Source organism: Seriola dumerili, unplaced genomic scaffold (genome assembly GCF_002260705.1).
Source record: "Seriola dumerili isolate Sdu_G_001 unplaced genomic scaffold, Sdu_1.0 BDQW01000003.1, whole genome shotgun sequence".
Lineage (NCBI taxonomy): Eukaryota > Metazoa > Chordata > Actinopteri > Carangiformes > Carangidae > Seriola > Seriola dumerili.
In genome coordinates this window covers 963,869-1,096,250 of record NW_019174258.1, presented here as the reverse complement: position 1 = coordinate 1,096,250, position 132,382 = coordinate 963,869, and the positions used below count along the sequence as shown (strand labels likewise).

Here is a 132,382-nt window from a genome sequence, read left to right as displayed (position 1 = left end):
GTGTTATTTGACCACATGCATCCATGCTACAACCCCCTTTCTGTTTATCATATCCTATTTTATTTCAAGCACTTGCTGGACTCTGTTTTTTCTTCAGCTCAACTATATGCAACAGTGGGCGACAGTTCAAACAGGTAGTGATTGTTGCCCTCTGGCAGGTGCTACAGGTCTGACAAAGTACAGCCCTACAATTCAGTTCCCAATCTGAAGTAAAAGCTAACATGGTCTATACAGTCTATGTAATTTTCAGCAATTAAGTCATATTTTTCATACCTGATCATTACTGGCAGGTGTAAATACTGGGTCAAACAAGACTGTAGATTGTAGTTTAGTATAGAAGGTTTCAGTGAGTTAGAGTTGGAGTTACAACTTTGAAAACAGTGTGACAGTATTTAGAAGAGTGATCCTGATTGTCACATTTACTTTATCAATTTCACCTGTGAAAAGTCAATGCAAAAACTTGAACTACAATGGTCTTCTAACATGTTTGTAATCAGTAGTTATGGTTGTGAGGGTTAAAATAGATCTGTGATCCCTTCTGTGGCTCTATGGCTGCTGTACTGGCTACAGAATAACCTAAGTTCACCTGCTCTGCTTCTGACCGCACCCAGGTCACATTAAGTGGTTTTAACCCATTTGCATAATTTACAAAAGTAAACATTCATTTTACAAAAGTTTTCTTTGGTTTGAGTGAGGTGTTGTCTACTTTTTAGAGAAAATTAATGGGGATGCAGAAAAAGTTTTGGTCAATTCTACTGGCATGTAGACTACTTTAAATATTTAGCATTGCAAACCAAGTTACAAATAAAAAAAAATAGGGACTCTGTTTCTAGAAAGAGATGCTGCTGTTGTGTTTTTTTGAATGGTCACCACAAAGTTGTACTCACCTTATGGTACTGGAGTGAAGGCAGAAATCTCAGAGACAGATATGTCAAGATTTGGACAAATTAAACAAAGAATATCTGAAATGCCTGATATCACTACAGCCAAAAAGATTTTGTCATAATTTGGGAGAACCTACATTTCAAATACAAAAACAGCTTTGAAATATGAAAATGCTATTTTCAAATGATTCGTAAACATAAAGGGCTCATTAATGTGAGTTATTTGCTAGCAGTGAAACATTGATACACTTTGCCCCTTTAAATGTAGCTTCCAGACACTTGCTTCATTTGCAGGCTTTACAAATGTTTTCCCACCACTTTTTTATTCAACTTAGCTCATTCTTTCACTAGTTTTCAGTTTCAGTATTGGTGCTGGTTGATGAAAATGCAATCAGTTTGAATGGGAATGGGGGCTTCCAAAGGAGGACATGAGAGTTTGGGAACAACAGATTTAGTCCAACTTGTGGTAGCAAACTCAACATGCTGCACAGTGAGACCTTGATCACAGTAAATCTAAATGTATTATAGAAAAGCTATGATCCAATACCATGCATTTCAATAATACAGCAATGAAGCACTTGAGAATGGGTTTTGACAAATGACTTTATTTTACTGAACATAATATAATAATAAAACCTTTACAAGTGAAGTGGAATGTAACTGACATGCTGCCAACAATTTCTTTTCATTTGGACTTGGAAAAAGGAGGTAACAGGTGTTGTGTGCAGGGCTCCCCAGACTGCAGCCATGTTAGAAGAGCCAACAGATTCAGTGGCGTGCACAGATGCATAAATATGCAGATAACTTGCATCTTCTTTATTTGTGCAACTGATATGAAAAATTTAAGTGAGCCAACTTCCTGAATGTATCCATTGTAACTGTTTCTGTTCTCTTTCTACACTTAAATTTTATATTTCTTGGTTGTTTGATGTGCCAGTTGATTCAAATTCAAGTATGGTAAAGCAAGGCAGGGAAACAGATACAGAGAGGGCCTGTGAGTCAGACTGGTCTGACTGCAGCTGGTTAGACAGTGTTGTATATAATGCAGGACCCTGGACACTGGACAAGGACACAGGGTTGTCGCTGATTTGTTGCATCTCAGAAGATTGGACACCACCATAGGCCTCAGGTGTTACTGTGGCTGTAGACACTTTCTGGAGAAGTTGCTGGTGACCAGCTAAAAAAAACAACACACAAACTCTTAGGGTAGACTAAAGATGAAAAAAATTACATTATCACAAAAATATAAGAGCCATTAAACCATCATTAAAAGGCTGAAAATAATTACAAAAAAGTCTCCTCAGAGCAACTCTCACTTTTACCTGGAACTATTGCAAATGAATTCCTGGGAAGACACTGTGTCCCGACAGAGCCAATGAACTCAGTGTTGCTTGTTAATTGTGGTGAAGCCACAATGAATCCCTGGGAAATAGAAACAGAATCAATTTTCTAACATTCAGAACCAGTATACACATAACAACCATTTTATAAATCAAATGACAAGCTATAAGTGGTTCAACTAATTTATTACAAATGAATACATACAATAATTCTTATAACATTACTTGGTTGTTGCAGACAACAGGCTCTGGGGTTTCTGTTTTCAACTTAGATGGTGAAGTATTCACTGCATTTCTCTGAAGAGGTGAAGGTTTATAATCTGTTTGGTCATCAGCTGCAACAACATACAAAAAGACAAAAATTGGATGCAAGTTAAATTAACGTTTTAGTTGAGAATATGTGCAACAGCACACAGATATAGTAGTAGTCTAACTCAGTCCATCTACTAAACATCTCTATTTTATATCACTTAAATATCAATATTGTTATTAACTAATATTGATATTTAACCAAAAATAGCAAGCCATTCTGAATCATTTATGTTGACATGTTTTTGACTCAAGCTATTGAGTTATTTGCATTTTAGTGGAGTATAAAAGTTGAATGTCTAAAAACACGTCAACATGTTCTTTATAGAAAATGCTGTTACATACTCAACTCCACAAAGTCATCCTCATCTTTCAAGTGAACTTTTGAAGTTTGTTCCTGCCACGGCTCCAGCGCCTCCTCTTCACATTCCAGTAAAAGCTCTGATGTTGCAGACCTGAAACAGAAAACCACAGTAATGTGTGTCCATAACGTAAAAAAACCTGACAAATCGTGACTGATATCAGTCTTAAACATTTTCACATAATACTTCTTTTAACCAATGTACAAGTCCTCAAGTTAAAGATAAGCAATGTAGGAAAAAAGCGAGCGAGAGGTGCAGCATGCCATTTGTGAATTTGTGGTTTTAGCAAGGATGTGCACACATGTACCTATACTGTCTCAATTAAATAAATGAATAATGAATAATAATAAATTCAAATGACTCAAAAATAACTTAAATTTTCTAACAAACATTCTTGAAAATGAGCCTCATCAGAGTCATACAGGTACCTCTGATTAGGAATGAGTGGTACGTAGACTCTTTCATCACAGCTGTCATCTGCTCCTGCAGCTCTGAGATCAGTTGTTTCTGTGACGTTTTCCATATCATTATCTAAGTCAGATCTGTTAGATAAAAAAAACAAACGTCATGATAGATTCAAATGAGACACAGAAGCACAAATTAAGATATAATAAATGCTGTACAATATCGTAAGAGATTACATTCTGTTCTTCACACTAGTGCATTCATGCTCGTCAATGGTGACCTCCATCTCCTCAAAACTGAAAATGACATAGTACAGTGGGGACATTGAATAAAAAGTCAATACAGTACTGACAGACATACAGTATACACCTAATGAAATGTACATTCTGAAAAAGATCACTACTAACCTGCCCTGGAGCCTGTCCACCTCTGTTGCCTTAGGTGCAGTTTCACTCTGATGTTCAACATCATCTTGCTGACTTGTTTTTCCTCTGCAGACACATAGTGAAATCCATTTTATGACTAATCAAATGTTACAGCATGTGGACGTTAATTCTCTTGTGTGACACCCATGCGGTGAATACAAGGCTATACAAAGGTTGTTGTGTTTGTACAGCAGTCTGCACTGACACAAAGTAACTGCTATATTTCTGGTTCAATTCTGGCCAAATAGTTTATAATGTCATCTATCTCTTTTACCCATGTTTCCAGTCCTGCTAATAAAAAGCTACAGTACTTTGTATGTTTAATTTTAATGATAAAAAATGTGCAAGTATCCCAACAATTTCATTCAACACTACAAAATTTGGGTTAAAATCCCAAATTATCTGTTGTGGTCGAGGGGCTCAGGCATCAACTGAAATGTACTGGTGACTGTGACTGCTTACCTTTCAGAGGCTGACACATGTGCAAGACTTGACAGTGTGTTAGGTAGGCAAGTCCCAGTAGAAGTCATTGATATTGAGGATATCTTTTCATAACTGTAAAAAGAAAACTTATCATTAGACACAAAACCTCATCTGGAAAATGTAAATGAAAATGTACCCTTGGCTTGACAAAACACCTGAGTTACAGATATACCTGTTTCAGGTTTACCTGGTAGATTTTGTCTGAATGTGTCAGTGGTCAAAGGAGGTATTATAGTCAAAATGAGGCACAAATTTATTATTTTTTAACAGCTATCTCTGTCACACTTACTATAGACTCTAATCCTAAAAGCTGCTCTATAACCTGTGGAGTAGACTGAGGAATCTGGACATAAGTAAGTAAACTATTTATAGTTAAGCATATTACTTATGGTTACAGGAGATGGTGATGATTTGTAGAACATTTCTGTAGTTGTTTGCTGTGCTTCAGTTAGAGTTTAAAACCACTCACAACCTGGAAAGTAGTTTCATTAATCATTTCTTGAACAGCATATTATAAAAGATATTATACTATTTAAACCTAAAATTGGAAGAATTATGCCTTGGCAAATTACAAGCTTGTGCAGTAAGCCACCTCATGAGCCAACAATGAAGCAACATGACTTTTGTAATTGAAACTGTCAGTCACTATTGAGCCTTTAAAAATAGTTTGTTCTGGTCAGTAGCCAATAAAGAAAAAGAGTTTTGCACCTGTTCAGATCTTTTACTTCTTGGTGTACTTTAAAGTTCACTGCTCTTACTCAGTCAACAAATCTGTTATTATGGGTTTTCTTTAATAAACATAATAAATTAGAAGTAATTTTGTGGTCTTTTTAGGGTAAATTAGTTAGTTCTTAATGGTTATAAAAAATAAGTCACATCTCTGGTATCACAGTTCAGAAATATGACAACAAATAGGAGGTATGGGATTTCCCGGAAATCAAGGCACACTGTTTCATCGTGTAAATAAAAACTTTAAATGTCTTTATTTATGTTTCACTTTATTTTGTGCTGAAAGATGAGGATACATGGTATGAAATTGAAAAAAAACAATGCCTATAAAAAGCATAACATACTGTATATATTCATACAAATGTAAGAGTAGTCCTTTTTGAATTATTGCCAAACATATCACATAATGATTTGAAAGATCAATTTGAGCCTCTTGAAAATACAATTAAGTTTCTGTAGGAGTGACTTGTCAAACAGCAGACATCCATGCTGCAGGTTCGGGGTGCCATCCTGGTCAATATGTTAATTTATTATTTAGTGAATGTCGCATATCTTCAGTGGTGACCATTAGCAAGCGCAACTAAAAAGTTCCTCCAATAAAGCCATAGTTGATTTTTCAACCACTTCCCTTTTCCGCCATTTTTATCGCATTAAACTTCCTGTATCTCTTTAAGAGATATTTCAAGCTTTAGTGAACAAATTCTTTTACATACAAAGTTATCAAGTTACTGTGTGAAAAGGGTCGCTCGCACTGATGCTTATACAAAACAGTTAGACATGCTGATTAGTACTTACCATTAAAATGAACAGATTTGATTGTTTAAAATCAGTTTCAATTAATGACAAGTATAACCTGTACTTGCTGCCTCACCTTGACCATGATGATAGAGTTAATTTCTCTGTTCCCCTCGACTTGGCCTTGATTTTCTTCAGAGGATCTTTAAAGTAAAAACAAAATTGTTACAAGTAAAATGTTTAGCAATATGTACTATTCTATATATAGTAATATGCACTACGATTTCAATTTCTGAGTCATTAATGTAATGGTGTTTTTCAGACTAAATCACAAAATAAGGTGTTTACTTGAGTTAAGTGATGAATACAAACTAGACTACAGTGATCCAAAGGGCCCTGACACAGCGAACCAAGCTCAACCCAAACAGACAGCTTTTGCATTGTTTCTTGTCTCATGTTAAAAGCTGCACTTGAACAAAGACATTCAGCTGACCAGCAGCAGGCACTTACAAATGTGTGTGTGTGTGTGTGTGTGTGTGTGTGTTTTACTGGGTTTCATGTACAGAACAGATCCATACCATAAGGAGGATGTTGGAGTGGAAGGATGGATGGGACAAAACTTCAGGTTTTGCAGTTCTCATTTAGTTTTTTAAGCATTTTTCCATAATCTTTCCAAGGAGAAACAAAACAACCATCACCTGAAATGGGAAGCGGAGTCACTTCCAGCTGTTGATGGAGCCCCTTTGAACAGATCCCTTCCTGCTCCGTCCTGATCATCTGTTTCCTTTCTGAGTTGAGGTATGCCTTTTGAATTTCAAAAAAGGTTTTATTCCCCATGAAGTTTAGGTGCAGATGTTTGGCCCATTTTTTAAAATATGTAAAGGTGCCTCCAGAAAAAAGAATGGCGAGAGCTGTAAGAAGGTGGATTTCAGGAAATGCCTCCCAAAGGTGAGGTGATGACATCCATATGCCCCTGTGTCCACCAAGGCAGCTCCACCTCACCTTCTTCTGTGCACCACAGTGAGACACCTTCTTTTTGGTTATGGTCTGTCCACATGTCTGACACTTCTTGAACAGCTCCATCAAACAACTGTCATTCACAATAGTCTTTGACTGACTCAAGTCTTTTTCTGTGTTCTTGTCTGATTTTAATGCCGCGGTCGAGCTGGATTCAGTCCTTTGGTGGAAGCTCTCATTCAGACAATCAACCGAAGCCACACTGCACAAACTCTCACTGGTTTGAGCTGGTGGAGGGGACAGGGATGAGGTGCTTGAAGCTCCTGAGGAAATCTGGGTTAACCGAGACAGATGTATAATTCTAAATTAGTTAAAAGTAGATGTGTGTGCAGATTATCTGAATAGGGTTCACAATACCAACATACTGTACTTTTGACTGCATGTAACACTCATTTACACAGAAAAAGGGCCGATGTCATGTGTTATACTTAAAGGAATTAGCAGGGAAGGTGATGCAGTATCCACACCAGTACCTTGAACACTCAAGGAAGATGTAGTCGGACCCTCGAGTAAAAACAGTGATTGTTAAGCCAGTAGAACAAATTAAAAAAAGGTAGACTTCTGATTTACTGCTATATCTATAAAACTATTTCCTAACACAAATTAACCACATATTAACCTGTGAAAACAAAACGTCAAATTTCAATGACATAGGTTTACTACATCATACTTACTGATGTTAACACAGAGGCCCATTGCAACACACTGTCCACGCTGGGATCTGAAACCACTGAGGTAGAGGCTTGAGCAGTTGTACTGGGAGCGTTCGACTAATTAAAAACAAAAAACAGTTTTGATAATTTTTATAGACATTTTGTACCCGACAGTTTCCACCACTTTTACTTTGGAGCCCAAAGTGGCTCGTCATTGGTACAGTGCAGTAAACAAAATACTTTTTGCAACCCAAGTTTGTGCCTCTCATGTACGGCCATTACATTCGAGTCACAGAGTTAAACGTTTGTTTTTTCACAAAAATAAATCCCTGGTGATTTTGGAAAAACCCACAATGTCATTTAAAAATACTTATCATTGCTCTGACGGTACTTGAAGACTCCTCCGAGACTCTTAAAATCATCTGGATGAAGAAGTATTGTGTTTGCTGCACAATAATAAATATTTTAACCAACTTCTAAAGTTGTGCCACTGCTTTCTAATCATGTCTAATCAAAATCACTGTGGACAACAACACAGCTGGAACCAGCTGGAACATGGCTTCTGATACAGCACAGGCAAGTTTTTGTTCTGTTCTAACCACGTTCATTTGATTTCATATCAAAAAACTGCTGTAGACTCCAAGTGCCATTGATGCAGGATGTCCTGTTACGATCAGTTGTAAATCCTTAACCGACCACTCAGCATACATCAGCAGAATGCTAGCCTTTTATGGGAAAAATCGCCTTCCTTGTCAGGACATTAACATTTTTTTAATTCAATTCTGATATATAATCCATATATTTGCAAAATTTTAAATAAAATTTGGGCTTTTTGTCTAGAAACGTAGTGAACAATTATTTTAGCTCCATTCGCATCATTGAGGACTATCTCAGGAGTGCCCTCTAGGTGAAGAAGAGCAGCCAATTTCGGTAAGGTGGAAGTGGACAGGCTCGTTTGGTGGGTGTGTCAGAGATGTTACCCAATCAGCAGCAACATGTGCATATACCTGTTATTAAAAGGCCAGTGCGCATGCGTAACGCAACAACGCGCTCGGTGCCCCAGTGTCCACTAAACAAACATTTTGCTTCGTTTTGTCGAAGGCCCTGAATGTACCTCATAATGACTAAAACGTGATTTACTACAGCCTCAGCACAGCACTCATGAACTTGTGAAATTAACCGTCCACAGGATTTTCCAATATGAGACAGGTAATACCATTTTTTTCCCCTAAATTTCAGTGTTTAATGCACAAGTTTCAACTATTTTCTATTTTCCTATTTTCTGAAATAACATTCTCTCAAGGGGCAAAATTGCTCATACAAGACACATTTTGATTTCTAGCCAACATTACCTTTAAAAAGCAACTTTTTACAGGAAAACATTTACCTCTGTCCGGCTCCTGTCACCTGCAGGCAGAAAGGTGCTGAGGTCCTCTTGCTGTCTTCCAGAGAAAACAGACGGAATTACGTTGGACTTGAGGATTTTTCGGGGCGTTGTTTTCATTAGTTCTGCCTGTATGTCCGGTTCGTAATCTCCCGGTTTAAAATGCTGGCTACAGACTCGTACGTTGCCGTATTTACTTACTGGTGTGTTTTCGTCAAATTTGGGGTTGTGTATGGCCTTTAACCACTTTCTGCAGCGCTCTGGGTCTCTTGTAGGCAGAGAGTGGAATACGACTCCCCGGGACCTGGCCTTCTTGTAGCCCTTACAGCCCGGCACAGAACACATCCCCGGCATCGTTACTAAAGTAAACACTGGTGGAAAAAGAAACCAGGAATTATAGACTGAAGACTGCCACCATTTCTGAGTTGTTTGTAGTACACTGACCAATAGTCTGCTCCAGCAATTGGTGAACGTGACCGCTAAGCGTAAACACAAGCGTATGGTGATGTTACCATTTTGCATTCTGGGAAATGTAGTTTTCAGGACTTTGTTTTTTAAAGCAGTTAGCGTGTAGTCGAGGAGGAAAGACACTAACAGTGAATATTGCTACATCCATTGATGGATTACTGAACAGGCCTTATGGGCACAGACCCAGAGCCTCCATCTGAAGTGACTGTTAACATTTCAAATCAATCAAATGACCACCAAGACACACAAAATGACCCCAAAGATATGCAAAGCATCTACAAGTGATGCAAGACAATGAGACTCAAAACAACTAAAAGAGATGCAGAACAACCACGAAAAGACAAAAAACAAAACAATAAAAAATAGATTAAAAAAGACTCAGACCCAAAGTCAACTAAAAACAACTAGCAAGGTACCACAAAACTGCAGAGAAGCAAAACAAGAACAAAGGCCAGCAAAGCAACAACAAAGCGACAGAAATAACTCCAAAGAGTCACAAAATGACCATAAAGAGGAATAAGATAAATGAAAATTGATGCAAAATGACAAAATGGAGATGCAAAATGACCACAAAGAGATACAAACCAATTGCAGTATAGATGCAATACTTCTACAAAGAGATGCAAATTGACTAAAAAGAGAAGCAAACCAATCACAAAGAAACACAAAACTAGTAAAAACAGACAAAAAATGACTAGTAAGAGATACAAAATCACCACAAAACTGGAAAACAGGAACAAAGAGAAGCAAAACCATCACTGAGTCTGTTGGTCTGGCTTAATTTCTTAATTGTGAAAGTGAAATACAGAATCACAGGGAGTTGGTTTCCCATTTTGCATGTTCATTCAAGTAGGCCATCATTCTTAATAACTGATGTCCTCCATGTCGAAAAGCCCTAAAACAATTTCATTATAGACCTTGTGCTGAGCATTACTTGTCAAATTATTGTTTTTGAGGTGAAAAATTAAAACTCAAGCTCAAAATGAAATAGTATGTTTAGGAAAGCAATTAAGTTTTGAGTTTTTGTTGAAACTGTTTATTTGTTGATTCAGCTTTATGGTCATTTAGGAGGCTGTAGTTTGTCATGCTGTTGAACTGCATTGTGTTACTGTATATTGAGAGGTGTTGTAGGCTACCTTCATTGTTATAAAATATTGTTTTCACATCAATTGACCTGCCAAAAAACTACACACCTTTCAGGAGGAAGAATTGTTTTTTTCAAAAAAAAATTGCAAAATTATTTCACAATAAATTGATGAGACCCCTCTGACAGGTACAGGCTGCTACTCTGTTTGCATAATGGTGATTTAGTGTGTGGGTTAAAGGCTAAGTACATTTTTAAGAGGACAGAAAAAAGGTCATATGATCACGCTTTCTTAGACAATATCTTCATGTTCCTAAAATTACCATACAGGTGTGAAAACGTATTTACAATAAATTCTCACTGTGGGTTTTGACTTTGGTTTACTAATTTCTTCATTTCCAATATCTGTGAAATGTTGGAAATAAACAACAAAACTATGTTGAAACTATCTTTATATATTTATGTGGGTATTTTCATTTGGTGAAGAACATCTGGAGAAGTTTGGATGATCTCAGTTTGTCCAACAGGTGGCAGTCTGGAATTAATAATAAAGGGCGGAGACGTCCCCCATAGATTCATGTTTCAATATGAATATGAGAAAATTTACATTAGGTGACAGATTATCCTTTAATCTCCTCTTGCATGATCGGTTGGTTTTGATTTAGAAGTTTAACATTTTTGTTGTCTATTAAAAAATGGCTGTCTTCAGGGCTGCACTATAAACTGGACATGAACACATCATGTGTTTGAGCAGTGCGGTATCCCTTGTACAATATGTTCAGTGGTGTTTTTTAATTGTTGATACATATTGTACGGCATTATCTTCAGTTATAAATCATGGAAATCCAAGATACATCTCCTCCAAAATCTACATGGTTTGTGGTGCTGGAGTGTCCACTGGCTTTTTGCTTGGGCCCTTTATTTCCTTGGTTTTAGGCAAAATCTGTCTCAGAATACTTAACTACTTTGTATAAGTGGGGTTACTGTACAGAAGAGTTATGTCCAGAATAGTTACATGGGATGTCTGATTTTTACATTGGGAGCTATGAAATGACTTGTTTTCTAACAGTTAACAAACATACTGTATATTTGTCTTAAATTAATTCAGGTACAAAATTCCTTTCAGGAAACCTCTCTCCTGTCAACCATTCAGCAAAGTAAGCACTGCAACTGTGTAACTGTCAGCAGCCTCTGCCAAGCTTAACACTGTTTGGACACCATGCTATTTGCTATGTTACTAATATGTAATAAGCATCATAGTAAACATTTTTAATAATGACCCTTTTAACAATGACCTTATTTCCACATTCAGTAATTGGATCAAGTGTAATTTTAACAGCAGTCTTTCCGTTGAAGTTGGTTTTATATTTGTTATAGCTTCAGCTTAACACATTCAAGTTGCAATCACACACATCGTAAACAGTGTGTATTCATAATGAGACAGAACCCTATTTTTAAAGAGACATCTTACCTTGTTTTGTTTTTTTTAACTAAAATTTACTAAACTACAGTGTCATCTAATGTAACTCACTTGCACCAAATATGTCAACAGGAATAATATAATTACCAGAACATCCCATGACATGTTGCCAACAACTCCTAACTTCACAATGTGTTCACACATAGCAGCATTTATAGATATGTTTCTGCCAGGCTGCAGTCTGATGTTTTCTATAGGCTGACAGATAAAATGTTAAAGCCAGAGTCAAAGTGTGTAGTCTGTATCCACTTAACGTGTAGTTTTTATATTCAGTCTATTGTGTGCTGATGAGTGAAGATCTGGTGCCAAAAGTGTTGGTGGTTCTGGGATTGAGTTGACTGAAGCTACTGTAGGTGTAACAGGCCACACTCAATAAAACATCTGGATAAGATAGGTGGGGCAACCCCAAGTGATGCACCAACACCCCACTTGTTTCTCATAAGGTTCATGCATGAATTTTCATTGTCATTACTAACATGTTCGCTCTGGCCTTAGCTGAGTACAACAAACCCATCTCACACGGTCAAACCCAGGTGGCTGCAGTCAGTGATACTTGCCACTGATTGCAGCCACATTCAACATTCACCACCCATGCCTTCTTATCAACCTTATGTTCTTTTCGGTTTCAGTTTGATGCTTGCTCCTTCGTCAGTCATTCCTTTGCTTCATGCAGCCTGAACACCGACACCAAACTGTTTTCTCTGGCCTGTAGGCCAGGTTTTGAAACCAGTTCAACTAAACCACTCAAGCAGTAACAAAACTGAAGAGTATCTCCATCAAATATTATAACAGATAACAACATTTGAGATTTTATTTATCTATTGATCGATCCATCTGTTACGGTATATGATAATTATCACTACAAGCCTATAGGATAATATTTTGTTACAACTGTCCATTGTCTGCCCTATACAGTATATTTATGATCTGCTGCAGTTAACTAGTGCTTTTAAGCCTGTCTGCATTGCTGTTTCAATTATTCAATTACCCAAATTGCAACAAATCCAAAGTCTGAGGCAGTTGATGGAAGTAGTGATGGTTAAAATTTGTAGCAGACTTTTAAAAGACATTGATATTTTCCTTCGTGTGTATCCCCAAGCCACAGTGGCAGCCAATATGAACCCAACTTTACTGCAGTCCTCTTGTCTGGCTTCCCGCCAGTTCAGAGGAAAAAGTAGTTCCAACACAGTGGAAGAACTGCACAGTACTGTGTTTTACTGTGGACTTGAAAAGCATTTAACAAAAAAAGGTAAATATTTAAATACACCATGACATGTTGCTGTGATTCTACATACAACACACTAAGAAATCACAATATGCTGCAATTAGTTTTCAAACATGCTTAATCTACAGATGACGCTGCCAAACTATCACACAAATACATGTAAGAGATTTAGAAAGATAGATACACAGCTACAAAGTCATACTGTATCATACTGTTATTGCAGGAGGCTTCCTCATCCTGCGGAGTAGTGGGCCCTTATGGATAATGTGTGGAGTCCATTGAATTGAAGACCTTATTAAGTTTCGACATACAGGTGACCAATTATTATTTAACAGCACTGCAATTTTAAATTAGCCTACAGTGTTCATAGTTAACAAATAACTGCATGTATTCCACAGAGCAAATTTTATCAAAAGTATTGCTGTTTACACCAAACTGTAATGATGTAATGATAAAGTTTAATGTTCATCGTGTGTAATGTTTATATGCTTGCATCAAACAGAGGCTTACCTTTGAGATTCAGTGCCACTGCTGTACAGGGATAGGGGAGGGGGTGGGTGGTGGTTACTCTTGTGTGTTGATGCAAACTTACAACCTGTGTACCTTTCATAATTGTTTAAAAAAAAAAAAAAAAAAAAGGATTGAAGTTGTAATTATGTATCCAAAGGTGAGAGATCTGGTGTGGTACGCAGAGGTTAAATTGGGCCAAGGGTTGTCTGAGTCTAGGCCACAGCACATAGGCCTACTATGGGTCCTGGTCCTTATTTACTGTAGGAATTTCAGTTGCATAACCATTGCATAAATGTTTTATCATACTTTGTCTCATACTTTATTATGATAGGTGTTACCAAAAATACTGCTAGACTCAAGAGCTCAGCGGCCTCCATAATTCTTAAATGGAAGAAGTTTGGAACAACCAGGACTTGTTTCCTAGGTTTTCCCACCATACTCCTTGTTGCTGTAGCGTACTCCGTCTCTGTCTGTACGGTTGCTCCCCTCTTCCGCACTGGTTTAATCTGCATTGTCTGGACTCATTTTGCAAGGGCTTGAATGTAAAAGTTCCACACTCCAAAGCAACATGTCCATCATTTCATATATTTTCTCCACCTTGTGAAGCAAGATCATTTATCCTTGCAGCTTTAATTATCCTTGTTTTGGCAGTTGATTTCCTCTCTCACTCTCAGACCTTCAGATCGATGGACTGGTTTAGATTTTTTTTGCCACTACGAGCTGATGTTTCATCAATAGCTTTATAGGGTTGTGTTGTTTTCAACCATTTTCTTACCATGAGGAAAATGTCCCTTATTCTTTCCTAACACAGCCATAACACTTTCTGGTCTGAACCCTTCAGAATAAAAGCATAAGCTCAACAAAAAATTCAATGTCCACATAAATTTAAGGTAGCTCTATTTCACTAATTTACGACAAACAACTCCTTATAGTCTCTACTTTATAATGAAACTACTACTGTATAACAAAATTAAAATAATAAGTTTAAAAAGCACTAAAAAAGTAAATAGATTCACAAAATAAATATGAATGAAATAAAAAAGGACTAGAAGCATGAAAATTATTCTGATTTTATATGAACATGATTTCTTTCTTGTAACTTAGTGTAGCCCTAAAAGTTAAGATATCATATTTTTGTGATGTATACATTTTAAAATATTTAAATTTGTACCTGCTGTTTTAAATGAAATTTATTTGTTATATCATATACAATTGTTTAGCATACCATATTCATATAAGTTCTAGGCTATGTATTACTTTGATAAAAATAGCATTCCACTGTTTTACATAATGTAATACTATCTGATCTCATTTACATTATTCTATTAATATGAACACCTTACATATTTGTTGTTTTTTGCTTCTGTTTTGTTTTTTGTTTTTGCAGGATTTGGTAATGTGTGAAAATAACAAAGTTATTCATTTTGCTTTTGCAAATACTAGATCCTGAACAGTTTAATTTTTCCCAAAATGTTTACAGTAAAATCACATAAAATTTGACATGGACATAGTACAGGGTCATCTTCAGCAGGAATCTGTTAATGTTTCATGTCACCTTTATTTTTTAAGACAGCTCTGACAGGTGAAATTATAAACGTGCTATAATGTAAAATTAAACTGAATTTCCATTTTGATTTCTGAAAAACTGTACCATAAAACCACAGGAACATTTGTACAGTAAGCGTGCACATGAATTCATTGAAACTTTTTGGTAACCTGTGAGGGAAAGATTTCTTATGACAGATATGAATATTTCATGATATTAATTTTGAGCTCTATTTTTAAATAAAAGTCAGTACAGTACAAAAATTTGGATTTCACACAATGTGCAATATAATGTCGTTTATCAAATGTGAAATTAATTGTGTCTTTCTGCATCCTTTTTGGCCGTTCCAAGCACCCATACCATTACACCACGAATAGACAAGCATCAGAATCCCCTACATCCATACAAGATCCAAGCGGTCGCTGATTTGACTGGTTTTCACAAACGTCAGCTCACTTGATAAAAGGGAGAAATGCGCGATTCTGGAGAAAGAATTCAACAGCCAAACAAATACACGGCTCCCTTCAGTCCCACTGACCCATTGGCTCTGTCACCCACCTGCCAAGCAGAAGCAGAGCAACGTCTGCTTCCACCTTCATGCCTTTCAACTCTCGGAGGTCTCTCCACTGTTGGAAAGCCTCACCGATAAGGACACGGGTCTTCCCCCTCGCCTGATCATAGCCCTTCTTTTTCAGTTTTTGTTCTGCTGACCTTCTCCTCTTTGCCTGTTTCTTGGCCATTTCTCCGTCTTGACAATGCGATTATGAGGAATTCAGCATGTTAATTTCGGCAGCTTTACCATCTCTTGCTCCAACTTATACATCTACGCTCCAGCTGCCCCCCCCCCCCCCCTCCTCCCATTTTCTGCTTTCCCTTGTCCTGTGCACAATCACGTACGCCCCCTGTTGCTGATTGGCTGGAGTAGTGTTGTGTTACTCGGTCCGGGCCACGTTGTTCTACAGAGCCAGTATTTTGCAGCACACCCAGAGCAGACAGCGAGTAGACCTAAGGAGACATTCACTGAATTAGACAAAAAAAGTGTGTTAGAGTAGAATCGCTGGACTGCACCTTTGGACTGAGACAGTAATATGGAGGTTTTGTGGTTCTACAAATGTAAAATGCCAGAGACACTAGATTTCTGAAAGAAAATGCAGCAAACTAGGTGGATGCTTATATAATTCTGTGCTTGTCAATTTAAAATATCATAAAGTGGAATTATGTCTTTTCTGTGTAAGATTAGTTATTGAACTAAAAATGGCTGCTTCTGCCAAAAATTAGGTAAAACATTACAGTGAGAAAATAATGAGGCATTATTTTGGCTGCAGTAAAATATTAAGTATACATAGTATGTGGTATAGCTAAATTATAAAGATCAGCTGTGGTCGTATTTCACAATCATGTCCAGTACATGCATATATCGTTTCTTGTGAAATGGTATCCTATTTATATTATGCACAAGACCGGCAGACCTGCATTTAGTCAGCAGAATGTAAATACACTCAATAGCTATTGCTGAAAATAAATGCCAACTATAAAAGCATAAATTTAATTGCATGTAAGAAAGTTATACTGTAAACCAATGGACTAATTAGAAAGGAAGGCCTAAATCGCCCAACACTCTCGATACAACTGCTGTAAACAGTTGAAAACAGCTGGAAAAAAAACAAATGCTTGAAAAACCAAATAAAAATGATTTATTTTTTTATTCTGAACACACGTAGTAGTTAATTGCAAGCACTGAAAGAGGTAGGCAAAGTTTTTAGATTAAATTTAGGTCCTTCTGCAGTGCTTGCATCCCTCTGCTGCGTGGAATGTATGACACACAACAGCTTTGTGAGACAAAAAAACTATGGACAATGTTTTAAAAATATAACAACTGATAGAAAGCTTTGAATATAGCTTATTTAAAATGAAAACACCGTGTTGCAAGTATTCAAATGTCAAGATTTCTGAGACAATACAGTCCGTTAAAATGAACTAGATGTAGTGTTCATAGTAATAAAGTAGAGATAACCGGGTGGTGTGTCGGTGTGTGTGTGTGCTGACTCTCACAGCATCTCCCGCTGTGTGGGACCAGCGTGTCACTGCGCTCGGCGGAGGGATACAATAACCAATGTCATCGTGGTGCTTAGGCGTTTGCAAAGCAAAAATGTCTGCCTAAGGGAAACTCGTAACTGATATATATAGAGGAAATTTTCCCAGGTATTGTCTTTAAACCCATATTTCGCTATTTTGAGGCGTATTGCAAGAAAGCGAGCCTTCACCAGATCACCCTAGTCGGGATTTTAGTCGGAAAAAAGGTAAATTATCAGTGGGAGTTTACTAAAAGCTTTCGGACCTGTGAAAGAAGTTGGGAGTTGAGAAAGACCATCATTGCGTTTTGTGTTCTGGAGCAAGGGATTGAGACTGTCATTTGCAATATTTGTTTGGCTGTGTTACTTATCTTGAAGCAGTATGTAATTTATGTTTCAGTCGCTTGAACGCCACCGTCTTCTCTGTACTAATGTCTACATGGACAAAACCGCTGCAGCTGGTTGCAGCTTGCTAGCTATTTCAATCCATATGAACAACTAACTGCAGTTAGCGTTAGCCAGCTAGCCTAAGTGACGTTAGGTGCCTCCGCTAACATTAACCGTCGTTTTGTTTGGAAAATCTGCCACACAAATCACTGACATTTACATCGTCAGTGAAAGCCTAGTCAGTGAGTTATGTAAATGTCTCACCAGCAGCATGCGGTGTTTTTACAGAGAAACACTGCAATAATGCGATGCTGCAGGTCCCGGCAAGCTGTGCCAGCCATTCAGAGCTCCCACCAACGGCGTTATCTCCTTTTAATCAACGCAATGTACAGGGAAAAACTACATGTGTGCGAACAAAATCTTTGCACCATTTAATCAATTAGTATGTGGCAGCACTGTCAGTGTCTCTATGTGATGCAACGCCAGAGCCAACTTTACTTAACAGTGATGGTCTTTATTCTGCATCCATAACAAATACCTCTCATGGCAGTCATTTCCCGTGGCTCTAGTCCCCCCCCGCCCCCCCGTTAAATAAAGCAGCAAAGATGTGACCTGGTGCACTCTCTTCTGCAGGTTCTAGATCGCCAGGATGAATCCTCAGCAGCGGATTGCCGCTCTCGGAACAGACAAGGAATTAAGTGACCTGCTGGATTTTAGTGCGGTAGGATGGCTTTTCACTCTTATTTTCAGCTCCGAGGGCTTAGAGGTGTGGGGACTTCATAGGCTTAAAGCATGACTAATTGATGATTGTTGACTAATATGATTTTACTTTGAGGATAATTGTAACTGATCGTCTGAATGTTTTCTTTTACACAATAGAGTATTTGCTCTTAATTGTAGGGATATGTCCATATTCTTCCTTTCAGATGTTCTCTCCACCTGTAAGTGGAGGTAAAAACAGGCCCACCACACTTGGAAGCAGTCAGTTCAGTGCATCAGGTAGGATCCATTCCCTCAAACCTATTGCAGCAATCCCTCTAATATGTAGTCTTTCTCTATTCCTGCTTGACTCATATATCTGCACACCAAAATCAGTTGTTTACTGACTTCTATGTTGTTTAAATGGTGTTTGGGTTTATTTATAAATGGAGTCTGAAGGAAAATGGTCTTAGTTTCCAATCTTGCATGTGATTCTTTTCCCTCCTCTGAGTGACGCTTGCGCGCGCTGTTCCCATCTGGTGCCTGAAACATGAGCTTCCCACCTGGAATTGTAGCGGAGAGCTGTAGTAAAGATGTGGAACAAAGCACGACGTAGGCCATAGACATGTGTAAATATTTTATTGAGCTAATTGCCTTTGAGGTGTAATACAGTGAATGTCATTCATGTTTTACCCTGCTGTCAGATGCATTAATAAGGCATAAATCAGGCATGTTTTGACTGCTTTGATCAAGGTGTGTTGTCAGTGCAGCAAGTGTTCCCAGACACAATACAGTATGTTCTTATCAGGGTTTGCTGTGAGGCGTGTTGGGGGGAAGTTTTGATTTAGATTAATTAATATGTCTGAGTGAGGTTCTTGTGAACACAATCAGAGGTGGAGCTGCTAGTGAATTGTAGTCTAATGGGATTGTGAGACATCCTCTCAATCACTTATTCTGTAGTGTGTTTTTTTTTTGACAAGAAACAGTTTGACAATTGCTCAGTCCTGCTGACAGCCCTCATATACACACATGGATTGTCTTTTCCACAGCTCACTGGTCTTTTTTCTGATTATCTATGATCGTCTTTATAGTTGAACAAGTTTGTGGATGGTTTGGTTGTGATAACAAGAGTTCAGATTCCCTGCTTCTGGATCGCTTCCTAGCTATAAATGCTACAGGACATTAATCCGAAGCACATCTATTGTCTGATGGGCTACTAGAGAAAGTCAACAATCAAGCATTATGTTTTCTGAAGGCATGTTTTGTGTTCATCTACAAAGCCTCGTTGTAGTCAGTTATCTGTGAAACGAAAGACACACATTGAGTGGAAACTGAACAAAAAGACAAAGAAACAAGAACAGAGCTGTCACACATGAACTATAGAGTTGTGAGGATTAATTTTAGAATACCTAATCATTGAAGTGAGGAGGGTGTGTGTTCTCTCTTCAGTAAAACAAATGACAAGGAAACTCTAGTCAAACTGAGATGTTCATTGTTCATTATGCATTAATGACACAAAGGTTTCAAATGATCACTGCTTTTTTTTTTTTTTTAGAATTATACCAGGGGTGTTTTATTTAAGTTGGACAAAATATCAGACACATTTTAAGAAAACGTAGTCCAGCACAACAACACCACTAACTGCCACCTCTTAAATGACTGTAGAGTGGAATCATCTCCTTTCTGAACCACTGTCAACACGAAAGTGTCAAAGACAGGATGTATCGCAGGACTTTGTTACTGAATTACATTATATTATATACAGTTATATCTAATAAGCTGGTTACTGACTGTTTATTTTCTAATTGTGGATAATGAAATGTTTTCACAAACCAGGTTGTTGTATCATATCTAAAACACGCTACATACATAGTGAAACTTTAGATTCTTTAGCGGTTATTGGTCAGTAGAACCATATGCATGATTTTTTAAAACCACATTGCATTGACTATATACTGACTGTATGCTAGAAGTGAGTTTGATCTCAAACACTGATGTCAGCCATGTGTTGTATTGAGAAGGCATTGCTATGTGCTGTATGATTTCATAAAGTAAGATGTGGACATCATGTGGACAGCCACCTTTAGGCTGGGCCTTGCACTCCGTGACTTCCAAAATAGACCAGCATCAGCATGGTGCTTTTTGTTTGCAACAGAAAAGAATTGGAGACTGTCAGGAGAAATGTGTGTCACAGCCAAAGCTCTTTGTCATTGCTGTTTGTTGTCTGGTGACCAGCTTTGTCCTTTAGAAACATAACAAAGTCGAAATGCGGGCTGCTGTTTTGTACCAATTCCAACAAAAATTATAAACAAATTTGGACATGACTGCAAACAAGATACTTTGCCTAATTAAAGTTAATGGTTTTATTTATACATTTTACTTATTATGTTACTATCTTATGGTAACTCTTGAAACAAGTCTGTTCAGCTATAAAATGTCACAACTGTGAAATAACCATATCTTCTGTAAAAATCAAATATCAGCCCATATATCGATCATTTTTACAAATATCAACTATCTCTAATGGCCTTAAAAAACAGAATTTGCCAGGCTCAGCTTGTCAACAGCTTAAACTTCATTTGTAAATGATTAATTTTAGAAGGCAGCCATACTAATCTGATCATTTCGCAGCACATGATATTTCCTGTTTGCATATACAATGGCTTAAATGATGGTGGACACTGATGAGAAAGATCTGCATAGCTGTTTATTCTTGGATATGATCAGTGACCTGTTTGTTTCGTCTGTATTGAACTGAAAACAAAATGAAACGCTACTAGTGTTACTGAACTCAAACACACTGACAGTTGCATTCTAATGGCTTGTGGTGTGCAGTGCGTTTCATCCTCAAATGTAAGAATGTACAGTACGTGATAAATCAGATCTTAATTATTACCCCTACTTAATGAAGACCCTGTTGAAACCCTGTTGTGGACTGTTTAATTGTTTCTAGTTTGGTGGTTAGGAAATGAATATGTGCTCTGCATCAAAAGAATGGAAAGGAATAAATTTAATTTGTGTTTTTTTATTTATTAATACTTTATTTATTTATTTAGATTGTTAGTGTTTAGTTAGTTTTTGTGGCTGATCTTGATCCAGATATTAAATGTATCGCTTTTTCAATCAGACAGGCAACTACATAACTTTGAATGTGACTCCTGGAGTGGATTATAATTTCAGAAAACAAAATGTAGTCTGCATCTGCTTGAATACATTCTGATGTAAATGTGCTACTACTGAAAAGTGGTCACACTGACTCATTTTTTTCTTTTTCTTTTCCCTTCATTTCTTGACAAATATTGCAAAACTCGTCATATAAGAGATAAAGATGTCAAAATGAACTGCTCTACCTTAAAATGTATCAGGGCTATAGTGGGTAAATCCCTCCTCGTTTCAGCCCACAGTGTGTGCTCCGGTGTCTCTGATCCTCAAGGTAGAGGAAGAAGCACCTACATAAGTGATTGTGAACACAAGGCAAGTGAGTGTGCAGACACAAGTGTGGAAATTGCAGGGAATGAGAGTTTGGATTATTGTATCTCAGCTGGGCATAGCCAGATAATTGAGGCAGAGTGGGACCGGCAAGACCCTTCAAAAGTGTGCCAGAGAAAGATGGATTGGAAAAAATAGCCAAAGTGGCTCTCATCATTTCTCTCTTCCAGCTGTGTTGATGATGCAAATTTGATGAGGCCATTGACTCTTAAGCGTAGTGGGGCAGTGGATGACTGCTGTTAAATGGGTAATTTTCATTTAGTGGTATGTGGTGGAACATTTGTCAGCAGTGACCAGCAGCTTGAGTAGGTTGGTTTGTCAGTCCGTTGGATCCCAAAACAAAAAAAACAAAATATAACTGCACTGTGACCTGTTTCATTGCTGAGTGCAGTTACAAAGAACATCACTGCCGCCTCATTTTGAGGTCTGTAACAACAGAGAGTCTGGAGCACAGTCCTATGTGATATGAGTCATTTCTCACACTGGCTTTCTTTACAGATTCACTTTTTGTCTGTAAAATAAAGATAGGTTTAATTGATGTATACAATATGAAAGCATGAGATGAGTTAACATTGTTTTCCAATACATGATGCAAAAACAGCCAAGTCTGTCTCTCAGTAAAAATAGTAAAAACTCAAAAGTAAAATAGTGTTGGCGACTGTTTTTGTAAAATTGTAAAAATTTGGTTTTCAAGTTCACTGATTATGTCAAAAAGCAAGCAGACTTGGTGTTTAACAGGTGATTTGTGTGACCCTCTGACAGTGGCTCTGTGTACAGTTTATTTGAACTGCTTAAGACACCTTTACTAAAACACACTCATTGAACACATCTGGATTGCATTTGTGTAAGGACTGTCACTTTCAGGCTGTATAGACATTTAGTGTACATTACAGTGGCTGCAGACACTGGAGATGGTATATCTTGGCATTCATGGACATTTGTTTTTTGTTCTGGTAATTCTGATTTTGTCTGTCTGTTTTTTGTGTTGTTTACTGATATGTTTATATAGTTCAAAAAGTTCTAAATAAAGATTTTTAAAAATTGTGTTGACTGTACCTTATATTTCTGATTCACCCTCGCCTATCTCCATAAATCATGATATCTCTCTTATCTATGTACAGCATATGATTGTTTGTTTCTTGGCCAGTGTTGTGACTTGCAGTCAGATAGTCTTCATCCAAATCAATTGGCTCCGTCTCTCTCTTTCTCTCTGACTCTCTGCGAAGAGGAATGTTGCCTCTTTGTCCAGGAATTTAAGGCCTGGTGCTGAATATTGCCCTAAATGACAGGCAAGTTAATGTCATTTATACAGAGAAATGGAAGCCTGAGACATCAAATACCCTTTCTTACCCTGTGTCCCTGTGGAAACTGTTTGGTTCATCTCCGTCTAGTTTGTAATTCACATTCACTATTTGTATACATGCATTTGATGCAGTCATTGGTTTTACCATTAGTACTGCTCTCTTTTTATACAAGAAACCTTTTTACCTTGTAGAGCCAGAAACTCTCTGCAAGTCAGCAAAACAGGAGTGTTTTTTTGGTTTTATGGATGGGAATTAAAACTTGCCAAAATGTGACTGTGGCCTATTGTGAGACATTGTGGCATAAACCCAGTATGATTTAGGTGTAATACATTATGTTCTTTTTGGAGGCAGGTCTTAAACTAATCACACTGCAGTAAAACTTGTTCAAAGTTATACAGAGTTAGAGAGTTATTTTCATATTCCTATCAAACATATTTAATAATCAATATTTTTGTAGGGAGTGGAGGGGGCTTTGCATATACGGATAGGAAATAATAAGAAATAATCTGTGCTGGGAATCAGGCTAACTCGTTTTTCAATAACTGACATTTCTCATTTCTCATTTCGTTCAAGATGCTGCCTGGACCAGATGTTTTTTTGGGTGTTTTTTTTTTTCTTTTTTCTTTTTTTTTTTTACCTCTTTGGGCCTGTAGCTTTGCTGCCAGCTGTTGTTGCGTGACGGGAAGTGTTCGATACAAGAAGGAATTGGATTTTAAAGATTCCTTAATCAGATTCAGGTGTTAATAGATGAAGCCTATCCTTATGTCCAAAGGTATTTAAAGGTGTTTATGAGTTAATGTTGAAACTATATTAAATTATTCTTCTTCATTGTATGTCCTGAGTGAAATTGTTTGGCCAGTTTAAATTCTGATGTAAATTCAGTTGTTGTAAATATGTAATGCTTTGTATTTACTGATTTAGATCTTGGGTATTTTGAGCATGTTTTCTTAAGAGAATGAAAATATCCAGCATTGTTGCGGCTTTTGACAATGCTAAAAGTCTGTTTTTACAATAGTTTTCTGTATTATTCAGAGCTAATTTGGTTTTACCTGTAATTTCTCTCTCTCTCTCTCTCCCTCTCTCTCTCTCTCTCTCTCTCTCTCTCTATCTCCATACAATTCAACTTTCTAATAAATAAAACAAAACATCTTTCAAGGTATTTTGTGACAAATCATAAACAGATCCAGTTTTCATGAATCAAAGACAAACAAACAAACAAACAAACAAGAAACATCATCATTATGCTTTCTATGTATTACTTGATATTAACAGCAGTAAAGCCACTGTTAGGTAGATCATTTAAAACGGTGTGCTGTTGTGTTTAAGGGAGCTTTCACACTGTAGTTTGGTTCATTTGATCCCATTTGTGTTCACACTGACTTTTTACAACAGAACCAAGAGGAGTAAACAAAAAGGCATATAGACAGGTAACTCACTGATTGGACAGTCTTTCATCTTCATCTTTCATCTGCATCATCGGTGCTACATGCAACTATGTGGGGAAATCAAATTCTGGTAACTGACAACAAGTTGTGCATTTATTGCTTCTTTTGTGTTTATTCACTGGCGTCACAAAGAGCTCATGAAGAAATAACTGAGCGTTATTAGTATTATTAGACTGCATATTGACTGCATGTTATGAAGAAGTTGATGTCTTGTACAGCAGTTAAACTGGAAGGATTACTGCACCACAATTCGATTGACAACTTTCACACAAGGCCAAATGAGTAGTACTACAGTAAATGGGAAAGCTCACCAAAGTTTGCTTTAACCAAACCATTCAGGTTATATGTGGATAAACTCGTAAATGGAGAAAATAGATTGGCTCCTCAGTGTGGGACTGCCTGTCCTTGCTTATTCAATGAATACCAAGATGAGGCATCATTACTGGGTGTGAAATTGTAAATGAACAAGCTGATATTTGGACATTTTTTCCCCTGCTGTATGCTAAGCTGGCTTTTTCCAGCGCTTCAGCCTTGTTGGATGATGTTACATCAGGAGTATTTCATTCAAGTCTCTGAAATCTCTCCATTCGTGCAAAAAACGCCTTAGTCTTTCTGTTGGTTGGGTTTTTACTGAATTAACGGCTTGGGAAATATGTATCTGTTTATGAATGACCCAGTAGAGACTGTAATAAATCAGCAGTCAGTTATTATAACAACATCTGTGCTTACTCTGTCAGCCCTCCACATTCTCACCACAGGTTTACAAGAAATTTAAACTGTATAGTTAATGATCAGACTTAATGTTCTTGTGCGTTCTGAATCCTCCTTACATCTCATCTGTACGTCTTTAATTAATGCAGGCTATAAAAATTCTTGAGGGTCACCATACTTAGGACATTCAAGGATACAAAGTGTATCCACAATATGGCCTGTAATAAAATTGCTGAATATGGTTTTTCTAGTTAAGTGTTTTTTAAAAAGCCTGCTCTCTGCAAGTGCAGTAGTAAGGTCCATCACAAGTAAATGCATAAGATTGAATCCTCATGCAGTGTTGGAAGTAGTGACCGGGACAAAGCGAGACAGGATGATAATTTCCCTCACGGGCCTCCCTCTAGTGCAGCCATCTTTCATCTAAAGCTTTGTTACGTTCACTAGCCCACCCTTTTCCTCTGGAACGGACCCAAAATGTAACCAAACATGAATATATCACGTCGGGTCGTCCAACGGTGAAATTCTCTACTTAGTTTCTACAAATCTATATTAGTTCACTATTATTTGTTTCATGAGAAACTTATTAAAACCCATCTGATGTTCACCAGCATTACAACAGTACAACGGTAACCGTAACTGGTGCTTTGGATATTTAGCCTACCCTCAATGATTTAAATGGTGAAGATTTATTAGTAACACCTCTTTGTAACAGTGGATAATTCAACAGCACCGCAAACTACATCCTTTGATATTACCATAAAGCTGAATCCACACCTCTCTGAAACAGCCGAACATTATAGCCTTCATGACTGTACATACTAAACCTAATAAACTGACAACTGAGTATATGTTCACCAGCCAGTCTCAAACTTTGTCTGCATGCAGTTTGGTAGAGTTATCAGAGCTTTTTAGCTGCTTGCTGCTGCTGCTGGAGACATGGTCATTTGTGAGTAATGTAAATGTGTGGCTCTGCCAAACAGTGAGCTAAAAGAGGCCAAAAAGCTTGGTAGAGCTGCGAGTATAGAGTTTAGAGTTAATTCATGGATCCATCACTGCAAGGCCCTTGACACTAATTTGGTTCAGTGTGAAAATAAAACGATTGTGATTATTGCAGCATTAAACAGCATGGCTCTCCTTTCTTTTTTTGAACATCTTTGACACAGAGTACTCAGCAGAAGAGCTGCATCGGTTCTCCTAATTCATTATCTTTACATTATAGCCAGTGCATTCGTGTTTTCTTTCGTGTCAGTGAGTAATCTTATTGTGCCGGCTGTCTGTGCAAGGAGAAGAGAGGGGACCCTTGAGCCCTGGTAAGAGATGGTAATCAGACGAGATGACAGCCAGTGGCCCAGAGAGCAAACACTGACCATTGTTACATTCAGCGTGTGAAGGGCCTCAGTTGGGCTACAAAATGTCACACTGGTGTTGTCACACTAAGAAAATTTAGACCCATGCGCTGTTAGTAAAACATGTAGCAGTCACCATTAGTAGTTTAGTCAGTAACACGAGTATGAATGTGAATGATAACCTAGGCAAATGATGAAGTGAGGCAAATGAAGTATACATTTTTTCCATAAAGACACTGAAGAAGAGGAAATGAATCTGCCGTGTGCAATCAGTAAAACACCATGTTGTCAGGATGAAACTCATCTTGAACTTTGCCCACTGGAGCGTGAGTTCTGGTCAGAGATATGTCACTGACTTTCTGGTTAAGTATATAATTAGATTTACGAGAAGTTTCTGACTAAGAATTCATTGGCAGTATGAAAATACATGTATAGTAATACTGCAAAATTAGCACCTACAGTGTCTACAAAATGTGAATTTTATCACATCTCAAATTGGCCATGGTTGTCATTTGTGGTACCTTCAAATATCATAACACATTTTCATCATGTCTTTGTAACACTGAAGAGCTCTGTATGAAATGAATAACTTTACTGATGCATAGAGAGAACCAGTTCAGCTGCATTAAACTTGAATTGAATTGAACTTTAGTTGAATTGAATTAATAGCTATAGTCTTTATGTGGAGCTTCTTGCTGTGCTACACGTTTTGAATCAGAGAACAAGTTGAACAAGTTTTGATCTGTGATTACATGCAGGCTTGCTTTTTGCTGCGCATATCCTACTTCTGCTTTTGTTGCAGTTGTTCATTTCAGTCGTGTGAATTCTGCTTCTTCAATTAAATGCTAAAGCTTGCTGTGTGGGGGCACCTTAGTACATATCATTTGTTAAATTTTAAGGTTAAAAATATGTTTGATATTGAAAAGTTTTGTTTGCTGCTTGCTATGTTGTTATTTTCCTGAGCATACACAATTTCTTTCAACTTGATATTTTTTTATATTTGAAGTTGAAAATGAACAAACGGTATTGCATTTTACAGAGACAGATGGAATTACAACAGGGACAATCAATAACTTGGAGAATGTTGATGCTTTACCTGCTCTGCAATTATGTTTTGTTTGCGTGGACTTTGGCTGTTACTGCAACACAATATTGTCTCATACAGCAGGAACAATTGAGGCATCAAATATTTTTTACTGACTATATCACATAAATTAGATTGTAAAGATCAGTTATTATATTTTTGAACATATGCCAGATGGTCTACCTTCGCAGTTTAGTTGGAGTTATTGATTTTATTTGGTTTGTTTTGTTATTCTGTTCTGTTTGACTTCTGAAACACAGAGGTTTTCTTTAACTTAAAAAATTAGTTAAATTAAGTTTCAGTGCTCAGCTGTTTGGAAGTAGCCTGGCATACATCAATGCCAAATCATGAAGCTGTAACTTCCTTCTTTTTTATGTAGAGGTATATAAAAGAATTCTTATTTTGGGCTACGATTCATGTAAATAAATGACACCATTAAAAATAATTTTTGTGTCATGAAGCGTAATCCTTGAGGATATTAATGAGTCATTTTTCCTTTTCATTTCCAAATGGGAAAAACATATTTAAGTTGTAAAATCATATCCCTGTCATGAAGGGAGATAATGTGGCATTACTTTGACTGTTATAGTACTTACTTGAGTGACATGTTAATCAGACCTTAGATATAACGTAAGTCTTTGCCAACATTTATGCAGGTCACCTCTGAAGAATGAAAGTGGATTTCATGATACTGACCTCTGACTGTGGTTGTGAGGCCCTTTCCTGTTGAATACAACCACAGAGACACTGCTTAGGCCTGTGTAGTTAATGACCAGATCCTTGTCTTTGTGATTCAGTTGTTCACAACTTCTTCATTCTGTGTGTGTGTGTGTGTGTGTGTGTGTGTGTGTGTGTGTGTGTGTGTGTGTGTGTGTGTGTGTGAGAGAGAGAGAGAGAGAGAGGTACAGAGAATGTAGTAGTACAGCATGTACATTCAACTATATGAGTAATCTCGACTTGCAGACTGAGTTGTGAATCTCTGTCTCTGACAGGTATGGATGAGCGGACCAACCAAGCGTCTTGGGCCCCAGGTGGCGAGTCCAGCCCTTCCTACGAGTCCGCCCGGGTAAGATGACCGACAGCTTACCACCTCTTAAATGACCTTTCTGCTCCACAGCGCATCATTTAACACATTACATTCAACATCATTACATCAAAATGGTACATTCACAATGCCGTGTTGTATGACCTGTAATGGACATATTTCTCTGTGACAGAAAGTAGGGCTTAATATACTGATGGCTGTTTTTTTTTTTTTGTCGATCTGAGTTTGTTGTGCAGATGGTATGCAAAGCTAGTTTCATGGATCTGATATAGCCTGCCAAATGTCAAAAAATAAAAGAGAGAACAAGTGCCCATCCCAGTTTCTCAGAGCAAAAGGCGACATCTTCAGATGTCTTGTTTTGTACAATTTTCAATCCAAAGATATTTAATTTACAATGATATAAAACAGAGAAACAAAGCAAATCCCCACATTTAACAAACTGGATTCAGAGAATGCTCTGTGTTGTTGCTGGGAAAAGTTACAAAGTGATCAAAATAGCTGCCACTTAAATTTCTATGGATCAAGCGATGATGTGATTAATCAAGTAATCGATGTAGCTCTAATTACCTCTACCAAGGAGGTTCTGTTTTCACCCATGTTTGTTTATTTGCCATCAGGATTAGGCAAAAAGTGCTGATCCAATTTGCACTGATGTTGGTGGAAGAATGGGGCCTGGGCCACGGAAGAACTCATTAGGTTTGGGGGAAATTCGGATAATTTATTGTAATGTATTTACAGTAAATTTTATTTGTCACTGAAAATGGCAACCAGTTACTATTTGACTGAATGCTGGGAAACATGACTCCTGCCTCTGTCCTGAAGCAGCAAGGAGTAAATTGAACCAAAATGAACTAATTCATCCACAGCCATATTTTCAAAAGTAGCCTATTTAAAAAAACTAAATTTCCTCTGCGAGAATTACACAAATTTAAACTGTTTTCTGTAGTACATCCAAATACTCTAGGACTGATATGAAGCTGCTTTATTATTCTGCACTGTGCAAGGAAGGTCAGTCTTCTGTGCTTCTGAGCAATTCAATACTTCAGACTGTATAATGACATTTTGTTTACGATCACAGATCTACACAGAAGAAGAAAATGAGAATTTCATTTTAAAAATGATCATTAGTTCGCTTGAAGCAGTGTAAATTATTGACATTAACTTAGATATTTGAGTTAGATATTCATTGTAATCACTGCAGCCTGATTTTAGTGTATTGCTTTTTGTAAGGGGAAGTCATGCTCAAAATAATTTCAAGTGTGATGCATTTGTATAATAATAACATAATAATGGGTAGCATTGCATGTTTAAACTGTACTTCCATTGTTTAGTCGAAGTGTGAGCAAGTGTGAACAGCTCTTCCCCTGTTTGTTTGTCTCTCACACATTGGTTGTTCTAGATGCCCTGTATGAATTTCATTTAATGTCAATCTCCTGTCACTTTCTATTAGAATTCAGTTAAATGTCAGAGCCACTCGGGCTGCGTTACCTTGTTTATTTCTCTGTGCCCTTCCCGAATGAACATCTACAGGCTATGGTAACATAGGCAGCTTGATTTGAATTATAAGACAGAGACGCTTGAGATATCTTTGCTCCAGGTGCATATAAATGAGTGTTTCTGACATTGCAAGGCACAGCATCAGCCAGCAGACAGCTGTTTGCGCCTCCATAAGGCGTGCACTCAAACACTCATATGCCATATTCTCCACACTCACACACAGCTGCGTACACACCTTATATTGATACAGACTTGATTTATATAGCGTATAAAATTATATCCTATCTATCCTGCTTCAAGAAGTGAGTGACATTTCTTATGAACCTCAGTGGTCTATAAAACTCTGTTAAATGATTTCAGTTTTTTCAATGAAAAATGCATTTTACGACTGTTTTATAATTCACATCACAGTTATGACCGAGGGCTGTAATAATGGTAATAATATAATAACTACATAACAGAGAGCTTATTAGAAATGTGTTTTTTTAAAATAAAGTGCTTAATCTTTAAATGAAATGGACAGTATATCTTCCCCTTTTCCTCTTAATTCAAATCTTACCATATTCTCTTTCTTTCCCTCTTAACCACTCCCCTACTTTTCCCACTTATTTCTCCAACTCTCGTCTCGTCTTTCTCCTGTGTGAAGCTCTCTTACTGACTCAAGTCTCAATGAGTAGCATCAAGTGACCAGTGCCATAAAGGCTAGAAAAGCTGTGCTGGTTACAATAGAAACACTCAGTCAAAATTGAATCATTGTCAATAATTTATTGGATCTGGTTCCAGATCCAGACTGCCGTCCAACTATTGGTGACCTCCAATATAGAGCCAGTTTATTACCAGCTGCAGAAGTGGGGCTGATATTGTTTTCACCTTGTGAGTCTGAGTCTGAGTGGGTGTGTGTCATCATGGCAAAATGTGGTCCTGGAGATACCTACTGTAGCGAGAACTACCACAGAGGTTTGACTTGCCGTTACAACGGCCAGGACCACTAACAAACCAAGTGACATCAATGGCCTTGATAATGACGCCACTAAGGTTAAATATCTGGAACTTCTCACCAGACGCTCAGAAATGAAGAGACCTCTTTGATGAGAGCTGAAATGTTTTATCTACAACCAAGTCGAGTTGCCCTCAAGTCAACCCTTCTAGGATTTGTTTCTAAATGTTTGCAGAGTTTTTTTTTGGTTCCTAAGATTTTAAGACGTCTCCTGCGCTGTCAAGACCCTAATTCTACTTTTCCTTGGTTTTTAAAGGCAGGAGTAACAACAACATTGAGCTGTAGAACTGACTCAAGTGATATTCTTTTCTGAGGTGAAACCTTGCCCATGGAAGATTAAATGTGTTTCAGAGCGACAAGTTTCAACTCATTACTTTGTTGAACAAGAATTTTATAATTGATTAAAGTGAGAACTATCTTCTGAAATTTCCTAATGTACGCTGTATTCACAGTGTCTGTCCAAGGCTCTTGGAAGAAATCCTCAGTGCTTCATCTTTCAGTCAGTTACAAAGGGAATTCAGCGTTGTCCCTGAGCTTGTTTGAGCTGGTGCGCTACGAGTGTGTGATCAGTCGACTGTGAACACTCCCGAGCCCTGCCGTGCTGACCTTGGCTCCCAGCCAGCCGCTGTATCCTGGGCAGCTGTGGCTGTAGGCTGGCGGTCTGACAGTCAGGGCTGTGCCCACCGCCACCGCACAACAACCCCCACTTCCCCAGTGCCCTGCCCCGACTTGATACTCGACCCCACACACATCCATCATGACCATATCATCACTTCCCAAGCTGCCACATGCAGCCACACGTTCACCTGGGATGCAGCACAGAGTGTGGAAGAGATGACTTTTTAAATGCTGTGGCGAGTGATTGGGGGACAAGGTGTGATCTCAGGTCTGCATGCTGCCACAGTGATCTGACAGTTATTTAGCCAGTAGTGCTAATGTAGCCCCGTGGCAGAGATGACAGCGTGTGTTAGTGTCTTGGATAGATGTAGGCCACCAGTGTTTGGGAATGATGAAGGATCTGTGATTGATGATCTAACGATCCCATAGGAGAAAACACAGTGTGGTTGCATTGACACACAAACGTGCACAGAGAGCCTGGATTGACCATTATCCCCCCACCTCCTTTTCCTGCTCTGCTAACCTACCCTGCTAGCCTTTTCCTGCTCCACAGTGGTAGTTGTAACGATCAAAGAAGACCTGAAATGTTCATTACCACCAGGTGCTTTCTAAGATTCATTTTAAAGAACATTGTTTGACATTTTGGGAAATATCTAAAGCCCTTTCTGGAAAAGACTTAGATGATAAGATCACTACCACTCTCACATCTGTCCATTAATTTGATGGCTATAGTCAGTGGGAAAGCTCTAAAGCTCTCTAACTAACACGTTGTATGTAGTTTGTTTAATCCGTACACAAACTCAAGTGTAAAAACAACAGTTTTAATTTTGCAGATTTTGTACCAGTCTGTTTCTTATTATTTCTTTTTACACTTATATTATAATTTTAATTATAATAAGATATTATAATAAGATATTTATACAGATTAAACTGAGATTTAGGGGTGCTGGTAGGTGTTTCTTTATCACTGGACAGAGCCCGGAAAGCTGTTTCCCCCTTCCACGCTTTATGCTAAACTAAGCTAACATAATAATTTAATGGACAATATGAGAGGGTCAAAACCTCTCATCTAACCACTGCCAGAAAGTGAGTAAGTCCCACAATGTTGAACTATTCTTTTAAAGTGTTTTCCTTGTCTGCTGTAGAAGAGAGGAAATGATTTTTGCTTGCTGAGGTTAGCTGTGTGTAAGTCCATGTGTGTCTGTGTGTGTGTGTGTGTGTGTGTGTGTGTGTTAGTTTGCTAGAGCTTCTCACGGGGCCGCTGTTGTTATTGAGTCTGTTCATGGTGTGATTAACAGTGTGTGCGGCCTGGCAGAAGCACAATAGGAAATCTCTGAGGATTCCCTCGACACAGCACAGCACTCCACTGCCTTTGATATTACTCCATCACCATCCACTCACAAAAAAAGATGGATAATAAGATTTACTTTTTTTTTTTTTACTGTATGTTGAATGCAAAGGGTATGAGTTGGTGAAAATAGCTCTATAGAAATGCAAGCCCACTGCTGCTCAGTCCCTCTGGTGGGAGTTAATGTAGTTTGGGGAGCTGTATTTGACTGGAGCACAGGAGGATTTTCACAGGGCTTGGGATTAGCACTGTAACGGAATATCTTTTATTACATGGGACCCCGAGTTTTCAAAAACCATACTGTGACCGATATTTAGACCTAAGCCCCGGAAGCTGATAAGTGTCATGAAAAGGCACTGTTAAGCTGCAGGAGAAAAAGGCAATTTTTTTAAGCTGCAGGTACCTGGGAATGATGTAGGATCGCATCTCTCTGTTTCTTCCCCTTGTATTAAACAACATTTTCTTATGAGCTACAAGCATGAAATAGTGTATTAACCTGTTATCATATAGCTAAACTGGTAGAACCAAAAAGAAAACTTTAAAATGAATATTTAGGGTTTAGATGTTTTCTAGATGTATTGTAAGAAAGACAAAGCAAAGGTTCCTACAGGTCCAGCTGGTTTCTATGAGCTAAGCAATTGACACAAACTTGCAAATGTTTACAGCTCTTATCTGTTTATTGGTGATGGTAAGTTGGCATATGAAGTTGATGTGTGTAACGATATATGGCAAATACTTGGGTTTAGAATGTATTATGGATTTCTGATCCATTAATGTGTACCACCAGTTACAGATATAGAGATCTGTTTTTCTGCTCTGTCTCTTTAATTTTTTGGGGCAATTATGTACAAGAGGGCAGGCAGTTCATTGGCATAACCGACCAGTTGTGCTCTCCTCTTACTAATTAGTGGTATACCATAGCACTCAATTAGTGAAGTTGCCCAATAATGTGCTTAATATTCTGATCTCTCCCCCCAGGGTTTTGCAGACAGCCCTCATTACGGTGATCATTTGAGTGACAGTCGATTAGTGCCCCATGAAGGATTGTCTCCGACACCTTTTATGAACTCGAACATAATGGGTAAGTAAATGATTGTCTTCAACTCACCCGTCACATGCCCTTTGGTAGTGGAAAGACGTCCTGTAAAATAAATGGCCTGATTGAGGTTGAGGCACATTTTGCATCTGGAGGTAGCACTACTGCAAGTCTTGCCAGGCTACAGGGCTATTTTTTTTTCCATCTCCTGCTGTCTTTATTTCCTCCCTTAATCCCCCTCCCCTCTCTGTATCTCCCTCTTCCTCCTCCTGTGATGACCCTCCCCCAGGCTAGAAGTCACGCCATCAGTATAGCTTTCCGTCATAAGAAGCTGTCTCCTAGACATCAAAACTGCCCTCAGCAACTTCCATTGGCAGCAGGGCTTTGTGTGTTTTGGGTGTGAGGTTAAACAGACAGTTGTACCAAAGACCCTCTCGCTGAAAGATCAGACATTTTGAATTTAATGTAGATTATTGAATGTTACTTTTTTTTTTTGCGGTCTTTGCCTTTGGGTTTATCATATAATCCTCATCATTTCATTTGTTTGCTGATATGAATAGGAAGATTTCTCTTTCCACGTTTTATATTTAACTTTGAGAACAGTGACTCCCTTAAATTACAGTGTTTCTTAGATCACTGGTTCTTGACCTTTCTGGTCTGATGTATCTCCACAACCCTATCGGATTATTTCTGTCACCCCATTATCAATAAACTGTTTGTTATTTAAGATTAACAATTATATCAAAGTGAGTTTGTTACTCAATTTTGTTATACATGGCTTCTGTATTCAGTACTGTAGTTTTAGTCAAGTTTGCATTTAAACTTCCACTTGCAGTGACAGAAGCTGGACGTTTCAGCTGTTCATGCATTAAAATCTCTTTGGACTCCTCTGCTCGCTTAAAAGTTTTCACTGCAGCGTTCAGGTGTAACAACTGAACCAGGCCTGTGGAGGCATGTCCTGTGTCACTTTATTGGTTTTGTTACAATAAACATAGTGTCCCGTCCGTCCGTCCGTCCCATTATTATAAACATGATATCTCAGTAACGCTGTGCGAGAGTTTCTTCAAATTTGATGCATGCGTTCACTTGGACTCAAGGATGAACTAATTAGAATTTGGTGGTCAAAGGTCAAGGTCACTGTGACCTCAAAAACATGTTTTTGGCCATGAAGCTAATTATTACATAATTTAATACAAATATCAAATAGGATAAAATGATGAAGTGATGACATTTTATATTCAAATGGTCAAAGATGAACTTGGTGGGTGGAGGCATGCAAGCGCGAGGCGGTAATTCTAGCTATTATTGTATTTTATTTTCCTCCTAAACACAAATATGTGGCTGTATTTATTTCTACCAAATTATAATTTGTATTTTGATAATGATCACAAAAAATACCCCCTTCTGCAACTACATACTCTATTACTGACTTGCAATATGTTCTCCCATTATAACAATTAAAGGCTGTATGTTATCCAGCTCTTTGGCCTGGCATCATTGTGATGTGTAACCACTCGACAGTTTTATGGCTAACTACATCTCAGCTCATTATGTAATGGCCCTGGAGACTGGTTTCCAAGCAAAGCGATTAGTTCACAAATGACTGCCGCTGAATTGAAACAAAATGTTATCATTCTTGTAATTGATCACATGACTGCTTCACATACACTGGATATCTCGCCGCACTTCAGTTGCGTCTGTAATTATACTTATGAGCTGCCTAATATGGATGTGATCTGATGCAGTGATACGTCAGATTTAGACGGTATGACTGTAAACTGGAATTGCCTGTGCTTATCTCATGCCTGGAATTCAAGATGAGTATGGTTTTATTAAACTGTTTTTCCACAGTAATATTTGGGACTTACATGGATTTATGGAGTTTTCAGCACCGCCATTAAATCATGTCTGGAGGGTTATTACTTATCAATGAACAGGGTAGAACAACCATGCAACCATGAAATACACAGTTATGCTCGTAGGTAGGGCTTCAGTTGATCTTGAAGTAGAAGTAGGGCTGAATTCATTCAGTCTCTACAGTTTCTGAACTGCTGAATGGATTGTTCCAAGTCAGGTAGCATCCAAACATACTGAGTAGTTCCTGAACTTCTGAGGCCGCCAACAGGTGTTCTCGCAGGTGTGTGAAATTCTAGAGCAAATGGTTAGCCTTAGGACGTATTCAGACCAGTAATACACTGTGCCTGACAGCAAAATATTACCAAGTAAACAAGTAGATTTCTTTGTAACGTGAATGCCATAATTGTACTGTTAACTTCACAATCATTGCCAAGGTGGATAAAATGATGTTTTGCTTGCTTTAAAGGGAAAATCAAGGCCGACGCTAAAACTTAAAAGTGCACTAAAGTGGCGTAATCATGGACTTGCTAGACTTAAAAGCCAGTCAGAGAGCTGTGCCTCCCTGACATCTTCCACCATGAATTCAACATGCTGAGTTGGCCAAACTGCTACCGTGAGGTCTGCCTAGAGTAAGTAAGTAAACTGTCAGATACACTGTGTGGCAGAAACTATGGATGATAAATGGCCACAGACATTCAGAAATGACCCAGAGGTGGTTGGCAGTCAGCTTGGTGTGTCAGAGCCCTTAGGACCAATTTATGTTTCCTGCCTGTTATTCAGTGTATTGTCCCTGATGGGAAGTGCCCAATACATAACCCTAATGTCATACTTTCCACATTTACATGGATATGTTTAGTCTGGTATATCAGCACAGTCAATCTAAACCATGCTTTGTATTTTGAAAATGCAACACTGATTAGATTTTCCTTTGGAAAAACAACTGACTGAAATATTTTCTTTTGCTATAGCAAAGAATATCAGTCCTCACTGTAGTCAAGCCATTTCTCTCATCTTGCCCATTAACTGAGCATTCATACTACTGCTTGGCTAAACAGCTTCAAGATTTCATTTATTTGATTTAAAGATCTCTAGAGTTTGAACACAATGGACAAGATCAGTCTGGAGGAGCAACAGTTGAAAAACAGACCACTCCGCTGCACAATCCACTGTGAAAGTCTGATCCTCTGTGACCTCTGTGGAATATGCTGCTGCTGCTGTCTCATGTACCCATCAAAAGTCAAAATAACGGTAATAGTGCAGATCAAAGAAACTGGAGGCAAACAGTAGTTAACTATGTATTACACTGTGTTCTGATCTTGTATATTATGATTAGCATGTGGTTGGAATTGGGTCTGCATATGGTAGAGAAAGTTTGGATTGTACATGCACAGGCTATAGTTGACATGCACTGGATTTAGACATTAAAGACCTTAAAAGACATTTAAATCAACTCCTACTTTGCAACCTCAGAGATGTAAACTTCTTCATTAGTGTATCTGCCTTTGATGATGTATCCCCTCGAAACACACTGGAACAGTGGACCTTTGTACTGGTAAAACATTCCTGTGAGCCACAACACATACTGTAACCATACCTGATTACAAAAACACTGGACCACATGGATTCACTGTTTAGTTTTGCACTAATGCACAAATAATCTTTGACTGTGGGACTATATGCAATGTGAGGCGCAGTGTATGCTTGTATATTCACAATACTTAGTATACTGTCAACATTTTTAAATGTACTCAGAATGGCATGGTTCACAGTGAGCAGGAATTCTTTTTATGCAGTGAGGTAATGAAAAACATTAATCATGTCAGCTTGTATGTAGTTACCAAATAAACATAGCCTGTTGAGATACATTTTGATTAGAAAATGCCCGCTATAGGTTCTATGGATGTCAAGGAGTCAAAGAGAAATTATAGTATATAGTCACAGTGTGTATTAGTTAGCTGTAGAGGGTGGCTTGTTATGTATTTGGTAAATGACATTACATATGAATTAAATATTGCAGCTTTGTTTTATACATAAACTTGCAACAACGGAAAAATAAGCTGATTTACAGTCTTTTGTTGTGTAAAGAAAAGCCACTTTGTCTTTTTCCAGTAACACGAACCTCTAACAAGTGATTTCAAACAGAACTAGAACAGACCTCTGAAATGGAGTGGTCCCAGTCTCGCTAGAAAAGCGTGTGGGAGTTTGAAAGCTGAAGAATGAGGGTTTCGGTTGAATGCCGGGGAGCCACTGACTGCTTAACGATGACTGTTCTCCCCGGGGGCTGGTCCCCATGTTAGGGCAGACTATGGATCAGCTGGTCTGGGCTTCACGTGCATCTTAGCCCCACCCTCTTGTGCTACAATCCTCTTACTAACCTGCACGTCATCCACTGCATGCTGCCTGACAGGTGGCAGCCACATTGTTCATGCTATTGTGCTATAGACAAACTTTTTAAGTCTCAGCCATGTGAGTCCCATTGACTCAACCACTGGTCACATGCGTTTAAAGAGGCTAAACTTGGACAGTCTGCTGACATATCATTCTAGTGATTCCTATGGCCTGACAGACAGTATTGATAGTAGTGATTGTCACACAGATATACCAAACATCTACTTACTAATGAATTACAAGAGTTGGAAAAAGTTAGACTGTATGATGGATGGTTCATTTACCCTGGTGCACATAAGTATGTCAGCTTCAATTTAGTTACAAAAACACTGTGGCACTGGTTAAGGGTGGGAATCACAGAGTAACTCACGATACTACCACAATACGTTACACATGATAACGATGGTACGATACACTCCTCATCATGAAGCCTGCGTGTGTTTATGCCCAGGTGTGTGTCTGAAAGACCTGCTCTCTCCTGGCTGTGGACACAGCGCTGGTCTGGCAGTGTGTGTGTGTGTGGGGCCTTAATGTCACATTGTCTTTATTGATTTTATTTGTGCCATGAGTGTTATAAAAGCTGAGGAGGGCACAGCCTCTCGACTTGAAAGAATCACCTCTGTGATTTGTTTCCTCCCGCTTTCCGCGCTGTCTGCTATCTTCCCTCTGTCAGTTTCTTCTTCTTCTTCACCGTAAGTTTATCATGGTTCATGAGGCGGCATGAAGTAGTGACTCTGCTAAGTCATATTAGAGTCCACAAGAGGAAATAATACAGTGCTGGTAGGGCTGTTCCCGAAATTCAAAAATTTTCAAGTCGCCAGTTTAGGCTGAATATTCAACTTGTGTGTTACTGATTCCTTTCATCTGTCATGTGCTTATGGTTCCTCGTTTTTATCATCCGTAGATATTTTTTGTTTTTATAAATATTTTGTAAGTTTTTTTCTTCAACGCGTGTTACCTAAGATTGGGAGAAATTAATTTTTCACTCCTTCACCTAGTTAAAACACAGTCCTGTGCACCTACAGAGCAGCTGCCTCACACTGAACTCCTGCGTGACTCCTGACAGCCTTGTCAGTTACATTGTACGGCACATTGAACCAGCTTCTGGTGGTTTGGGTAATTTTGAGACAAGACTCGGTTCATAAAAGCTTGTAGCTTCCCATGCTGTAATACAAGGTTCTAACGCAAAAATCTTTCATCCTCTAACCATCCTAAGATTACACATTTATCTTCTTAAACTTACACAGTCGTTAATCGCGGTTGTCTCATGTACCTGTGCAGCTGATGAGTTCAATGGGTGTAATTCACTGAACCTCACTTCTTTCTCTGTATGTAGTAATGCTTGACTTGAAGTCTTCTGCAGGTCTTGTAATGGAGGGTTGGCTCTCATTCAGTTGTTCTGATTGTTTAGCCACAGTGATAGCCAACAGTTCATAGCCCTGACAAGGGATGGTTAGATCTAATTACCTGCTGAGATTTTGTCTTGTGGTGTCGGCTCATTGAGGGGAAGTCAGTGGGGGAGGTTGATTTCAAACAATCTGGGCAATTACCACAGGCGATGAGCAACAACTGAGGGAGCTGCACTCTGCTCCTTTATTTCACGCTATATTGGGATTGTGGATGTCTGTCTGTGTGTGTCTGTGTGTGTCTGTGTGTGTCTGTGTGTGTGTGTGTGTGTGTGTGTGTGTCTGTGTGTCTGTGTCTGTGTGTCTGTGTGTCTGTGTGTATAGGATGCTTGATGTTTGCTTTTTTGTCATTATTTACTTAATGGACTGCTCTTGTTTTCCACTAAGTGTAAAGAGCCTTTTGATTCTTTGACCTATCCTCAGATAATACTTTAAAGTTACTGTGCTAATTAGCAAAACAGGGTCGTTGCTATCTACAGCTGTCAGTGGTCACAGTTTGCATGCTTTTATTGGAATAGAGGAAAATAGGGGTAATGTCACCCCCTTGCCACCAAAATGAGCAGGCATAAGCAGGTTTTTAAATGCGGGTTAACCCACTAATAAAAGCCGATCGACTCCTTTTCCACTGCCATTAGAGTTTGCCTTTTTGTTTGGACTGAGGACACACACAACTGCTTACAGAGCACAGACGCAGTGGAGAAACAGTGAGCTGCTCGCTGCCGTGCAAACTGGTAAAACAAATCTGTCACATCTCCTGGCGTGGTGCTCCTGTAAAGTGTTGGAGTTTTTAAAACATACTTTGGGGCTGGAGCTCACTCTTTCATCTCCAAATGCAGTGCAGCCGCAGTGTTTCTGGCTAAACAGCACAGTGCTGGACAGGTGACAGGTCTGTCTACAGTGTCTGTGTGATCTGAAAGACGTTGCAGAAGCAAAAGGGGCAAAAATGAGCATGTTCATCGGGGTGTTGTGCTTACACCAGCGTCGTTCGGAGCCAGAGCCCATAAATAGCCGCGTCTACTGCAGTGTCATTTGAGTGTGGATACTTATTGCACCCTTTTCCATTGCCGACAAAAGCCCAATGGGTTGGCAGGTTTTTTGACCAGTGGAAAAGGTGCTTTAAAAGATCACTCCTTATGTATCTCTTGCTCTCGAACATTTTCAACCTTTTCTTTTGGATATTTTTAAAACAAAATTGGGTTTCATGTTGGCTGTCACTGCGTAACTGTTGCATTGACTGCTTTGCATCAGTTCTTTCCAGCCATGTGCCTGAGGACATGATATCGCAACTGCTGAGTTGTAATTTCACACTCACGTTTCTCTGGTGTGCTTCATGCATATTACTCATACAGCTTTAGCCCTGCATAAAAGCTAATCAGCTTAATGCCTTCATCAACACACGCACAGAGCCGCATGCATCTTGCTCCCAGCCCATCGACATACACATGACTGTAATGTGTGAGCGAGCGGTTGTGTAGCTGTCCTGTTTTGTCTCTGTATTGCCAACTTCAAAGACTCCACATACACAGAACATCATAAGTAATGATGAGACACTTTCTCTTATTTTTTCTATTAAAGCTGTTTTGCCTTAGTCTGTATTTCCATCAGTCACTTGGAGTTTTCTGTTACTATTGGAATTAATTATGCAAGCCCAATAAGAAAAAGTGTGGACCACACAGTACTAATGTTTAACACATAAAATATGTTTTTGCTTCCCAGAGACAAAGTTTTCCCAGAGCTGGGGAGACTGTAGTACTCAACAGATTTCTTTTTGACAACCACTTATTAAAATGTTTTGTTGTTCTGTTTATTTTTTGTTCACAGGAACAAACAACTTAACAACAACACAGAATGAACAAACAATCAACTGAGGCTACTGAAATGTTTTCAGACTGTACTACAAGTGAAGACTCCCTCTTTGAACTTGCTCTCACGATTTCTAAGAACTTCATTGATCAATCACTGATTAATTTGCCGTTATGAAATTCTGAAGCTCATACAGGGTTAATGATTGATTGGGCTTTTGAGATGCAAAAGTAACATGTCACTTGAAGGGTCCAGTAAAACATTACTTCAGAGACTAATATATTTGCTTTGTGGTCTGTAATAAATGATAGACTTGTCACCCTAATCTGAATCTGTTTTCCTCCGAGAATTTAAAACTAATTTCAGGGACTAAAGCAATCAAATAATCTCTGACCTTGTTTGTTTAAAATAATTTGCTCACTCAGTTCCATTTGTTGGCATAAATTGTCCCAAGTGACTGCATAATAAAATAGAAAAACAATCATGACCAGTTGTTAACAGTGTATTATGTTAATAGGACTTGCATTTGCAATATGCAGCATTTTTGCATTACATTCTTTTTGGGTTTGTGTTGCCTTTTTTCAGCTTTAATAACAAATAACTTCTTTAACTTATTTAAAATTTTCTTAAATGCAGCAAGCTGAAACAGATACTGTGTTCATTCAATCTTTTTCTGTTGTCATTTTTGCCAGCAATACATCTGGGAAAAAAAAGCCATTGGTAAAAGCCACAAGCCAGAGGGAAGGTAATATGTGCTGGTACCTAAGATTTTCATCATGTCAGCTTTCAGTAAGGGTTTGATGGTGCAGTTATCGTTTCTTTCCTTTTAAGTTGTTTCGGTGTCAGTGAAAAATATTTTAAGATACAAAAAAAAGACATTATACAACCATTCTACATTGTGTATTACACTGGGGGAAGTAATCTCTTCCAGTCCTTCCCTTTTCTCATTTCTAATTGTTCCTCAAGGCTTTTTGTGAAGTGTCAAATCCCACGTCACACTGGCATCCCCAGTGTGTTTTTACTGGGGCAGGTGTCATGTGCTAATGCTCGGTCCCATGGGAGACCCTCCTCAGATCCAGACTGTGATTGTGGCCAGGTGCTGTTCAGGTGTGCAATCAGTTTCTACTGCAGTGTGGGTCACAGGTGCTGCCAGTGCTGCTCCCTCTCCCCACACTGTCATTCACACCCATACACACACATGTACAGTACATTCACACATACAATATATTGCTAGCTCTCAGGGTAAGAGCTAAATACAGTATTATCTCCATCAGTTGTTTTGCAGGAACCACTTTATTAACAGTGATACATGCAAAATGTATATATCCACTCTATATATGACAAGAGCAGAAAGCAGAGAAGGGAAGACGAGGAGATGTGGTGCAGTACAGTTTAGCGGATGTAGCCAGTCATTATGCAGAGCTGCAGGGTGTGCTTATCTATTACTGCGGTCAGTGGAGCATGAAGAGCTGAAGACGAGCTGAAAGGGCGCAAATCCCTTTTCTCCTTCCCCATGCCGCCCACATCTCCCCACTCATCCCAGCCGTCCCCGCCCTCATGCTTCTCTCAGTCCATCTTGGCCCTGCCCGGCCCCTTCCTTGTCTTCCTTAGGCCCTGGCCCCCAGCATGCGACTGGTGATGTTGTCCAGCTGCAGAGGATCAGCTGTAGTCTCAGTAGGCCCGGAGGGCTGTAACTCTAAAGAGGAAAGAAGAGCTTGGGCATGGCCAAAATACGATGACACGAGTCTGTAGGAAGCAGCTGCAGGGGTCAGAGCTCCATGACTGTATTTATAAGGTGTCTTCATGTAGCTCGTTTCAGTCACTTCACTGCGCTTTATGTGAGAGAATGCTTGTGATGCATGTTGAATTAGCAATACCGAGGACGGGCAGCTTTGATGGTTATATGGCCTCAAGATACTTGTGCATAATTGTATATACATGTTTGCAGATGTTTGCACAACACAAAGAGTCAAATTCTGTTTTTCAAAAAAAAAAGTCTGAATAGAAGTTTTGATAAATCCACATTCTGTAACTAAGGCCAATTGTGCTTATTTGCCTTTTTGTATATCTTACATCTCTCTTTATCCGCTCTCTTGCTCTTCCCCTCCCCCTCTGTTCTCTCGTTTCTTTCTCGCCTCATGCTGCCTTCAGTTGACGCCAAGAAGGATGTTAGAGTTCATTTAATATGAGGGCAAAGCTAAAGAGGAAATGATTCATTCAGAAAAAATACTGTTAGTGGAACAATTAACCATTGCTGAATTTAGCACTTGATGTAGCTTTGCTGACAGCACTGAGTAAAGAAAGCTGAACATACTGTATAAAACTGTAAACACCAACAATGCCAGTGTGTATGTGACTCAGTATTAATGTGGATGGTATGGTCTCGGGTGATCTCTAGACATAGGAGATGAAAAATTAACAGTGATGCATTTTGCGGTGTTGGTGTTGGCTTCAGTGCTTTTGGAATTTACAGATGTTGCCTTGAACTTAAACTTTAAAACTTAAGAGAAAAGTAACCTAAGATCATCCACCGTGCACCTTGTCTTTTCAAGAAGGAGGCACCTTATTGGCGGATAGACGCACTTGCTTGATATATACAGAGCAGTATCCAAGTTCACATTTATGGAGATGAGAGATGGCGGCGTCCATGCTAAGCACAGACTGTTCATTAACAATGCAGTGGTCTGCTTGTATTAATCACAAAGGGGATCAACTTCAGGGCTGATTTGGGTAAAACCCCTCCAGTAGAATTGTTGTTTGAACCCAGGTTGGGCACAGATGGGGTTTGGGTTAGGTAATTCATTTTAGCCCTCCTTCCTTTCTTTTTCTTGAAACCAAGTAACTCTAACTCAAGTCAGGTTGTAGGTGAATGCTCTACATTTAAACGCTGTAAACTGAAAGCCACTCATTTGAAAATACATCAAAGGTTGATTCCTGGTTGAGATGCCACAAACATCCTGGCATACAGTTGCTGGTTAATTCTCATGCTCACCGCTCCTCTCTGACTCCCTCCTCCATTTTTTCCACAGTCACAACTGCTTGTCCAGGCGTCCTGTGTCCATGCTGGGTGTGCTGGCAAACAAAACACCAGATAATGTTGCACTCCTCTCTTTCGGACTGTGCTGGATCGTGATTGGTTAATAAAATGCAAACATTAGTTTCGCCTTTACTCCCACTTGACAATGCCTGACATTTTCTCCTGCGCTGGCACAGCCCTGGGAGTGGGAAGTGTGGGAAGTATCGAGAGAAGCACGGCTCTGTGAGACTTTTTCTTTACTGCCAGGAATATGGAGGTGGGAAGGTACTTTTTTTGTCAGCTTAAAATAAAAATAAAAATGTCTCTCTTAAATGGCTGCTACAGTTTATGCCCACATACAATGCCATCCTCCCAGAGATCACTCATTAAAAGATCTATCCCCTTCAGGCTTTTTTTTTGTGTTTTATTTAGTGCAGACTTGTGTTCTTAGACCGAAGACTGCTTAGGGTTTGCAGGGGTTTTCTGTGTAAGGAAATATGCCCCCAGTGCTTGGAGCTGGACCAGCATTCCTAGCCCATGTGTGTATCCTTCCTTGTCCTTCACCTCGGCTCTCTGTTGTTTCACTGTTCAACAGTTGTTTGGCATCTAATACCAAACATCAACACATACTTTGATGTTACACCCTGACTTAATTCTAATATCCAACTGGGGGATATTTCTCCAGCTTGTTAAATGTGCTCTTGTTCCCCCGGACGGCGCTCTAGCAATCTTGACAGGGACGATGGCGGTGAGCTCACATGTGAATGTGTGATGCAGGGGAACACGTTACTGCTCCTACCAGAGCAGCATCCATTACAGTGTTGGTGTTCACATGGTGGGAGACGTTATTAGGGAGCTCATCGCCTTTCTCCTCTGAGAGAATGGATGTGTGATTATGAAGTCATCAGCCATGAACCAGTGAGGCTGCGTAGAAGCACCCCTCCTCATGGGTCCTCAGGGTGCCATTGATTGGTGACCATGTGTTTGTGCCTGATAGACTGTGAAATGGTGTGTTGCTGCACGGCTGTGTCACACCTGCGTCCCACCAAGGTGATTGATTGGTTTGGTCATGTGGAATGTTCCCATCTGGTCTGCAGTAATGCATTTTTTTCCTCATTTGTGAATAACAAGCACTGGCAGGAGAATAGTTGGGCTCGGAAAAAGGCAAAGGCCAAGCGAAAACATTTTCCCCTGTCCACCTCCCCTTTTTCCTTTTTACCGATTTAGAAAAAATTTAAATAGACCGAGCCATGGCACCTGATTATCTGGGGAAGGAATAAATACAATCAGGGAATCCACATATCTCTCACACCGAGGTGGATTTTTAGGAGAAAATAAACTGTTTAGCTAGTGCGATGGGAGGCAGCTCCTGATATTGAAAGTCATACTTCAGGGCTAAAAATGTGCCATAAAATGAGGGATATGTTTCATCTTGCTGAGAATCTTCTCTTGATTAGTAACCCTTTCAGGATTTCTAGCCTAGTGTAAAAGCGATGGAGGTACCCCCTAAAGCTAAATGTGTTATTTTGTTTCTCATTCCTGCATTCCTCCTGGTTTGATTTCTCTTAATCCTGGTCCCTCGCCTTTAATTGATCTATTCATTCCAACTAATGGCTAATTACACATCAGGCTCCATGAGCAGATGCATTTATCATCATAGTACGTAATAATCAGTGACATTTCAACAAAGAAAAAAATAAATATGCAAATAAGAACTCATTAACATTTGCTCTTGCTGTTTTGAATAATGTCACTGCTGACAAGGCTGCATGCAGAAATTGATGTTGAGCTCAGGGCAAGGGAGGCATGTTTCCGTAGTGTTTAGTGGCTCCATCATGTTTCTACTGTTGTTCCTAATGCTGGGCTGTAGAGGGACTGTAGAGGGGCCGTATTCTTCCCCCAGCCGCGGAGGAAGCTGATTTGTTGCACTACCTCCCTTTCCTGTTTCTTCATCCGCACGGACCTAACCTCTAACCAAGCCAGCTTTTATTTACTGTCAGACGCAACCTGGTGGAAGCATCAGGCGGCTTTGACAGGATGGTTGTACACAAGCTCTCGATAGAAGGAAACAAAAGGAGGCATTTTTAGAGAAAGTGTTCATCTGTCCAAGTGCCGTCTCTTGTTGCCAGAGGAGTGTATTAGTAACCACAGAGCCTGTCGAATTTTACTTCCAAGGTGTCCACAGAGACCAAAACCTGACTTTACATAGGGTAGAGTATTATGTTGGCAGTTTATCATCATTTATCATCGTCTCAGAATCTGGACCCGAATCCATTCCTTTTTGTGGAATTAAACAGAAAAACAACAAAGCCATATAACAGCATTTAAATATTGGAGCTTCCAATAGAGATTGTAAAAATTTCATAACAAAACTTTTTCTTTCTTTTTTTTTTTTTGCCATGAATTAGTCGAGCCAGGGGTCCGACAATAAGAAATGGTCTATTAACTTGATAGGAATAATGTTTTGTGGTTGGGTGCCATTGAATTCATCACATGGGAACATGAGCAAAGACACACGGACACCAACAGCAAACACATGCGTGCTCAGAGAAAAAAAAAAAGTGGTTGGGTGCCATTGAATTCATCACATGGGAACATGAGCAAAGACACACGGACACCAACAGCAAACACATGCGTGCTCAGAGAAAAAAAAAAAACAAGTGAGCTGGCGTGTGATAAGTTCATTCGGTTTCTACATTAACAACATTTCTTCATCCTGTATTATGTGTTTGTTTTCATGGTCTTGGCTTTCCTTGGAGCAAGAAAAATGGACTCGTTTTCTGGATGGAAAAACAGAGGCTCTTGGAATGCATCGGAGAGGCAGTGAAGCACGCTCACTAATTGGCTGTTTTTATGGCAAGGGTTTTGAATTGATCCCTGGAGATGCTTAGGTCACTACCTCTCACATTATTAAAATAAAGGGGCTCCACGCAGTGCCATGCTGTGCTGTACTGCAGCCCCGTGATCAATAAGGAGGCACACTGTGAATGACTATGAAAGCCAGCTCACCTTTTCCTTCAACAGGATTTCAGCACCCTAATGTTGTTTATTCACTTCACTAGCTCAGCATATAGGTGACTGAGGTTGAACTTCAATCAATAAAATATCAGATAAATTTTCTAATTATACAAAGTCAGAATTTGATTGAGAATTTCTCTTTCTTTGCTTAATTTTAAATGATCAGGCTAGTCCAGTAAAATATTTTATTTTCATTAACATAACTAGCCAAAGCTAGCCAAACACATTGCTTTTTAACTTATGAGCTCTGTGTTAAATGATTACGCAATAGTCAAAATTATTCAGTTATTGTAGAATTACAACGGATGTGAATAAACACTATGCTTACATGGAAATCCTTTTCCTTTGCAAAAATTAGAGTTCATTAATTAAGTTAGAGAATGCGTCACAGTAAATAAAGAAGTATTGCTGGCACTTGAATGTATAGTCATTGTTATTGACGGGGTGTAGTAGTGCTTGGTGAAGAGGTGTGTGGGGTGCTGTGTATGTTTGGAGTGAGTGAATCCACTTTAACACCAAAATGCTTTGGTTGAACAATGTTGTTTTGAGGATGATCACTAAACAAAATGTCACTCCCAATCAATCATGTGGTCTGACACCACTTCTATTTTATACTGTGGTTGTTGCAGAATAAACAGCGTAGAATGCAATTTGGAGCAGCTTGAGGTCAAACTCACATCTGTAAGGTTGCTGGTTTAAACTTATGCAACAGTAGAGAACATCTGGGTTAGTGAAAGAGAAACAAGCCTTATTTCAATTAGATCTGTCAAGTTCTCTTTGAGCAAAGCCCCTAACCCCCATCCTTGGGAGTGTAGCTGTGCAATGGCCAGCGGGATAATGGCTGCGTGGGACGGTGGTATCAGTGTACATCAGTGTAACACAAGGTGTTGCAAGAACACAGCAGGTTTCATCATTAGGAAATACGAAAATGTGGAACTGGAGACCTGGAGGTGCTCATCCCGACTGAACTGAGCAACCATGCAAAGAGAAGGAGGACCTAAAGGATAAGTGGCAAAACTGTGCACTTCCTTGGCTGCACTGAGAGACCTTGGCAGAAGAATAAGATATCAGTGTAACACTTGTAAAAATTTGGGCTGTATGGCAGAATGTGTTGAAACAAGCCTCTCCTGATAAAAGGCACATGACAGCAGCCTGGAGTATGGAAACAGCCAAAGACAGAAATCATGAGGCAAAAAGACTCTTGGATCTGACTAAGCAACAGTTGAACTCCAGTTGTAATAGAATGTGCTATATTTAGCAGAAACTGGGCAGAGATGACACCATCTCTAGGAGGCAAATTATTAAGATTTATCTGCCTTACTCTGCCAAAGACTTTATAGTGGCATTATCATTTATGTACTGACATCTGAAACGTGCTGTTGAAGCCTCAACAAAGTGTCTTCACAACGCACATGTCAAAGTCCTTATAGCAATGATTGAATGCCTTTAAAATCTATGGAATGACTTCACGATAGCTGTCCATAGATGCTCCCTGTCCAGCTTGACTGATCCTGTCACACAGTACACTATTGAACGTGCAAAGCTCATACAAATATAGACAAGAAGACCCAAAGCTACTGTCAAAAATGCTTTTGTAGTGTTTTGACTCAGGGAATTGAATAGTTTGAATTTAGATATTTTTTCACTCTCATCAATTTGTAAACTTTTTGGGCGATTGCAGATGGTAAATGCTTTTTCTAGTTGGTCTCATGGCTGCAGGATTTTAGGTTTTGACTACTATAAATGGCTGATGAGCAGTTTTAGCCCAGGAGATTAAAAATAAAATATAAGAGTAAAAAATGGTTTGAGACAGCTTGCTGCAAATGACTTTTTTTTTGCCTCTGAAATATTTTCAACTTTTTTCCTCACTTTTGTCTGCTCGGACACATTCTGTAAAAAGAAAGATTTTCTTGTGCAGCAAAATGCTTCAAGATCATAGTTGCACCTTCACGCCTCAGAGTGATATGCTAATGAGCAGCTTCACAGAATATTTTAATCAGAATTGATGGAATTTTTTTGCTCATGAGAATGTTTTTTTTTATTGCTTTGGGGATATACTGTGTGATGGCAGTCTGCATATTTAAATTCATGTTATTGATGGTGATTGCAGTAATTACGCCGCTTTACTCATGTTGCTTTTCACATTTTGTGTCTCCTGCATCTGTGATGTTTTAAGATAATGAATTTTGCTTCCTATCAATCACTGCACTTTAGACTCATTTGTGGGCCTCTGACACACACACACACACACACACACACACACACACACACACACACACACACACACACACCCAAACAAAACTTCAATCACAAGGTTAGTCCTGTGTAGCTCTGGCTCACCCAAGAAATAATAATAACAATATTAGTGTTGCTCTTGTTGTGAGGCTGTGATCACGCAGGCCTGCTCAGAGGAAGGAAAACAAAGCATTGCTAATACCAGGCCTGTAGCTCATGTGAAATTGATGAATTGGTTCCTCTTTTCCTCTCAGGAGGAATGGTTTTTGATTTGTAAACTAGTGTTTCAAACTTAAAAACGTCACGCAGGGAACTTAAAAATGAACAGCTTGTTTTGAGTTTTTTTTTTTTTTTGCGGGGGGGGGGGGGGGGGGGGGACATTATTACAGTGACCTATTTTCCTAAAAATGAGTTGCTGTATTTGTGCGTCAGACAGGAGATTTTGTCACTGCGTGATAAGGGTATAGTTTATTCAGCTAATTTAGGCCCCTGGCTGTAGAACTGGCCGACCCAGCAATACTGTTCTCCTTGATATATCACTTTGTTCTACTTTACTTCAACATCACAGATATGCATTCTCCTGAAATTTGAATAGCAATTCAGCTACGCAGACGCAAACTGTAAATATTACAGAGTCTTTCATAACTAGAAGTTTCAAAGTTGCTCTCGGGTTGTTGTAAAGTTTAAGAGGCTACAAAGGGATTTAAACTGTGACTCTGTTGCACATGTGGCATAAGGCAGGACAGTTGAAATGAACTAAGGAACCTGTTCATCTATGAGGGGGGTCTTGATCTTGTATACTAAACTTATGAACTTGGTTATTGTTTCATCTGCTTCTAATCTACAGAAAATAAAGATAATAAGGAAAACCAAATTTTTGTCCAACTGCATTTCAAGGTAAATACACTGAAAATAAACCAACTATCTTTGAGAAGCGTTGTACAAAAAATTGATGCACCACCAAGAACACCCTTCCTTCCCTTCATGAGGATGGGGAGCCGTTCAGTGTGAAAAAAATAGGCTGCTGTCATGTTTAAAGACAGCTACTTTCAAATTGTAGTAATACACTGGTGTTGATCTGCTCTTCTAACTACACTGAACGGACAGTCGTAAACTGAGCTAATGCTTCTTTCAATTCTAATTTGAAAATGTGAGGTATTCCTGCCCCCTGAACCAATTCTGTCTGTCAAATGTAAAATGACAATGCTTTGAGCTTTCTCAGATTCAGCAAATCCAGACCAGTTTCAGTCCAAGAACATAGTTTACCAGTCTTTAAAAGAATAAAAAGATTATTTTATTACATTTTGTCTCTATTATGTGTTCATGCAGAGATTTATGCACAGTGGGAGACAAAAGGAAAGGCATGTAACAGAGGTTTTAGACTCGTTCAAAGCTTGAACAAAAGAAGCAAGTTAAACAACACATTGTTGAAAACCTCTTAATGGAGGAAAAGGGAGACCACTGTCATATGTAATGTTGTCAAATAGGGTGTAAAGAACATTAAGTTGTAGCTTTGCTTTTCATGTTTACATTTTCTGGCACTCCTCACTATCACAGATCAGGATGGTTTACAGTTTCATGATGTGGTTTATTAATATATCATAATATACTTAGTTTTAGAGAAAATAACACTTGGATCTTCATGTTGCCCAAGATGACGCCAAAGAGACCGCTCATTTTGCACTAGCATTTTCCCGTTGTAACAAGCAGTGTCCTTGTGGACTTACCAATAAAATGGCAGCATCTTGTTGCTTACAAATGCAGTAAATGTTTACACAAGATAGTTTTCACAGTGATTCGTTGGTTATACTGTGTATTCCTGTGTATTCGAAGTCTGTTGATGGAGCAACTTAGTACTCTTTGTTTTGCCAGGATCCACAGTTTTTGGGGAGCTGTGAGGCTGCTTCTCTGTGTCATAGTGTGGACTGAGACATTGTTTTCACAAACACATCTGTCTGCCCTGGTGAGCCCTGAAACTCTAACAGTGAGCATCAATTATTCACATCAGACACAGTGTGTGTGACAAAACACATGCTGCCAATGAATATTTAACTCTTGCACTTGACCAGACCTTTCCTCAGAAGACCTTTTAGGAACGAAAATGAATTTCACTAAACCACCTTCAGATATTAGACAGACAATAAAGAAATTAAAAATCCCTGTCAGAAGAGGTTTCATCATCCTGCCATGATAGTGAACGTTGGTGGTAGTCGACAACTTAATCCTATTTCCTTTTGCAGGAGCGATGGCTCAGAACTGTATCACATTATTGTTACAAGAGAAGCAGCTTTGCCAGTTAAACCATCTTGCCTGATTTCCTCAGATTTCTTTGGTCTCTAGAGACAGTCTGCACAGATGCAGAACAACTGTCTCCTGCAGGACTGCTCGGATAAGCACAAGTGAATTCTCTTAGATGTGCCTCTGTTCACCTGCGCTCGTGAAAGCAATGTTGAGATCAGTCATTGTGTAACAAAAGATCCAGGCTATGCAAGTTTTGAACTCACAAAAGAAATTACCTCTTCCCCAGGGTAAACAGAATTTAGTTCCATGCTTGTGTCTGTGCTTGTAATATTTGGAAGTCTGACAAAAATAATGTACGATGCTGTTAAAGTTATTCATCATTCTCCCCTAGGAGCTCTCATTTGTTTGTTTGTTTGTTTTTCCAGGGGAGTAAAACTGCTGAGTTTGGATATTGTGATGTGTATGATTCATGCGTGTTGTGTGCTGTAAGTTTTATTTTTCTCCTGATGGGTACTTGGGAGCTTTCCTTTGAGGTGTGCACACTGGATGTGACACTGATAAAAGGACTCTGACAGTTATCGCTATCAGTAATTAATTCACTGAAAACATACTCTCCATACTGAAAACTCTGTGACACATAACACCACTTTACAGAACCGCAGGTTTAGTTTTTGGCTTTTTAAAAAAGATTTGTCAAAGTAAGGAACCAATCTGCTACAACTTAGAGAACTACGGCGGTGCAACTTGTCTAAATGACTCTATGTCTATCAAGTAGTTCATTTAGTTCATAGTACATAGTAACAGGTCCTGAGGGAGTCCCATTTCTATGAAATGCACTGATGGAGGTCTGAGTTAATGTGCGTTGATTGTTTTAAAAGCTCACGTAGGCTAGACAGTTTACTGCAAGACAGTGAAATATATCAAATAAATATCAGTCAGTCAGTCAGTGAATTCCTCCATCCACTGATCTACCCCTCCTTCTCCTCTTTCCCTCTTTGCTTCCAGCAAGCATCAGATAATATCAAAGTTGAAGGTGGATAAAAGTGAAAGAAAACAAATAAAAGTGATCTGTTTACCTCAGTAAAAGGCACAGCACCTCTAAGATTTGCCAGTAGTACTTTATTACTGTAGTAAAGAAAGAAAAACAGAAAATAACACTGCTGCCCTTGTCCCAGAGTAGAAATCTTTATTTTCCAGCAGCCTGTGAAACTCACCTTGTTCATGCTTGTGTATATTAAAGTCCAACAAATATGTGTATGTTTGTGTGGTGTGAATTTGGTAATGAAAAAGCTCACAAACAAGAGGGTTTTATAACTTTATAACTTGCATGTGGGACTGTTATAATCCAACTGTACACAGAGATAGGACATGATATTCTTGAAGAAATTACAATGTAAGAAATCAGACTTGGCAGCTATGTCTTGATATATTTGATACAATAGGTAGACAGCTTTGCATTCCTCTTAAATGAATAGCCTGATTTATAAACTGTGGATGATATACAAGGTTAAGGCCATAAGTGCTAGTTTTATCAGACTGGTCTTTTCTCATTTTTTTCCCACTACATTTGCATGTCATGTCTTGTTATTAGACGTCAGTATATTGCAGCACATAGAACTGTGTATTGTTTGCACTGATGTTGCCTAAAAAGACAAACTGTTAAGCACATCGTAGCTCAATACTCTGCACCTTCAGTCAATCTCTGCTTGTAAAGCTTTCAGTTTTTCTTAATATGCCTCTGTGAAGACATCATGCATGCAGCTCACCTCAGCCCATCCTTGCCCCCCTCTCATTCTCTCTCTCTCTCTCTCCCTCTCACACAAACACACACACGTTGATAACAGACTTGTCTGTCATGGTCAGACTGGCCATCGGGAACAACTGGAAGAAATCTTGTCGATAGACCGTCAAAAAATCCATAAAGACTTTACTGGGCCTGTCTGTCACTTTACTGGTGTGCAACGAGAGTGTGATGCGTGCTTCGTCCAAACACCACACTACGTTAGCTCGACCCTCACCTGAATAATGTTAAAAATTGTTCAGTCATAAATTTGCAGTGGCGTGGTTCTGATAAAGAACCAAATCAAAGAAGTCAGGATACTGTATGTAGTCTACTATTAGGTAATAGTCCGTGTGTATGCCCACGTTTGATGAAGGCTAACAGTGATTATAACTGACCTTTGTGTTTTTACAGGTAAATCAGAGAGGGCTTCATTTCTTGGCTACGGGAGGGATCCTGGAGCATCTGGCTGCCAGGTGAGTCTTTAAACAGCTGTAAAGTTCATTTTGCTCCCAAAGCTTCTATCAAAGTAGAGCTATATACAGTTGTGATACCATATATCAGCTTCTATATCAGTATGTTCCCCAATCCCAATAACAAGGGTTCTCTTGAAAACAAGTCAAACTAGTTTTTCTAAATTGTTGTAGGTAGTCAGAAAGAGTGCCAAACACATCTGTACATTTAGAGTGAGCAGTAAAAGCTCAACAGACCAGAGGTATTATGTAGCCAGTTTTTATTTTGACATCTTGTACACCCACCTCTCCACATTAACCTTTGTCCCAGGTGGATGGATGGGAAACATGAATTTATCCCTGAAATTTCACTCTTGGGTAATAAAGGTTGTTTAGTCATGCTTTCTCCAACTTAAAAAAGATATTATACCTTGCCCCTCTTCCACTGGTTTCAAAAAGGGAATCCATGGTTTTATTTAATCAAGGTTGGATGAATTTTAAATCTCTTTATTCCTGTCTAAGCTTCAGTGTGAAAGAATCTTCTAACATGACACTGCATAATCATGATAGTCAGACACTTTTGATGAGATACAGAGACAATTTAAGAAAGACCCTTTCTTAATGTTTTGTGCAGACAGGCAGCTGTGGAGATCTGAGATTGTGAATACTCTCAGAACAGAAACAGGAAGACTTTATTTTCAATCTAATTTTACCCAATAACACTATTGATTCATAGCCTGCTTTTCAGCCCTATAACATTTCATTGTGTGTTTTGTCAACTGGTTGAGCCTAATGATTGAATAAGACAATTGATCTCATGATCTACTTGCCATATGGCAGGTAGCCATGTGGCTACTACTGTAACTCATGACCCACAAATTGCCCGTCATGGCATGTGACTTCTGAGGCAGAGAGGGCCTTGGCATGGTTGGATCAGATTTTCCTATTCACTCAGTTGTGACTGTCAGTGCTCGGGTGCACTTCACATGACCTGCAAATGATTTTAACATTTCAGGTCTGAATCTCTGGATCTTTGTGTCACAAAGTTTCCTGCCAACCTCTGCATACAATATGGAAATGTGTACAATCTTGAGCTGTAAAGGTTTCAAACTAGTATTTATTCTGCAAGAATTACATTTTTTTGATTCTTGTATGACTGACCGTCTTCCTCAGAATGAGATGCAGCAGCCCTCACAAAGTCATTATTGGGTGATAAAACTAACTCAGAGGTGTTCACAGTCCAAGTCAGAGACAGTCAGGCATCCAAACATGCATGACTCCTTAATGGTTCCTGATTGAATAGCTTGTATAAAGGAGACCAGAGTCAGTGTTGCTGCAGGGGTTCAGTATCATTGAACAAAGGCAACAGCAGAGGTGGGTCTGCTGTTGTGCCAGTCATGTCAGTGACGGGTTGTCACTTTACAGAACCATTTTTTTCCCTTTAGATTACATTTGTGTTATGCTGTTTCTGACTGTTTTTGATGACCAACATTTTAGATCTGAGAAATCATCATCATCATTTCTGTTACAGTATTCTACATATTCGCTCACTGAGCACTTTATTAGGAACACCATACTAATTGTTCTCAAACAGCCTCAGTTCTTTGTGGCATGAATTCAACTAGATGTTGGAAATGTTTCTTTGAGATTCTGGTCCATGTTAATTGCATCACATAATTTCTGCTGATTTGTCAGCTGCACGTTCATGCTGCTTGTCTCCCGCTCTTCTACATACAGAAGATAATCCACTGGATCCAAATCTAAAGTGCACTGAACTCATTGTCATGTTCACGAAATCAGTTTGAGACAACTCTTGCTTTGTGACATGGAGCATTATTGTGCTGGACGTAACCATTAGAAGATGTGTAAACTGCGGCCATAAAGGGAAGCACATGGTCATCCTCAAAACCCAGATAGCCTGTGTATTAGGGGGAGCAAAGTGTGCCATGAAAACATTCCTCAGACCATCACACCACTACCAGCAGCAGCCTGAAACTGGTGAAACAAGGCAAGTTGGGTTCATGGATTCATGCTGTCGATGCCAGAATCTGACCCTACCCTCTGTGTGCATCAGCAGAAACCCACATTCATCAGACCAGGCTACGTTTCTCTCAGTCCTCAACAGTCCAGTGTTGTTGGAGAGCCTTTTCCCACTGCCGCCTCAGATTTCTGTTGTTGGAGTAGAAACTGACATGGGCTTTTGCTGTTGTAGCTCATCTGCCTCAAGGTTCAACGTGTTGTGAATTTTAAGAAGCTTTTTTTCTCAAGCACTGTTGTATACAGTGGTTATCTGAGTTACCGTGGCCTTTTCTGTCAGCTCCAACCAGTCTGACCATTCTCCTCTGACCTTTCTCCTCAACAAGGCGTTTTCATCCACAGAACTGATGCTCATTGGATGTTTTTTGTTTTCAGAAATACTCAAACCAGCCACTGTCTGGCACCAACAGTCACGCCACTGTCAAAGTCACTGAGGTCACATTTTTCCCCCATTCTGATATTTGATGTGAACTGTTAACTGAAGAACATCTGCTGGAAAGGTCTCAGTGGTTTCTGTGTCAATCCTCAGCCTGTAATGGAGATTTTAAGAGGGCACGTGAGGTTTTTGAGCCAACTACTAGACATCGCTCACATGATCCCTGCTCTGCGGGTCTGTAGCCGATTACTCTAATTAGACCAAGCTCTTAATTGGCCTCTTAACCCAGTTAGTTGGGGTTGTAGAGGTCAAATAGATATTGGTGATAGGAGGATGTGGCGAGATTTCAAAGGCTGACACCGTCTGTCCTGTGATGCAGAATATATACTGTATAACATATCACCTAATATGCAATATGTTACTCTAAAAACTATTTTTGGTTTCATTTTATGTTTTATCGTGTTTTAATTTTTATAATGTAATGTTTTTATAAAGATATTGTGATATTTACTATTTAAAGTGAACGCACTGTAAATGCTTGCATGCTTTAGCCGTATTATTTAGGACAAAACTGTTCTTAAGTTCAATGTAGATTGCATAATACAAATAGAGACAATTTAAAAATGTAGTTGATGGGTCCGGGAATTGCTGGCTGACTCTGAGATTTTTACTACACTCAAGTGAAATAGTCACACACATTCCTGACAATTTATTGCCGTTTAAGCATCTGTGTGTTTGTTTTCTCTTTCAGTCTTCTGTAAGGTCAGACATTGGGTTGGCGAGTCCTGGTCAGTCAGTGACTACATCAGGGAAGTCAGCTGCTCCGTTCTACTCCTTCACTGCGGCCAATCCCAGAAGACGTCCTCTACAAGATCCTCCGCCCATCGGTCAGTTCCATCTCAATCTCAACAGTGTTGACACAAAACGTCCTAAAAATGATTGTCTAGTTTTCTTTTAATCTTTTTCTCCAGTTTTTTCTCATGAATTGATTCTAAAGTATTTAGATAAATAAATCTTTATCTATCTGTATGATATCTAATTGATTGCTAGTATGGCATCACTCAGGTTAAACCCTTTGTAAAACATGAACACATACATGAATGTCATATAATCTAACAATAAGTAACAATTCCCACACAAGTTGTCCAAACACTAGTTCCACCTCTCAAAATTAAAGCCTTGAGTCCTGTACATGTTGCCCGTTCACTGGTGAGACCTTCCAGTGTAACATACTGCCAAATTGCTGACGTTTTACTAACAGCTAACGTTGCGCTATTTACCAGAAATCAATTCCTCTTCACTGCTCTAAAACAGTAGCTTACACAGGAAGGTGCACTGTGCAGCCACTGGTAACTACTTTAGTGCGGTGAAGAAGAATCGATTTCCAGGAAAACTTCTGTTTTATCCGGGTGTGAAACTATAAAGTTTATTAATAAATTACGAGGTATTGGATCGGTGGATAGTCTTTGTTAGACAGTTGTTTGTTTTCGATTGTTGATTCAGTATTTTAGGCAGTATCGGTATAGGAACAACTCTTATTTCAGACGGCATTTTAACCAACGCAAAATTACAGGATGTTGTCTGTAGTACACATGGACATTCAGAAGACCTACTTAAAAGACAACTCCAGCTCTTACCTACATTTCAACATTTGATGGGCATTTATATACTGGTACCAAAATAGGCCTACGTGATGTTGGTAAAATGTTTCCATTCATCGGACCAGGGGAAACATTTTTTGACCTCTTCCATTTTCACACAGAATTAAACTTTCACACAGAGCTGTGTGGAAAAAAGGTTGAAGGACAAACAGCTCTTCCCATGGAAAAAAAAAAACTCCAGAGATCCACTTTAAAAATACAAGGATGTCACTCTGGATGGGATTTAGATTACAGGAGGACCAACAAATTTGCTGAAAAATAGGTAATTGCAGCTGTTATTATTACGGGGGTGGGAAGGAAAAATTATCCACATGTGCTCTCTGCAGGGGATTAAAATCACTGACCAGAGCAAAATTCACCTCACCTGCCCCACAGAAATAAATCCAGTCCGGATGGAGCTTAAGACTTGAAAAAGAATAAAAAAGTATTATTAGAAAAATTACAAAAAAAGACAACAGTAATCTTCCTGCTAGTTTATGTCCCTCTTACATTGTCAGTGATGCAGTGCTCTTGAAGTTGAAAACGAATATAAGTGAAGTGGAATTAAAAAAGACGAGCTGAAACAAAAGATTATTGTAAAAGCCGTTTCAGGTACATTTTAGTCTGTATGTGTGGCAGTCACAGTGTATTCACAAGAAGTACTTTGAATGAGTTTTGTTGGCGAGGCGGTGTTGTGGAAAAACAGAGTTATGGCTTGTTTACAGCACATTCACAGTTGCTTCCTTTTTGCCTGTGAATGAATAGATGTGCTTTCATCTCTCCACAGATCCTCTACAAACAAAAAAGGTTCGCAAGGTCCCTCCTGGCCTGCCTTCATCTGTGAGTGGAAGATCATCTACCTCTCATATAAATAGATTTCACAGTGAGCTTACTTAAGCAGACACACACACACATACACACACATTACTCACACGCCCTCCCTCTCACACAAAGAGCGCTCTTGACATCACTACCACATTTCTTGGATGGGAATTCAGTTGTTTTTGTGGGTCTTTGAAAAAGTGACACCAGTGATGCCTGTTAATTTAGAAAGCAAAGTTCTGACCTTTCATGTTTGTTGTTTACGTGCTTGTTGTTAAATAGTAGTATGGAAAATTCTCTGTGGGGAACAGCTTAGTGTACATTTTTGTGGTTATATGTGTGTGTACCCGCATGCATGAATGTGTGTGTGCCTGCATACACATGTGTACCTTGGGGTGATTGATTTTCAGCGCTGCCCTGTCACAGTCTGGCCTCCTCACAGCCTCTCCTGGGAGAAAGAGAGGCTGTCAGAGCGGATCCCCAGCTCTGCTCTTTTGATGTTTAATTAGTCATTACGTAGCCGAACAGGAGGACAGACAGAGATTAATAGCACAGAATATCTGAAATTTCTATTGGTAATGATCCCGGTGGAGCAGAAACCATTAGGATGCAGAGAAGTGTGGAGCTCAGCTTGCATTCGCTTAGACAGGGGGTGTTGGAGTTCATTAATATGCATAAATCAGTAAGTCAGATGTTCATTGTTAAAACCCTGGTGGATTGGCAAAGGTTTTATTAAGCCTTGCCTTAAATTCCTAGAACTGGTACAAGACAATGATTTTTTTTCTTATTTTCAATAAGACGCAACTGGTTTACCAAAATCCCACCCTTTTCTTTCCTTAAACAATGAAAAGGTTTTCTTTCTTTCTTTTTTTGGGTGAGGGAGTCTGAGACTGGATTTGCCTTTCAGAGCTTTGATAATCGTCACCTCTACTGCTGTTTCTCTGAAATCAAATATGGAACAGGCCGGGGAACATAAAAGGCTGGCATGTGTTTTGTTTCTGGATTTGTATTTGAAAAGAAGTTTGTCAGAGCATGAGGGAGAGAAGCAGTGTCTGGCAGCAGCAGGAACGTGTGCTGCCTTCCTCTTAAGTAAGTGATATATTTGAGGTCTTGTCAGACGGAGGGAGGGAGGCAAAGAATGGTTGCCTCGCGGGTTACATCTCTTTGTTGTGTAAATGGACGCTGGGCTTTTATTTGTCAGTACTTAACACATGGGCGCAGGTGCGGTTCTGTGACTCATAAGAGTACAATCAAGCAGTACAATGCTAGATGGGGAAAAACAGTGACAGAGCATGGGATAAAATGCAGCTTCTTCTTGTCACTCAGTACTGCTCAGAAGATAAACCCTGGAGCTTGGAGGAATTATCCCAGTTAGTCTTTGATCCCATTTGAAAGAATAAAGATGGCAGTGTTGAATAAAGGGCTATAGGTCTCTTATAACCTGCTGACAGAGAAAGGAAAACATAAAGCCAGTTTTTTAGGTGGTATATGTGGAAAATGTTTGAGTGGGAGGTTGTCTGGCGGCTTTTGGGAGGTGTTGTCAGGATAGTGGTTTTGGACTAATGGGAAGCATAGGTGAGATATGGTGTCATGACTATTGAATGATGTAAAGAATTACTTGTGACCCTTAAAAATGTGTATCGTGTATATGTGACCGGTGCAGAGTGTGATTATTGTATGTCTAAGGATGGTTATCAGCCAAGACCCATGTTTGTGTTGCTGGCACCGACAGTAGAAGTAGCGAGGGCGGTGTCGAGATGTGTCGAGGGGACGGCGCACCTGGAGTCAGAGCTACTTTGCCAGAGGCAGCTGTGTGAAGAGCCTGCAGTGTACCTGTAAAGCATGAATGCAGCTGCAGATGCCACTGAAAGCTTTTGCTTGTGTAAGCAAGCGCGAGAGCCTCACCAGAGACCTGAATAGCTGCTTGATTTGAAAAAAAAAATAAAAAATCAACACAGTGCTTCCTATCATTATGTCTACTGCTGGGAATTTTCTTATTTATTTATTTCATTCTCAAATCCCCTTTTTCCTCCAGTCTCGGTCCTCAGTCTAAAAATAAATGTAAGAGTTTTAAATCAGATGGGCAATGTAAGTTGCAAGACCAAGCATGATGTGTGTGTACACTACATGATGGAGCTGAATCAAAATATTTACGGGAGCACATCCTCTGTGCATTTAGGTTTTGACACTGCAGTGCACCAGGATGTGAAGGCTATCTAGACAGGCCAGATGGTGATTGCAAACATTTAAATGTTTATAGGGCTTTTTCATCTTATATACAGACACCCTCCTCCCTCAGCCACACACATACTTTCCTCTGTGGTCTGCTGGATGTGTGCTCGCAGACATGGGATACTGCAGATGTGGTTGTAATTATGTGATGCATATACCTAATAAATCCCTTATCTGCCATTATTTTAAGGATTATTTAACCCAGTTTATATGGCTTCCCAAATGCTGGAGCTCAACATGAAAAAAATTCTCTGCTAACATATTTTAGAATATAGCTCACCGCCCTGTGTGAAAGATAAACATCTTTAAAGCACTCATACATGAAAGCTTTGCCATTTATTTTTGCTGCAGTAGACATCTTGGCTATAATTGGCTCCCTGCATTATTTGACTGTATAAACTGAGCACTGGGAGCGAAGGACAGAGCATGTTGTCATTGGACAGACAGGCTGCTACGCTGAGGGATGCTGATGGGCAGCTGTGTGGGCACCTGTCTGACAGGAGGACTGAAGATGGGGAGATAGAGAGAGAGAGAGAGAGAGAGTTTGGTAGCTTGTGGGGGAAAGTTGCATCTTGTAGGATATTTATGGGAAGCTGCAAGGGCATGGTGTGTGTGTGTGTGTGTGTGTGTGTGTGTGTGTGTGTGTGTGTGTGTGTGTGTGTGTGTGTGTGTGTGTGTGTGTGTGTGTGTCTGTGTCTGTGTCTGTGTCTGTGTGTCTGTGTGTCTGTGTGTGTGTGCATGTCAGTTTGTTTGTGTAAATAGTGTTTTTTTTTCCCCCTACGAACCCTTGTCAGAGGCACAGCGGCTTGATGTGACACTTCCTCCCTGGCTTTGGTGACGGTGACTGCAGGATGAGAGAAAGAAAGTGGTGGGCTGAGATTCAGCTCCCCTCGGGGACTTTTGCAAGCGAGAACCCTGGGTGTGGATGACAAAAAAGATTGACATTTGCTTTTGACAGATCACTCAGACACCCTTGTTTCTGAGAGATTTTTACTGTGTGAGCTGTAAGAAAGGAAGTCTGCTCTAGGCTCTGAATCTTAAGACCCAGAAATGTTCCTCGCAGTGCTGTCTGGTGCATGACATTCAAAAGATATATCTTCCCTCTCTATCTCTCTCTCTCTCTCTCTCTCTCTCTCTCTCTCTCTCTCTCTCTCTCTTCATCCATCTGTCTTTAGAAGCTCAAAGACAACATATCATAATATTGTACTACAACAGTAACAATGTTCCTGTTGCAGAGTGAGCAGCTCCTTTTTGTTTCTTCCTTTGAAGCATTGCAGGATAGAACATAGTAAAAAAAAAAAAGGGCTTGGTGAATAGACTGTGGATGACATGCGTCAGTAAAGCCCTATGTAAACAGCTAGTATCACCCCAGGCCTTTGTAAGTCTCAAGGCAAAATGAGATTGTAGGGGCACCCAGCTGAATGGTAAAAAGCTGCATGTTTTATATTTTGCCCGAGTTATTCTGATGTTGTAAAAACACAAACAAATGCATTTAACATCGACACTGGGAGGGTTAAAGGATATGAATAAATGTACATGCATATATTTTCCATTCCATCCTTGACTGTTCACAGATTTTTGTAATTGTTAATGAGTCCCTCGACAGAGCATTATTCCCCAGTCCACTGTCATTATTTCTTTGTGCAGTCAATTCAAACACAAGCATGATGAATCAAAGCAGACCAGGAGAGGAAAACATTAGGTGAATAATAAGGCCAGTACAGTTTGTGAGCTGTTTCGAGCCTGCAATGTGTGTTTTGATCTGCATGTCATCAAGCCAGCAGAATGACTGTTCGCAGTTTTTGTACTTTTGACTATGACAATTGCTCTCATTATATATCATTTTAAGCGCTTGGAAATAAAACTTTAAATCAGTGATTTGTCTGATACTATAAGAAGTGAGACATTTTATATGCCCACCAATGTCAGTTTTAATGTGATATTAAAACAACACTGCAAGGTTTATTCAGTCCCACGAGCTGTTAGATGGAATTAGTGTCGTAATAAAGCTAAAAATCTGAAATCCAAAACTCAAAGAGATGGAGGGTTAGACCATGATTTAAAGGAAAGTACCACGTAAACCACGAAACCAAATGATAGAATTTAAGTGTTAACCGTCATCTGAGTTACTCACAGCAAAATATGTATGAGTCAGGTGTGTTTGTGTGTGTTTGTGTGTGTGTGTGTGTGTGTGTGTGTGTGTGTGTGTGTGTGAGAGAGTGTGTGTGTGTGAGCAGGAAGGTCCCAGATAGTTTACATAAGTTCACTGCTCGTATATGATGACTGTTATTCAGACCCAGTAAGCCAATTTGCTTTTTTATTCATTTGCATTTTTCATTCTGTAGTGATGCTGTAAAAGATTTGGAGTTTATTTTAGGTGCTTGTGGAGGATCACAGAGGTAGTGACTGATCTATATCTATATGAATATATGTCTTTTTATCCAAAATGCACTCCTCTGTGTGGGTCGGCTTTTCAGCAGAAACATGGCAGAATGGGACTTCAGTGTGTATTACAAAATGCACAAAGTGTATTAGTACTCTAAAATGTCAGGGTTGTTAGGTGTGTGTATGTTAAGATTGCTCAGCCCTTTCAACTGACAGGAGGGAAACATTTTAGGCTTTGACCTGACCCCAGTTGGTGAGCTCCCCAGAGATGGCCTCATCAGATGGCTGATTAGATAGACACCCTTGGTTTGACGGGGATGATGCTGAACAGTCACAGCCACCTCTGGGTCCCTGGGCTTTGTGTTTATCTTTGTTTAGGTTGCTGAAATTTACCACCGACATTAGAGGCTTCAGATAATGGAACAGGCAAACAAGCCAGAGGCCTGACCTCTTTCATCTGTGAGTAGAACAAGGAGTTAAAAGGACAAAGAGTATGAAAATAATGGACAGATTAAAGTCATTACTCACATTCTGGCCTGTTGTAAATTATTCATGTAGGGCTTGCGTGAGTGTACAGCATTAATGCAAACCTTGATTTCAGATCGCTGGCAGGCTCAAGAACACACAGCCTGTCAGCAATCACTAAGGTAGAGTGTTTGTTATTTAGAAACCATGCGAGCCAGGCTGCCGTGACCTGGAAAACACATCAGTGAACCGCATGAAGCTCGTGTCCTTGCTGAGGTTCTTAACTCCAGGACTCAGCTATAGGTCAGAGGTTACGTATAATAGAGTGTTTGTGTGTGTGAGTGTGTGAGGGATAAAATCACACCAGTCCAATGTAATGGTGACAGTGGGTGACCATCCTGTTCAGTGTAAGATGTGTCAGTTTGTTTTTCTTGTTTTGCTAACGTCAAGTGACTCATTTTCAATATAATATTAGTTGATGAGCTCAGGGGTGACAAGTGAATCATTAGATTATTATCGTGTAGGTCATGACACACAAAAATAAATGAATCTCACGAAACATGTGTTAGGGACTCTCTCAGAAATACCCAGAAATAAATTGTGGAGACTTTTTTTTTTTTTTTTTTTAAATACCTAGGTTTAGATTTACATTTTTGTTCCACTGTGCTTGTACAGTAGAAACCACACACAAGCATGACATGAGAGCAGAGTTGTGGGTCTTCTCTTGAATCAACCTGGGGTCTGTTTCCCAAAAGCAACTTACATAGTTGGGACCATATAGTTGTGATGCAAGTGTTTCCCAAAACCATGGTTCAAACTGTCGTTGTTACAATGTTGGTAACTTACATAGTATGAACCATTGTGTTTCCAAAACCATAGTTTCACCAAAAGTTCTCAAACAGTCATTAAGTTGTGTAGTTCAAACTGCAGCTCTTTAGCTGTGGATAGAAGCTTCATTTTCTGGTGACTACATCATCAGTGATGGAAGATGCAGCTGAAGGAAAGTAGTCACCGTGTGAGTTAGCTGAAAATATTCAATATTCTTGCAGTACAAACTGTATGTAACTGTTGTCGTACTTCTAGGCCTGCTGGATGCATTCCATTATTCCCAAGATGGTCATCTTCTGCATCCTCTTCTAACGTCTAATAAAAAAGGACAACTTTTGATATTCCCTTTATGTGTATTTGTGTGTATTTCTAGGCCCATGACGAAGACTGGGTGTTCTCAAGTTAGTGTTCATTACAAACATAAATCAAAAGAGACAACAGAAAACATAGAAATCTTTCATCTTTAAGCTGTTTGTCAGGAAAACTAATATTTTTAGGTTTCAGGGTTCTTAGTTTTTCCATCAAATGGTTTAGGACAGATGTCCAACAAATGTGGTCTGTCAGGTTTTTTCGTTTTATCTCTGCTAGCTTTGAGAATGGATGTAGTTAGTAGCTTTGCTACATACATTTACAGCTGTCAGACATTTCAAGCAAATTTTAATAGCCGTTGTTTGAAGACTGCTGTTCCCAATTATTAATCTGTGTATAGCCTTCTTGCAAGCATGATTGGAAACATAAATGCATGCAACACTTACAAAAAAGGAAAATTATATTGGCAGGAATGGTAAAAATTTGCAGCCTAATGATTACTACCATACTGTCCTAAAATATAATTTATATGACATTATTATCCACAGCATGGAAATTTTTGTATCAATGCTTGTCCGTTGTGTTTTAAAACTGCAATTTTTAAAACAAGCAATACAAATGTTTGTCAAAAAAAAAAAACGAAAAAAAAAAACAGTTTCCACATCTCAAACTCAACTGGAGGTTATTTGGAAAAATCACTTCACATATCAGACAAGGCATTTAAAAGATAAACTGCTCAGTGGTTACAATAGAACCAGTTAAAACAAATCAAGTACATGGAAATTGGTCAGACTAATTTCCCCCTTTTTAAGATAATTTTAAGTCATTATTAAACTTATCATGTAATTTCAAACAACATCACTACATCCCAGAATATTCTTTATTCTGTGGGTGGACAAAATAACGGACCTGTCCTGCCTGATCAGAGCTGAGGAATTTGAACCTAGAGCAAAGACAGTGTTGTGTTTTTATCGGCTGTGGTTGACAGTATGTGGAAGTTCTGTCGCGAGTTCATTTAAATTTCACATTTATTAAAGTTCGTGATGTCTCTTCACTTAATGTTTCACTAAGCTCTTTGCGTGGCTTCTTACATGAGAATGTCTCTCTTCTCAAGACCTGTCTAAAGATCTGTGATAGCTGTAGGAAAGAGTACTTTGGAGATCTCTATAAAAACACTTAACTGATCACACCAAATGACATATTTCAAGTCACCTCACCACTTATATAATATTTGCTTTAAGAGAGCATATGGTCTCAGAGTTTTCAACCCCAATGTGTAGAATTCATGCAGTTGTAAAGCAGTGATTGATGAGCAGATTACTAGAAGTAGCTGATTACTGTGTTACCCTAATTGACTTGTTTTGACATTAACAAGTCAAGGAGGAGGAAAAACTGTCAGTATTACTTTGCAAAACCATATAGTTTTCACTGGATTTCATAGCAGTGACATAACACGAGGTCTAATAAACAATGGCAGGGTATCTGCAGCTCTTGAAAATTCTTAAAAAGCATTGAAAAGTAGAAAGTATTAAAAGGTCTTACAGAAGTCTTAAATATTACTATAAAAGTGGGATTGTATGACCAGATCTTGCACACAGGAGGCTGATCAATCCTTTCTTGTGGAGTGCTGGCAGGTACAGTACGAAGTAGTTTTGTAATGGGTGTATCAATTTTAGCCAAAAAATAATTATTTAAATTAGTTTATCCATCTTTCCATGGTCTAGCACTTATCTGGGTCCAGGTTGCATTCACTTGATGATATGATTATTATGATTATATTATTAGAAATTATTGTTATACTGCAGGGAAGTACTACTACTAAAACTATTCTAGGCCATAATGTCCCCACTGATTTTCCATCATAGGCAATATGACCATGAAACAGGTATTTAATTGCATTAAATGTGGTGTTAAGAAGGTTTTTAAAAGTCTTAAATTTAACTCAGTCAACATTGCAGCGTCTTGAAATCAGCACGTTGATGATACAGTTAGGAGTTTGAGACGGTCAGGGTCTGAATCCCCCGTGCACCCCCCACTCTCCGAGTCAGCCCTCCCTAATTAGAACCAGAGCTTCTTACAGGAAACAATCTTCCTGTCTGATGACATCATCTCTAAATCCATGTGTGAGATGGGGGTGACCTCAGCCCGTGGATTTACTCTGTGTTTTTCAACACCCAAACAAATCCCAAGAAAAGCACCTTGTGATGACTCAAGTATCTTAGAGAGGGTCGTGTGAACAGGTGGGTGGAGCTGAGCTTTCATCTCCCACACTGATGCTGACTGTTTTCCACAATGTTAAGGCTGTGACCTGTGTGTCATGATCATTGATTCATGAGGTTTAATTAAATAAAACTTAAAATGCACAGGCACACTCTCTGTGTCCCCTGCAGAACCAGCATTAAAAGAAATGGGCTGGCAGTGTTCTGAGTCAGCCAGCACCGGCATGATACGTGTGCATGTATTTCCCGAATTAATGCCCATTTCTCCCTGCTTTCATGTGTTTACCTCACAACACCGAGCAATGTGTCTGGACTTGTTTTAGACCCCTTCAAACACTTCTATCATGACCATTTTCCTTAAAGCATCAACTTGAAACAGCGCCAGATATAAAGCGGTAACAGCATGTAGAGCCAGTGTTTTGGATGAGTTTAAAAGAGTACCAGAGAAGAAAGGGGGATAAATAATAACAGAACTAAAAGGAAAAGCATAATAAAGGCCTAGTTTTCTTAGGGAAGTGGAAGCTTTCATCTTTCTGTAATAATAATGTTCTCAATGAGTCTACAGGCCTGTGTTTAGTCCAGGAAGCTACGAGTGGCACACATGAAAGGCTCCAGTCAGACTGTACAGACCGGGCTCTCAGTGGAATATGGTATCTATCCTCTCCTCCTCTCCTTTCTTCTCCTCTCCTTTGCTCTCCCCTCCTCCCACATGATAAAGGTAATGGGGAGCTGTGTGGCGTGCAATGACAGTAAACCATGGTAAAATGGCTGTCAATGCCCCCCCCCCTTGTCTAAGGCCCCCAGGGTTTAGGAAATGGAGCATTATTTTCCTGCTCTGACGTCACGAGCCAGCCCGTTTGCAGCTGTTGCATGCTTTACAACTCTGTGTTTACAGGCACTTCTCAAAGCTTTTACTCTGTCAACACCACAACTGTCATATTTCACATTTCATAAATACACCTAGTCCATCTTTTTTTTCCTCTCTCTCTCTCATTACCTGGATTTGGATCCATTTTTTTTCCCTTACACGTTGAGCCTTCTCTTTCTCCACTAATGACTCCTAATTGATGTGTGAGCCATGTGTGGGAACAGGTAAAATGTGTTGCCAGATGGTTGTGTTCTTACAAAAGCCATATTTCACCTCACTGCCTGTAGACCTGTTAAATCATCACAAAAACAAAAAGATTAGACTCTCAGGATTAAAACGTGTGGAAGAGAACAGGCTCACCACACTTACTTATGCACTCATTTGGTCGCCTTTGAATTACACATATTAATGAAATCCTGCTTAGAATTATTTTAGTTCCACTTTGCTGGGGTTCCCCTGCAGAAAATCTACATTTTTTATGCCTGGAATTAAACATTTTTTTTTCTCTCTTTCTAAATCCGCTCACACATTTGTTTTCCGTCCCACCCACTTCCCTTTATCTTTTTCATACCCACCTCCCCGCTGCCTCCCTTCCCCCTCGTCCTTTTCCTCTTTGCCTCAGCACTTAGAGGCTTAAGAGAGGGATGTACCACACGAGCCACTCCCTTCTGACAGCCACCCCTTCCCACAGTGCGGAGTGGTACAATCCTGCTTTGCATAAGTTTCCTCTGAGTGGGTCGTGTGTGGAGGCCAGTACTGAAAGAATTATTAGTCCCTTTTGAACGGTTTGGATGTATGTCTAGAGAGAAAGCTTGTGTGCTGCCATAGTATACCTTTATCACTTAAATTGCTAAAGCTATAATGTATTGCGCCTACCCTGTCCCTGGAATGGGCAGTAACTCTTTAATGTATTACTACAACGGGAAATCGGTGAGTACTCTCTTTGGGAATGTGTGTGTTTTGGACAGAGAAGAACTGGAAGAAATGTGTGTGTTTGAGTGTGTGTGTGCGTGTGTGTGAGAGAGAGAGAGAGAGAGAGTGACTGTTGGTCTCACTCTGCTCGTCCATCTGACTATCCTTGTGTCCTTAATTTTTGTGTTTTGTTTATTTTAAGATAAAAGCACTGTGTTCCTGTGTGTGTGTGAATGCATGTGCCCAAGGCTCCTCTTACTGATTTTCCATTACATCAGTTAAAGCTGTGTGACAGTAGAATTAAAATACTGCAGTGTCTTAACTATGTTATAAACTTATTGTAGTGTGGTTTTTATTCTACTTTGTTCCCCAGCTGTGCACAAACAAGTAAATATTCTAGGCAACACATAAAATTTTAAAAACTTTTGATCATGCACAGAATGAAATGGTGCAGCAGAAAAAAGTTTTTTGCAGCCTTGAATTTATTTTTACTGGCTGGTTGCTTCAGCTCTGAGACTGGGTTGAAATAATAACAAGTGGGAGTCTGGGAATGATTAAGGGAAAGAGGCTGCCTGTTGAGGTTAGACTTTCCTGTTTGCAGATTGAGCTCCAAGCACCAGTGTTGCTGTTATTCCATCTGTTTTTAATCACTTTTGCATTCTTGACGCCACAGGGAGCCTAATGTGATTTCTGAACTTCTCTGTAATGACCTCTTTGATTTTTGTTCCTCTGAAAACGTTCACTGTGTGAATACTTTTTTGTAAATACATGTATAGTTTTCTGTGAATGTGCGTCCATGTGCGTGCTCTTGCTGCACTTGGATTTGAAGGCGCTGTTGTTTTGAGTAAAGTTATTGGTCGCGCTTGTGTTGCAGAAAGTTCTTAGATGGGTCTTCTCCTGTCTTTATGGTAAAAAAGTTATGGTAAAAAACAATCCAGTGGGCTTATGAATCTGCTCAAGGACATAGTCTAACAATGGCTGAATGAGCTCTGTAGTGCAGTAATCCTTAAGTAATGATCCTGTCATAAGCAAATTACACATGCAGATTTCCACCTGTCATTGCCTGTGCTATTTTTGCTATTATATAAAGGGCACATGCATTTTGAAGGAAAAATAAAGAGGTTAGGTTTTTATGATATTTTATTAAAAAGGTCATCTTACTCAAGCTTGTGTTTCAACTTTCCTTATAACCCATTACAGCATTTCCTCTTTGTTCCCGCTACACAAAAGATGACTTTGATCTTTTTCATATTAAGTATTAACAGGCTTGTGTTACAGTTGGTGATGGGGAGAAAATTGATAGCATGTGGACAGAACAGGCAAACTTTATGATCAAAAGCACTTTTTAAGTAACCAGCATCAACTTTTTTTTCTGTTTTCCTTGCAAGGGAAAAGAAAGATGGTGCTCATTCTTTGCATCAACTTGATCTACATTAATTTGTTATAATGCAGAGTTGCATAGCAGCTCACCATCTGGAGCACTGGGAGAATTCACAGTGGGCCATTGGCTTGTGAGCTGGTGGCACGGAACCAATACAGATGGAGCAACTCACTGATCTTTCTTCCGTTGCCTATTAGTGAAAAAGAAAAAATTGAAGTGAAAGCCCTGCAGTGATTGTTAGACCTTTTTTTTCTCGTTTTGCTTCACAAAAAGCCCCCCCCCCCCTACACACAGGAGGAATGTAAGGAATAGTAAAAAACACAAAAGAGACAACATGTGTTCTTTTAGATGGGACATGCCTGTTTTTGTTTTTGTTTTGTAACGCAACAGGTTCCATCGTGCTTTCTAGAAGTTAGCACTCATCAACAGAAGCTAATCCTTACATCCCCCTAATGTGCACATGTGTTGCACATGCAGTCAAGCACTCATGCTTGACTGCATGTGCAACACAAAGTCAGTGTGGGGGTGGTGGTGGGGTGTTTGTGTGTGTGTGTTGACCTATCATATGTGCACAACACACATGTTGTGAATAGTTAATGAAGTTACACTGATGCCAAATCCAAATTTTTGTGGCATTAACGACTGGAAGATATTATCCTGCAGTGTGGCTGCTCTATTTTTAGAGAACCTGACTCCCAGTCGGCAGCTCTGCTGTCAGAATGTGCGCTTGGTCAAAAGATTTTACTGCTTTACAAACAAGAAGAAAAGCAAATATCTTCAATTACTTGTTTCTATTAAATTACATCTAAAGTCATGTAATATATAGGTTCTATATATTATAGATATATATTTATAAATATGAATATTCTGTTCTATCTAAGCTGTTTTCCACCAGTGGTTGAATGTTACTTGTTGTATAGCTAGATTTAATTTATTTATTTGTGAGAGCACCTACTTCTTCCATTAGAGTGAATTGAACAGGCTTTTGAAAATTTTAATATTTCAAATTCTCTATATGGCCATGGCAGCTCTTGCCCTTTTTGAATATCATTTTAGCACAATATGACAAAAAGGTACTTGATCAAGTTTTTTCAAACTCAACCAAAAAAGTGTGAAATGTTTCCTTAGAGGTCATAGCCTTGGAAACGTGGGCATCTCGCTTAAAATGTTCCTCTTGTCAAACTAACTTGATCTATTAAAACGTTGTGCCAGTGAAAGTTAGTCTTTTTGAGAATAGGTTTAATGTCACAGTTTTATGCATGACAATACTGAGCCCTTGACTTTCTAGAAAGCACTGGCAGGTATCACGTGTAAGTGTTGAGCAGGCATTGTGTCTGTTGTGCCTACGAAACCTTGTAAGTGTGTAATATTTGAACTTGAAACAAAATGCCCCAGAGATATGGATCGATTCCAAGTAATGACATACAGCACAAAAACAGGACAGGCCATTAAGAGAGCGTTTGAACTCTTCTCTTTGAGCTTCTTGGCCATCAGCCTGATATTTCCCTAGTTTTGTTTTTTTATATATCCTTTCCGTTCTTGTTATTATCTTTAGTGTTGGCTGACAGATTGTGTTTTAACATTTGGTATTTTAATCGGGATGGCATGAACTTCAAAGGCGGGGTACCACGGGCTTTGAGACATGGCGGAAGGTGTGCGGGATATAGTCACTTCGCAGTTGAGGTAGAGTGCTGTTGAAAGTCAAGTCACAGAATTTAACCAATAATTCAACTGAATAGAGAATCTTTTATCTGAAGCAGGGTATTATCATCAATATCAAAATGTTTCTACCATCGCTACCTTAAATCATAAGTCTTCATAGCTTATCATTCACTTCTTGTTTGCCTTACTCTCTTGTGTAGTTAGTTATAAATAGCTGTCAGGTCATTGCTGAGGGGAAATGGAATACATTTTTACTGTCATTATGGTTTTTCTCAACTTTGTCTTTGTGTCTGTGATTTATTTAAAAAAAAAAAAATCTGCAATATCTCATTTTTTTGTCCTGGCGGAGCGTTGATGCGTCAGAAGATGTAAATAGAAGCTAACTCAATGCAACTTTGGTGCTGACTCTAAATTTTATTGTTGTAGATTTGGTGTTGTGTAAACATGCAATCCCAAACTGAACACTAACACAAGGATACTTTTATTGTTAATAGAGATGAGTTTAAGGTCTATGAACATCAGTGATCAATAGAAGGGACAGAAGGGAATGTACTTATTTATTTATAAAACATACCCGCTGCTTCTCAAACAGACGATGTAGGTCTGTGTTGGTGTGCTGATCCGTGTGAGTGACGGCTTTTAATTAATGGCCTTGTAAAAGGAAACCCAGGCGGGCCCTCTGTTCCATAGGCCGGCGGAATGAGGCACCCAGTGTTTGGGATGGTTTATTAATGCCTTGACTGGTTAGCCCAGGGTAAAAAGGACAATTAGCATTACCCGCTGCCATATGCTGCACATTGAGCGTCTGACAGAGGCAAAAGACAAAAGCCCGGGCTCCTGTGTGAGGCTAACCTGAGATCTCCATGGAACTACTATCAACCCTGGTCACATGTGTAAGCCAGAAGACCCATGAGAGCTCAGCCCCTCCCAGAGCACTTTAATTACACACCCAGACAACATCCCGCTGGAGTCCTGCTCACTCAGCAAAGCCCAACAGCCCTGAGTCCCCCTTAAGCTGCGTTCTGCATAGATATAATAAGCAAGTGATTGAATTTATATACTTTAGTTGTGATGCGTATTCCCCGTCAGCGCTGTGTCATAAAGAAAAACCCATGCAAATAAACAACCTTTTTGGCTGTCATCATCTGCGGGCATTACAAAGCAATCTTTGAGGAGCGAGCTGTCTTAATGCCAACAGCTGAGTGCGATGTGAGGCCTTTAAAAGAGACGATGGGACACAAGCTGGAAATGTGCAGGTGGAATCTAGCTGGCAGGTCTGGCTCTCATTAGTGCTACATGACGGTGGGGTCATCCAGTCTTGTCTGTGGGAGGGAGAATTTGTTCAAACCTTCTCTCCCCTCTTCACTCCCCTGTGCTCTGTCTCTCTCCCTCACCCTCTCTCCCTCCATCTGGAGTGGATGAAGTCAGAGACCACATCACTGGCCTTCAGTGTCTTTGATCCTCCCACCTAGCTTGGCACACACACAGCTGTACAACAGCATGCCCACTGTGCATCTCCTTTCACTCTCCCACCAGCTTGAAGGTACAAATATAAAGAAAGCAAAGCAGGCTGTTTTTGTACCACTTATTTGATTTCTGCCTCTCTGGGAAAGCTGTAATTTGCCAGGCATTTAGTCTATGCATGTAAGCGGGTATCATTATACTTCCATTAGAGGTTGAGTTGATCTGAAATGCAAATACCCCTGATAATCCACTCCTCCCTTCATGAGCTTGACTGCTTGCTAGTCATTAAAGTGTGCATATGTGTGCGTGCGTGTGTGTGTTTGTGGTTTTAGGGCCATATCTTGAGTGCATGTGTATATGCGTGTGAGATCACATACTTGTGTGTCAAGTTCCTAATTGTGATTATACTTTGCATTCTTGTTGAATGTGTTTACTTTACGGGAATTGGGATAAGAGAGCTCACAGTTTTTATGGGTTTTAGCATCATCATACTTGACAATACTATGAATGACAGTAATGCCTCTGTACTCTACACTTTGATTCCCCAATGCTACAGCACAGTGGGCTGTACTAATAACATTTACGTTCTCCCTGCAGGTGTACGCACCGTCTCCAAACTCAGAAGACTTCAACAGAGATTCACCTTCTTACTCTTCTCCTAAACCCTCCAGCAGTATGTTTGCAAGCACTTTCTTTGGTAAGTTCAAAATGAAGTTCCCAACTTTACAAAATCACCTACAGTTGTGCTGCAGTTGAGTTTAACGTCATATTTTTATTCTTAATGCCCTCTTATACCACATACATTTCAAAATGGTGTTCCCTTTGTTTTTGTGTAGCATTGGTAAAGTCTGTGTATTATTTTGTTGATTATTTTGCTATGCTGATACGTTGATGTTACCAGACAGACGCAGTTGTTTTAGCAGTATTCAGTAATATTTAGTCTGTGGTCAGTCTTTATTTCAGTGTGACTGACTTCCAGATCTAGACAGAAAAGCAGACTTCTTGTTGGTTTTAGCTCTGTGTTATCTCAGCTGTGTTCAGGACAAGGATTATGTTTTAGTCCCAAGAGCAAAGAAAAAAAAAAAGAAAAAGAGTACTCCTTGAATGACCCCCCTCCTTGGAAGTTATAAGGGTAGGGTTGGAGGTTAGGCGCTGTCTGGTACTGAGTCAAAGCTACGTAATGTGGCCCTCAATTCTATTCAATAATAAAGTAAAATTATTTATTATTATTATTATTATTATTAGATGGTACCCACAGTTCGTCTGACCCGTGGAACTCGTCCAATGGGATCAGCCAGCCCGGCTATGGGGGAATGCTCGCAGGATCTTCATCTCACATGCCACAGTCAGGAAACTACAGCAGCCTGCACTCACACGACCGTTTGGTAAGCAGCACCGCTCATCTGGTGATACCTAAGCCTATAAATAGGTGACAAATCATTGTTAGTAACTTTGTTTTGCCGTCATATTTATGCAGAGGATCCAGTGTATACCGTTCAGCACATACGGCACGTGAATTCTTTCTCCGCCCTGCACCCCCCCACAGCACAGCTTCCACAGTTGAAGTGGGTGTGTTCACTTAAGTTGTTGTCTGGTTATTATCAGCGGAGGCACTGCTGACCCTCTTTGTGTCAGTGTTTGATCTGGTCTTGTCTGTCTGCCTGCTTCAGCTGGCTGGGCATCACAGGGAGCCTGCAGATGCTGCCTGCCCTCTCTTTAGCTCTGTCCCTCCTCCCACTAACTTTTGTTTCATCGCAGCCTGGGAGATGTCAAAGGAGAATATAAAATTTAGAGAATAAATAAGCTCTTTCTTCAACACACACACACAGGCACACACACACACACACACACACACACACACACACACACACACACACTTGTGACTGGAAACAGAGCATTTCTGTTTTTTATCTTCCAGAATTACCCTGCACACTCAGTCTCTCCAGATGTCAATGCCAGTCTTCCTCCCATGTCCAGCTTCCATCGAAGCAACACCAGCACTTCACCATTCGTCACCGCAGCGCACACCCCGTCCGTCAACACAGCCGATGGGCCGATCATGGGTACGTTCTTGTGATAACATGTCAGCTACCTGCTCAAATTGATTAATTCAATGGCCCCGATATAATTATTAATGAACATCCATTCTGTAAAGGTAGCGAGTCAGGTTGTTGGACAGCTGCCTTGTGTACTGTGGCCGCTCTTCATTCGTCTGAGTCTGCTATTACAAAGTCTCTCTCTGTGTTTTCTTAGCTGCTGCAAATCGGGGGAACGCCACTGGAAGCTCACAGACTGGAGATGCATTAGGAAAGGCTTTAGCCTCGGTGAGTGACATCCCCACTTTTAACTTGGAGTTCAGTCCATCATACCATGCATCCCCGATTGAAGTGAATTAAACAAGATTTGGATTTTAAAAAAGAGTTGGAATCAACTATGGGTCATTATGGAAAATTCATCAACTCCTGTCAGAAAATGCATTATCAATAGCATCAGTGTGGCTTTGCTGTCAACTAGCACAGATGTCTCTGCATATCCCCATCAAGTTTGACCTCCTCTCCGTTTGTTAAACTCAATTATAACTTCTATGTACCCATACACTCAAAAAACTTCCTCTGCAAATCAAAATAAAATAATGTTGCATTTCAGTTTTTGAAGAAGGTGACCTCAGTAATCATACAAGGAATTAAGTGCTATACTGAATGCTGATTAAAAAAGCCCAGGGGAGATGTTTGTAGTTGTTTTTGGGCCTAAGCCTGGAACATTTTGAGCTTAAACTAAGAGTTTTCAAGAAAGAGAATTGTACATTTAAAATACTCCTAAAGCCAGTGGATTACTCTTTACTTTCTAAAACCAGACATCAGTAGCCGGGACATCCTGTAAAGCATCATAAGAAGTATTTGTCCCTCAGTAGCTCACAGAGGTTCATCAGAGAAAGACATGTGTCTTTCCTGTGGGTTTACCCACATTGACTGATGGATAGATTATAGGTTATGGTCTGATTTTTTCTCCCTCATATTTACAGTATAAGAGAAACAGCTGGATAACCTGGATACAAGAATTGTTTCCCTCAGGAAAGCTTGAAGCAAGACAGTGACAGAGAAAAATTAAATGAAAATAGAGAGTCAAGAGTAACCATCCACTGGTTTAACATTTAACCTTACTGTAATAAAATTGTGACTCAAGCTAATTTGGAGAAGGTGTACAGTATGGAGAACAAAAGCCGAGACACAGGTGGATGGAGTTTGAATTGAACACAACTGAACCAAATGACAATGATTTGGGTTGTATAGAACAGTAGAAAGTGGACTTATGTGGAAGTCAGCTCAACATAATGGGCCCCCTCAGCAGTTCCCTTCACTGTTCCCCTTACTCCTCAAGTGGAATAACATCCTGTCTCAGGAACTGTGTTTGTTTTTGCCTTTGTCTTAAATTTTGCTTTTGAAGTCTAAACCTTATTAATTCTGCAAAGTGTCCTAAAATAGTGTTTAATATGTTGCATAGGCATGATGTGTGCATTAAAATACTGGTATTAGATGTAACAACAGTTTAATTTCACAGTTGCTAGCACAGGCTGTTTGTTGAGGAGGAATATTTCTTACCGGTGTGAATCCAAAATATGAGAGTTTAGGGATGGTAATAACAAATTAAGTCCTTTATATTTGCAGACTCAGTTCTATTAGCATGACAAAGCTGGAGTGAAATGGACACGGTTGGACTGGGGTGGGGGTGGGTGTTTGGAGCAGGGGGCACAGGGGAGTTTATAACTGCTCTGGCTCAACTCCACGGGCCGCCCATTGTGGAGCTTTTGTTCTCCGCCCTTTTAAATTGGCCGTGCTTATTGGCCCCATGCCGCCTGCGGGAGCGTAACTGATGACGAGGCGGAGCTTCATTTATTCCAGTAAAATGAGCCATGTTTCACTTTGAATGCAACGTTAGTAGCCAGTGAGTGAAAAGAATAGAAAGTCATATATTGTCGGGTCAGAAGTCACAGTTATAAAGGACTTGCTTTTGAGAAAGTGAGAAATATTTGGAGATTTGTTTGAGTCTTATTGGTTGCAGACACAGTGGTGGCCGCATGATTAATCCTCCTTCGTTCTTGACTGAATTGCATGTGTTAGAATGAAGATGCTGTGCAGAGAGAAACACTGAGCGTGTAGAAAAGCATAAATAGTCATTTCTCCCTTTAGACAAGGGCCGATCCCTCCTCCTCCACACTCAGTGACACACTTCAATGAAACCTCTATCCTGATACTCCAAGTTGATTGAAAAACTAAAGCCCAGAGATCAAGATTGAATAAGGAGATTATTAATAATGAGTGCATTCTATCATCCCCACAGAAGTCAAATGGTTTCCTGCAAGCTCAATTTGATCTTAACTTGGAGGAGAAATCTCTGAGGATCTGCTGTTTTTTTCTCTGCTAATTAGTCAGGATCCACCCGTAATACCCTGAGTTCTCTGAGACATGTTCCATTGTGGCACAATATCCTCTTATTAAAGGGAAAAAAAACAATCAGGGACGTGTTTGTGCTTTAATCCAGCATTTGTTTAAACAAATGAAATCCCAGTGGAAGTTCTGAAGACGTAATCTCCTCGTTCCCTTGTGATTGACATGTCATCCTAAAACTCAGTGACCTCGGTGTAACCTAGTGGAGAACGCACTGATACAATAAAGTTACTGTGATTATCATAGCAATAAAGCTGAGGTAACCTGGACTCGGCTTGTGGCATCAGGCAGAAAACCAAGACCTTTGCCCTAGTTATGGTCCTCATAGATATTAGAAAGTTTAAAAAGATGCAAAAATAAACAACATTTGAATACTGCTTGATTTTCATATATGATTCACAATACAGTCTGGTGCAGTCTGACATGCGACGCTTGAGATTTTCTTTTGTTGGCTTAACAGGGTTTCCAGGTTGGGCGTTTGCACTTCTTGAAGCCACAGTGGAATAATAAATGGAGTGAGTCGAACAGGGACCGAGTCCTAACACAAGTTAAAAACAAACCATGCTCCTGTAAAACAGCAAGTTTTATAAGTCTCTGTACAGTCGGTACAACACTGAACTCTCAGCTGCAGATCATGCTCAAAGTATCGACCTTAATTCAGCCTGTTACTCATCATGCTTATTTATTCATTGAAGTTATGTGTAATTTATTAGTGTAGGGCTATTAGGGGTGAAACTTGCATTTACTTGTTTGATTTCAGTTTTTCTCATGTCAGTTGGAATCAAAAAAACTCATACAACACTCAGCATACAATGGAAGCACGCTTACATGCTCCTTAAATAATTGTGAATGCAAAATACAAACACACTGACACACAAACAGCAACAAAAAAGCATAGTGAGATGGGGAGTTACTGAGGTAATATTTTGTTTACATTAATAGAGCAACAGAAAATTCAGAATTATTCAGCCCCTTTTTTTCTTCTTCCTGTGAGTCAGCAAATTTAAAGACACAGGAGATTAAAAATAGACTAAACGTATTTTGATGTGACAAGTGTAATACTAATTTGTTACATGTGCAATAAGAATTTTTAAACATTTTTCATATTGAAACTTATTTTGACATTAATTAATTGATGAGTATTACATTTAAAACAAGTAACTAAAAGCTCAGTTTCAAAAAAGTTCAAATGTCATGATCAGGCAACATTAATTGGAGCAGTTCAGCTGTACAGCGTTTGTCTCTTGGTGTTAATCTTTACCCACAATCACTTACAGTAGTTGATACAGAGGAAGACACGAGCACAAAACATCAAAGTGAATATTGTTTGTGTTTCATTTTGTGGAGGTCGTGCTCTGAGCACAGATGACTGAAAACATCTCATAAGTATGCACTGAGCATTTTCATGACATCCCTTGCAGTAAAATCCCCATAATTGATGTCACAGTTTTGGCTTGGGAAAAAAAAAAAAAGCAGAAGAAAGAGCAACCAGTGATATAGATTTTATTTTTATTTAGGACTGCTGATGGTGCATTAATGATGAATCTTACTTCACACTCTATCTCTTCCTCTCTGCTTCCACAGATTTACTCACCTGACCACACTAGCAGTAGTTTTCCATCCAACCCGTCGACACCTGTGGGTTCTCCTTCACCTCTGACAGCCACAGCAGGCGCTGCCTCAGCAGGTACCGTGGTGACTGCTGCCGGCACCCCGTCTGGAAGGCCAGGTAGAGCACCAGTCTTTGGATTTTAATCTCATACACACCTCCTGTGCACTTTGATACCAGCTGTAGAATGAAAAAATACACTTCTCTGAAACTGCTTTATAAAGAAGTTTTCACAGGCAAAAAGCCAGTGACAGACACATGTCAGACTGTGGTAGAATTAGGCCTTGACCTGGAAAAGCCAAGTTAATGAAGAGGCTTTCATGAATATGTCTTTAATTAATTTAATTACTTTATCTATATGCTGCATTAGTTGGATTAATTGAAGCCTAAGCAGAGCGAAGTGTGAAAAGTTTCTCTAAAACTTACTTTAATGCCCCTTTTTAGCTTTAGAGTAGCTCTAATCATTTGGTATTCATCCCCGTGCTTTATGTATGCCAGGGCAGTTAATGCTATTTTTACATTAATCCATTTTAAAAGAAAGCTTAGGTTATTCAGGGATAAGGCAGCACATCCTTCGAAACAACAGTCATGACAAGTATTTGAAACCATACCAAAAAAATTTTTTTTTTTCATTTCATTAAATGTGTTTTTCTGTGACACCGAACAACAAACATTGATCTCAAGCAAAGAGAAGAGATTCTTTGTAGCAGATTTTGCCACTAGTTGCTTCCTATCTGCAGTCTTTTGAGTTTCACTAAAAGCATGAAATCAGTTTTTGCAACTTTGTTCTGATTTTAACAATACACCTACACCTGAAAACAATACCTGACTTTCTGGTCCAGTGTCCAGAACATGGGCTCCAGAACGTTGACTTCTGGTGATATCACTGGCTAGTTTTGTCTCTCTCTTTTTAGGAGGGTCTTTGTTCGTGTTCATAAATTTAGCTCTAGCTGACAAGTACAAAGACAAGTTTAGCCTTAGATTTTATTTTGAAGTGTTGGAAATGAAGATTTATTGAAGCCCTGGAATGGCAGTGTAAAAGAGAAAGACTGTGGCTCTGGCTTTCAGTGTGCGTAACAATTTGAAAACTTGTCATGGAAGTGTTTGATGTTGGTCCTGAATTACAGTATTGAAAAACTTTTCGTATTTTCCTCTTTTGCGAAAATGTTATACACGTTTTTATGACTTATAATAGTGGCACTCGTCCTACTCTCTAATAAGACACAATTTGGGGTGGGGGCGTGGGGGGTGGTTTTAATGTAATATAATCCTGTTTTCCAGACATGTGCTTGGCAGTTTGTGTTTCTATGTCAGGCTGATTTTTGGGGATGGACAGACAAGCCTCTTTCTGAATCTCTTATGCCTTCCGACCCATACAGCTGAGAGAACACCTAAACGAGGTCCCTGTTAGTAAGATACTGGGCTTTTAAGTACATTAAAAAAAGATGTGTATAAGAAGAATATGGGTTTTCAGACGTGTTGACAGAGGTGAGAGAGTAATGGAAAGCGAATGAGGGGAGACAGTAAGGGAAAGCCCAGTGTGTTGTTTTGGTGGGCAGTTTTGTCATGTGTGGTAATGGAGTGGCGACAGCTGTCTCTATGTATCCCCCCCTCATCCTCAGCTGTTGCCCTGCCCTATGGACAGCTGTTCCCTCCAACACACACACACAGACCAGGCAGCAAAAGGCCTTGTTTATCTGCCAGTGGGTGAAGGAGGGTGGCTGTGACTCAGCTGATGAGGAGAACTATGATGGCCTCACATAGGGAGATCCCCCTCTTGACCTATTTACAGTACAGCATGCCACACCTTGCAGCATAACAATGGTATTTATGACTTTTTTATAATGTAATATGCTTGATTGATCGAAAAAAAAAATGCAAAAGTTCAGTGTTTATTTTTTTTATTAATGGAATATATATATAATATTATATTATTATTATAAACAACACTACCGCAAAACAAATACATGTGGAATTGTAGGAAATGGATGGTGTTTCACTAATTATTCACCCGTATTATGCTTCTGGGGTTAGAAAAAGAACGATACTTTGAAATTGGCACAAAATTTGGCTCGCTGTTGATGTCAGCCACGAAATCCATTCATCATTAGGATTACACCAATATACAGCACATTATTCAAGACGGGTTTGTTCAATTAGCCCTCTCTGGTGCACGTGGGGACCAGAGCCCCAGGCTAATTTTTCATAGCCGCCAGCCAGCAGAGGCTCATGTGGAGTATCTGTCTCACTCACCTGGGAGAAAGCTGAGGCAGAACAGAGACTTTTTCATTTCCTCTTCCAAAGTCACTTTTAATAGCCTGTTAATTAAAGTCTGCTTTTTCCAGGACTATGTGTGCAAGGAAACGTGAAAACTAAAGTATCGAAGATCACAGAGGTTTAGTGAGATATTTCATTGGAATGAATCAATGGAAACTTATTTTACTGTTTCCTGAGCTTAGGGGAGGTGTGATTTTGTGTTTGTAAAGAATATTAGTTGTCTTGCCGCCTCTCGCTTTCTCTCTGTCACATGCGGTTGCACTCAGTGTTTGACTGAGTATTTGAGCCGACCACATAGGCCTTGATTCGTGAAAACAGACACTGAACAATTAGTGGTTTTGCTAGTCTCCTCACTGTTGAGACTCAGAATGCCTTTCTACACTTCGTAGCTTTCAAACAACTCTTCATATTAACAATAAATAAAATTTGATCACATTCAACATTCCCCAGGCCCCTCTGCTATAAATGATTCCCCTCATCCTGGTCTACATTTTTCTTTGCCTTAAGAAGTGGAGTACAGTACCCAAAATGAGATTTTAGAATCACACTAAATTATAGATAACCAAAACACAGTCTCCATCTGTAGATGGTACCACAGTGGGCTCCATTTACCAGGATGTAGGCTGGGTTTGGCTTCCTTCCACCATAATGGACACCAGAAGAGCACTGAGAGCTCTGAGCTGGAATTGCCCACAGACATCCTATCTTGTAAATTACAGGGAAAGGTTCATTATTGTCAAATTCCATTACGGTTATTTGATTGTATAATGCATTGCCTCCTGTTGCACATGGCAGGCAGGTTAGTTAGATGATTGTGATTCAGAAAGAGGACAGAGAGCAATATTGTGCTGGAGCTGGAAATGTGATGAGCAGATGTGGATTCCTTTTCCTTTGCTCTAATTTACACCAGATCAAATCAGCTTGATTTGCTTTCCTGTACTTTCCTTTTTTTGGGGCTAAAAATAAATATATATAATCCACTGTGAAATTCTTCCAGCCAAAGGTAAATTGTAATCTCTAGTACAGAGTATCTTAAATTTCTCTGTATTTAGTTTTACATGATTGAATTGTATGGTTTTTCATGTGTGTGCCAAAGTAGATTTGGCTTTATTGGATATATTAGTATAAATGATGCAATGGTACTCAGATGTTTCCAGACCTGAATTTTGTGAAATATATGAGGACAAACTGACTGTACAGCCGCTACATCACCAGTCAAAAGGTGTTTGACTCACAAAAAACTAATAAGGAAGATAACTCAGCAATGCTAGCTAACATAGTGGAATGGGAAGAGCTTGATTAAACCCAGATGCTTGGCATATTTCCTTCATCAAAAACCCTGATCAAGGCCATGTGCCGAAACCCTGTTGAACTACACTTCATTTCTGATCACTCTGATGTGTTTTCTAGAGCCTCAACGTTTCCAGGGTAAAGGAAGTGTGAAGAAAAATTAGTGTTAAAAATCAGATTTGTCAGTGCTCATATTGTTCTCCAGCCTCTCACAGCTACGCTTATTAATGTGCAGATGCAGTGAACATTTCAGGGTGGAAGTGGGCGTTAGATGAACTCTACGCTGGCTCATGTGTCAGGATGCAGTCCAGCCATCAGGAAGTGATGCAGTTGAGCCCTCAAAGATAAAAATATCTCATATAGAACAACAAGAAACCAGAAAATCAGGATGTCAGTGTCTGCGTGGTGTTTTGTGTGTGTCAGTTTTTGTATCAGTGTACCCAGTGGGGCAGGATACAGCTATCAGCCATGTTGATATGTAACTGAATCAAAGGATTTCTGACGTTGACCTCCGCTACATCTCTTCTGTCTCTCGTCAGGTACCAACCAGTGGCCCCGCACAAGTGGACATACCCCATCCTCTCCAAATTATGAGAACTCCCTTCACTCACTGGTAAGCTCCCTGTCCGCCTCTGTCTTCCAGTGAGTGAAGGATATGATGGATGCTCACTTTAGATACATTACCCATGAAGGGCTAAGCTAGCATTACAGGGAGATTCCTGTCTGACAAATGTTGTGCTGAGAAAGATGGGGGTCGAGGGATAACCAAACTGAACAATACCTGTCCCTTGGGGGCTTGCCATCTGTCCCCTACTCCGTGGGCCAGGACGGGGATGACAGTTGGGGGATGGGTTTAGTTAAGGGGGCTGGTGTGGGGCTGGCAGCTGTTTGCTGAGCCACTTCTCCGGGATTCCTTTGCTGCCATGCGACCGCAGCTACAGATCACCTTTCATCCAGCCTGCTACCTGATGCATGCCATGTGTTTACATTCTCTGCTGGGAGTTTTTTTTATGAGTAATAATATTTAATTAGAAAGCTCTTATAAAAGGAGTACAAACATTTTTCATAACAATTAAAATGTAGCAGTAAAGACAGATTATGCAAAACGGGAAAGGAAAAAATAAACAAACCATGACCCTGATCTAAGCCAAAGCAAAGTATTTTCTCATTGATTGACCTGGAAGTCATACTGTAGATTTTTTTTTATCAATTAAAAAAATGAGAGACAAGGATCTGCAAAATCAACATTTCTAGCACATTTATTGTTTAACGTTTCTCAAAGCATGGAACGTGACCTGAAAAGGCCACAGTCAGTCCAGCTGCACTCTTATCACTAAGTTCCCTTCAATCAGCCAATTGTATGTGAAGAGGACATTGAACGTGGCCATGTAGATGTTTCCTCCCACGCCGCCACAAGCTTTGTTTTGTATCTTCATGGCCACCAAAGATAAGTCGCAGCACAACTGAAGGTGACAATTAAAGTGAGTAGTGTCAGATAACCTGAACATTAGCTGCCATGTGAAAACAACTGCACTTCACATGCTGTTTGACATGACGTGAGTAAATGCAGGACTACAGTTTGTCAGTTTTCTATTATTATATGTTTAACATTATATGTGATACTTATATATCATATATATATATCATATCATATATATATATATATTTTATATATTATATGTGGGAAGGCCGACCTGCGGTAAATGACAGCAGCTTTTGAGGGTCAGATACACTGGGAGGTTTAGACTTTTCAGTGGTGAAAGGACAAAATCAGTTGGTCCAGCCTGATGTCATCTTGCAGGCTGTTTGACAACCTGTGGGCCATAATGGAAAAACTGAGCTACACTTAATTTTGAATCTGGACCGCATAACTAACAATATTTATTTAAATAGTGTTTCTTATGAATATTAAAAATATGTTAAAATTGAATTTTGAAAAATCACTAATACAAAACTGTACACGATGATGGAAAAACTGAACCAAACAAAAACACTGAGCCTTAAAAGGGGTTAAAGATGACTTCTACTGATTTTATATTCTCGGAATTTGTTTCAGAGTGTGTTGAAATAAAAGCATGGATCACAGTTCCTTGGTAGTTGAGTCAAAACTATTTGTGACATTGAAAAGTCCTGTCTATTTCTAGGAAAGTGATGAGCAACTGTGTAAACATGCTAGTTGAGGATTAGATTACAGACAAAATGATCTTGTTAGTGGATTGGTCCACAGACAGCAGTTCATATTGGAATAACACTTATGTAATAGGAAAATTAGCTGATTATGATAATCCATAAATCTTTCTTGTAACTGGCTGCTTGCTTCATGTTACTTAGACTTACCAAAAAGTACAGCTTGGTGTAATGAATATAACAATGCAAAGTATTAATATGCAGTGTATTTATATCACTCAAGGCTGATTCTGGTCAATGGAGAACACAGGTTTACCAACAGGGACATTTATTCCAACAGAGAAATGACAGACCACAAAGCTTGGAAGCCAATGGTTTAAATGTGCACTGTAGTAAATGTAATGTTTAATGATGTGACCAGTAAAGTAGTGATGGTTGTTAAAATGTTCAAACAACAAAACATTTTCATGCATACAAACTGAATGGTCAGACGCTCTGGGCTTCCTTCCAAATCCGACCCTTTTCTTTTCTGTGTGTCTTTACAAAAACAATCTCTATCCACAGTGTGTTTCCAGTATTTATAGATACTGATCTTTTTTTTTTTTTTATAATCCTGTCTTATTCTTATTTGACTTTGCCAGAAAAACAGAGTTCATCAGCAGTTACATGAGCATCTCCAGGATGCCATGTCTTTCTTAAAGGATGTCTGCGAGGTACTATTCAGATAGAGCCTTTACTCATTACGTGTTCCATACATCTTTGCGTTCCTTATTTTGTTTTCTCTCTCACAAGCTCGACTTGCAGTCTACGTTCCTCACAGTGAAATGCAGTTTCATTTTTCTTGCCTTTGTTGCCATATTGTCATATTATGTTGTCTTTTTAGCTATTCCAGCTTGCAGTAATGATCTTAGGTGCAATTAAAGTCTAAATTAATTGTTGAAGCGCTCCATTGGGCTATAGTGCATCTGTCTATTATTCATTTAAAATAAATTATGATGACTTGAACAACTCAAGCTGAAATGGCTCAATTGATCTTGCATTTGAATTGCCTTCTTTATCTTATGTTTCAGATGTTTTTTTTTTTTCTTTCCACGTCCACACCATAAAATCAGTGTTTTCAATTTTGGTCCTAATGTGCTTATACTAAGCTGCTCTGTCCTTCTTTTCCTCTCTTCTCCCTCTCCCTAACCCTTCGCTTCTCAATCCCTCTGGTCCTCCCAGTCGCGAATGGAGGATCGTCTGGACAGATTGGATGATGCAATCCTTGTTCTGAGGAACCATGCAGTGGGCTCCACGGCCAGTCTGCCCAGCGACATACACAGTCTGCTGGGACAGGCACAAAATGGGCCAATAGCAGCCATTGGAGCAAACTTCCCTGCATCTGCATTGGTTCCGAGTCGGACAGCAGCAATGGTATGAGAACTTCACATAAGTATTTAGGTCTCAAGTTTTTTATATGTTTAGGATGTTGCAGAAAGTGAGGGGGGAAACACATTTCTTTGGTGGATTCCTATACTGTAAGCTGTTTTTCAAACTTCCCCACAGACGAAGCCTCGCCCACCTGTTCGAAACAGGTCCGCTGCCATGTGTAAAAACTAGACATTTTCCACACATGAACAGTTGAATTTATCCTGACATATTTTCCATAAGTGTAATGGCTGGCCGAAAGCTCACCCTCCTCTTGAGAGTGGCTGTATACACAAGGGTGAAAGAGAAATGAGAAAAACAGGCGTAATGGAGTGAAGTTGTGCTTTGGTGCAGAAAGTGTTTGTGTGTTGCACTCCTTTTAGAGTTAAAGTCGAAGCCTCTTGAGACACAGGGGAATGCAGGTCTCAGTATAAATCATGATGCGTTCACCCATCCTCCATCCGAGGTATTTCATTTTAAAGAGCCAAGAGATTTGAACACATCTGCAGTGGAAATTAAAATGGGGCGACTCATTCAACTGTAATCCGGAGGTGTTTGGAAATAATTTGGATCAAATACAATAAAAAAAACTGCTGTTGCAGTTTTAATATGGGTAGGGGTTCAGATTACTTAAAACTGAAAGATGAACACATTCAACTATATGTTTTATGATTTAGATTTTAATGTTTCCCTCATTGTAAATCCTGTTCATCTGATGAAAATTATATTTAGCAATGGTTAAATTAGATAATACCTTCAGATACAGACCTGAGATCCATCTGGTTTTCTAGAAGCCAATCTTTACAATTCACATATTGAATTAAATTAAATTGTTTTGAATTTTACAAATTGATATTATATAAATTTTATCAATATTTATCAGGTTTTTTTTTTTAAATTGGACATCAGTGAGTAACAGTACAAAAAACATTCTATTTGTATTGCTTAGGGTTGTAATTATGTTCATTATCAATTAATTGCTTAGACTGTAAAATGTCAGAAATGAGTGAAATATTACAGGGTCCTCAAGCCTATGATGACGTCTTCATATTACTTGTTTTGTCCAACATTACTCAGCGGATGACTGTTGATAATTCTGTCATCTAATTGATTAATTGACTAATTGTCACTCTAGTGACAACTCCCCAAATACTCACAGACACAAAGACATTAAATAAAAAACATTTTCTCCTGATGCCCAGCTGAAATTTATTGCAACAAAAAGTAAGAATAAAAAAACAATTTGTTTCACGTTTTGATTAAGACCGACATTTTAGTGTTTATTCTTCACCAAGAAGATTTCACAGTGTTGGCATGATCATCAAAGCTTCACTGTATTTTTATCAGGATTTTTTACGTCCCTCTCTGGTCTATGATCTCAGATCTCCTTTGGCAACATTAATTTATTTTAAAAGCAGTTAAAGGTTTTAGTTTGTTTTAGGGCAGTGTGTTTTCTGTCTCTGGTTGTTTTCACTTTGATGCTGAAACTGTTGGATCTTTCAGAGTAGCTTGTTATGTCCCCAAACAAGAATTTTTCTGTGGTTGTCAGAAGAGCTCAGTTTGATGTATTTGTTACAGAGAGCTGGGTTGTGGCAGTGATGTTGACCGACTGCGACTGTGAGATAGAACATACTGTGTCTGCACTAACACGGCACTTCCTGTGTGGGAAGAGGTCCCCTCAGCCAGGGCTCACCAGCCTCGGCACGGCACAGCCACAGGCTTTTTACTCTGGCTGACACCCCACCCTCTACCCCCTTCCTCCCCTTTTCATCACTTCTTTTTAACAACCCAGGAAATCTGAATCGTTGGAAACGTGTGTCTGAACCCGCGGCCTCCACCCAAATAGAGGTCCTCAGCTGTATGGTAATCAGGCCCAGCCATGAAAATGGCAGCGTTCTTTTCTTGCCAGAACTCCGGCTTCCCTCCTCCTCCTCCAGACAAAGAGTTGTTTGGACACCTGTTGAGTGCACAGCAAAGATTAGCGTAGCGCTGAGGAAGGGGAGGGTTTCGGGGTGGCGGGGTTAACAGAGGCCAACAGTGACCGAGGATCACATTCCATAAGAAAAGGGGGAGATACCCTCCACCCTCAGTGACGATTTCCCCGCCTTTCCCTGGTTCTCAGAAGGGAAATCAAATAGCTGGAGAACATGTGGTAAACCTCAAGAAGGAGGGACTTTGTGGTACAACGTGGTGGGAGCTGACCGTTTTTCATGTTATGAATATGAACAAAATAAAAAAGCAAATTGTCAGACTGTTGAGTGGGTTCAGCTTGACATCTTTTAAAACAGAACACAGACGGATTTGTCTCATTTCAGACATGAGAAACAGACGTGTTCTCAGTTGTGGTTACAGATAGCTAAGAATGACACTGTCACAGCAGTGAGCAGTGAAGTATAATATAACATAAACAGGACAAATAAAGAGGTTTTCATATTGTGTCATAAAGTAAGTTGCTTTTGAACATATTATTACACAGGTGTCTTTTATTTGCTTTTATTTTGTGTTTTCCACCCTTGATTGTGCACCCTACAACATGTCGCTATGAAACAAATCACCAAAGCACCCCCCAGTGTCGGGACTGATAGATTTAAAGTACTCATTAGTTCCTGAACGTTTCATATGAATAGTTAAATCCTTCAATATACGCAGACTGCAAATAGCATCCAATCAAAATTTCATCAACATTTCAAAAGCCATTAGCTAGAATTTAATATTGAATGTAAAAAAAAAAGATTTCATTTTTAAATCCTTGACCTGTGTTGATGGACCTCAACTCACTGATGACTTCTTGCCGTGATTATTTCTTCTGTTTAGAACCACTGGATCTTGCATTCGTGCTCCTCTTTTGTTCAAAAGAAATGCTTTATGTACCATCTCCAGAGAGTGTCTGCTTCCTTTCTTCACATGTCTTTCCTGTCTGTGTTGCAGCAGGGTGGTGCCCACGCTGACGATGCTGCCAGCCTGAACAACAGCCATGGAGGACTGCCCAGTGCCGGCTCCACATCCAGCGCAGAACTCAACCACGCAGTGGAAACATTCAGAGGTCTGGTGCACCCCACAGTCTTATTGTACAGTTGACACAATTTGATGTGGACATGGGTCAGCTTATTTTATATGTCTTACCGCTATGTTTACATTGTCTTTAACAGGTCTTGCTGCAGGCCTGGCTAGCCAGTTGCCTAGCACCCTGGAGCTGAAGGTGGAGAAACAGGACAAGGACGACATGCACGATAGCCTCTCCACAGACGACAAGTCTGATGACGAGAGCGATAAAAGAGATATGAAGACACCCAGAGCAAGCACACGCACAAGGTATGAACATGTTGATACACAAACACACAAAATGTTTCCCAAAAGTGAAACAGCTTAGTTTAACTGGTGTTTGGTTAGGTGTGAGAAAAATAATTATTTGAACTGAAAATTGTTCAGAGCAGGCCAAACCTTGTGGTTGTGCCTGAGCAGTAGCCCAGACTTTAGTCTGATACTCTACATTTTTCATTATTCTTTTTAATATACATATTTTACTTTCAGAGAGTGAAGTGAAGACTCCTCTGCTCCTTAGTTTCAACTTATGTTTGTTTTTTGTCATGTGCATATGATTGTAAAAAAGAGTGATCTGACTGCAGGTGGATTTCTTCTCTCTGCCACAGTATCACTGAAGACGAGGAGCTGAACCCGGAGCAGAAGGCTGAACGAGAGCGCGAGAGGAGGATGGCTAACAACGCCCGTGAACGCCTGAGGGTGCGAGACATCAACGAGGCCTTCAAGGAGCTGGGTCGCATGTGCCAGCTGCACCTGAAAAGCGAGAAGCCCCAGACTAAACTGCTCATCCTCCATCAGGCTGTGGCTGTCATACTTAGCTTGGAGCAGCAAGTCAGAGGTCAGTGTCCAGCTAATGAAAGCTTTATCCCCGCATTAATGTTATAACTGAAATGTCAATGCTACGTCACATCAAATCAATATTGATTCGTCAGAAACGTGTAATATTTTCACATGATATTCCTGCACATGGTAATTTCATTTTTGCGTCACATCCTCTCCATAAAGAAAATGAACAGGTCAAAGCTCTCACTGTTTGTGTTCAAAGAAATGTGGCACAAAAGTTTGATTCTTGTCTCTCTGAAACTACAGAGCGGAATTTGAACCCCAAAGCAGCCTGCCTTAAGAGAAGGGAGGAGGAAAAAGTGTCTGGGGGCTCCGGTGACGCCCAGCAAGGCCACACAGGAGTCCATCCAGGCCTGACTGACACATCCAACCCCATGGGCCACCTCTGAGCAGCAGACAGGTACTCCCACTTCCTGCAACTAACCCTTACTTTCAATATTGATTAACCTGAGGATTATTGTCTCAAACAATTAATTAAAGGCAAAGTTTGTATCTTCTTTTGTCTTTTCTGAAAACTAATTTTTTACACATGGCTTTCTCTTAACCGATGGAATTTGTTGCAGTGATTGTTAATAATGTTATATATGTTTTTATGTCATGGATTTTATCTATGTTTTTAGGCCTTGTTTTACTGAAAAGCATAACAATAATAATAATAATAATAATAATAATAATAATAAAACATTATAACAATAATAATTATAATAAGATTGATTTGTAGGACTGGATGTTATAATACCTGATGTTTCTGCACAGCACTTGACTTAAGTGGGGTTGTTGTTGGAGATGATCATCAGATAATGTTGCTACTATTATGATCTTCACCATCACAGTTCCTAAATCCTTCACTTCTCCACATTTGAGAAGCAAGAACAACGTCATGTTTGGTACAATTAGTGACTTAAGTGATTAATCAATTAGTTGCAGATTAATTGTTATGTTAATCGACTAATGCATTGAGGAAAATTTTCTATAAATATGTGAAAGAGTAGTGATGGAGCTTTGAAAGTATTAATGTGTTATAATCTTGAACCAAAAGTACAGATGGAATTTATTTGTGTGATTATTGATGTTCACCTCTGATCGGTGTATTTCTCCTCACCTCTCTCCAGATCAAAGTGATGCAGATCATTTCTGTCCCGTTTTGAGTTGGTGACCTTGCTTCCCAGTGACAGACAGGACTCACATTTTGTGACACCAATTGGAGGAGACAGACCACTCGAAGCAAAACCACAAGACTAACACAATCCAATCCTAAGACTGAGGTAGAGCCAAGCATCTAGCTCCCTGTGACCAGTTTCCATCTGCAAATTTCTCCCCACAAAGAAAAATCTTCAGCACATATCACTGTCTGCAAGAAGTATGTGGCTTCTGAACAATCAGAGACTTCGCAATCTCCTCGAACCGTATGTGGAAATTGCCTTGTGCCTAAACTGAATTGACGAATGCATTGTAACAGCAATTGTTTTTGTTTGTCTGTTTCTTTTTTTTCTATTTATTATGTTATTGAGCTATAAAGTGTACGTCTAAAGGGAAAGTTAAGTAAGTTCAAAGAGAAGTATGTGGCTTTTCAGTTGATCTATAGTTTGCCAGTGTCACCATTAAAACTTGAGCACTCCACCCTGCTAAATCTTTGGCTAGTCCAAGATGAGGGAAAAATATTTGGGCACTGAAAAGATTGAGATTAATTTATTGGCCAGTTTAGAGTGATATTTATACCCAACTGAAAATGATCATTAGCTGTTAGATCTGAAAGACTAAAGCACCCCATTTAAAAAAAAAAAAGAGGATATATTATTTATATTTATATTTTATTCGTTCTGCCACTGGCCACATCTGTAACCAAAACTACCTACGTCTGTTTCTGCATAGTTTAGATCAGTTTCTGTACTACTGACCAGTGGAATAATAGGCCCGAGTACATTAGCATCAACAATATTGTCTATATAGGTGACAGACGAGTGGCAAACTCTAGCTTTACTGAAAGCTCCGATTTAGTTGTGTTCTTTTTTTCCTCTGTAGTGAGCAGTGAAAACACAGAGAGCAAACTGTTTGCAAACCTTAGCATTCCCTTCATATTTTTAGTGTCTTAACGAAAGGAAAAGTGGACTTTACTGCCCTTCGGTTCCTTTGCCATATAGTGTTAAATGTAAGCGGTGACATATTTTTGCAGATTCTTATCTTTGTTTAGCCTCCTGACAATTACGTGCTCCTGACGTCAGCACAGAAGTGGCTTGTGTTTTTTGTCATTTTTCTGCCACCAGCTAATCAGAGATTGCTTAACGAAGAAGTAGTTTAAAATGAAAAAACGACGACCACACTTTCTCCTGGCCTGATGAAGATACCACTTTTTTTCCAGTTTTCTTTGTTAATATCTCAAGACATTAAATTTCAAAAACAGTTACTCTGAGTAAAATTTAGTTATGCTTATTTGTGTTGTAACAAGTCCTTCCTTTAGACTTTCAGCATTACAATGTCCAGTTTCAGTCAGCAGAGAGAACTTCTAAGTTATTTTTCAGTTATGTTTTCATGCAAGCCGTGATATACTCAATACAGTAAGCCAGACTAGATATTTCATGGATATCATACAACTGTAGCACAATAATGAACAAAAGCAGTTAACAGGATTTTTCTTTTATGTTTCAAGACATTGGTCATGGTTTTATTTTGTTTTTCCCTATCAGTGTGCATGCTTTACATTTCTCCTTTTATTAAGTCTTTGGTCTTAAGACTTGCTTTATATTCCATTTATTTCTTTGTATATTGTCTTCTATCATTATCTACACCTTAAACAAGGCTGCCACATTCAGAATGAGTATTCTGTACAAAAAGGGACTTAAATTAGAATAAAGGATGCCACGCCAAGAGTTTACATTAAAGATTTATGATTTAACAACTTTGTTTTAATGAAAAAAACCTAAACAGTTTTTGTGTATTCTCTGACTGAATGTGGCCTTGTTCTTCATTTCAGTATTCACAAGCTTGTATTCATGTTGGCAGACTTTGATTGAGGGTATAATGTACGCCACTTCCTGCTCTCTTACCTTCATTTTTAAATTTCCTGTTCTTCCTATATTTCTTTGCTCCTCTGTTTGCCAAGTTAGACTTTGCTGTATTCCCAGATGCTTTCCCTTGTATAATATATGAAAAAAAAAAGAAAATCAAAAGAAAAAAAAACATTTGGCTTATTTTTCACTGTAGTTAGTCTTTTATACAATAATACTGTAAGAATATTTCTTGAATTCTAAATATTACTCTTTCTAGATTTTTGAAAGCAAAAGTTTTGAGTAAAAAGTTTCTTACTTTATTTTACTATATTAGATAGTAAAATGTACGGTTATTTACCATAACCTGTCCATTACTACAAGAAATTTACAAATGGCATCTCAAGAACATAGATGAATTGTTGCTCGTAGTCTAGTACTAAAAAGGCTTCGTACGAGCTCCAGATCCCTAAAAGTGCGACCTCCATCCTATTCTTCAGAGTCCGTTGTCGATTGATAAAAGATTTGTTCTTGTGTCAAATGAAAAAGGTATTGTCGATGCACATCATCAAAAAAAACTGCAGCAACGAGAATTTGAATTTTCTGTCTTTTTCAACAGAGAAACACAATGTATATAACATTTATGTTGCAATAAATGTGCCATCTTTTTTTAAACTCAGTTGTATGTGCATTTATTTCTCTCACTGAGCAAACATGTTTGTTTTTGTTTCTTTTGTTTCTCCATATTTACATTTTCTCCTCTCCATAAAGTTTTATTTTATGAGAAGGCACAGGAAAGATGAAGTAGAGACAGCTCAGAAACCTGGGGGTTCATTTAGACTTCCTTATTGTTTCTTGCTTTCTTTCTTTTGTTTGTTTGTTTGTTTGTTTGTTTTTTAAGACATTTCTACAGTGGATTTAGGCCAAATGAGTGTTTTATAGTATGTAACTCATTTTTGAAAATAATGCCAGTGGACCATTGTAGTCTGTATGAAAAGTACTATGAATATATGTTTCTATTTTTAATAAAGTGTGATAGCAGCGTACTGTACATGTGCTGTGGTTCTATTTTTTTTTTACATTTAGATTTATTCATGATGAAGAAAAAGAGCTAGAGACAGATCCGGTAGGAAAGCCATTCCAGAAAAAATATTTATCAACAGAGGAAATTAAATTGATATTTTGGAACACATTTTTTTAATGTTCAAATATATTAATTCCACATGAATATTTAAGAGTCAATTTCAGGATGTTTTACAATATTTTATACAATTTGTTTTGACACAAATCATGTAAATGCATAAGCAAAACAGACAAAAAGAAATAAAAAGAAATAGACGAACTGAAACTAGAGCGCAGGAATGAAATTGATGCAGCCAATTATGAAAAGTACAAACCTAAACTATATTTTCTAATAAATGTTTTTGGTGGTAGCGGCCTTCTGTAGACTGCCACACTCGATCTGCTAATGAATCCCAAAAGTGTTGTGAAAATGCTGCTCTAAACCTGGAGGACTGTTGTGCTGTAAATCTCAGACCTTGTACATCTGCACAAAATTATCCTCTTGCAGATGTGAGCATGAGAGTACTCATCACTTCCTGAGAGGTCTGATCCCAATTCAATTTTCTGACAGGGGTGACACTCAGAGGAAAACTGCTGACTGCTGTTCTGTCTGTGGTGAGCGCAGTGAAGCAGCGTAAATCATGACTGTCATCTCTCAATATTCCCTGCAGGGAGAAACAGAAGAGATGTGAGTGTGTTGGGCTGATGGTGGTGGCGGGTGTGCATGTTTTCTGTAGGAGTGGGACCACCAAGTCTGAAGGCTGACTTCCTGTCATGGCTGCTGGGCCAACTGACAGAAAGTCCTTGGCTTGCATCCTTGAAGCCTTCTGCTCCTTCTGCTCCTTCTGCTCCAAACAGTAAGATTGTCCTCCTCTCTGCTACTCCCAGGATGCATGCTGTACTAAACATGCTTCATTTTGTTTCACTTTCTAATCTCACAGTTTCGGATTGGAGTGTGCTTTGGTGAGCTCACATAGAACAAAAACCTCAGGACATAATATACAGAACCTGCACTGTAAAAACACAGTAAAATCACCACAGGCAATAAAATAATAATGAAATAATACACGAATAAGCAAACACTCCCATGGTGGATGCTATCAGAACCAAAGAAAAGTATGATTGTATTGCAACCACAGTACACACTCTATTAAATGTACAAGAGTAATAACAGCACATTGACAATGGAGGAGTTAAAGGAAAGGTTCATATTTTATATAAGTCTGTTTTACAACAGTACTTATATACTCATACAGCATGTTCATTGAAATCATCATTGGTCACTCGTAAGTGATGGGGGCAAAATCCACACAGCTTGTTCTGTACAAAATGACCTCAGTCTGCCCTAGACAAAACAAGCAAGGGATATTCCAAAGTTACAGTCATGTTTAGATATAGTCATCCGTTGGGATGAATAAGTGTTTCGTTGCTGAGCTGTGGCAGAGGGATGGTAAAACAAAGAGGGAATTTCATACTAAAAAGACTCAGATTCACTGTTTGAGTCACTATTATCAATACATAGTAAAGAAACAGAAACAGAAATAGGATGTTGAATTTTGTCCGTCATTATGGAAAGGAGGAACAATTAAAGCAACCAACATACTCTCAAGGCAATTAAAACTTAAGTCTTTGCTGAGCTTTCCTCAGCACCTCTGTAGTGTTGACCTCCCGCATAATAGGAGAAGAAATTATTACACCTACACATTTGTCATTCACCTGTTACTTTTGTCGTTTATGAACAGAGGTCGATGGCCACTAAGACTCTGAATGTCCACCACTACATGCTTTATTTTGGAAAGTTGTTGGCTGCACACCAGTTCACTATTGTAAGAATTTAAACCTACCAATCTGGCAAACAACAGCAAACAACCATTTGTTCTCCTCATTGTTTTCAGTGGTGGCTTTTGCCAGATAAACTGGTTCAGAGACTTTTTTTTCCCCCATCATGTTTCTTGTAAAAAAAAGAAAAAAAAGAAAAAGAAATTCAGAACAATGGAAAAGATTAAATCAAGTGAGCTAAATATGAGCATCTGTGACATCTCTGGTCCATGTCACTTCGGTTCCCCGCAGTCTTTCTTGCAGTTTAATCAGGATAAGACTGAGCTGTGTACTGAGCATGCCCAGAGGTCCCAGCTGTGGCACCTCAGCAGAGAACAGAGCTCCCATTGTGTGCTGCTGTAACCCAACACAGTGGCACAGAGCTCAGATTAAAGGCTGTGGTGCTGCTTGGTCTCTCTGCGGACACAAATATAAACAGTGGTTGACTACAAAGGCAAAGGGGCAGCTGGGCCTCCAGTTTAATGTACTATATGCTGCAGTGGCAAGAGTTATACAAGGAAACGTAGAATTGATCATTTCTTTAGAATCTCAGTGTAAGTCAGAGTGAGCATGACAGTGCTGATATTTCAGGAACTGCAAAATCTTCAAGAGAGTAATATTGTTTAAAATATTCTTTGTGAAGATGGTGGTACTTATATTGAAAATGATTTCTAGTGTAAAGTATGATACGGTGACTAATCAGAAAAAAACTGAAACCTTTGTACACTGTAATGCCTGTAAAAGAAATATGTCATTTGATTTCGTCATTGTTGTTGATATTGTATGTTTCTAATTAAAATTATAGTGGCAAAGATCAACAGAAAATTTATTGGAATCTATTTTGATTAGTTGTTTAAGTCATTTGGTGTGTCCCTGCCTTGTATTATTATAGTGAACAGAGTTTTTTGCTGTTGGTCATACAACAACAACAACAAAAATCACTATAGAGTTGAATCAAGACAGGTCACATATTCAAACTTGAATATTATTATTATTCATCAGCTGTTTTATTTGTCTGTGGTTTATTCCATAATATATGTACAGTATAGGGCTACACTTGCATGTGTCTGTGTTGCATATAGACATTTTGTATGTGTATTTACAGTATGTGTAAGAATATTCATACACAGAACCATATACAGACATATTGGTGCACCCACAGTACCACTGAAATGACTGAAATCTTCCTTCTGCCCTTACCTGCTTATTTATTATTTATCATTGCTCTGTATTACTTGCTTAGTTCTGCAACTCATAAAATCATAAAATACATGCTCACAACACCACAGACACTTTACAGAAATAATTCTTACTCTCCAGAGAGCTCAGCTTTTTCAACAAGCCTCAGCACAACTCCCCCATCCTTTTCTTTATGGCTGTAGTGCTGGACCCCCACCATACCTGTGCATCACAGAAGATGCTAATGGGGCATAGCCCATCTATGGTGATGCGTTAACATACACAGTGTGTGAGTTAAATGCATGCACCAGTACCACCAGCACAGATCCTCATTAACTACCCGCACTCAGGTCAGCTTACTATCCACTAGATGACGCTCTCGGTTTTTAAAGACATGCAGCTGCAAATCGCATTTATGCAGAGTGCAAATAATTAATCTTACATGGAGTTTAAGGCGAGCAAACACGTGTATAATTCTCCCAGGGCATTAAATAATTCATAAAACCATTAGTTTGTACAAGCAATTTCTATCACTTATGAACTTACAGTGTGTAACTTTTTATTTTAATTTCCCAATACTTTTTTAAATATTTGATATATTGTTTTTGGCTTTTTTGAATAGTATTCGCCACAATATTAGGATTACTATCTACTGGGTCCACCAATGTACTTCTCACGAAATGCAAAACATTGACTCATACCTGAAAATGTATTATCTCTGTTTTGTTTTTTTTTTAATTTGAGATAAGGTTTTTTATTATGTTGGCCCAGCCTCTTCCTAACACAAACAATAGACTTGCATTACTTTCTCAGTCCGCCTATAATTTGATATTTAGTTTATTCAGTTAGAAAAAGAAAAACCAAAAACGAAAAATGTTTGTTTCATAATAAGCTAGTATGAAACACTGGGTGAGTGTCACGTCCCACCTAAAGGGTTGTGACCACCTTCTTAAAAAACCTGCTGGAGTGAACCGAGCCAAGCTTTCCCGGTCCAAACTGAACCGAGCCTCGGAGGAGTCCTGCCAAGATTACAGGGGGGAGGATTTATCTGTGATGTGAAAGTTGTTCCTGGACCGGCGGTTTGGTTTTGGGTGGGTGGGCGGGTTTGTGCGCTTGATTCAGGAGGCGGGGCGGCCCAGAGGGTCGGACGTCCTTCTGAAACTGTCCTACTCCCTCTCTCTCTCCCTTCTCAGAAAACAACACAGGACTGAATAAGTTAGCCAACAGCGGTGTGAGCACTTTGCTCAACCTTTTATCCTTTTTTCAAAATCCTTTTAAACAAACGTTTAAAATCTGCGATAAGTGAACAAGAGAGAAAAAACGACGCTGGTGAGTAACTAGCTAACAGTTCATTGTAGATGTGCAGTCTGCTGTGCGAGCGTTAACAGCCGTTAAACGCCAAGAAAGTGGCAAATAACTCAACATTTAAGGTCAAAAATGGACAATTTAACTACGCTATAAACTTGACTTAATCAGGTGACTCGTGGAAGTTAGAAAGTCGTGAGGAAAACTCTTTAGTTTTACAGTAAATCTCAGGCTGCTGGTGTTTTCCATGCCACCTGTTGCACAGAGCAGCGATGTAAAATATCTAGAGCTGTCACTGTTTCCTCACTTTAGCTAACCTGCTACTTTTCAAGTAAGCTTTAACTGTGAAGCTCTGTATGTGCTTAACTAATTGGTGGTGTGATTTTTAAAAACTGTGTTTACATTTGCTCCTGTACGCTCACGTTGCATTCACCTGCCTGCTCCAGATCAACTCAGCTGATTATGTAACTATATTTTCCCACAGTGTAAATCGTCGCAGTTTTACTGACTTAGTTCACCTTTTACCTTCACTTTCTCAAGGTTCTTTCTCAGCTGCTCCTCTACTGATTTGTTTTCTGCCACAAAGTGTCAGGAGTCTCTATGACACAGAAAACTAATCAGTTCACATGAGGAGATAAATATCTTCTTTGTTAAAATTCTTTGCACAGTCTCCCCACTGCTCAGATCAAAGCTCGGGCCTTGGCATCCCAACCTTTACTCAGTGATGACCCCTCTGCTCTGCAACATTGGGGTCAGTGAAGGCAGCATGTTCACTGTGGACAGTGTGGAAGCTCACTGAGGGTTTCCTCCCTTTGCATTCAAAAATACAATGGAATGGAAAAAGTTGCACACTTGTCTGAGCCCTTGTGTATCAGATGCATCTGAAACTAAGGATTAAAGGATCTATTGTGTTGTCTTAGGCTTCCTCCTGGACAGGAAACTTCACCTTGGCCTTGCTTTTTTCTTCCCCCTGTGCAGACTGAAGCTGACTAATTCTGACTAATTGAAGCACCAGGACCAGCCAGTCATGAAAGTCGATTTGTCAAACCCAAGTGGAGTTGAATTATTCTCATGTTATGCTAGGAGTGGCCAGCATGTACGGCAGAGGCAGGCAACCTTGCCTGAAACAAAGACAGCCTCTCTCTGTAAAGTTAATGTACTTTAATGAAACAAAATGTTAACCCTGTGGGAAAAACAATGGGGTGCTATTTGATCCAGCAAATGCCAAATATTTAACAAGTCTGTGTATTGTTTAAGCCATCATGTACCGACTAAATTGATCATGAGATAAAATACATAAGGGTCTAGGTGGCTTACCACCTTGGTTAATCAATTTACAAGTGGAAACCTTGAAATCTTCTATACTTTTATACTCCCTGTCCTGCTCATTGATTTGCATTTTGCAACTTTGCCCAGATGCAACCAGAGACTAAGAGTATGGCAAAATCTGTGGCAGTTGACAAATCTGTATCTTCTCAAGGTACATACTGCTATATCGCCCAACCCTACTTGGTGCTGTATTTTTTTCTGAATAGGTTATTGGTTGTCTTTACCTATCTCACCATAATGTGATATATCCTGCTCTTGCTATTGTTGTTAGTCTTATCAGTGTCCTTCTTCAGGCCCATCTCAGCCTGTTTTTCTGTTGTAACATCAGGTAGAATGGGACACTATCAGTAAGGCAAACAGGAACCTGTTAGAAGCCCATTGTCGAGTGAGACACATGGTGGCTGCTGATGGCTTTGTCTTCACTGGCTTCCCAGGCATAAATGTGTCTGACGAACACATTAACAGCTTACTTAAATATTTGTACACAATTTGATATTTATTGCCAGCTGCGTTCTCACGATCCGTTTGCAAATCTGTCATATCTGACAACCCAACAATAATTATAAATGTGACAAAATTGAACCAAATAAGATTTTGTTGCTCTCTTTTCATGTCATTTCCCATGTGTGTGGGCTGCAAATTACAATGTCATGTACAAGGATCAGCTGTGCTGTGCACACATGCACACACACACACGCGCACACACACACACACACACACACACACACACACACACACACACACACACATACTACATCCACTCTAAACCTAATGCCCCCTAAAGTTGTGTGGAGATGACAGAGCTCTCACATTTTCCCAGGCCTGGCTGAGTGTTATCTTTCTGTTAATACCTTTCTCTTAACCTGTGTAACCTATATTCTTAGTCATGCATGCTAAACAATAATTTTCTTATACCATACCTGTTAGTCATTCACCTGTAAGGCCTTTCTAAACAGTACCTGGTTTGTTTTCGAAAAAATGTGGCTGATGTTGAGTCATATTTTTCAGTGATGTTATAGGTTCTGATATGTTACAGGAAATGCAGCGAGCTTATTGTCTCAGTTGGCCAGAGCATATTAGCTGAACTGTTAATATGAAAAAAAAGCTCAGAGGAGAGAAAACAGAGCATTAAGAATGCAAAACGAGAAGAAAATTAAAGCAGATGACATAATTAAATGCATCTAGAGTTTATTGTTGCATTAGAGGTTGATTGTGGAACTGGGAAACATTTGTTGATATTATTGAATTATCTGGTGTCTCAACTCTGACTGTCTGAATATTTGCTTGCAGAGGTGGGCCACCTGATCCGGGGAGAGGGATTTATTTTCCTTCTGTTTTCCTAATGGATTCGTACAGAGTGACTGGCATTCCTAACAGTGGACCACAGCGGGTCTACACGCAGCCATCCCGCCCCTCCAGGCCTCACAGTAATGGAGCTGGTACATACGGTCTCAGCATCCGTGTCCAGGGTATAGATGGACACCCCTATGTAGTCCTCAACAACCAGGACAGGGGTCTTCAACCCTATAGCGACCCCAACAGTAATGGGTACGTTGATGCAGAGGGCTCTTTTATTGAGAACTATCAGGAATATGATTTCCGAGGAGGCAAGGAGGCTGGATCCACCAGCCCTTTCATGGAGTACAGGTCTCAGAAGATGATGCATTACACTGGTCCTCAAAATGGTGGCACAGATTCACAAGGAAAGAAACCATCCACCCTTCTGAACTTTCAGAAGCACCCTGAGATACTGCAGCCCTATGATCCAGAAACCAATTCCCTCAACCTTGAAGGTATCCACAGCCTGCCTTCAAGGCCTCTGTTTGCAGCTGAGATTGGGAACGAACAGCAGAGTTCCTCCTCCAAATCTGCTGTACCTGCACCGTCCCATGCCAGCTCATCAAGCCTGGATCGGAATAGAGCTACTGCGCAGCAAGAGAAAAGGCAACTTCCATCCCAGAGCCTTAGTGAGACAGCCCTTCCCAAGCCAAAGTCACAGCCTCAGTCTGTGCCTCTTCCCCAGCTCACTCAGACCAGGCCGCAATCGCAAACAGCTCAGCCACAGTCCAGACCTCGCCTCGCCAACCTGAATCCACCTCAGTCCAAGCCAGCCTCTAAAACCCATCACCAGTCAAAGCCTCCAGCCCAGCCTCAGACGTCCGCTGTGTCAAGTCCCACAAGTGAGCAGAGTAAGACCTCATGCAGGTCCCCCAGTTCTATGAGCAGCGCCAACTCAAGCCTTGAGCGCACCCGCCGTGAGCCTGATGTCCTTCCTTTACGCAGGACTGACTCCAGTGGGCCAGTTCTTCAGTCCTCTTCCCGTTCCCGCCACTCCTCATCATCCTCCACCTCTAAGGCTCAGGTGGATGAACAGATGGAGGCCCTGTATGCAGACACCATCAACCGCCATGAGAATCGCCGCTACATCCCTTTCCTCCCTGGTTCAGGCAGAGACATTGACACAGGCTCCATACCTGGCGTTGACGAGCTCATTGAGAAGTTTGATGGCAAAGATGGCAGCCACCAGCGCAGGGGCAGGGCAGGGCGCCGGAACAGGATCAATCCAGAGGACAGGAAACGCTCACGCAGTGTGGATAGTGCCCTTGGTCTGCGAGATGGCTCTAGTTACATGGATGAGTTTAGCCGTCATCGAGGCACATCAATGGAGCATGTCCTGCGGCCCTCACAGTTGCGGCTACAGAAAACAGCCAGCAGTCAGGACTCCAGACTCATGACTGCAGATGGTAAGGTCGACATTAGGCCTTCATCTCGTGTCACCAGTGCGCCCGGCTCCCCCCAGAGCACCATCTCTAAAGGTGTCGGCTCCATCCAGGGGTACAAAAAGCCACAGTCTCGCGCCTCTTCATTACCGTTCAAGAGTAAAGAGAATGAGGACAGTGCCTTCTCAGCTGGAAAGATTTCAACAACATCGGTATCAGCATCACTATCCAAGCCTTCTTCCGGTCCAGACAAAAAGCCCAGTACGGAGGCAGATGTTCAGGTAAAAAAGTGAGAGATCTGTGCTGCAGCATTTTGATTTGATCTAACATTTGAAATCTGAAAGTTCTTTGTGTTAACTTCTCTTATTTTATTCTAAATATTATCATATTGTCCAACACATCAGTCTTGCCAAAATGAAGATGTGTGAGAAAAGAACACCCTTTTTTGCTTTGTCAAGATCTCTCTTTAATTTCCTGTCATATCAGGCGACACCTGATCTCCTGAAAGGTCAGCAGGAGCTTTCACAACAAACACATGAAGAGACAGCAAAACAAATTTTGTTCAGTTACCTTAAGGATGGGTGAGTTATCTTGACTTTTCTGCTCTTATCAATGCACTTTTTAGCTTTATTTACTCATACTAATAAAAATGTGTTGTGAAAATGTTAAAGTCTTAATCCTTGGCTACTAGTTGAATCATGAACTGAGCGCTTTGTTCCCACTGAAGCCTAAAATCAACATGTTTCACCATATGGCAATGCATTACGAATGGAGAGACTGTTGTGTGGGAGCACATAAGTGGTTTTTATCATAGCTGGACTGTTTGTGATAAAAGAGAAGGAATGTGCTCTTCTTATGCCCCCCCCCCCTTCCCATCTAGACTATGAGTGATCCAGCTGTCTGGAGTGTGTTTTCTTGCAGAATCCCACTTTCTCTCTCTGCTTTCTTTTTAGCTGCAGCGTGAACATTCTGTTTGTTTCTGTAATCAGACACTTACTGCCAGTCAAGGAAAGGCATGTTGGGTTAAAAGGTTAAATTCAGTTTAGGTTTTAAATAAGCCATATAGGAAGGTTCTTCTGGAGAATGTTTAAGTTAAATATAGATGCCAGTTAAACTATGTTCTGCAGTAGTTGCATTAGTTGTGCATGATTTTACAATGAGAGACAGTTTGCAAGTTTTTACAGTTTTTGCATGTGCTACAGGCTTAGGGTAAAGTAGAAAGGGAACAGGAAACTCTTTGGGTGTGTCTGGCCACAGGTCAGGAGTCACAGGACAAAGGAAAGGAAACACAGATGGAAATGCAGGGGCTGAAACTGAGCTACATTCCCAAGGCCCAGAAGACAAACATTCGCCGACAGGGGTTATAAAGATTTAATGAAAATCATCTGTATGAGAATAGGGGGGGGGGGGGGTTCAGCTCCCTGTGTCAGCCTTGTAATTTATTGAAATAATATGTCACTGCTGGCATGTGAAAGTGGTGAAATTCCATTTTTGTTGATTCTGATGTTTTCATTTTAACGAAAGGATTAAATGTTCTTCTGTGGGTAGACAAAATCCTCCCATCTTTGGCCTTTCAGACATCTGTTGATAACTCAGAAATGCCTGCTGTTCAATAGCAAAGACAAACTGACTGCTTTTTTTTTAAATTTCAGAGTAGTTGATGTTTAGGAAATGTAAAGTTTTTGCTGTTATTGATTGTCACTTTGTTATTCTTTTTAAAGACAAGCTGTGTTAGTCACTAGAGAGAATAAGCCTGAAGTAGACAATTTGTGGGTGTGGCTGGTTTTGTGACAAAATGCTGTGAATAAAGGCTTCTTTAAAAATTACAAAAAAGCTTGATAAAAATTTAGTTTTTGTTTCAGTAATAAATGAAAACAACTACTTGACCACGCCTGATGTGCAAGTTGTTTACATTTGAAACCTCTAGAAATTGTTCTTTCAGGATGGTTGTTCCATCATTTTTAGTTTTGGTTCCTACTAATTTACCAGGTGATGAAATGGGACCCTGTAGCAATCCCATTATACTGCCTGTGCATTTGATTATTCCAGTCTTATACCTCATAGTTTATTGGACGGGTGTGATGAAGCTGTTTGTGCTGTGAAGTGACACATCAAAGCATCATGATCCCTCCTGACCGTTTCTAAGCTTGGAATGAGTTACTCTGTTCCCAGAACAGCCCGGGATTTATTCTTGCTCAGAGGGAGGTTTTTTAACCTTTAGTAATCAGTGTGTGTTAACATACCTGCGTGTGTTTCTGCAGAAGCAACGATACTGATGAAACAACAAAGAGAAAGGTCAACCTTGTCTTTGAGAAGATACAGACGTTGAAGTCCCGGGCCACAGCGAGTGCACAAGGCGACAACAAAGTGAGAAGTTGTTATATTGCAATTGTGCCCCACTAACAGTTAAATAACCCATAAAATAAAAAAAGATCTCTGCTGTCTGTTGTGATATGCCAACTACATATCAAAACAGCATCTGTTTACCAGTAAATGGGTTGGAGAAGCGTTTTTGGGTTTTGGCTTCCCAAACTGAAGCCCAGCTTGCTCAAATTTTTTGATTTTGAAGAGGTTGAAAATGTGAGAATGATATTTGTGTTAATTTGAATTTTCAAAGTAAACATTAAATTCTGGCTTAACATCCTGTTTGATTCAAACCACTGAAGAAAATAGTGATCAGATCCATTTAATGGGACCTGTAAAACTGTGAATGTTATCTCAGGCTCTGAAGCTTTGGCACTAGAGCTGTTTATTTTTAAATTTCAAATACTTGCCCTTTACCAAATAACTGAGTGCAAATCAACTGCAAATGAATAACTGAGTCCAAATAATCACTTTGCGCTTTTATTTCTAATGGATCAAGAAGAAATAACCAATTCTAAAACATCTGTCTTCTGTCAGTCCTTGGACCTCGCTGCACAGACCAAAGCTCTGCAGGAACAAAATGCTGAACTGGAGAAAGAAATGGCTGAACTGAAGAGACAACTTGAAGAGCTAACCATGGTAACAACAGTCTAACTCTAACTGTGCCTCTGACACAGTCCTGATTATGTTGGCATGTCAGTTTATTGCTGAACTTGTTTGAGAATATCCTTTAATCAAGAGTTTGGTTGGGAAGGAGATTTAAGGGATTACCGTTCAACTTGTCAAATTTAAAGATATATTTTGGGACCATTTTCATCGACTGAATAGAGGAATAAACAAGCTACTCTCTTGAAAACCTGTAATTCTGTAGTTTGTGGGTGTTTAAATGAAGTCAATTGGTATTAAAAATGCTGTTTTTTCCTTTGCATTAAAAGTTAAATACTTTAACATTTTCTTTGGGGTACAAATGTTTTCAGTTCATTTTTACAACATATATATCTTATATGCTTTATTTCCATATAGCTGGGATTCTCCTTTACAATATTTACAATGGAACCTGTCAACAAAAAAAAAGAAGAAGAAGAAAACAAATGAAAATGACCAAATCTTCAATGAATTGGTACAATCAATTCAAGGGGATGTAAAAGACTGAAATGTCAACATTAATATTTGTGTGTTTCACCATCAGAAGAATCAGGCTGACAAGAAGACAGCAGCGGGTTTGAAGGAGCTGCAGCAGGAGCTGGAGCAGAGCACAGAGGAGTGCAAGCGCCTGAAGGAAAAACTGGCCAAAACAGAGGCTGAGCTCCAGACAACAGTCGAAGAGTAAGTGCAAAGTTACAGTGCTGGAGAATGGTTGGTCAGTAATGAGCAGCGTGTATTAATCAACTAGCTTAGCTTTATTTAGCATTTCCAGGATGTTGTGTTGACTATTTTAATTGTCATTACCAGCATTTTTACTTTTGTTAAACTCAGCTAGAAATGGGTGGCTTTGAGGCAAAACACCCAAGCTCAGCTCCCATGACTGGTATTGGTTGTATGCACCAATGAACACATCTGGCAGTGTTTGTGGTGGGAAGCTGGTGAGGGATTGTGGTCTTGTTGCTTCATTATTAATCTCTACCGATTTGTTAGGGATCCTGCACAGACAGAGGTGGGAATAGGGAGGGATAACATGAACTTGTTGCACTTTACACCCTCCTGGTGAAGCTGCTCGTTGGCAGGTGATTTGAAGAAGCAGTGTATCAGAAGAACCTATTGCTGTTAGCACCCTCACCAAGTTACATAATAAAAATAATAATAAATAGCTTGACCTGACTTTTCCATGTACTCTCACACTGATACCAGTGTAGGATGTCTGTTGATGAATCCTCTCAGACTGTTTATAGTTACTAAAACGGTTACCATGCCTTATTATACAGGCCTTTGTGTCCTTCCTAGTTTGTTAGGTTTATCTTTTGCCCTTCATATTAATGTTTGTGTGCTTGGTGACTTGGTGCTTGGATATTATTCAGTCTTTCAAGTACAGAGTGTTGCCACTACCGAGAGCTTTCTGGTTTTATTTGGGCTTTTCCATATTTAAGATGGGAATATTTGGAAAATTGCCTATCTTTTATTTTCTGTGATATTTGGGGATTTCCATGCTGTAGAACTCTGGACTCCTTTAGTTCTGCCTCCTAATGTGTTGGGCCTTTATTGTTGATTATTTTTTTGTACTAAATCCAGGATCTTTTGCTTATCAAAGTTTTCATTGAAGTTTTGTTTCTCAGTTGGAATTCATCTGTAGTTTCAGCTTTACTGTGTTTCTTTCTTGGGATTATTGGCCCAGTAACAACATCACTTAACTCCTCTGAATCTATGCATTTTTTGACTATTCATTTGTGCCTTTATTGGACAGTTGATAGTAAAAGGAAGACAGGAAACATGGGCGAGAGAGAGGGGTATCCCTTGCTCCCCTCTGAATAGAGGAATAGATGTTCTTCTTTAGTCTACATTGCTGTGTGGTGATTTGTTTGAGGTGCCTCACATCACTTATCACCCTCTCCCTCAGTGTTGTCATGTAGAGGCAGATTAGACATTATTGGTTTTCCATTGTTCAGGTATTTGTTTTAACCTCTGCACTCTGTAGGTATCACATTCAGACCTAGCACAGGTGTTGCTATTTGTATGTGTGAATTAAGTTGCAGGTGCATTGGTGTGTATGTGCATATGTACAGTATGTAAAGGTCTTGTACTTTGATGTGACATGTTGTGTGGTTTGTCAGGCTGTTCCAGGTGAAGATGGAGAGGGAACAGTACCAGACAGAGATCAGAGACCTGCAGGACCAGCTGTCAGAGATGCACGACGAGCTTGACTCGGCCAAGAAGTCAGCTGCTGATGGAGAGAAAGACATCATTATAGCGGTAATGCACATTGTGTTCATTGTTTTAGAGGTGAAAAAATTACTTTTATTGCCAGTTGCCATCAGAAACTAATTATGGGAATACAAAATTGGAACTGTATATCAAAATGATCACACTGTTCTTGAGCATTTCTAAAGGTCTGCATTCTTTCGTGTCTTTAACTCTAACATTACAATTTCTTTATCTTTAAACAGTTTAATAAATGTGTTTGTAGGCGTCAGTTGAGTAGGCGGTCCTTCAATGTGGCCCTGGACGCATTTGCGTTCACACTGTTGAAAGAATGTGGCCACATGTGGCCCAGACCACCTCCGCATGTGGTCTGAGTGATTAGATCTCAAAAATGCCTCAATGTGTCTTGGGTGTGTTCACACCTGTAGAGCTGTCCACTTGTGATCAGATGACCCGAGACAAATGTTAATTCCAGGTCAGAACAGGGCTATGGTCACACTTGGCAGGTTAACTCCAGTCTTAACCTGCAAACTGCAGCAATAAAAAGTGACCAACCTGTACCTTTTTTCCACAGGACATGATGCAACTCAAAGTGGAGATGCAGGAAGTTCTCCTGGCCAAGGAGGAGCAGGAGGAGGTGCTGAGGAGGCGAGAGAGGGAACTGACAGCTCTGAAAGGAGCCTTAAAGGAGGAAGTGGCCGCTCATGATCAGGAGGTGGACAAGATGAAAGAGCAGTATGAAAAGGAAATAAGCAGGCTGCAGACGTCTTTGGAGGACGCCAAGCAGGTAATCAGCCTCTCGTTTGTTTCCCCTTACTCCCCTTCCCTCCAGTTTGACTCCTTGCATTCCCTCCTCCTCATTTCCTTTGCTCTCACCCTCCCCCATTCCAGAAACACACCCTGTCACAGAGGAGTGTGGAGATAAGCGGCTCATCAGGGGAGCTGTAACTGTTTGTGTGTGTGTTTGTGTTTGTGTTTGTGTGTGTGTGTGTGTGTGTGTGTGTGTGTGTGTGTGTGTGTGTGTGTGTGTGTGTGTGTGTGTGTGTGTGTGTGTGTGTGTGTGTGTGTGTGTGTGTGTAGAAAGTTGTACTATATGTTAGTCATGAGAAATTTGGGTGTTGCTCTGATTTTAAAACAGGCAAGATTCAATGTATCCAGAATAACATGCAACATCCAACATGATTTCCCAGGCCTGTACGTAGCCTACAACTCTTCAGTCTCCTTCAGCTGTAGCCAGTCGCCAGTTTGCTTTTCAATATTTGCAGCGTCACCCCCACATTTATGTTAATCCTTTGAATTTTATTTATACTTTTATAATGTGATGAGCAGATAGTTTTGCAGTGTTAATCACAATTCAGAAATTCTATGATTTGGTTTTGCAGGCTTGTAGAGAGACGCTGTTTATAAAGAACATAAACTTCCCAGTTTTTTATGGTGATATAATTGCACTGCGGAAACAAGGTAGTTGAAACATACTGATCGTCATGGGATAGGCGACTCAACTACAGCAGTGAGACATTTTTTCAAATGACACAAGTAAAAATTAAGCTATGCTTGAGTTAACTCACTTGAGCTGCGTCAACAGAACAAAGTGACAAAATGAAAACGAAACACTATGTAACAGTCCAATGTAGCTCGTCATCATCTTTCATGGGAAGTCTGTCTTGCCAGTGAAGTGTGAAGGTGTTTTCTTATCTCAGCTTGTTCCTCTTGGAACAGGAAGAATGATGCTTGATAATAATATTTAACAACATTTATCTTTATATGAAAATGCTACTGCTTTACTATCAAGGTCACTATAGTATACACAGTTTTCATTTTATTTTTACAATAGTGGCAAAAAATAAACTTCTGAAGAGCTACACATTAAGATTTAGAAATTATTAGGAGAGTAGTACCTGTGATAGATCTGCCATTATTTGAATGTAAATGATCAGAAGTATATTTATTTCTAGAGAAAGCAGGGAGGATCTGTCAACTGTTGTTTTGAAAATGGAGGGAGGTGAGTTCAGATGAGACGGGCAGCAGTGCATGGCAGGGGACAGCACACTGAAAGGACTGAAAACACATTGTTTTCAATAGGACTCACGTGTGTCCTGTTTGTCCCAAAGAGTGGAAGTTGTCCTTGTTCTCGGCTTCCTGCAGGCCTGTTGGGGGTCCGCAGCAGTGCTGTGCAGCAAGAGTCTATGAGAACATTTCCTCTTTGTTAAACAGAGGTACAGCTCCCCCGAGGGAGTATGTCATCAGGGGTTTACCCTTAGTGCTTTGTAAACACTTGGCGAGATGAAGTCATTGTTTGTCTTTCTTTTAAGATATAAAATAGATCTCACTCATTGGAGCCTTTCCTTTATGTCTTTGAATTAATGTTCTGTCTTCAGGTTAGACTTTGTGAGACATTTGTAGATTAGAAGACTGTACCTATCAATTATTATCAGTAGAAACATTAACTCAAATTCCGCTATACAGGCACCATTTATGCTGTATCTATTTATATATGTTGTGTATGTTTGGGTAATGTGCAAACGGATGATAAGATATAGTAAATCAGCAAATATCTACGTATTATATATTATGGTTACCTATGTAATGAAAATACACCATGATAAACGAAAAAGCTAAAACAGATCTTGCAAAATAGTAAGATAAATATCACCATGAAATCGAAAGCCTTTTGAAGTCCAAAATGTTCACAGCATGTGGCCAGTAGTCTGAGCTACATGTTTTATTTTGTGTAAGAGTGTCAGACAGAGAAAAATTATCAAAAAAAGTGTTGCCTCCTTCTTTGTGTGGCCCTGAAGTTTGCGCTGACCAGAGCGGCCCATGCGGACAAGAATGCTGGAAACTGGAGCACCAAATTGCTCTGTATACTAGTTAATTGCAGTGGCAAGCCATCACTAATCTAATGAGCTGCCGTTCCTGAGTTGCGTCGTGTCCCCTCTTCTTTCTCTGCCCTCAAAGAGTGGGGGTAATTGTGGACCTCAGTTGATAATGAATGATGAGTTTGTTTCACACAATAATAGCAGCGGGGGTTGCTGAATAAGTGGGTCAGTATGTTGTAGAAAAGGGGATGCGTGGCCAACCCAGTTGAAAGGACTGGGGGGCCTGTTTTGTGTCTTAAATTGAAAGCTGCATTGTGTTTTCACTGAGCTGAAATCTGTGGAATTTTACCAAGGTTTAAAAAAATAGTGGTCATACTTTCTTGAGAAGATATGACTTTGCTTATGTTATCAAGTATCACTAACCTCTGCTAAGACCTCTGCACATTTGGTTGTGGATTTCATCTTTCGTGTCAGCATGTGCTGGTATGCAAAAAATGTGGGAAGATGAGGTGCGGCGAATAGAGAGAGGGGTTTGTTTCCAGGAATGTTGGGGTCAGAGTGGAGAATATGCACCCTGCAGACCTCCTCCTTCCCTCAGCTCCAGCTCTGTTACAGTGTACGCGCTCCAACCTGCGGGAGAGGCTCGGATCTTTTCATTTATGCCTCTTCATGGTGCTGCAGTTGCATCTCCATCTCTGCAGCGCTCCAAACTCTCAGTGTTAGAGGCTTTAATAGGTCTCAGCCATACTCTCCCTTTCCAACTGTAAAGACAGAGCCTTGTTCTTATCACACCATTCCCAGCTCTTGTTATGTTTCACCTACAGCCCCGAGCCACAGTGTGTAACATGGCCACATTGTTATCATGCTCTCATCTGTAACCTCAATCCCAAATGCTGTATTTTTTCATTTCCTAACTCCACAGTTTCCACACAAGACTCTGCAGTGATCTCCTGCTCACCAGTTCATTTTCTGGCCCGTGCCATTCTCGCCCGTATCTCAGCTTGCCTCTCGAGTAATCTCTGCCGGTGTGTGAACTGAAGTCTCACTGTCTGATCATCAAACTTACGTAGCCCAGAGAAGAGTTCCCCCTCAGGCTTGTTTTGAAAGTAAGGACTCCTGCATGAGTCTGTGTGTTTGATGATAGCGCTATATTTCCCTGCATAGCTTTAGGAACTGATTTAGCAGGCAACTGGAAAGGGGAGTAAGGAGACGCAGGGCAGCGAGCGTGGAAGGAAATGATGGAGAGGGTTTCTGGATCTTGACAGAGACGGCAAGGAATTAGTCATTTATCCTTGCTGAAATATTACTTCTTCTAGGTCTTCAAATAGCTTTATTGATAACTTTATAGATTAATGACATCAAGCAATCTGAACAGGAATTAAAATACCTTGCAGTTAAGTCAGAAAGTGTTCAGTTCAGAAAAAGGCTGCATGGCCATATCAGGTTCAGGTCTGTGTGGAACCAGGCAGCGGTTATGTTTATTGTTTCTTCACTTCGCTACCTGTGATTGCTGATGTGGTGGGAGCCTAGTCAACCAAAACAACATTCAGGAGCCAAGTTAAACACACACCTCCTATTGAAATGACTAAGAACATTTTTTTGTTCTTTTTTTTTTTTTTTTTTTTTTTTTTTTTTTTTTTTTTTTTTTTTTTACAATGTTTTGATGTTCTGCTTTATGTTCTATCTAGCTATGAAGAAATGAATCTGAATCAGGCAGTCTTTTATACATTTTGATCTTAAATTTGAATTTAGGCCAGTTGCCAAGTTGTGCTGACCAATAAATCATATTTTCATTGTCATTGCGATATGAACATGTGCAATAAAAACATGAAGCACAATGAATTTTTTACATGCGCTATGCATTCACACAGGGTTTTCAAGGCCTCTCCTCTCTGACACAGTGGTCAGCACAGAGGCGGCAGTGAAGAACAGCTTTACTCGTAGCACTGAAGTGTAATCAAAACCTTTGCGAGTAAAAAGTCAATAAGTTGTTCAGCAAGCTTTAAACATGTAGAAAAGCTATATTTTCAACTGCTGTCATCCACCGCGTTCTGTTTAATACCACCACATTGTGGATTTAGATCTCCATGTTTGAGCTGTTAGTCTTCAGACTGTTGTGTGGGATGTGGTTTTTGGGCGTTCCTTCTCTCATTCATGGGTTATCTTTATTCAAACCTTGTCTCCTTTGGAAAACTTGAACATGAACAAGTTTTTCTCCCCTCCCTGTCTTTCTGCGGAGACTTTGAGCGAGTTTTGGTCAGGATGGTGATGCATGATTTAACTGCCAATGAGAGACATGCAAGTGTGAGTCAGTCTCAACTAACATTCTTAAGTTTGACAATTGCTGTGTAATTATGTATGAGAAGTAGAATGTCTTGTATAGTGTTGCACATCATATTTTCTGCCTTGAAATTCCATGATCCAGTTTTATAATGTAGAATTGAACAGATTTACTCAGATCTTTGCTGAATGTTTTACAAAAATAAAAGGCCAGATTAAAATTATTAAATTATTTTAAAGTTTTTTATATCCAAAAAAAAATCTAGACTTAAATCTAGTCCCAGTAAACCCAAAAGAAATAAATATTTGGTGTTAGATATGACCCTAACCTTAACCCCTAGAAAAAGCGTCCTCAAAGTCTCTGGGATGTAAGTAGTGAGTGATTGGTTCAACCAACCCTTTTTACATGATAATTGCAGCTGTGGCCATAGTAGTCATCAGATGATGTTTGTGGTGTCAACAGCCAAATCCCGAAGAATTAAATTTGGTCCTTTGGGAAGGATTTAGGACTTTTCTTTAATGTGCTTTTTATTATCATTATTTTATTCATAAACATCAATGATGTTAGAGCATTTGTACGGTCCCAGTCTCACTGGTCTCTGTAATTCCCTGTTATACTCACACACCCCAGCAAACATGCAGGTTAGCATTGCACAGAGACTCTTTTAAAAGCAAGACAAGATTTGATTACTGTCCTCCTTTGACCAGAGAAATGCCATTGCGTCTCAGCTGTCACCTTTTAATTTCTACTTCAGTCCTTCCTTTCAGTCCATGACAGGCCTTCTGTTCCAGTTAACCTTAGGTCTGGGTACCTTTTTTAATGAGGGAAGCTGTTGTATTTGTAACACATACTTTGTGCTGGCAAAGCAAATCCAGGCATCTACACTGCCAAAGCAGTTTTTTTCCCTCACATGAGGGTTAAGTTCAGATAATGTGATACCATACAGGAAATGACCTGTACTCTGAACAACCTTGGTCAATTTTATTTGATTAAATCATGTGAAAAAAATGTAGCCTCTTTCAATCAAAGGCAACAAAAATATTTGTTCATAGGCAAAATAAGGCGACATCACTTGTCAAAAGATCAAACCTTCAATAAGGAAAAACAAGATTGGTGACCTCATTTTAAAGGCTTATTACAGCCTGCCATGCATATCTTAGTATCTTTGCATAGCAGGTTATTTTAACATATATTTCAATGAAAAGTAAATTGCAAACAGAACAAAAAAATTTTGGTGATTACTTCAGTCCACTCCATTAAAACATTAATGAGGAACATCTTCATAGCTTTGAGGCCTTTGAATGTCAGAGTTAGGATTTTTTCTGGTTGTGGTGCAAAGACGGAAGGTGGATATTTAAGCTTCCTGTGTTGAATCAGCTGTACTATCTGCAGGTAATGGGAGTGATCTTGAGGTTGAGGTGGACACAGAAGGAGAGTTAAATGGACAGTTATCAGTGATACATGACATTTGTGAATAAGACCAGCTTTGACAGCACAGGAAAGAGGAAACGACTGAGAGGCAGGAAGCGTATGAGTGAAGACTGACTACAGGATGAGCAGGAAATAGAAGGAGGAAATGTGAGTTCCTTTTGGAACTCTTGTTTAAGTTTTTATCTTATTATTTGTTTGGAAGATCAGCGATTTAACAGAGACTGTAATGCATTTTCTCATATCCAGTAGTGCTGTGTAATGCTTTGGACTTGATTCGATTTCTGTTGCATTTGATTGTGATATGAAGTAAGAGAGAGTTGTGATTGTTGCATCCAACATACTTAATAATATTTTTTCTAGTTCAAGAAGGACTTCCAGCTATTGTTGCTTTAATGTAAGCTTTTCAACACCAATTAATTATTAACATATTTATGTGTAATAAGGATAAACAAAACAAACCATCACTGGGAATACTGACAGCCTGTATACTGCATGTTTCACTATATTGTACACCATTCTATTGGGTTTTGTGGAACAAATGTTTTTGCCAGATGGTGGACTGTGGGAAAACATATGGAAAATACCTGCAACATGTTCGTCTTCAAAAAAGAAAAGAAAACACATACAGAGCAACATCAGTAATGAGGAATGGAGTGAAATTACAACATGTTAACAGCTGCCTTTGTGGAAAATGGCTTAATTTGGAGAGACATTCGGTCGGTTTTACAGTAATTCTGAAAGATATTTAACAAGGCCACATAGCACCTGCAATGACTTGAGGACTGCTTGAGACAAGATCAGGTGTTCAGTACTCCTCTCTCAGAGTTGCATTTGGACTTGGTTACTTGTAGCTCAAATGTATATACGATTATGTATACAGTTTTTTTTAGGGTGTTTTTGAACTGGAATCTATTCTACCTGATAAAGGGCTTAACCTTGCTGACATTTACGTAATCATGCATATTACTGTTCTCACAAATATGGAATGAACAGTACATGAAAGTGATGGACACTCTGCTTGGTTGTGGATATCTGTTTCAGGTTCATTTTTAGCTGTATTTATTTTTAGACCACCAGCTCTTATTATGTTTAAGCTGATTTGGTGGGAATAACTGAGAGAGCCAAGATTTCACCACAGCACACGACCTGGGACACACATTCCACTTCAGCATTCGTGCTGCGCTTCAAAGGCTGCACAAAGTTAGTTAATGAGCAACTTTAGACAAACAGTTTGAATACACAAGAGGACCCAAGTCAAACTTAGAGTGAGGGTAGAGGGAAAAAGGAACGGACTAGCGGTATGATATTACCACATATTCTTAACTGATATTGTACTGTTGGACTGACGTCAGCTTGTGTTGTCAGTCTCTTTGTTAAATTTGTTTATTTAAAGAGGTTATAAATAATTGTATTAAATTAAACAAATCATTGTCTAAAGGCTGATAAATTGATTTGTTTTGTTAGTGCTAATCTGTCAGTGATTGTTAGATAATCTTTAATAATGCCTTAACACTTTTAATGAATGATTAACTTTTTGCAGTATTGAATAAGAAAAGAATCAAGTTGGTGAAGCCTTATGTGAAATATTAATGGTCGCCATGCGTGTTATTGTAAATTACATTTATAGTTTTGACACTTAAGTTCACAGACATTGCTGAAACATATATACATGAGATCATGATGCCGGTCTGTTAAAATCACTCAACATAAATGAGTGTTGTTGGAATTAAAGTCTTATGAAAAAGAGGCTGAAGTCACTGTATTCCCTTCTGCTTCCTCTCACAGACAGCAGCAGGATCTCCCTCTCTCTGTCTTGTTTTGAACTTGTATGACCCAGTGTGGGAAGTGGGACAGGCAGAGGAGTATGAAGGGCTGAACTTGTTGTGTATGTTATTAAAATGGAGCACTGACACACACTATCAATGCTTTATTATTGTAGTGAAAGCTGTGTTTAGCCCCACATCCCACCCACCCCCTTTTTTTCATTCCAGAACTTCCACCATCAACACAACCTACAGTACAACCAATGAAACCACATTTATTACTGAAGGCTTTACATGAGTAGAAATGTTATGGTAAACCAAAGGGAACTTTATCATAACAACTTTCGGGTCATTTTACGTTGAAAACCAAGTAGTAGAATATGTCAACTCTAAAAGAGATTTGGCCAACCAAGAGTTTAACACATGAATTTTAAAAGCAGCACGGGGAAGCTGCTGTAACATAACACAAGAGAAGAGATCGTCTGTGCCCAAACTGTAGATGCATCAGTCCAGAAAACCACAAATTTATTTACTTAGTCAGATGCCAGTTTATAAGGGTTTACCATGCTAAAACTAGTTTGATATTAATGCAACTGTCCTGCAATCAGTCCTACCTTCATAGAAATTATGATGACAGTTTTTGCTGTTTTAGAGAGGTTTGGTTATTTTTTAGTTTGTGTTGCTGAGGACTTGTACTGTACTATACAGGTGTTTCTAATATTAAGTTTATGCTCTTGTTTTTTAACTTAAATGTCATTGATTTGCATCTTATTATTACAGAACAAACGCAAACAATAGTCTCGTTGAGGTACATAACTTAATGATAACACTTCATATAACCCAGTCACTGTATGAATGTTTTCATGGTCTCTTTGCAATGGGTTTAATAGGCTGTCCAGTTTTCCCATTTTTTCATTTAATGTCGATTGTTGATTTATGTGTGAATCTTTCCATATCAGATATCTCTTCAACCATGTCCATCCAGTTCCTCAGAGTAGGGGATTCCTCTTTACGCTACTTCCTTGTGAACTTTTACCAGGTGTCGGTCCTCATGTTTTACATTTTCATGTGTCAGATGACCTAGATGTAGCTCCACAAAGGTCTTGGGTACATACTGTAATATCACTGTTAACTCTTCATTTTCAAACATTCCCAGAATACATGCGTGTGATCTATGTTTTTCTCTCCCTTATATATAGGATCTGCATGTTTGCTGTAGTGATTTAGTTGATTTAGCTTTTTTTTTTATCATTAATTCTCATTTTTTCATTCTTGAGAGATGAAACAGAGTTGTTTCTGGTTTTGACAGAATGGAGTCTGTACTGGGCTCCTTGCTCCTTTGACAAAACTATAGGACCCAGTGAGGCAGAGAAGGGCGGCTCTGTGGCGACAGGCGAAACAGGTCTGACTGGCCTGCCAGAACTGAAACAGGGAGGAACCCGTCACCTTTTCTAGCTCAGGAGGTGACTATGTTAATGGTCGATGATGACAAGACAAGCTGCCCAACGAGTGCCTTAGTTCAACTGTTTGTACTGATTCATTTTTCTGTGCCTCTTTTCATCTGTGTTTCACCAGCTGGGTTAAGACTCAGTCTGTTGGTTTCTCGAGGCAGAAGGGTGTGTGTGTGTGTGTGTGTGTGTGTGTGTGTGTGTGTGTGTGTGTGTGTGTGTGTGTGTGTGTCTGTGTCTGTGTCTGTGTCTGTGTCTGTTCCTGCTGTCATGCTTTTATGCGCACACACACACACACACACACACGCGGTGGCATACTTGGATGTCAACGATGTGTGTGATGAGTAACAGAGAGTAACCTACCTGTACAGAAAGACAGCATTAAATTTATAATTTATTTAAACCTTTGACACATTTTTAAATAACCTTTTAATATATAAGCAAACCAGCTGTGTAATATTGTGCAATTGTAACTATAGATTTTGTAGATGTCCCGTCTAGTTCTATGTCCACACGTGTACAATTGCCTGCATTCTTCACTGTCCTGACATAAAAATTAAATTGCCGGACCAGTTTTCTAACATTCCACCATCGTGCCAAAAAAATGTTGTTTCCAAACAAACTTTTGCAAGACGGTTATCTACTCATGCAGCCATTTTGGGCAGGTTCATTGCAACTGAAACCTGTTATCTGTCGTAAAGATTGAGTCACGTGGTTGTCGCCAGTTTTCTTTGTCTCTGTCGTCTCTCGCACAGACATGTATTTACGTCTCTGTCTGTCTCAGGTTTTTTCTCCTGCACAGCACTCCACCCTGTGACTCTTCATTCATAAATTTGGACTCTCCATTAACTCTGTCCCTGCCACACGTGCAGACTAACACTGTGAAATTCTGGGTTTATGAAGGAAGCTTGAAATATTCAGTATATGGTATATCAGGTGGAAAAACTTTGAGTCTGGTGACACAGGAGATTAACAGATCTCCCTCGATTGTCTACTGACTTTGTGTGGCCTCAGTAAGCAGAGGCTAACGAAAGCTAAGATTTAGTTCCCTTCATTTTGGTTTATTGGTTTATTATGAAATGTGAGAAAATTACGGGTGGACATTGTTATTCTATGTCTCCACAGCACTGCAAGTAGCTTTTTGTTGCATGAGGTATTTGAGGGAGTCTAAAATGTTCCATAATGTGTTGTTGTTCCACTTTCTGTTGAGTGTCACAGACTCCTGCTTGCTCTGTACTGAAGCCTTATGTCTTGCTCTGATCTGCAGAGCAGCGCAGCAGTGGTCCGTGAGAAAGCTGAAGTGGAGGCAGCCAAGGGTGCAGTGGAGGGCCAAGCAGGACGGCTGACCCAAGAGGCCGAGCGGCTGCGCAGGCGGGCACAGGAGCTCGAAAATGAAGTTGCTAAACTCAACCGCATCATCGATGAGGCCAAGCTACAGGAGAGCAGGCTTGGGGACAGAGTTGGCCGACTGGAGGTGAGGGGTCAAGATGAATGAAGAGGGAGTCAGAAGTGCAAATGAAGCTAGTTTTATTACATTGCTGGTTCAGTTCAACACTGCCATTGTAGCATGTTATACTATATGACAGTTTTATATGACCACTTCACAGAGAGAGAAGAAGCAATTAGAAGAGTCCCTGGCGGAAATTAAGGAGCAAGAAGAGGAGATGTCTCGCGCCAACCGAGCATTGACCTTGCGGCTGGAGGATGTGCAGGTGAGACGAGCAACGCTGTGCTACACTGCATGTAGAGGAATGTGGGGTTTCTAGCACAAGCGTGGTTTGACACCTTTAATACTCTGTTCTTCTATAGAGGAACTTGACAAAACTGAGCTGTGAACACAAAGAGCTAGAGGAACGGTTACAAGAAGAGAAAACTCAGAAGGAGCAGTTCAAGAACATGAAGAACGACATAGAGGATGAGAGGAGGCTCCTGGACCGTACAGTGGAGAAACTTCAGAGGGAGGTGGGTGTTCTTGAGTTTGTAGTACAGTAACTTCCCATTTCAGCAGTAACCTCATGAGTAGAGTTTATCTCAGGTTGTCAGGCTCAATTTGAATGTTGAATGTTTCCAATTTTGGTGAAACACATTCAACTCATTTTGACGCTAATGAATCTCATACATTAGTACATTAGTTTAAAACACCAACTGGTTTTTGACCTTATAGAGTCTTCATCAGGACGGAAATAGTAAAAGACTGATTGAAGATGCTTTATTGTCTATGGCCATTAAATTATTTCAATTTATTATTAAAGATTAAGGGATGCATAAGGATTCCAGTTCAGTGCCTTATGAGTCAATGTGGTTTTGAGTTTTGATACGATATGAAATCCAAAACTTACTCTTGAGCCACATTAACCTCATTACAGTTCACTACATTTCTCACCTCTCTTTTTCTTTGGCCTCGTCTCTCTCTCTCTCTTTCTGTGCCTCTAGATGAATGATATTGTGGAGGCGTCTCAGTCCTCCACTCGGGAGCTGCAGGAGCAAATTGATATTTATAAAGAGAAGAACCGTCGGGAGCTAACGGAGCTGCAGAGGCTCCTGAAGGAGCGAGGACTGGAGCTGGACAAGTACCTGCTGGCTGCCAAAACCCTGCAGGAAGAGGTACAGTGTGCTACGTCAGCCTCATCCAACATAATGGGCACTGGTAGAGGAAACACAGATTTGAATGCTGACACTGCTTTCATGGGGAGACTGGTCAAATCAAGGCCATCATTAGTCAGGCCAACTGAGTCCTCCCATGCAGAACGGCAGATGATGAGCCATTGTTCCTACTCAACCAGTTTGACCACTCCCACCCACATCATCCTCTCTTTTCAGAGAGCGATGTCATCACTTAGGTATTTCTGCTCCCCGCTTCTCTCAGACCCAAAACATAGTATTAAAGTGAAGTCAGTGAAGTCAGTGAGCTGAGTCAAGTCATTGAAAAACTCTGTTCTTTATTTAAATGAATGTTTACACTCAATGGTAGAATTAATGTGGTGAATCCCTCTGTGATCTTTAATGTGTGGCCTTAACACCATAATGGTAAAATGTAACAGCCTCTGACCACCCTGCATTGTTTGCATTCAATCAGTTTATCCTTTTCAGCTCTTTGGAATGTGAAGAATGTTTTTGTTGAAAGTAGAAATAAATGAATCTTGATAATTAATGTTAAAAAGGGGGTGACTCACGTTGATTTTATTTATTTGTCAAACATTTATTTAACAAGGTAGGGCAGTTGAGAAGTATTCACGGTGACCACACAAACTGTTTTACAGTCAAGTGAAGGACGGTGTGAGATATAATGTAACACAGGCAGAAAGCAGAACATTAAAGATCTCTGGTTTCAGAACTCCTGCAATTTCTGAGACCATACTCAATGGTACCCTGTTGAGTTCCTGGACTCTTTAGATGATTGAGTACCTGTATTTTCTGTGTCTTGTGTTCTACTAACATGTGCACAAAAACACAATGAGCACACGGGTGATGTGAGACACATTTCTGCTGACTGCACAGGGAGGAAACAGTTTATTAGCGGTAATATGCCCTAAAAGGCAGCAATGTGCAAATAGATGAAGGGACTGTAAACAAGTCAGTGTTAACGATTTCCAACTGTTTAAAAAAAAAGGGATATGCGAGTGTTTTATGATAGGAAATGCATTAAACATGTTTGTTAGGCCTTAAGGATACACACAATGTACCCTAACTCTAACCTTATAAACAAGACTGTTTATAATGAAAGCTTCACTGGGTACCTTTTTTAATAGAGGTTTTGACAGGCATGTCTTGATTTTAAGCTTGAGGCTTCTTTGCAGTGAAAAAGACATTTCCTTCTCAGGGAGGAACTAACTTCTGGAACCTGTAGTCACTAGTTGCATACTTTGTTTGTCATGCATAACCGGCAGCCACTCAATTTTACGGATTTTACAGCTGTACATGTCATGTGGTGGTAAGTAAAGTGTGTATAACAGGACAAGGTCAGCATCCAGGTTCTTCCTTTTTTTTCTGTCTGTATCAATGCTCATGCATATTTGTCCAGCTGCTGCACAGGAAGATGAGGATGTCATTGTTGTGATATCATTGTTGTGAAAGCTGTGCTGGCTGGATTCACATCCTTCTCCTCTGCCTCTCCTGAGTAACTGATTGATCTGAACTGGGCCTAGTGAGTCCACTTTTCCAGTTGCTCTTAAATGCTCAGCAGGTCTCCACCCATGTGAACTTGAGAGACCATAACTAAAATAACTAATAGGCTGAATATGTCCTTCTTCTTTTCCTTTATTTAACCAGGTAAAAGTCTTGTATAGGTTTAAATATCTTTTTCAAGAGAGATCTGGTCAAGAAGGCAGCATAAAAAAAGCGATAAATCATTTTCATTCCCTAGGTCGACTTCATTAAATCATTAACAAATTAATTAATTAATTTCCAAACTTGCTTATAGCTACCCAGGGCTTAAGGGAGAATGTGCAATTATCCCATTACGCTTATTAGTTCGTCTTTGTGTGCTCAGCTTTATCTCCTTGGCTTAAATTAGATCTTACTTAAGTATTTACAAGATGAAATATGCAATAATTCTGCACTAATGGCCAAATATTTGTTCTGGGTGAGAAATAAGGGCAGATGATGAATTTTCATTGTCTCAGCATTAAGCAGTGGGGGCCAGTTTTCCAGCAGTTTGGGGGGGGGGGGCTCTGCTGCTGAGGTAAACACTAGCTGTGCCGGATTCATTAGTCACTCAGGGGAACCATATAATAATTTCACTAAGCAGCAACTAAACTGTTGGTCACTGCTTCAGTGGTAATACTTGATAAGAAGCAAGGTGAACAGTGAGATGGACTTTCAACAGGAGGGCATGGTTTAATCCACCTTTACTGCAGAAGTAATTATAACATGCTGAGGGTCTTTTTAATGAGACACTGAACTCCTACTAGACAAGTTTCACAGATCAAATAGTGTGATAAAATGTTTTCTGTAAAAAGATGTGGTTTAGGTATTTATATTGGACAATAAAATGTGTTCACAACAAGCAGTGATGTTGCAGTAATTTTCAGGTGTTGAAGTGTATGGGTGCATTTTGTTTTAGTTGTCCCGCCGGGAAGAGGACCTGCGGCAGTGTCAGAGGGAACGAGACGAGGCTGAGCTCCGGGAGAGGATGCTGGAGAAAAAGGTTAATGAACTGGAGATGGAGGCTGACGCAAACGCCCACACTAAAGAAGACAAGTCCCGACACATCAAGCTCTTGGAGGTACATAATGATGTCAACTAAAGCCACTGATAAAGGCTTTGCCACCAGCAGATGTTATAATTAATTTCAAATAATTGCACAATTATGATAATCATTTAGGATAGAACTTAATTAATAGAAAATGATTAAGCTAAATACTTATAGAAAAAATATTTAGATGGCAACACCTACTGACCGTATGGATGTAACTGCACAGGACAGGATTGCTCAGCTGGAGTTGAACCTGGATGAAGAGCGTCACAGTGGAGACCAGCTGATGGACAGGATAGACCGAGGAAGAGAGCAGGTACAAAATGCACACACACACACACACACATACTCAACACATTCTCATTATCAGCGCTCACTTGTGTCACTGACCTGCTGTCCATGTTCTCTTTAGTTCACACAGACGTGTCTCTGTTCCATCTCAATCTGTAAATGATATCCAGATCTCCTGTTGCTTTGTCTTCCACCTCTAACATCATAACTGCAACCACTAATCTCTAAACGAAAGGAGCACCTGACCTCTGCAAAACAATTTCAGCTCTCAAATATAGTCCTGAAAGAGCCAGTTCACCTTATTGATGTGCAGGTTGATGGGTTGTATCGGTGCTTTGGTGAATGTACACACTCTCAGGTGTGTGTTCCCTTACACATAATATCCACACTCCCACTTTACTTCTGGCCTGGATAAAGTGGACGGGTTATTGCTTTGTAAGGTGATCTTGCATAATCGTTCAGATTGGCAGGCTGCCAGCGTGGTCTCTCCAATTTTCATGCATCACTCACAAAAGACCCTTCTTAATGCACTACCCGAGCCAAAATATTCAAGCTGCCAAATGTCTCAAGTTTTCAGGTTGTGGAGTTCACTTGGAAATTACGCTCAGTAACTTCATCTTGAGAACAAATCCAGCTCTTGTGCTTTAAGTCAGTTTTTATATCCTTGCAAGCAAATGCTCCATTTTTCCTTCCTCTGTGATAAAGCTGCTGACAGAGGAGCTGTGGAGTAAGATTTAGATAAAGTACATGTGCTTTTAGGATTGTTGTTTGTATGTGGGAGAGTGCTTACTAATCAGAGGGAGGATGTTGGTTCTGGAGTTTTTGAAATAACACTCTTATTGCAACCCTGCTGATTTTATGCTAATGTGTATGTCTTGTGTAGCAAGTAGTCCAGTGGTCATAGTTTGATGGCACGTTTACAGCTCTTTTATATTAAATGTAAAACTATGAGATCCAAAGGCAGGCCTGTAAGATTTGGCTTGGTTACAGGTTCCCCTCTGTCTGGAAGTGAAACAGATTCAAAGGTTCTGACCAAAATTTAGTGACATCAAGAGAGTCTTAGAGTGGTTGAGTAGAGTTTTTAAATCTCCTTAAATGGTTTCCCTTTTTAAAAAATTCTGGCAGAGAGAGAAGAGTGGCATTGTGACAAAGTGGCATTGGTTCAGCATGAGACGGAGGTCAGTTGTCAAGGCAACGCTCGAGCTTTGTGCAGTCAGAGTGTAGTAGGTTGAGTGCTAGTCGTGTGTGTGCGTGCACACACACACACATGCATGTGGGTATGTGCTGGTGTGTGTGCTCTAATGTCTGTGGGGAGGCACGGTGGGGGTGGTGAATGGCTATGGAGTGGAGGGGTGGTGGGGTTGCAGCAGAGGCAGCAGGAAGAACACCTGCGTCTCTCCTGGCACCAGGTGCTCCTCTCCTGTCTAAATGAGAGTAATCTCCCCTCTCCTCTCCTGCCGTCTCTCACAAAGCAGATTAGTTTCGCTCTATGTTCCAGTCTGCTGATTCAGCTCCCTCAAGCACTGTGCTGGGTGCACCAGTTATAGGGGCCATCGTTCATCGGAGCAGCCCACTGTCATCCACTAATTGGCATAAAATATCACCAATTCTAAGCTCTTCTCACAAAGAAAGAACCATCACCACTGTATCGATTAGTTTTCATCTCCTCTTCTTTTGAACTGGGCTGTCACCAAACAGTCATGTTCATGCAGTCAGGCCTCTCTGAGGCGATTTAATGTGCAGTGAGTTGATATATAATGACATCAGATAAGTATTAAAGAAATAATTTGACATTTCGGGAAATAAATAATAATAATAATAATAATAAATAAATCTGCTTTCTTGCAGAGATTTACATGAAGCTTTATACCTACCACTCTCCTATCTCATCTCAGACAGTTAGCTTAGCATATAGACTGCATACAGGGGGAGGCAGCTAGTCTGGTCACAAAATTAGTGTTAATTAGTGAGTTTTAGTGCTGGTAGGTGTTTTTACTATGTTGGGACAGAGCCAGGCTGCTGGTGGTGATTTATTATTCATATTTTCCCTACAGACATGGGAGAGGTATTGATCTCAACTCTCAACAAGAAAGTGAATAAGTGTATTAAACAAAATGACAAACTATTCCTTTAAAGTTGTATAATCACACACACCTTACACATAAACTAACATTTGTATAAAATTTGAAAACCCACAGCCATATATTCTGTACAGAAACTAGTGTTTGATTTTTTTGATTTTTTTTTTTTCACAACCACCTGTCACTGAGCGTTGACATGAGAATTTCAACAATAGGTGGAATGCAGCCAAACAAGAAAATCCAGCTCACCAATTAACTAGGGCTCTTTCAGCATTAACTCTTCTATTCTTTAGCATTTTGACTCACGGAGCGCTACAGCGGTTCCTGTTGTGAGTGAGACAGTGCCTGATAATAATTGTCATCAGAGTGTGTGGGAGCGTAGCAATGACAGTGTCTGGACTCGGCTTGACAGGTGGAGCAGATGAGGAATGAACTCCTGCAGGAGAGGGCTAGCAGACAGGACCTGGAGTGTGACAAGATGGCTCTGGAGAGACAGGTACACACTCTCCTGTCTGGAGGAAAAACAACTACACACAGTGTTGCTCTACAAAATCAGTTCAAAGCACCAAGTCATTTAATTCATTCATGTCTTTTCACCATTTTCATTTGATTGTATCCATCCTCACGTCAATGTCATTTTTTATTTTATGCACACAGATATGATTATGGTTTGAACTCTCATTAGTCCAGTTAAGCACCTCTCTACTTCTGTCTCTGATCTCTAGAATAAAGATCTGAAGGGCAGAGTGTCTCATCTAGAGGGCTCCCAGAAGTCCAACAAGGAGGGCCTGGTAGCCCAGCTGGAGGATCGCATACAGGAGCTGGAGGAGAGGCTGGAGGGGGAGGAAAGGTGAGATGAAAACTTCAGCTGGGAATAGAGATGAGTAGAGGTGAGGCGATGGAGGAGAAGAACTCTAGGGAAAGGTTTGAATGAAAAGTAGAGGTTCATTAGGTTGGGGTTGACCCCTAGGTAGTGACTTGTAGGTTTCAAGTGATGTTAGAGTTTATACTGAAGCACTGATGGACTTCACAGCTAGTTATGGATTTATGTTTTGCAGATCTGTAGGTAAGGGAGCTACACAGGGTCTTTTAAATGATTAGTTAGAGTTATCATCAGACTCTAGGTGATCAACCATCTCGTAGTTATTTGTGTTTTAAAATTTATGCAGTATGATGATCCATCACACTGAATGTGTTACAGGGAACATGCCAATCTGCAGCTGGTGAACCGCCGACTAGAAAGGAAGGTTAAAGAAGTGATGATGCAAGTTGAAGAAGAACATCACTCATTACAGGATCAAAAGGACCAAGTATGTAACACACACCCATTCCGCAAAGATCTAATATCTGTCTTTCAGCCACATAGTGTAAGTAATCGTTGATCTTCAACCATTTTAACACACTCAATGTTGTTTCTGTCTTGAAGCTGAATCTGCGTCTAAAGGCCCTGAAGAGGCAGATGGATGAGGCTGAGGAGGAGATCGACCGACTGGAGCACAGTAAGAAGAAGCTGCAGAGAGACCTGGATGAGCAACAGGAGGCCAACGAGCAGCTCCAGAGCCAGCTCAAATCGATGCGAAGTGAGATCAGGTAAACGCATACAGCTCTATCCTTAATTAATCGTCCATAACAGACAGATCAGGGCTTTAAAATAAGAAAAGCTTAAGGATAACACAGACATTCTCAGTGTCCTAGTCATATTATTGTTCTGTCTCATCCAGGCGTAAGAACACATCTGCTCCGCTGCTCAACAACCTTGACGACGACGACGATGACGACATCAGCACTGATGGGGAGACATACTTCAGCTCATCCTCAGGGTACAAGCGCTCCTCGAGTCAGGACAACATCTTGTCCACCTTCACGTTGTAAACAAGCTCTTAAGTCAAGAATGAAGCTGCTTTATATGCATCACTGTCGGACCAAACAGCTGGAGAAAAACTCTAGATGTTACACTAAAAGATCAGTGTCAATATTCAGAAACTTTCCAGCTAAGTGAGATTATTTGAAATATTGTATATGAAAATCCACACTTCAACAGAGTTCATAAACTCACTTGGATGTTAAATCTGGGTACTGTCTCGTGTCCACAAATTCACTGTTATTTGAGCAGCTGAGATTAATGGATGAAATCATAAATTTTGATGTTTTATCCTGTCCTGTAGAAATTAAATGTACATACCGTTTAATTTGGCAACTGCACATTCTCACACAAAGTCTTACCTGTCCAAGATTGTCAGTTGCTTCGTTAACAAATGGATTACAAATGCTCGTCGATGATTATTCTAGCATTAGTAATTTTGAAAACGCTTCTTTAATGCACTGTAAAACAACACAATCAGAACTGCCTTTGTGAACAATATCAAGTTATTAACACTTACTTTTTTATGCCTATCAAATATGTTAAATTTACATACAATATCTGAACATAATTTTTTGTATTATTCAGTTAAATAAAATATATTTACCTTTTTTGTTTTAAATGAATTAAGATCAAATCCAAAAATATGAAGTGAAGAGCGTCAGGATATTTTTTTATTTATTCATGGTTGAATATACAAAATCCCGGCTCAGTGAGGTTTTTAGGGAACAATAAATGAGGGACTTTGTACACATCCATTTTTATACAGTTTTGTATTACTGATGACCAATAATACTGTCGCTCCATTCAATTGTTATCAACAGAGTTGCTTAGTAATTAGCAGGTTACTCATATATTAGTGACATCACAGTATTGCCTATACATTTACTGGAAAAGGCTGCTTCATGCGATTATGTGGCATCGCCTTAATCAATGTCTGATTACTGATTCTGAATTAGACTTTTTTTTAACAGTTAGAGCACTGAATAAAGCCACAAATATCGAAACCATTTCATCTCTGAAGACATTTTTATACTGGAAACACTTACATATAACTTCTATCTCTGCTGATTTCTGTCCTGAATGGGGACGGTGTTAATACTGAACATGGTGACAGTCTTTTTGTTTAACCTCATTTGTGTGTATTTGAATTGTGCCACTCTGTACATAAGTCCTTACAGGTCCTGTAAAAGAACATATTTGGACCTCCTCAAATTCTCCTTTAACTAAATGAGGGAATTTCTTCAGATGAGATAAATGGACAATCGATTTTTTTTGCTACACTGTGATGATGATGATAATGATTTGCACTCTCTGTTGGCTCTGCATATGCCCAAGTCTGACACCTGCGGAGGGGGAGAGTGGATTGAAACAAATTCCTGCCACTACCTCTCTATACACATTTATATGTTCATAAATCCTGCTGAGACTAAAATAAAGTTACTTCCAGTTACTCTCACATGCTTTTTTCCTGGTGAATAATTCTTGCCAACTGACATTTAACATTTAAAGATCCCCTCCAGACATAAAACTACAGAGAAGCGTTCCCCTTTAGCAGATGAATCTTAAAACTGCCTTCTAGTGTCAAACTCTGCACATGCACTTTCTCCACAGTGAAGCTCAAAACCTCCAAGTGAGCAGAACAGGTTTTTTTCAGTGGACGGGGACTTTAACTCCTGCATTCATTTTTACTTGAATAAAGGTTTTTATCAGCAAATAAAACAAAAAAAACATTGACTTTTATCATCTGCATTAACATGTATGTAGGATTTTTAGCTGATTGGGGTGTAGCTGATTTTATATGATGATTTATTTATATGTTGATCATATTGTTTCGTTCAAGGGGGGAAAAATCAGCGGTCTAGTTGTATTATTTCAACATGTTTCAGAGAGAAATCAACTTGTTTTAAGAACTAGCAACAAGTGATACAACAAGAGATCGGAAATTCATGAAACTATAAAAAATATAGAAACAGGTTGATGTTATCTCATCACCATGGCTAAGGTCCCATATTTTACATTTTTCCAGTGTTTTATTTGAAGTTTTGAGCTCCATAAAATAATATATTTGTAAGTACCAAAAGTCTCATCCTCTCTCTCAGGCTTTTCTCTGGCGCTCTAACCCTAGCTCTGAGCGGTGCCTGCTTTGTTGTGACATCATAAAGTTACAGAAGTACTGACAACTCATTTAAGTTTCTGAACACAGGCTGTGTACATTTCTCTGTGGACTTAGCGCTTTGATTCTTTCACAGTGTTATTATAGAACCTAGACCTGCTTTTTAATCAAAAAAACATGGAAATCTCACTAACTTCAATATGGGACCTTTTTGGAAAAAAAAGGATGGAATAATAGACACAAATTACTTGACAGGATGAATATTTGTGCATCGTTTTTGCAAAGGTTAATCTACATGGTAAAGTCATAAATGTGGAATAAAAGTACAATGTTTCTCTCTGAATTATCTGTATAAAGTAGGAGAAAATAGAAAAACTCATGTAAATTACAATTAGCTCAATACTGTACAGGAGCTTTTTTGACAGATGATTTGATCAGTCTGTCATTGACTTCACTTATTCTCACATAAAATCTCTGTAGGGTCAAAGCAGCTGTGTCAATAGCTGCTCTCTATCTTTCATTTCATGCTCAGCAGGTCAGTATTTTTCCTGCTGGAACATATGAAGCATATGCATCCTGTGTGTGGGTCTGATCACCTCTCAGCCCAGAGCTTTGACCCCCTCAGTCTCTGGGGTAAAGCACATCTGGTGTAGAGCAGGAGCTCATGGTTAAAAGTGTATGTGTTTGTAATCAATTTAGTAGAGGACTGTTTTACTTTGATATGAAAGAGTATTTCTCTGTTGATCAGTGTCCAAAGAATCTGGAAACTTTCTTAACATTCAGATCTACAGCTGACTGCTGCAGTTAAAGGAGGTGAATAGATGAGGCTTTCTTATTCTCACTGGCTGACTGGCTATTGTTGGCAGGGCATGACCTTCATTTGTTGCTATTCTGTGTGCAACAGACAAATCAACCTTTCAAGTGCCACAGTATTATCTCTCTCTCTTCTGTGTCAAGCCAAGCAGTAAACTAATAGGGGCTGCAGGCTGAGGGGCTTAAGGGAAAAGTTGTGTATACTTAACAAGGTGATCATTCTTGGGATTCCTTTATGTGCTTGAGTGACTTCAACCAGAGTGACTGCTGGGAAATAAAGAGGTAGACAGCTGAGAGAGAGAGAGAAAGAGAGAGAGAGGGAGAGAGATGTTGGAGGGAACTGTGAGTCTTTTCTGATGTGAAGAGGTAGATTTAAAGATGTGAGCAGCTTCTCTTTTTCACACAGAGCTCTCTGTTTCACAGCTGTAAATAGAAAACATACAAGTATTACAAGTCTTACAGCTCTGGTGCTCAGTGTAGGTGGACCGAAAGAATAAAAACAGCTTGAGATCTTGGTTTTTTTTGTGAAAATATCACAGTACCATGCTGCCCCCTAGCTGCAATAATGGTAACAAGGCCAAGTTTCACAGTTTTGTCTGTGATAAAGATTTTTATAAAACTAAGAGGTGATAGATGATGAATAAAAATAGAAATTTAATATCTAAATATTCATTGGCCAGTAAACTGAGCTGAGAAAAATGATGAGGATTTGTGGTGTTTGAGTAAACTGGTGTAGAAAAAAGTGGTCACGATCAATGCAAAGTCATGCCTTTTTCTGTGTTCCACCACTTTTCTGCAGGTATGAGGATTGATAATGAAGAAGTAAACAGCTAATGGCTCGTGATGTGGGAGTGGGGGGGCTGGTTTTTGTCATCACCGAGTGGAGCTGTCAGGGCTCTGCAGACCCAGAGGTACATAAAGGGGGAAGGTTCCCACACCAGCAGCCAATTTAACTCCCAAATACTTCCATCTTGAAGATGACTCGTTAAAATACTTTAATGAGTGATTATGATTTATGGCTGGCTTACTGAATTGCATATAGATAAGGTGGAAGACCTATTTGTATTTTATATGCTATATGGTCTTAACTGTCCTCTGGATTTACTAGTCACATTTTTGTGCTTATTCTTAGACCAACACCCACACAGTTTGATTGTGTTTCTGTTTTCAGCATAACTAATAACATTACTCAGTTCAGAAACACTAAACTAAACAATTGGTGGACGCCTCAGGCATTGAATGCCTCAGCACAGCAGGACGAACCTGCTTTCAGGTTTTGTGTTAGGATTCACTGGAAGAAGTATTCAGATTGTTCACAATGCCACAGTCAAAAAATACTCTAAGTCCTGCATTCAAAATATTATTTCATATAAAAGTATAGTTGTATTATTGGCTAAATGTACTTAAAGTATCAAAAGTAAAAGCATTCATTGTGCCAAAACACTGATTTCTGAGTGTCATATAATTATCTATTGTATATGATATGATAAATTGGTATCATTATTGGAAACTAGTTGATGTTGAATTATGTCAAAATCATTGATCCTTTTCACAGTTGAGCTCTTAAAAAGGACACTATCACTCAGCCACATCCACAGAAACATCAGCAAACCCCTGAGTCCAATGTGCCCCTCCCCTTTTGGAATAAGAGATTTATCAGCTGTTATCGATCTGTAAAACAGTTGTCATGTCTTTTTGTTTTGGCCCTGAGCCCTTC

At 39.5% G+C, this 132,382-nt stretch overlaps 3 protein-coding genes across 5 annotated transcripts; 2 read left to right on the top strand and 1 right to left on the bottom strand.

Moving 5' to 3' along the window:
* Window positions 1–1,526: 1,526 nt before the first annotated feature.
* Window positions 1,527–9,163, bottom strand: LOC111220980. Its single transcript, XM_022744293.1, has 12 exons — window positions 8,730–9,163; window positions 7,364–7,459; window positions 6,371–6,962; window positions 5,809–5,875; window positions 4,188–4,280; window positions 3,708–3,791; window positions 3,537–3,596; window positions 3,324–3,437; window positions 2,879–2,988; window positions 2,450–2,559; window positions 2,207–2,306; window positions 1,527–2,061 (listed from the first exon to the last, which is right to left on the bottom strand). Exons 1-12 carry the CDS (start codon window positions 9,078–9,080, stop codon window positions 1,793–1,795), a joined length of 2,046 nt encoding a protein of 681 aa, XP_022600014.1. The 5' UTR covers window positions 9,081–9,163; the 3' UTR covers window positions 1,527–1,792.
* Window positions 9,164–17,190: 8,027 nt separating this feature from the next.
* On the top strand, window positions 17,191–94,898 carry tcf12 (transcription factor 12). 3 transcript variants are annotated; one of them, XM_022740449.1, is made up of 20 exons: window positions 17,191–17,241; window positions 18,132–18,219; window positions 18,425–18,497; window positions 28,569–28,642; window positions 34,060–34,162; window positions 54,276–54,337; window positions 57,478–57,613; window positions 59,154–59,206; window positions 74,511–74,610; window positions 75,159–75,298; window positions 75,832–75,976; window positions 76,167–76,237; window positions 79,943–80,087; window positions 84,074–84,147; window positions 86,883–87,074; window positions 89,997–90,111; window positions 90,218–90,380; window positions 90,719–90,948; window positions 91,200–91,353; window positions 92,066–94,898. In XM_022740449.1, the coding sequence occupies exons 2-19, from the start codon at window positions 18,148–18,150 to the stop codon at window positions 91,340–91,342; spliced, it is 2,091 nt and encodes a 696-aa protein (XP_022596170.1). In that variant the 5' UTR covers window positions 17,191–17,241; window positions 18,132–18,147; the 3' UTR covers window positions 91,343–91,353; window positions 92,066–94,898. The 3 variants fall into 3 exon arrangements, with proteins under 3 accessions (XP_022596170.1, XP_022596161.1, XP_022596178.1); XM_022740440.1 differs by having other exon boundaries at window positions 17,197–17,339; XM_022740457.1 differs by lacking the exons at window positions 17,191–17,241; window positions 18,132–18,219; window positions 18,425–18,497; ... (3 more) ...; window positions 57,478–57,613; window positions 59,154–59,206 and adding an exon at window positions 69,246–69,424.
* A 4,313-nt stretch (window positions 94,899–99,211) lies between these two features.
* Window positions 99,212–129,181, top strand: cgnl1 (cingulin like 1). The gene is made up of 19 exons (XM_022744282.1): window positions 99,212–99,325; window positions 101,921–103,631; window positions 103,837–103,931; window positions 105,612–105,717; window positions 106,252–106,353; window positions 106,904–107,040; window positions 108,480–108,618; window positions 109,142–109,354; window positions 119,577–119,783; window positions 119,917–120,021; window positions 120,119–120,271; window positions 120,743–120,913; window positions 123,372–123,533; window positions 123,730–123,819; window positions 126,288–126,371; window positions 126,601–126,725; window positions 127,077–127,185; window positions 127,302–127,465; window positions 127,597–129,181. Exons 2-19 carry the CDS (start codon window positions 101,973–101,975, stop codon window positions 127,745–127,747), a joined length of 3,972 nt encoding a protein of 1,323 aa, XP_022600003.1. The 5' UTR covers window positions 99,212–99,325; window positions 101,921–101,972; the 3' UTR covers window positions 127,748–129,181.
* The last annotated feature ends 3,201 nt before the right edge of the window (window positions 129,182–132,382 follow it).

Coding starts and splice junctions, on each gene's coding strand:
- cgnl1 (XM_022744282.1), top strand. CDS start 101,973: ATGGATTCGTACAGAGTGACTGGCATTCCTAACAGTGGACCACAGCGG. Junction 105,718..106,251: donor GTGCACAAGGCGACAACAAA/GTGAGAAGTTGT, acceptor GTCTTCTGTCAG/TCCTTGGACCTCGCTGCACA. Junction 109,355..119,576: donor CTTTGGAGGACGCCAAGCAG/GTAATCAGCCTC, acceptor TCTGATCTGCAG/AGCAGCGCAGCAGTGGTCCG.
- LOC111220980 (XM_022744293.1), bottom strand. CDS start 9,080: ATGCCGGGGATGTGTTCTGTGCCGGGCTGTAAGGGCTACAAGAAGGCC. Junction 6,963..7,363: donor GGGCCTCTGTGTTAACATCA/GTAAGTATGATG, acceptor CGGTTAACCCAG/ATTTCCTCAGGAGCTTCAAG. Junction 4,281..5,808: donor ACTCTATCATCATGGTCAAG/GTGAGGCAGCAA, acceptor TTCTTTTTACAG/TTATGAAAAGATATCCTCAA.
- tcf12 (XM_022740449.1), top strand. CDS start 18,148: ATGAATCCTCAGCAGCGGATTGCCGCTCTCGGAACAGACAAGGAATTA. Junction 34,163..54,275: donor TATGAACTCGAACATAATGG/GTAAGTAAATGA, acceptor GTGTTTTTACAG/GTAAATCAGAGAGGGCTTCA. Junction 80,088..84,073: donor CACCCCGTCTGGAAGGCCAG/GTAGAGCACCAG, acceptor GTCTCTCGTCAG/GTACCAACCAGTGGCCCCGC.